This window comes from Eschscholzia californica, unplaced genomic scaffold (genome assembly GCF_041429995.1).
Source record: "Eschscholzia californica isolate CP2 unplaced genomic scaffold, dmEscCali1.0.p SCAF_3, whole genome shotgun sequence".
Classification (NCBI taxonomy): domain Eukaryota; kingdom Viridiplantae; phylum Streptophyta; class Magnoliopsida; order Ranunculales; family Papaveraceae; genus Eschscholzia; species Eschscholzia californica.
Genome location: NW_028238420.1, coordinates 5,787,626 through 5,929,611, shown reverse-complemented (window position 1 = coordinate 5,929,611; position 141,986 = coordinate 5,787,626). Strand labels below are relative to the sequence as shown.

General features: G+C 35.6%; 13 protein-coding genes and 1 long non-coding RNA gene across 22 annotated transcripts; 3 read left to right on the top strand and 11 right to left on the bottom strand.

The window, feature by feature from the left end:
• Positions 1-21,841: 21,841 nt before the first annotated feature.
• Positions 21,842-27,347, top strand: LOC147547979 (tRNA (guanine(26)-N(2))-dimethyltransferase 1-like). 2 transcript variants are annotated; one of them, XM_086669802.1, is made up of 12 exons: positions 21,842-22,347; positions 23,015-23,308; positions 23,492-23,579; positions 23,868-23,989; positions 24,250-24,389; positions 24,464-24,536; positions 24,945-25,033; positions 25,205-25,310; positions 25,532-25,744; positions 26,149-26,343; positions 26,455-26,532; positions 26,938-27,347. In XM_086669802.1, exons 1-12 carry the CDS (start codon positions 22,198-22,200, stop codon positions 27,181-27,183), a joined length of 1,794 nt encoding a protein of 597 aa, XP_086525928.1. In that variant the 5' UTR covers positions 21,842-22,197; the 3' UTR covers positions 27,184-27,347. The 2 variants fall into 2 exon arrangements, with proteins under 2 accessions (XP_086525928.1, XP_086525929.1); XM_086669803.1 differs by having other exon boundaries at positions 22,011-22,865; positions 22,968-23,308.
• A 117-nt stretch (positions 27,348-27,464) lies between these two features.
• LOC147547978 (putative UDP-arabinopyranose mutase 2) lies at positions 27,465-29,506 on the bottom strand. The gene is made up of 4 exons (XM_086669804.1): positions 28,913-29,506; positions 28,538-28,788; positions 28,281-28,449; positions 27,465-28,037 (listed from the first exon to the last, which is right to left on the bottom strand). The coding sequence occupies exons 1-4, from the start codon at positions 29,234-29,236 to the stop codon at positions 27,702-27,704; spliced, it is 1,080 nt and encodes a 359-aa protein (XP_086525930.1). The 5' UTR covers positions 29,237-29,506; the 3' UTR covers positions 27,465-27,701.
• Positions 29,507-30,086: 580 nt separating this feature from the next.
• On the bottom strand, positions 30,087-34,598 carry LOC147547977 (cytochrome P450 85A-like). The gene is made up of 9 exons (XM_086670146.1): positions 34,408-34,598; positions 31,930-32,251; positions 31,488-31,631; positions 31,167-31,412; positions 31,003-31,089; positions 30,843-30,921; positions 30,652-30,758; positions 30,449-30,573; positions 30,087-30,286 (listed from the first exon to the last, which is right to left on the bottom strand). Exons 1-9 carry the CDS (start codon positions 34,596-34,598, stop codon positions 30,199-30,201), a joined length of 1,389 nt encoding a protein of 462 aa, XP_086526272.1. The 3' UTR covers positions 30,087-30,198.
• Positions 34,599-44,986: 10,388 nt separating this feature from the next.
• LOC147547976 (PLC-like phosphodiesterases superfamily protein) lies at positions 44,987-48,141 on the bottom strand. Its single transcript, XM_086669801.1, has 8 exons — positions 47,461-48,141; positions 47,226-47,348; positions 46,953-47,090; positions 46,762-46,860; positions 46,180-46,483; positions 45,525-45,748; positions 45,318-45,404; positions 44,987-45,165 (listed from the first exon to the last, which is right to left on the bottom strand). The coding sequence occupies exons 1-8, from the start codon at positions 47,557-47,559 to the stop codon at positions 45,130-45,132; spliced, it is 1,110 nt and encodes a 369-aa protein (XP_086525927.1). The 5' UTR covers positions 47,560-48,141; the 3' UTR covers positions 44,987-45,129.
• Positions 48,142-55,699: 7,558 nt separating this feature from the next.
• LOC147547975 (COBRA-like protein 4) lies at positions 55,700-58,949 on the top strand. The gene is made up of 6 exons (XM_086670811.1): positions 55,700-56,040; positions 56,688-56,767; positions 56,919-57,375; positions 57,680-57,827; positions 57,946-58,223; positions 58,420-58,949. Exons 1-6 carry the CDS (start codon positions 55,932-55,934, stop codon positions 58,704-58,706), a joined length of 1,359 nt encoding a protein of 452 aa, XP_086526937.1. The 5' UTR covers positions 55,700-55,931; the 3' UTR covers positions 58,707-58,949.
• Positions 58,950-59,001: 52 nt separating this feature from the next.
• Positions 59,002-59,910, bottom strand: LOC147547974 (ESCRT-related protein CHMP1B-like). The gene has a single exon (XM_086670812.1). It carries the CDS (start codon positions 59,818-59,820, stop codon positions 59,206-59,208), a length of 615 nt encoding a protein of 204 aa, XP_086526938.1. The 5' UTR covers positions 59,821-59,910; the 3' UTR covers positions 59,002-59,205.
• A 410-nt stretch (positions 59,911-60,320) lies between these two features.
• Positions 60,321-65,873, bottom strand: LOC147547973 (Dihydropterin pyrophosphokinase / Dihydropteroate synthase). 3 transcript variants are annotated; one of them, XR_015238034.1, is made up of 5 exons: positions 64,611-64,759; positions 63,157-63,268; positions 62,431-62,521; positions 60,519-62,209; positions 60,321-60,476 (listed from the first exon to the last, which is right to left on the bottom strand). XR_015238034.1 is itself a non-coding variant. In XM_086670341.1 (4 exons), the coding sequence occupies exons 3-4, from the start codon at positions 62,492-62,494 to the stop codon at positions 60,738-60,740; spliced, it is 1,536 nt and encodes a 511-aa protein (XP_086526467.1). In that variant the 5' UTR covers positions 62,495-62,521; positions 63,157-63,268; positions 64,611-64,799; the 3' UTR covers positions 60,321-60,737. The 3 variants fall into 3 exon arrangements, 2 of the variants coding, with proteins under 2 accessions (XP_086526467.1, XP_086526468.1); XM_086670341.1 differs by having other exon boundaries at positions 60,321-62,209; positions 64,611-64,799; XM_086670342.1 differs by lacking the exons at positions 63,157-63,268; positions 64,611-64,759 and adding an exon at positions 65,786-65,873 and having other exon boundaries at positions 60,321-62,209; positions 62,431-62,561.
• A 1,202-nt stretch (positions 65,874-67,075) lies between these two features.
• On the bottom strand, positions 67,076-69,016 carry LOC147547972 (small acidic-like protein). The gene is made up of 7 exons (XM_086670218.1): positions 68,617-69,016; positions 68,384-68,505; positions 68,245-68,297; positions 68,080-68,143; positions 67,923-67,965; positions 67,685-67,732; positions 67,076-67,442 (listed from the first exon to the last, which is right to left on the bottom strand). Exons 1-7 carry the CDS (start codon positions 68,671-68,673, stop codon positions 67,365-67,367), a joined length of 465 nt encoding a protein of 154 aa, XP_086526344.1. The 5' UTR covers positions 68,674-69,016; the 3' UTR covers positions 67,076-67,364.
• Positions 69,017-69,622: 606 nt separating this feature from the next.
• On the bottom strand, positions 69,623-81,085 carry SIK1 (Protein kinase superfamily protein). Its single transcript, XM_086669800.1, has 18 exons — positions 80,111-81,085; positions 79,874-79,962; positions 79,680-79,787; positions 79,031-79,138; positions 78,859-78,949; positions 78,361-78,413; positions 77,761-77,823; positions 77,123-77,167; positions 74,518-74,553; positions 74,124-74,179; positions 73,111-73,192; positions 72,525-72,659; positions 72,339-72,438; positions 71,990-72,143; positions 71,399-71,597; positions 70,594-70,794; positions 70,408-70,493; positions 69,623-70,046 (listed from the first exon to the last, which is right to left on the bottom strand). The coding sequence occupies exons 1-18, from the start codon at positions 80,928-80,930 to the stop codon at positions 69,947-69,949; spliced, it is 2,526 nt and encodes an 841-aa protein (XP_086525926.1). The 5' UTR covers positions 80,931-81,085; the 3' UTR covers positions 69,623-69,946.
• A 2,828-nt stretch (positions 81,086-83,913) lies between these two features.
• Positions 83,914-86,760, bottom strand: LOC147547970 (cytochrome P450 78A5-like). Its single transcript, XM_086671723.1, has 2 exons — positions 85,384-86,760; positions 83,914-84,749 (listed from the first exon to the last, which is right to left on the bottom strand). Exons 1-2 carry the CDS (start codon positions 86,365-86,367, stop codon positions 84,144-84,146), a joined length of 1,590 nt encoding a protein of 529 aa, XP_086527849.1. The 5' UTR covers positions 86,368-86,760; the 3' UTR covers positions 83,914-84,143.
• A 12,233-nt stretch (positions 86,761-98,993) lies between these two features.
• On the bottom strand, positions 98,994-103,337 carry LOC147547969 (uncharacterized). Its single transcript, XM_086667483.1, has 10 exons — positions 102,842-103,337; positions 102,353-102,482; positions 101,641-101,779; positions 101,354-101,566; positions 101,075-101,213; positions 100,536-100,686; positions 100,346-100,452; positions 99,927-100,024; positions 99,698-99,767; positions 98,994-99,238 (listed from the first exon to the last, which is right to left on the bottom strand). The coding sequence occupies exons 1-10, from the start codon at positions 102,932-102,934 to the stop codon at positions 99,152-99,154; spliced, it is 1,227 nt and encodes a 408-aa protein (XP_086523609.1). The 5' UTR covers positions 102,935-103,337; the 3' UTR covers positions 98,994-99,151.
• A 10,499-nt stretch (positions 103,338-113,836) lies between these two features.
• LOC147547968 (uncharacterized) lies at positions 113,837-119,836 on the top strand. 4 transcript variants are annotated; one of them, XM_086671517.1, is made up of 11 exons: positions 113,837-114,270; positions 115,406-115,555; positions 116,531-116,698; positions 116,956-117,108; positions 117,246-117,398; positions 117,559-117,720; positions 117,848-118,006; positions 118,221-118,404; positions 118,488-118,683; positions 118,883-119,015; positions 119,492-119,836. In XM_086671517.1, exons 1-11 carry the CDS (start codon positions 114,105-114,107, stop codon positions 119,545-119,547), a joined length of 1,680 nt encoding a protein of 559 aa, XP_086527643.1. In that variant the 5' UTR covers positions 113,837-114,104; the 3' UTR covers positions 119,548-119,836. The 4 variants fall into 4 exon arrangements, with proteins under 4 accessions (XP_086527643.1, XP_086527642.1, XP_086527645.1 ...); XM_086671516.1 differs by having other exon boundaries at positions 113,879-114,270; positions 118,880-119,015; XM_086671519.1 differs by having other exon boundaries at positions 113,923-114,270; positions 116,561-116,698.
• A 2,408-nt stretch (positions 119,837-122,244) lies between these two features.
• LOC147547967 (protein SPIRAL1-like 2) lies at positions 122,245-124,341 on the bottom strand. The gene is made up of 3 exons (XM_086670255.1): positions 124,184-124,341; positions 122,770-123,046; positions 122,245-122,563 (listed from the first exon to the last, which is right to left on the bottom strand). The coding sequence occupies exons 2-3, from the start codon at positions 123,007-123,009 to the stop codon at positions 122,483-122,485; spliced, it is 321 nt and encodes a 106-aa protein (XP_086526381.1). The 5' UTR covers positions 123,010-123,046; positions 124,184-124,341; the 3' UTR covers positions 122,245-122,482.
• A 3,507-nt stretch (positions 124,342-127,848) lies between these two features.
• On the bottom strand, positions 127,849-131,635 carry LOC147547966 (uncharacterized). 3 transcript variants are annotated; one of them, XR_015238913.1, is made up of 6 exons: positions 131,288-131,635; positions 130,272-130,335; positions 129,754-129,854; positions 129,310-129,364; positions 128,944-129,019; positions 127,849-128,480 (listed from the first exon to the last, which is right to left on the bottom strand). It is a non-coding gene; the product is annotated as an uncharacterized LOC147547966 (long non-coding RNA). The 3 variants fall into 3 exon arrangements; XR_015238911.1 differs by lacking the exon at positions 131,288-131,635 and adding an exon at positions 131,094-131,277 and having other exon boundaries at positions 130,272-130,939; XR_015238912.1 differs by lacking the exons at positions 129,754-129,854; positions 131,288-131,635 and adding an exon at positions 131,094-131,277 and having other exon boundaries at positions 130,272-130,939.
• Positions 131,636-141,986: the final 10,351 nt, after the last annotated feature.

Genomic DNA, 141,986 nt, shown 5'->3' with positions numbered 1-141,986 from the left:
AGAAAAGTCTCTATTCCCCGGAGAATTTTCTTTATTCCCCAAAGCCGCGGCCTATAAATTATCTGTGGAAAAAGTGGACCACGCCCCTCTCCTGTCCATTCCTCTCTCCAGTTTCTCACTTTGGTTAATTGGTTTCATGAATTTTGATTTTGACCACAAGATTCAAAACTCTGTTGCAATCAAATTGAATGGGTTGTTAGGAGACATATATATATGTATATAAAAGTTAGCTAGTGATAAATTACGTAAGGGACGATCTTTTAATCCTGCAATCTCTTGTAAGTGAGGTCTTGGCAATCCCAAAAGACAAGATGTTGATCACCAAATAATTGGACATAGTATAGTATCACCCTTAAAGTGATTCAAATTATGATATTACTTACAAACCTTATGCATACAACTTTAAATTTCTTGGAGTTTCTTTTTCTTGTTCTTATTCTCTCTAGACTTCCTTGTCAAACTCACTAACTTTTTTTTTAAAGTTTTCTTTCTGTGAAAACTATTACATTTATTCATATGATAGTATATATTATTTTATTTTGCAATAGAGACACTCTTATTTTCCTAGTGGTTTCTATGATGATAATGTTTTTACTTAAACTTTCAAAACGTTGTAAACTTAAATTGCAAAATAATATAATTATCTCAATCTATATCTATATTACAAAACAGAACTTAGTTTGCTGACTAAGCCAAAATAGATGTGTGCTGCAAAATAAATGCCATTTTCGCTTATTAGGATAAAATTCATCTCATCTACTTCTCTCTCACTAAATGTCTCTCCACATGAAACCTTCACTTCCCCATAGCATCTAATTAACCTTTCACCTTTACCTGGTGGAATTGAAAAGGTGTAGATGGCATGGTTTATATTTATAAACTCGACAAAAATCTCCAACATGGTAGTAGCAGTAGAAGTAGCAGTAGAATTTTGGTAAAAGACTCTTGATTTTTTTCCATCAATATCATATTAGAAATTACATCTTTTCGATGTGAAAACTACTATATTTATTCATAGGATATTATATATTATTTTATTTTACAGAAGAGACGCTCTTATTTCATTAGTGGTTTCAATGATGATGATGTTTCTGTGAGAATAGTCCCACATTGGACAATGGAATTCTAGTAACCAAGAATATAAGGTCAAGGTCCTCTCCACTCATTGCCAATTGGTTTTGAGTTGGATGACCACAAACCTAACATGGTATCAGAGCTAGGCCCACACGTGATAGGTAAAAAGCCACACGTGCTCCACGTCGCCCGAAGAAATACACGTGTTAGGGTCAAAGAACCCTACACGTGAGGGGGCGTGTGAGAATAGTCCCACATTGGACAATGGAATTCTAGTAACCAAGAATATAAGGTCAAGGTCCTCTCCACTCATTGCCAATTGGTTTTGAGTTGGATGACCACAAACTTAACAGTTTCTACTTCAATCTTCAAAACGTTGTAATTTAAATTGCAAAACAATAAAATTGTCTCACTATCAAAACGAAAATTTATATTAGTAAGTAATGTTTATTTCATGAATAATTATATTTTACTAGGTATAACCCGTGCCTCCGGCACGGATAATTTCGTTGAAAACTTTTACCAGTTTGAAAAAAAAATAACAGGAAAATACTATCTCCTCTAAGAGGAAGAGACACACCCTCTGCAATTAACACAATACCAAGCCAAAATGTCGTTGAGATGCATATTTATTATTAAACAAATTGACTACTAAACATAAGAAGACATGATAAAGATGATAGTCATGGTAAAAAAGAGTCGGGTTTTTTTAATACAAATCAGACTATTTACATTTGGTCGAACAACAAAGATGCACAGGAAGAAATTTAGTACTATACCTGAATACAAAACCAATGAGGAGAAATTTCAATTCCCAAACACTCCAAAATAACATGATAAAGAAAAACTATTTACATTTGCAAAGAAGAGAGAAATTTTAGTTACTACGTGAGATGCAATGAGAAAGGAAGAGAGGACTTTCATTCTGTTTTTGAAAATATATGAGAAGATTGGAGAAATTGATTGGAGAGAGTAAGTAATGAGACAGGCAATGAGAATTTATATCTTTTTAGCGAAACAAATGAAAAGATTGCTTTGTAAGAGAAAATAATGAGGAAGGGAAAAGTTTCATCTACGAATTGAAAGTATAGAGAAGGTAATGTGGAAGAAAGTAAAGATGAATACAATTCATTTTGATTTTTAATGTCATACTTAATGAGAGAGAGAAAAATGAAAGGAATAGTTCAAAAGACCACGATTAGAGCTGAGCCAAAACAAGTCGCCCAGATAATTCACGGTAGCAGAAAAACAAGTTTTCGTTTATATATTGAAGCTTCGTTTTGGATCTGAACCAAAAGGTAGAAGTTGGGACTTCAAAACATAGGAGTTAGTCTATATGAGAAGAAGGAATATGTATTGTTCAATCCATGCTTTATTTTGATTATTAAAATACGGTGTTGTTGAAGTAGTACCACCCCAAGCTAGAATTGGATGGAAGTGGAAGAATTTTCGCAATCCATCCATCATCTATCCGTCGAACTTCACCGACATACTCACTGACAAAGAGATGATGCAAAAAATGGTTTCCACCTCCTGCACATAGCGCATAACTACAAAAAATAATATCCGAGCATAAGATGAATATCAAAGATCTTGATGATAAAAATATATATTTTGAAGGTTTATAATCCTTATGTTGAAATCAAATGCAAAGTTTATGGAAAAACTGTATTCTACTGTTTTGAAATCTCTGCGGTGTTCAAGATGTACGTAAATAACCAAAGTGCCCAGTGCCATGAATGAGGGAGAAATTTCAAGTGTTCAACCACATGAAGCATGATATATTACGCCATAGCTGATGGCCTACGAACTTTGGAAATCTGTACCACACATGAGAATAAATGTTATCCGATACAAAAAGTTGGCGTTGGTAGGGAATCTTGCGATTTGTTATTTCAATTTATCGGATAAAAAAGAAAGCTCTAAAAACAAAGATAATCAAGATACAGGTATATCTCACCACGACATGAAAACAATCTAATATTTCTCTCTTGATGGATCATATTTATCCCGAGTAAGATCGGGAAAACTCCCAATGAAGTTGCCGCAACAACACAGATAAGTAAATAAGTTATATAGAACCAGTAAATGTCGTAAATAAATGTAAAAAATATCTCTAATTTCTCATTACTAACTCACTGATAATATAATACATGAGGTGATGAACATAATAATATGAATGCCTATTATATGAAAGTTATGCCCGACGACATGTAAATTGTAAGTTGAAGAGGTACCACAACCTGTGGTTAATTTCGTTGCCTTTTCCGTTATTGTTTCCCTTTCCGTTATTGTTTCCCTTTCCGTTGTCTTTAACCTTATCGTCGTTCGCCCTACCAGTACCATTATCGTCGTCGTTTCCTTTTCCGTTTTTAAAGTATATTTCGAAGGAAAACATGTAGAAAATGATGAAATAAAGCACAAGAAAGGGGGAGAAACCAAAGGTATCAATTAGACATACTTTTTTTGTTTTTTGACCAACTAAACGAACATAAATTGCATCTTTTATTTAGCTATATAGAATAAAAATTGATAGCTCTAACACTACAATTTTGCAGGATTCGAACTTCGTTAACAAAAAGGCACATCTTTTATGACTGAAAAGGAAAAACCCGATTTTATTGAAAAATGTAAGATATTGATTTCAGTCTATAATCGAGGATTGAAAAAACTTTTAAGTCCATAACTTTTTATAAATTAAAACCAAACTCACCGAGAGAGATGACTTGTTTAGTTTTTTTTCGTTGCAGCTACATCTTCAAACTCTAACATAAAACAGGAATATAGATCACGCATAAGACAACAGTAAAAAGTCACCTACTAAGAATTGAAAACAAACATACACTTGAAAACCTTGATGTGAAGATTATGTTGTTACTTAATTGTTGTTTTTCCACTGTACTATGCTTTTTCTTGTGCCACTCCAAGCACAAATTACAACCGACTTTAAATCGACTAAAGTTCTGTAAATTGACTAAACTTAACAAACTACAACCGAATTTAAAATTGACTAAAGTTTTGTAAAATTGTCCTATTTACATTTTTAAGCACCAAAAAGCAAACCTAGGAACATTTGTAAGGAACTATAATCACTTGGAAATAAGAAACATTACCTTCCATTGATTTAGGACCTTCCACAAACTTTCAATACTGGATTAACATCTCTTCATTCTGCTACTGCAAAATAAGAGATCAAAAATTCAATTCGGATCCGGTAAAATCGAATTTAAATTGACTAAACCGATCAAAAGGTTAATAATCAAATCGGACTCAAATTGTTAATGATTAGACCACTAACCTGTGTAGAATGAGTGGAAGGTGGAGTCCGCCAGGAAACGATTGGGGAGACTATATATAAACTCTTGAACAATTGTAAAATGTGAGAAAAAAATTTGTTGTGAAAATTTAGAAGAATAGGTTGTGTGGTTAATAGTGTGATTGATGCTCCTCCATTGATGAGATGTAATGGGCGAGGAAGAATAACAGTAGCCGTTTTTTGAACATAAAGGAGAACAAGGTCTTTGATATGAGGTTATGAGTCAACTCTCCATATTACAAACCACCATTTATTCACATCATTAAAACGTGCATATGAATTTTGGGGGAGAGATGGGGGTTATAATCTAGGAATTCATTATCAATAAACCACCATTTATTGACATCAATAACATTTTCATGAGCAATAATCACCATTTAATATTCATCAACTCTAAATTTGATCAAGAAGCTAGGAGATGGATCTAATGGTTGAGCATTAGTGTTGATCTGGGACGGACGGCTGGATTTATCTCCAATGTTTGTCCCAGTCAGCACTTTTCAACCTGTTTTATTATATAGATTTATATCTTCATTAATGTTAGTGTGAAATTCATAATGTATTATTTCATCTCTATGTTTTCTATTGTCATATTTTTACCTCAGTTTCCTGTGGAAGTACCATTGAAAGTAGCCTACAGTTAAATACATATTGTTTTTAAACGCGTAAAGTGTTTAACGAACAAGCACGGGTTATGCCAAGTAAAATCACAAAATGATTGAAGTTAGGTGATAGATTGTGGTGAAAAAATTATTGGAACTGCATAACCAACACTTTTGACTATAAATTGAACGAGAATATAGGAATTAACCCTTTAACCCTTTTAGTATACCCCAACATCTCAATTTTTCCCTTTAGAAACTCATAGTTGATTGAATTCAGCAACAAATATATCAAATGTCTACAAAGCATCTCATCAAAAAAAAAATGTCTACAAAGCTAATAACAAAATTGTAAAGAACATTACAAAAGATAGTTGTGATTTATGGTCATATAAACTTATTTGTCTTAACTAAATAAAACTTTCTTCATGAAGTTTTAGCCTTGATAAAGGTATTGTTTGTCATGCAAAAGGTGTGATGTAGATTGTTGCGGAAGCGTTAAAGCATTAGAATCCATTACTAAAATTAAAGAAGAAACAGGAAATAACTAACGATAAATTAAAATAACTGTAAAGAAAGAAGATGCAATCAAGGGGTTTTGTTTATAATTCAATTCAATGTCTTATAAGATAAACTGGCCTTTTCTTATATAGAGATTTATGCTTTCCTAGTTAGACTCAAAGTGGGAAATAAGATAACTACTAATATTCCTTTTCTTGATTGCTAATATTCTTAAACATAGAAACCCTAAATAATAAATAGGAAGCTTATAATAATATAACTTCTAGGCCGTTGGGCCTATAGTCGGATTAGCCGTGAGGCCCAAAGGTGGATGGCCGCCATCATACTCCCCCTCCGTGGAACAACTTGTCCCCAAGTTGATGTCGTCATAAATTGGCTCGTCCGGAAAAAATGGGTAAATATCGGAAACATTAAAAGTGTTGGAAATATTGAAATCCGAAGGAAGATCAATCACGAACGCATTATCATTGATTGTGTGAAGAATCTTGAATGGACCAAATTTCTTTTGGCCGAGCTTCTTAAAAGTACCTACGGGAGTTCGTTGCTTGGAAATATAAATCATGACCAAATCTCCTTCTTTGAAATCTTTATGAACACGATGACGGTCGGCGGAAGCCTTATATAAGAGTTAGCCAAGGAAATATTGCTACAAACTTTATCATGTAAAGAGAGGATACGAGAGGCGAAGGTGTCGGTCGTGGGATCAAACTCGTCAATTGATGGAAGAGGGACGAGATAGACTACATGGTTCGGCCGAGATGTATACACTATATCGAATGGCGTCTTCTTTGTAGGGTTAACGGTGCTATTATAAACGAACTCTGCATGAGGAATAGCGGTTTCCCAATTGATACCCTTGTCTTTGATAATACAACGAAGTAGGTTACCAAGAGAACGGTTGACAACTTCCGTTTGTCCGTCACTTTGAGGGTGACATGTACTACTAAAATTAAGCTTAATATTGAGTCTCTTCCACAAAAACGCCAAAAGTGGCTTTGAAACTTCACATCTCGATCAGAGACTATACTTTTAGGTAACCCATGAAGACGAACAATCTCCCAAAAGAATAAATTAGCAATATTAGAAGCATTGTCAGTTTTCTTGCATGGAATAAAGTGAGCCATATTACTAAAACGGTCGACGACGACCATAATCGAGTCTCGTCCTTTTTGGGAACGGGGAAGACCAAGAACAAAATCCATAGACAAATCCTCCCAAATAGTACCCGGAGTCGGTAAGGGCATGTAGAGACCGGAATTTTGAGTTTTGCCTTTACTCGATTGACAAACGTAGCAACGTTCCACAATACGGGAGACATCCCTTTTGAGTTTAGGCCAATAAAAACGTTCGGAAACTAAAGTGAACGTCTTGTCGCGTCCTACATGGCCCTCATTGTGTAATTCTCGAATAATATGTTCCCGAAGAGAGGAAATAGGAATACACAACTGATTACCGTGAAATAAATAACCGGAAGAGAGAAGGAACTCACCTGAAGACCGGTTTCGACTGCATAATTCCCAAATTTCACCAAAATCGGGGTCATCTTTATATTGGTCGATGAGGACCTCAAATCCTGGAACGTGGACGGTCATAGTTGTTAATAGACTAGCTCTCCGACTGAGGGCGTCGGCCACGGTATTAGAAGACCCGGACTTATGCTTGATAACGAAGTTAAATCGTTGAATAAACGAAATCCATCTCATATGCATTGGATCCGCGGTTCGTTGATCGTTGAGTGTTTGTAAAGCTTTATGGTCCGTATAAAGGACAAATTTGACCCCGAAGAGAAAACGTTGCCAACCAATGACGGAGTGCTCGGTAGAGAGCATAAAATTCAGACTCATATACCGTCCACTTGCATCTTGCTTCTCCTAGTTTCTCACTCATAAATTCAATAGGTCTCTTATGTTGAGACAGAACTGCTCCAATACCTAAGCCTGAAGCGTCACATTCCACTTCAAAGAGTTTGGAGAAATCTGAGAATGCCAATACTGGTGCCGAACATAATCGTTTTTTTATTGTAGAAAAACTCTCATCTTGTTGGGATCCCCATAAAAACTTACCCTTCTTTAAGCAATCAGTAAGTGGTGCCATAACTGTACTGAAATCCCGTATGAAACGCTTGTAAAAAGAGGCCAAACCATTGAAACTGCGAACTTCGGAAGGTGAGGATGGAGTAGGCCACTCAGAAATAGCACGGACTTTGGCGGGGTCAACTTTCATGCCGCTTTTACTGATGATGAACCCCAAAAAATATACTTTCTCTAAGAAGAAAAAACTTTTGGGAATGTTCATGAATAGGGAGTTTTGCCGCATAACCTCAAAAACTGCTCTAATGTGATCTAAGTGATCGTTTCTTGATTTACTAAAGATGAGGATGTCATCGAAGTAAACGACTACAAACTTGTTTAAAAAAGGTTTGAGAATTTGATTCATGAAACGCATAAACGTACTAGGGGCGTTAGAGAAGCCGAAAGGCATGACTAACCATTCATAAAGACCTTCCTTTGTTTTGAACGTTGTTTTCCATTCATCTCCTTCTCGAATCCTAATTTGGTGATAACCTGCTTTGAGATCTATTTCGGAAAAAATTGTTGCTCCTGTTAGGTGATCAAGCATGTCCTCTAAACGAGGGATTGGGAACCCATACTTAATGGTAATTTTGTTGATAGCTCTACTGTCAACACACATACGCCATGTACCGTCTTTCTTCGGAACCAAAAGTGTTGGTACTGCACATGCACTAAGGCTTTCCCGAATAAATCCTTTAGACAATAAATCTTCCACTTGTTCCTGGAGAATCTAATGTTCTTGGGGACTCATCTTATGGTGAGGTAAATTCGGTAAATTATCCCCCGGTATAAGATCAATTTGGTGTTGAATATCTCTTAAAGGTGGAAGAGAAGGTAGAGTGATAGAGGGTATAAGATCTTGGAATTCGTCAAGAAGTGGTTGAACGGATGGGTGTGGTGGTCGGTCGGTGGTTGGTGTATCTTTGGTGGCTAGTAAGAAGCCGCGAAGTGGGGTTGTTGGTGGGTCGGTTTCGGTGATGGTGGGTTTCGGTGGTTGCTGTTTCTGGTGTTGGTGTGTTTCGGTGAAGGGGTTTTTGCTGTTGGTGGTGGTGTTTGAGAGGGATTGTTGTTGTCGGTGTGGATCGGTCAAGGAGGACCTGTCGGGGTGGTGGTGCTGGCTCGGTGTGGTGGTGCTGGCTCGGTGTGGTGATGTGGGTTGAGCGTCGGTGGATGTGTTGGCTTGATGTGGTGGTTCCGATGTGGTTGTGCCAACCGAAGAGTCGAGTTTTTCCGTTAACGGTAATAACTTAAGGGTACGTTGAAACCAAGAAAACTCGAATGTGTTTGCCCGACAATGATACGTAGCGTCGACGTCAAAAATCCATGGTCTACCGAATATAAGGTGACAATTATCCATGTCGACTACGTCACAACAAATTGAATCACGATAATAAGAGCCAATGGAGAACGTGAATATGCATTGGGTTTTTACCGATAATTCCTTTTGATTAGAAATCCAACCAACATTGTACGGATTTGGGTGTTCAGTTGTAGGTAGTTAAAGAGCATTGACGAGTCGTTGAGAAATCATGTTCTCTTCACTACCATTATCGATGATGAAATCGCAGACTTTGTTGTTTATTGTAAGTCTTGATTTGAACACTTTATTCCTTTCCGGATGATTTGTTGGAAAAAAATTTCAGGATTTTGAAGGCTCATGATACCAGCTGATGTACATTATTGCGGAAGCGTTAAAGCATTAGAATCCATTACTAAAATTAAAGAAGAAACAGGAAATAACTAACGATAAATTAAAATAACTGTAAAGAAAGAAGATGCAATCAAGGGGTTTTGTTTATAATTCAATTCAATGTCTTACAAGATAAACTGGACTTCTCTTATATAGAGATTTATGCTTTCCTAGTTAGACTCAAAGTGGGAAATAAGATAACTACTAATATTACTTTCCTTGATTGCTAATATTCTTAAACATAGAAACCCTAAATAATAAATAGGAAGCTTATAATAATATAACTTCTAGGCCGTTGGGCCTATAGTCGGATTAGCCGTGAGGCCCAAAGGTGGATGGCCGCCATCAAGGTGTGTATGATTTAATATAACATGTCGAGTATATAGATTAGAATCACAAATCCACCCCTCTTTGGGTTTGCTATTACCCCATTTGGGGAAATCCGATTTTTGAAGGAATCGGTTCCCATATATTCCCGCAAGCCAAACAATATTTAGGATTGTGATTCTCAAGAAACACATTACATTCGCACGCAGTGGCGGATCCATGTGGAGCCTAGGGGGGTCTATAGACCCCCCTCAACTTCTTTGACGAAGCTTATAAAATTTAATTTTAAGAAAAAAAAATATTATAACTCTAACGATATAATTATCTTCATGTTACAATAATAAACACTACAAATTTTTGGATCAATGGATGGAGAGTTGCGTATTGGCCCTTATGGTCACGGGTTCGAAACCATTTGCATGTAATTTTACTTATATTTTTTCTTCTCAAGCTGAGTATAGTCCAGTCCGTCTTTTATATACATAACATTACAATAGTAAACACTGCTAGTTCTTGGCTCAATGGATGGAGGGTTGCATATCTGCCCTTGTGGTCACGGGTTCGAAACCATCTCCATGTAATTTTACTGATATTTTTTGTGAAGCAGAGCGTAAGGGGACCTATTTTGACACTACTTCCCTTCTTTTTTTAAGCCTATTCACATAAAAAATGATTTTACATCATCCGTCGGATGTGACCTTTATTAAACTTTCAAAATGGAGTACAAAATAACTTGGTCATTCACATAATAATTATAGCTTAGGTCAAGTCCTAGTTAGACTATGTGGTTCCCAAGTTCAAATCCCACAATCCGGTTTTGTAATGAATAACTTGCAACGAAAATTCGAGTCCAATTTTTAATGTATAGATAACAAAAGTATCAAATTTATCTAAAATATTAAGTTTTCAATCTCACAGTGTCAATTCCCAAATATACTATGGGGCCGCAAGTTCAATCCCCGTAATTTATTTTTGTAGTGTTTTTTTATCTGAGATTGATAATGAGATAATTATGAAGAATTTGCATTGAAAGTTTGAGGTTAATTATGAATCTGTGGATTATAAAAGTATCAAATTAATCTAAAATATTAAGTTTTTGAATCTCTAAGTGTTAATTATTTCTAGCTATTAATTTTGTGATGGTAATTTTCGGAAGGGACGTAGTCATTTTTTAGACCCCCCTGAAAATAAATTCTAGATACGCCACTGTTCGCACGTGATTCCTGCGCGCCAAATATGGCCTTAAGGTCTCTATGTGTTCACTGTAACATCTGCCAAAGATGATTGTTGTTCAGAGAATGGATATGGGCTACCCAATAAGAAGTTTTAGAACTTTAGTGGGGTCGTCAAACTAATTAAAATGAGGTGTTTATACATACTCGATGGACTAAAATGCAAAACTATGTTTGTTTACTAAAAGGGCATACTGTATGTCCCTATCTATTATAATATAACAACAATTCGGTTACGATTACACATTGAATTTTCCTTTAATATTAACAATTAGCTTAGAGCATCTCCAATACAACACTCAAACTTAGAAACTATAAGTGCCACATAAGATTTTTAGAATTTTTTCTTACAAACTTCCTCCAATAGAAAACTCAATTTGGATCGCTAAGATGATCTTGAGGTAGTTAAATAGAGATATCTCAAGAGGACAATGTATTTCTTAAGTGTCCTCTTGAGATATCTCTAATTGTCCAAATCATGAATAACTCGAATTCATGCAAAAGGTAGTTTGTTATCTGTATGAAAAATGTTGAGGTGGACAATTAAAGTCCACAACAAGATGAACCTCAAATATTGAGTTTCTTTTTGAGACATACTATAGTTAAATTGTGCCACATTATCTTAAGACCTAAAATTGAGATTTACATTTGAGAGAAAATTTTTAAGAACTTTAAAATCCGACAATTAGCTTTTCAAAATGAGTTTTACATATGATATGCTCTTAGAGAGAAAAGAAAAATGAACTATCTAAGATGTACATGCTAAAACTTGGATGTAGACAGCTGAGGAGCTTCACGATCACCTTTCAAAACAAGCCCAGTGATATTTAGAGAGAGAGAGAACGGGTGGAGGAGAGAAAAATGATGGTGGTGGGGTGTATTGGTAGCAGCGGGAGGTGGTGGTCAGGATCGTGACTGCTAATTTGGAGGCCCTGTGCGATTTTGAAGCCTTTCGTACCATAAAAAAAATTACAAAAAAGTTGAACAAAATGACAGATAATTTATCAGCAGATTGATAAAAACCATACACAAATCCAAATTGTATTTTGAAAAAATTAGTCGCACAAAAAAGTTTCATTTTAAATTTTCATTTTTATAGAAATACTAGGCATATCCCCGCCCTACTTGCGGGGGCAATGCCCCTTGCGAAATGGAGATAACAGGTCTGATTTTTTCTTTAAAGTGAGGGAAATGAAATTGAAATTGATACAATTATGTCGTCTAACCTATCATAAATATATATGGATTACAACACATCATATCACACGTAGTCCACTATCGGGTAAGTGATAAAAAATTTATATGAGATTTTTCTGAAAACTTGGTACTAATCATAATAATGTAATCGCCAACTTGATTAAGAACAACCTAGGTAGAGTAGAGTATAATTAATTTGGTTTCTCCTAAGATCAGCGAATGAGAAAATATCAGATCAGCGAATGAGAAAATTAAGTTTTTCCTAAGATTACACATCTTCAACTTATCAAACAACAAATTACGTACTATATGACGCAGATTGTATGGATTTGGTGAATTTAATACATTAATTCCAAACATATTCAATTATGTAATAGAATAACTAAGTTGATCTGAACTTCATAAGTTGAAACAAAATGGTTTGTAAATGTACTAAAATGGTTCATTAGTAGAAGGTAAGATGACTTTTTTTTATGCAAATATTTGCCCAAGAATTTTTCTAGAATTTTTCAAGATCATTTCAAACTTTGACTGAAAATCTACAAACAGTCTTGGGTTAAACTATAATTTAGATCTTTATTTTAAAAGTAAATTTATATTAGTGTGCATGAGTTCAAAGTTTCAGTAAAGCATTTGAAGCCATTTTTAAATACATAAACATTTATAAATTAATTAGTCAACATTTTGCTAATTAGGTGCCTCATAGCTGACGAAAGCACTTAGTCTCTAAACTGCCTAATATATCATCATCAAGACTAAACTGCCTAATATATCATCATCGGCTCATGAATTTGCATAGTGTACATGCACATAGAAAATGACCTTTGACTTCCAAAGGTCAGAAGTCAAAGAAATCCGACCAGGGCAATCACTTATGATCTTTTTCAGATCATCCTTTTCTTCTTTGAAGAAAACTTGCAACCGATTTCTAAGTGTACCACGAGAAAACCTCTTATATGCAGGATGAAAACTTTCAGTAATAGTGTACTCAACAAATTTATCTTCAATGAAAGTAAATGGAAGCTCATTCATGATAATCATCCTAATCCTGTTGTCTCGAGCTTTAGGTTGACTATATTTAAAAGTAGTCATATTGCCCGTTTGGCTAGAATATAATGTAGACTATTTCAAGTCCACTTTATGAATAAGTGCACACTTCTTATTGTGCCTGCTAAAGTGAGTAGTGTCATGATCAGATTTGGGATCCTTTATAACTCCGCATGATTTGCATCGAGCCATCTCTTTTGTTTTGTCTGGATGATTTGGATCAGATATGTCAATCATATCCCACATACCCCAAACATCAGAAGTTCTTTGTTTTTTCTTTTTTGACTCCTCACTTTCAGGAATTGCAGCTACTGCGACAGCAGCATCGGCAGTAGAAGGCACACTAACTGGATTAGCAGTAGCTGTTGCGGTACTAGTACCATCAACCATATTTGTAGTACTTGGACCAGAAGCTGATGTAGCTTCGAGGTCCATGACCTACAACAATACTACTATTTCAGTTTTTAAAAAAAATATCACAAGTCCTTATAACTTATAAGAACAAGTAACACACATCAACAGATCAACTAATCATCACAAGTATGAATTATTTCTCATCATTTGGTAAGAAATCCTATAGACCATGTTGCGGACTCCGAATCAACCATCACAAAAAGGAAGCGTCTTAACTTACCAAATAATGCCAAGGAATCATATTACCTTATGAGGCTACTTTTAGAGCCCACCTTCACAAGTTTAAACTAGATTTCATTTCACCATCAAAATTTAACAAACTAATCATCACAAACATGAATTATTTATCATCATTTGGTAAGAAATCCTATAGACCATGTTGCGGACTCCGAATCAAGCATCACAAACAGGAAGCGACTCAACTTACCAAATAATGGCAAGGAATCGTATCGCGTTATGAGGCTAATTCTAGAGCCCACCTTCACAAGTCTAAACTAGATTTCATTTCACCATCAGAAATCAGCGAACATCACACAACAACAAATTAAATGAAATTGTAACTAATTGCCATCATAATGAGTTTACCTTATCAACCCATACATATCATATGCTTAGAAAATTAGAAAACATAGATCATCATTCATATATATCATATGCTCACAAAATCAGATTACATAGGATTATGAATAAAAGTTAAACTACATTATGTTGCAGAATCAAGAGCCACATATTTCATCCATTTTAAGTCATCACATTGTATAACCCATGCATCCGATTCATCCGAAAAGAAGAATAAAAATAATGAGATACTTACAGAGATGCTTGTGATGTAAAAGATGAAACCAAAAGAATTAAAAGTGCTTAAGTAACACTGTAATGTTGTGTGATAGTGTGACTGTGTGAGCAGTGACTCAGTGACTTAAGAAGTCAAGATGTTTATGTAGTTCTGCACAAAAAGTAGGCAACAGAAAGTCAGTAAAAGATAGAAAAAACAAATATAAAAAACAGATAAAGAAAACAGTCAAATACTTACCAAATAAATGTTTCAAGATCTGGTCAAAACATGTCCCAATTGATACTTGATGATAAAGTGATAAACCAAGGTTGGTAATCGACATACAAACACCAATTTAAGCAAGAACACATGATTAGATGAAAAACTAAAATAAATTGAATAATAAGAAAAACAGGAGAATAAAAGTTACTTACAAAGTGAGAGATTTGAAGTGTTCAAGGTGCGTCCTTGCAGATGAAGAAAATTCCAGATTCGGAGTAGACAAAAAAAAAGAGATTTCTAAATTAGAAAATAATCAAAGATGGAGATGAAAAAGATACACAGTTATGATTCTCGTGAACTAAGAAGAAATCTAAAAATATAAAAAAGTTGTTGATTAACTCTATGTTTCGTCATCAACGTGTATCCATGGCAGTATATGTGTTTATTATATCCTCAGAATGCATCTATGTTCCATATCATGTGATTGAATCGTGTTAGACTGTTAAATCGTAAAACTAAGAAGATTTCTATAAAGATTTCTAAATCAATTCCTTATACAAGTAGAATAAGAACTAAGAAGATACTTACAAAGATTTGAAGGGGTCAAAATCTCGAAGAGAAGAAGTTAATCAATCGGCGAACAGTCGTTACTCTCGTGATCGTGAACAATAACTAGGGTTTAGAGAATATGGATTATTGAATAGGGTTTACTGGTTTAGGAACTGAACAAGAAGAACCCTAGATATTTACTCAAGATTCGAGACTAAGAGGCAAGAACTAGGGTTTAATGGTTGACTGGTTGAGGAAGGAAAGAAGCATCAGAAGAGGTGCGGTCGATTAGAGGGGAAGAACCAAAGAAGAAATGAAACTAGTTTAGGGTTATAAATTTTAGGACCTCATTTATATATGCCGACCTATTTATCAATCTTAACGGTCTATATCAAAACCCTACTTAATCTAATGGACGAAATACATTCGGGCAGGCGGACGGTCTTTCGGTCGGGCGGACGCGGCCGGACTGCCGGGTAAGGATTGCTGCCCGCGTCCGTCAACTTAACCCTTCCCGGTCGGTCAGGTTTTGTTCGAGCCGGTTACCGGGCGTCTACGGACCCTAGCGGACCCGGGCGTCCGTGGGCGGATCTGGGCCTCGGACCAAAATCCCTTCCCTACCCCAATCACGGGTTGCCTAATTTGCTGGCAATAAGGCTTGATATTGTGCTTCTCAAAGTAGCCAAATAATGTGGCAACGTATTTCAGAGACGCGGGATTAAGAATAGAAAGCTTCAGCCGTTAAATTGATCCACGTGACTAAGGGAGTACGGTTGAGTCTTGCATTCGGGTGTAAAGAAGCATGCACCCCGTCGTATCCTTAAACACTCCCTCGTCACCCGAATATGTACCGAAAATCCAATGTGCATGGTCAGATGCACACCACGTGTTATTTATTTGATTTGGTCCACTGTCTTTGACTCAAACTATGACTTGCTCTAGTTTTGTCGTCCGGACTCCGATTTGACTTCCGTTTTCGCCATTGGGTTCATCTTGGACTCTACTTTTATTCGAGTATCAAAATTGGTCAGAGTTACCAGAATCTCCAGATGACCAAAATGCCCTTTTGTGTGTCATTCTCCCGTTTTTATCCATTTTCCGCACCAAATTCCTTAGGCGACACCTGAGTAAGAGAAACAAACATTTCATCAAAGTAACTGCTCGAAATAGACTGATGGGCCTAGAAAGTTTCCTTAAAAGGCCACCACCCGCAAGTATACGGGTGTCAAGTAGTATCTCGGTAAGACCGAGGTCAATCCACAGAGACTAAGTTAACCTATTATAAATCTTATAACTAAAATGGTTTTCTTCGAAATTGATTTTTTTATGAGACAATAAAATAACACACTTAATGAAAACAACTAAAAGACAATCAAGGAACTTATGAAGGGGAGAACCTAGGGTTTCGGAATCCACCTTAACGTGTATAAATCATGACCTAATCAACAACTACTCAAAATCTTCTTCTTTTTATAACTCAAGAGAAGGTAACCAAGTATATCAACCTCGGAAAATCTAAACTTTTCATAGAACAGACACACCTAATATTTTAATTTCAATCACACATTCATAAGACAATCAAACTATTAGCTATCAAATCCTAAGCATGAGACATTAAAGACACTTAGTCTAAATATGAAACATCAAAACACAAGCATAACTAATGAAAGAAATATCGTGAAATAAGTAAGAAAAATCAATTTTTCAATATAAACGCATTTCGAAGATATTCGTTGTGAGAAAATGGCCATTTAATCATACATAGCTAAAGTTTCATCCTAACCCTAGATTAGGTGTTTAGCTACTCATGATAAACAGATAAGAATTAGTAAGCATGAAAGAGAACGAGAAAAACATGACAGAATAACTACAATTTTCTTGTTGATTTTCCCCTGTTGCAGCCAAACAGACCCTAAGGGAAGTATTTTCCTTCTGATTTTACTATTTTCCAGGAAAACAAACCAAACAGACCCTAAGGGAAGTCGATTTTCTCGTCTTCTCGGAATTGAATTCTCTGTAGGAAAATAGTTTTCTCGTCTTCTCCAAATCTCTTTCTCTCTCTAACTTTCTGTTTCTCTCTCTCTTTCTCTATTATAACTCTTCCTTTCTATCTTTCTATCTAATATAACTGGAAGGAATGAGATTACAATAATGAAATCAAAGTAAAACAAAGTTTATCACATGAATAAATTTCTCACTGTTTCTCTCTCAAAACAAAAATATCTCTCTCTACAATCTCTCTCTCTCTTTCTCTGTAATCTATTTCTCTCTCACAAAGATGAAGAAAAATCAAGAAAAACCCCAGTGATGATGATAATCTTTTGTTTAAAACCGAAAATTCAATGATAATGGTTCTCCCTGTTTTCTATCCTCTAAACCGTGATGTCCAAATCAGTTCATGCTCTCTGTTTCTTATAGCCGAGAGAATTAGTTCTTTAGCCGAGAGAATATATATATCTCTCTCTCTAGAAAATATATCGGGCTCCTTCCAGCCGAGCTCCTTCCATCTCTCTCTAAAATTACTCAACCAAATCTCCATTAGCCCTGCCTGCTCTTTCCATTTTCGAAAATATCCATCTCTCCTTTCATCTCTGTTAATTTGTTTGCAACTTTCTCTCTCTCTACGGTTTCTCTTACTTAAAAAGATATAGACGAGAGAGAGGAATAGAGAAAGAATTCTCCACTAATTTGGGCGCATAATCTTTGGGCTGTTAAATGAGAATGATCAAGTACATCGCAGGAGGATGAGGAGTTTTGCGACGCAGTTTCAGATGGGTCCATGTGCTCGGGAATGATCACAACCGTTCGTTTTGTCTAGCGCGACCGAGAAGAGCCCGGTATACACCCTTGTTTCCCGAAATTGTCCCGTACCTTATCCGGACCATCAGATCTGCTCCACCGGTGCGCCACATGTCATCTGGCCGATTTGGTCAACAGACTTGGGCCAAAACTTTGACCCAATCTATTTTCCTCATCCGGACTCCGATTTGACTTCTGTTTTCACCCACGGGCTCGTCTTGGACTCTACTTTTCACCCGGTCATCAATATTTTCCCAAATACCAGAATCCACAAATGACAATAGTACCCCTAACAGCTATTTCTCCTAATTTCATCTGTTTTTCACACTAAGCCCTGTAAAGACACCTGAGAAAGAAAAATAAACAAATCATCAGAGTAACCGCTCGAATTAGGCTAACTAACCCGAGTTAAGAGATTCAGATGAGACATTTTCATGTCTCATCATAGACTAGCTAGCTCAAGTTAACAGATTCAGATGGGACATTTTCATGTCTCATCAATCATATTCAAATTATAGAAGTTTTTTATTCGCGTTTTAACATTAAAGCTTTTCATAAAGATAACCACCTCTCGTATGTGAGCATAGTAGTCCCACATGGGAGAAGGACTATCTAGCAACCAAGAATATAATGCCCAGGTCATCTCCACTCATTGTCAATTAGTTTTGAGTTAGATGACCACAGACTTAACATAGGAGGTATCAGTCCGACATATGTATTATAAACATGAAGGTACCGATATGTAGCGGAACATGTCGTTTTATCTTATTGATAGAAAATTTATCATGACTCTTTGCAAGTGTTGTTCTCTATTATTTCTCGGTAGGACTGCACTGATACCTTATGTTACACATCAATTTCATCTTTCTGATAGTTTGTGTATATCAACGGTTATATCTTACCGACGAAAACTTACAAAATTTTCTTTGAATATTCCTCCTTGCTATTTGTAGGTATGAATGTATCGATGTCTTACGTTACAAATCAATTTCATCTTTTCAATAATTTGAGTACGGAATTTGTTTCATCTTACACACAGGAACTAGTCAACGCATTTGACCAACATACACGTGTAGAAGAAAAATGAGTGTGTTTAGGGAAAAATAGGTTTAAGTGTAAATAATCGTGACTGTATCAGGTAAAAATGGTAAGTGTTTATAACATTTTTCAGTGTCATATTAGACTGTCGCTTAAATGTATAAGCAAGAATATACCTTAGTAAGTGGTCACAAAAGTAGGGTCCATGGGTATAAGGCCCAAAATAATGTTCAAAAAGGGTTTAAGGTCCAATCTTCCCAAAAAAAATAAGTTTTTAATCCTTTTGCAATTTGGACATAGAGACCCTTACTATATAAAATCAAATCCCGTCCATATTCCCGTACAGATTTCACGTTTTTTTTTAATTGGGGTCGGATCAAAATTGAAACGGCATTTTTGTTGCGTGATTGGGGGGGATTAAATAGGAAATAACGGATAATTCCAGCTTAATTTTCTCTCCCTTCTTTACATATTTGGAAACCAAATTAATTTTCTCTCTCTTACTATGTAATTTTTTTTCGATTCAAATCAATTTTCTCTCACTTAACTTTTAGATTTGGAAAGAGTATATTTTCTGGGATCAATTTAGCGTGATTTGGGGGTTAATATACAAAACGTATATATCACTTTCTCTCACTTAACTTTCTGATATAGAAAGAATATATTTTTCTAGGAAAAATTAGTGTGATTTGGGAGTTAATATACATAAGGTATATATCACTATCACTCATTTAATTTTTGTTTTTTACTTGTACATAACCAAACATCCCTTACAAATTATGAAACATATTCATAAATTATGTACAATTTACGAACATTACAGCATCATTTATTTTCGTTTTTACTCGTACATAACCATACATCAAATACAAATTATGAAACAAGTTTGTAAATTATGTGTTATTTATTACGAGGAAACCATCATTTGTCATGTATACAACGTAATTTATCCAATATTTCACATTATTTATACCAGAACTTAATGTTTGTTTACATAGGTACATTGCAGTATCTTCTCAACTATCTGAGTCATTCACAAACAACAGTTGCACGCTTTAAATCATTCTTGACAAATGAACTGAATCTTCTCCGATGGAAATCGAAACAACTGACCAACTTCAGTAAATATTTTATCCTAACCATCAGATTTTAGTTTCGTAGTCTTACTTAGGTTGGATGATTCTGTAGGAAATTCCACCAGTAACAGCAAAACTACAAAAAGAAAAACATATACATTAGTTAACGAAACATATAATTTACTAGAAAGGACATGTATAATACAGTAAATTATGTATAATGTTTTGTAAAATTCATCATGTCTTGGAGACAACAGAACTTTAGTTAGAATAACAAGGCTACTGTTATGTAAAAAAATATATGTAAAGTGCAATAAATTACATATAATTTTTGGAACATTACACACTGTTTACCTTATGTTACAAAAAAATTGTACGGAATCTTCACTGGTTCAAATGTGTAATGCGCAATAAAGTACATATAATTGTTTGAACAATACACATTGTTTACATTCTGTTACAATAACATTGTACGGAATGTTCTCTGGTTAAAATATGTTATGTTCAATAAAGTACACATAATTTCGTATAGATTACACATCGTTTATATTCTGTTACAAAAAAACGCACGAAATCTTCTCTGAATCAAAAATGATATCGTTACCGGATGTGATATCAAGAAATGTTCTAAACATCAAGATTTGTAACCTAAATCTAATGAAAAATAAAATAATACATGGATACAAACATAACATAATCGAAGATAATGAATTAGTAAACAAGGATTTAACATTAACATCATAAATCGGTTATGAAGATCTTAGTGAGAGAAAATCATGAATAATTATGAATATTTGAAAAGATGATACAAAGATTAAATCGATTATAATGAAAATCATAAGTATCTTAGAAGATGATGATGAAAAACGTTAGAAAGAAAGATTAAACTTGTTACTTTAACCTCATAAGCAACTTTAGATCTTAACAAAGGTACGAACCTGAATCTTTGATGATGGAAATCAAAATAAACAATGGAGTTTTCAGCTAGTCTAATGAAGATGAAGCATATTTCGGAACTCAATGATGAAGGTTGAAAAGAGGATTCGATTTTAGAGAGAAAACATTAATGGTTTCCGTTTTGGAGAAGAATGAAGATAAGGATTTGTTAATATGACAGTGATTGTAGTAGAGAGAAAGTGAGAGATAAAAATGGAAAACGAGTATTTGGGGATTTTGAAAGAAAACCATTGTTTATATAGAAGGTTAGATTAAGTATTATGATTTAATATAAATTCTAGGGATTTGTGTTTTCTCTAGAGATGGATACAAATGGACTAAATATCCATTTATGTTAATATTTTGATTTATAAACTTATTTTAAGATTAGAGAGGATTAAATCTGTGTTTGAGTGTAGATATTTGGACCATAAGAGCATCTCCAATTGGACACTTAATCTCTAACACTTAGAGTGCCACATATGACTTTTTGAAGTTTTTGTTAAAAAATCATCTCCAATGGAACACTTTGTTAGACACTCTATTATGAGTTGGACACATTTATTATAGAAATGTCTAGAGAGAGAAACTCTAAAATGAGAGTGTCTACTTGAGACTCTCTAAGTGTTACTTTATAATTCCAACCAATAGAAAACTTTGTTTTTCAACTACTTTTTATCTATTAAATTGAAGAGATACATGTGTATTAAGTAAGAGATTTTAGAGATCTCCATTGGAGACCAAACAAATGTAGAGTGTCTCTATATTGACACTAGGAAAGAGAATCTTTATTTGACACTTGACAACTAGATTTTTTTAGTGTTTATTAGAGTGTCCCATTGGAGATGCTCTAAGCCCGAAAATTGACAAAAGTATTATGGTATGGAATTTGAACGTAATTCTATATTTCTGTCACATAAGTATCTCGATGAAAATTTACAACAAGATAAGATCGTGGACGAGATCCTAAAATATCAAAAGAAAATCATGAATATGAGAATTGATCTCTCAATATCTTTCCTAACCAAATAAAACCCCAATCATGGACCAGATTTTAAACTCTTCAGAAAAATCCTAGAACCGATTCAGGATAACTGGTCTCCATTCACACCCCCACGACTCGAGGCCACGAACTTTTTTGTAATGAGGGCCGCCAATTGAAGAGAACTAGGGTTTAAAAGAAACAGTTTTTAGGCGCGTTTTGGGGGGTTGAGTAGAGGCTTTCTGTGTTTTTGCTAAAAAGGAAAAGTTGCAGAGAATAAACTCACTCCCTCCATTGATTTCTGTATATTAGAAGAGAAAATAAGAGATGGGTGATGAAGTTGGAGGAGAAGATATGAAGAAGAAAGTGAACAACAAAACCATCTCAACTGATCCCAATGATTATACCATTATCAAAGAAGGAGAAGCTGAAATTCTTATGCACGCCAATAATGAAGTCTTTTACAACAAAACCCAGGTCTTGATTTCATCTTTTATCTTCTGGGTAGATTGTATTTTCTTTGAGAATATTTAGAAAAATCCTTTTTTGATTGCAGTTACTTTGATTATTGATGTGCTTACCCATATCCCAAATCTGTCTCAAATTATATAAATTGTTAGCCAATTTGATTTTATGGAGAAATTTTGAAGTTTTCTAACATTTGAGCAGCTTCAACTGAATTGTTCTACTTCATAAGTTATGGGTTTTCTTCTTAATGTGGATTAAATGATTAAGTTGTTTGTTGGTTAAGCTTCATGGTCTTGTCTTAATAGAGTAAATTAAGAAAAGTTTTGTATTCGAGAATTCGGTAACTGTTTAATTGTTTGGGCTTGCTAGGACAAGTATTTTTCCCTAAAAAAGATAGTCAAGAAGAGAAGTAATCTATGGTTCTCAATTTGTCATTAGGTTACTTAATATCATTATATAGAAACCTTGAGAAACTCGTTACGGGGTGAATGTTCGTCTATGGGTTATGGATAAGCGTTATTTCAAATGTCCTTGTTAAAAATGGCAAGTATAAATCCATCCAATGTTATCAATTTTTTGCGAAGTGTGATTAACGGTAGAAACTGTTAATGTTGTGTTTCTTTCTCAAGATATTGTATAGGTAACGATGTTTGGTGTTTTACTCTTTAATGACCAGGTTAATAACAGAGATCTATCCATTGCCGTTCTAAGGACCTATGTAGCTAAACGCAAGGAAGAGCATGAAACGATGCTGAGCAAAAAGACAAGAAAAGGGAAGAAGGTACCTTCGGATGAGGTCTTCAATGGATCCGTACCTGAGGAAATAACTATACAAAATGGTGAAAAAATAAATGGTGATTGTGGGGCACATGTGAATGCACCTCAAGGCGAACCAGATAGCATATCGGAGAAGCCCATCATGATTACCGAGGGAAAAGGTCGAGAACTGAAGCCAACCAGAGTTCTTGAGGTTCTTTCTTCATTTCGTATAACTATTCTTAGTTTTACACTTTTACTTTACTTTATTTATCCTCATTGTACAGGTCCCGTGGACCGTGGTTATATGAGATTTTCAGACAGAGTGGTGGAAGGTGTTTGTCCTATTGATTTTGTAGCATTCTCCTCTAATTTTTCCTTTCTTGTGAATTTGCAGGCGCTAGCTGCTTCTGGGCTAAGATCACTGCGATATGCACGTGAAGTGGAAGAAATTGGTCAAGTGGTCGCTCTGGACAATGATAAAGGTAATCCATTGTTTCAAATACGTTACCTGTCAAAAGGAAATGTTACCTAAAGACTATGTAAACTGATGAAAGGTTCCACTACCAAAATACTTAGTCATGAAAAGGATGCCCCTTCACTGACACGAGGTTATATATCAAGCGCCCGGAGAATTCGGATGGGAAATCAAATAGTCATAAGGATATTTCTCATTTTCTTCTTTCTGTGTTATAATGTTACAAATCATTTGACCGATTACTTGTGAAAATTATGCACCTGGAAAGTAAAAAGCGAAACTTGCCTGTTTGCAGCATCTGTTGAAGCTTGCAGAAGAAACATAAAATTCAATGGTTCAGTAACAACTGCCAAGGTGGAATCCCATTTAACCGATGCTCGTGTTTTTATGCTCTCTCACCCAAAAGAATTTGATGTGGTAAGCACTATATGAGCCATTGTCTAGTGCACTGTTGTATTATGTGGTCGCTTACATATTCATTTTCTTGCTTTAAGTTCATGTTTTCCATAGAAGTTGTAAGTTCATTTTTGCATCCTCTTTACCTGTTTGTGACATAAGTATCATCTACTGTGCCTTTTTCCCCTCTTTTCTTCTTGTTAATTTTCTCGGTTTAAGTTTATTCTGAAATTGTACTATATAGTTGTATTGTGTAACTCAGATGTACACTTGTGTTTCAGGTTGATCTTGACCCTTATGGTTCACCTTCTGTGTTCTTGGATTCTGCTGTTCAATCCGTTGTAGATGGAGGCATATTGATGTGCACAGCAACTGATATGGCGGTTCTCTGCGGGGGCAATGGGGAGGTCTGCTATGCCAAGTAAAGTTTCATTGCCTTATTACGTTCTAAGAATATTAAGGATTTCATCATCTAATGGTTGGTTTTGGACTTAGATACGGTTCCTACCCATTGAGAGGAAAGTATTGTCACGAGATGGCTTTGAGGATTCTTCTCGCCTGCATTGAGGTACTTTTTGTGTTTTCCGACAACAGTATCTTTTTAATTATAAGTCAGTGTGACCACAGTCGAAGCAGCTTCTCTTATCCAGAGAAGGAGAAACAGTAATTTGGGCTTTTTAGTGTCTTGCAAGATTTTGGTGATATTATTATTTCGTTTTTCACCATTTTGGGCAAACTGTTTGCAACTAATTACCTGTGGCAACTTCATCTCGGTTCTCTTCCTTTTTTTGTGAAAAAGAAAACATATACGGCTTATACCTGACATTTGCTTAATAAAGTATAAAATGTGAGCTTGAGATTAAGTTTTATTTGATTTTCTTCTTTCCAATTCATGTTGCATTACGCATATTTTATACTTTTAAACTAGCCTTATGTTCTATTAGTCAAGCATGAACTGAAGGTTTTGTTCTTGCAGAGCCATGCAAATCGGTACAAGCGCTATATTGTTCCTATTCTCTCTGTGCAAATGGACTTCTATGTGCGAGTTTTCGTACGAATATTCACGTGGGTGGCCTATTTCTTTCGTCTAAATATATAAGCAATTGCTAGTTTGTCAATGCATTCATTTAATGAGTTAAGAATATGTTTGTCTTCCCTTTGGTGGCATGGCTTAGGTATGTATGTGTGTCTGTATATATAGATAGACTAAAAACGAGAAATTTTGGTGATCTGCAGCTCTGCCAGTGAGATGAAGAATAGCCCTCTTAAGCTTTCATATGTCTATCAGTGCATTGGATGTGATTCTTTCCATCTACAATGTCTTGCAAGGACTGTGACCAAGGTATTCATCTGGTTTTATTTACTCATGTTTTTCATTTCTGAAGTGATTCCTTACTAACTTGGTAGTCCTTCTGGCGGTCTATATATATATGTATAACCCTCATACATATATTTACCTCCTTTTTACGAGGGTGATGCTGTTGATTACAATTATACTTGCCGTGTTGTTGTTTGAACAAAATGTGAGCCTAACTTGTTTCTCTTGTTTGTTTCTCTCTCAAGAACAACAGCGTAAGATGTCTACCGGGCTTTGGTCCGGCAGTTCCCCAAGATTGTACCGACTGTGGGAAGAAATTCAACGTGGGTGGGCCCATATGGTCTGCACCCATCCATGATCAAGAATGGGTAACTTCAATTTTGACAAATGTCAGATCACTTAAAGAACGGTATCCTGCTTATGATCGGATCTCTGCTGTATTGACAACAGTATCAGAGGTACTACCATTTCTTTTGTTGCTTGCTATTAAAGCTTTTCTTAGTGCACCAGACCGGAGAATTGCTCCCTCAATGAAGCTTCAGTACCTGAAAAATAAAAAAGATATACATATTATTAACTGTATCAGATATTGCATCGTATTCGCAGTCTCACAAATCTAGAGTATTTACTAAATAGAAATAAGGAAACCGGTATTTCATGAAATACTACTTCTAAAATTGGGAGTGGACGTCTCATCCTATGTGAATGACACGGTCCCATTGATCGTGTCAAATTCGGGCAAGAAGAGAGCACAAAATACAACCTATTTTCCGTACACTTTCTTTTAGAAATATGTTAACTTTGGGACTTGCAATGACAGTTTTATGGTTGATTGATTTCCAAAGCAATTTTATAATTGCAGGAGTTGCCTGATGTTCCTCTTTTCTTGAGTCTGCACAATCTCTGTGCAACTCTGAAATGTACTTCCCCGTCAGCAGTTATGTTCCGTTCGGCTGTGCTCAATGCGGGATATCGCATCTCAGGGACTCATGTTAATCCGTTAGGGTTGAAGTCAGATGCTCCCATGGAAGTCATTTGGGATATCATGCGTTGCTGGGTATCTCTTTGCCCTTCCTTCAACAAGAATATTAGAACATTATGTTATGGGAGAGTCTTAATTATTCCTGATCTGTCCTTGACGTTTTTTAACTCTAATTTTTTTCTGTAGATCAAGAATCATCCAGTGAAAGCTCAATCACCAGATCAGCCTGGAAGTGTGATCCTCTCTAAGGAACCAACTCTGCAAGTACGTCTTTCTTGTTCCTTTGTGTGTTCTTTTCCTATTACGCATATACAGAAAAAGGTACTACTACATCAAATCACTAGGTGACCGTCTACTTCACCGACTGAAATCTCCCACCATTCATTATTATCATTTCATATATATCCTTGTCTTAAAGCTCAAAGATTTTATAAGGGTCGGCTTTAAGAAGGGAGTTGATCTAGCTTTCATTCTGGACAAACATACACAATGGCCCGGTCGAGTCCAACAAAGATATATAGTTGAGTTTAGATATAGTTTGTTTCATTCCTGGCGAATGTTTGATGATGTTTATGTAAAGATTATTAAAAATCCATAATTATCCTTTAGGGCCTAGAAATAGTTCAGATGGAATATTTAGCGAGTTTATTCTATTTTTGTATGGTGCAGGCTAATTTTGCTCGAGCAGTTGCTTCCCTCAGCAAAGCACAAGCTAAGAAAGTAGCACGATTCCTTCCTAATCCAGAAAAGCATTGGGGGCCTAAGCTGAGAGCAGGTCGTACTGTCACAAGCAAACATGTCTCATTATTGGGCCCACGGGCTTTAAACGGATCTACCAATGATCAAGAAGATGGAGAAGAACCCGATTCTAAGCGTCAAAGGACAGATGATCTTACTCCAACATCGGAATCATGACAGAAAAGTTAATTTATGCCTGCACAATTTTTCTGCCAAAATTGGTTGAGTTTGCAGGCAAGTTGGTCTCAAACCCTAACTTTTATTTATATTTGTAGTTTTTTCACTGTGATTTGCTAGTAGAATTATTGAATGAAAAAAAACCATCTTTGATTCTTGTGTTATGATTAGTTTATACGAAAAGTTATGTTAGTCAAAATTTCGAAGTAGACCAGAAAATCAGTTAACCTAGTGATAAACTGCCTACCCATTCAGCGTTTCGTACTGCCAACACAATCAAGTATTTCCGTACGTGAAGTACTTCAAAGTCCGAAAGAAAACGAAACACTCTTATTAAATCTTTTATTGTCAATATTTGATTTGAAATTAATCAAGCAAATACAAATCTGACATCTTTTATTCTAACTAAATATAGCTTAAAGCAAACATTACCTGCAAAACAAAAAGAAAATTGAAATTCTTGGAGGCAGATTGAACTTAAATCGACAAAGACAACTAGGGACTTTATAATCTTCTTATTAAACTTTGCCATTGGCTAGTTTCGGTTGATCTGCAGAAGGGTTAAGTTCGTCCCAAGCTTCGATCCATGTAACCATAGCGTCTGCTAGCTTAGTGAAGTACGGGTCTATGTTACTTAGCTTATCCTTGACTTGCTTAGAGAGTTCAATATAGCATTTTTGAACAGTATCAGCTTCCTTTGAAAGGGTTGCAGATTGGAAGAAAGGGATGATTTCTTCTTGCCAGTAGATACCTTTGTATTCCTTCTTGAGGTTCACAAATGGGTTGCTAGCTTTGCTGTGCCATATATAGGGCAAACCTGTCTTGATACCCCATCCCATATGGTCACATATCACCTACAAAAACAACCAAAAAGATGAGCATGATCAATTCGACAATTATCCGAGGACCTTCAAGACCAGGACGATTGTGTTTCATATTGGCTAGGCCGTTAGGGTGAGATAGGCACCTAGATTAGTCAAGTGGAGGATTTTGGGTGGCTAAGACAGCTCAAAGCAAGGAAAATTTGTACCATACCCGTCGAAATGCTAGAATTTCCCATATAGGTTTACATAAAAGCTAAACAAGAGATAATATACCTTGGTGCACCATCCCGCCCACATATCGTCGTAACGGCCAATTGGCTGGCCATCACCCATGAGTCCAAAGTACATAGCGGGTCCAATGAGTTCACGATCGAATGCTAAATTCATACCACACATGGGAAAAAGGATGCCTTTCGGAATTGTCTGAACTGCATCCACGTACCTAGCAAAATCAATAGTCATATAGTCATAAGATAAGGGCAAACGCAAACTAGTAGATGTCAATAGTATTTAAGGATCGATTTTGAAACCTCTTGTTCCTTTCGAGAGGCTTTACAAGCTGGGTAGGTGCATCATAGTCAGGGATATTGAGCCAGAGACCGTGAGAAACAGCGGTCGGAACACCTTCACGGAGACTAAAAGGGTACCCACGGACGAAATCAGCGCCTTCTCTGTATGGTTCATATAATGTGTTGAAGAAAAATGGTGTCGATGGGCATAGAAGATTCTGAATGTGTTGTGCTAGTGCATCAATTTGTTTGCCTGAGGGATCTTTGGCAACCTGTTCATCCAATAAATTAGAATCGGACAAGTGAGTTCAGGTGAGTCAGATTCAGACAAGTCAGACCCCCATGAGTAAAAATGGGAAAAAAGAACAAATTTGAATAGGTTGAGAATATACTTACAAAGCAATCATCATCAATGGTGAAGATATATTTCTTCTTGGAAACCATATAACCAAAGCATCGACAAGCAGAATCTTTAAAGGAAATGCAAGAAGCTTTTGGACCTAAAATCCTATTAATGTCATTTCTATTATAAAGTTCATAATCAAAACCTTGAGGAACTTTGATTTCTTTTGATGGATCACCATCTTGAACAATAATCAAATGGTAAGGTTGAAAAAATGGTCTCCACATTTCAAGAAAATCAAGGTTTCTTATTGTGGGTATGACGATATCTAGTTCATCTTTCAAAAGAGCCGTCGGTGACACCGAACTTTCTCCCATTAATTCAACCTAAGATAGATAGATTGTTACTACTTTAAGAAACAAGTTGAGAGAGAAAGAGATAGAGGAGGGGGGGATTTAACGACTTATGCTGGTTTGGAGAAATCCCACATAACAAGAGTGGGAAGTTAGTGGGAGAGTGCCGAATACGTGTTGAAACGTGAAAATTAGTCGGGTTAGGCAATTTGGCATCCTTGGGGGGGAATGTATTTTTAGGGCTTTTTTGAGTGGTGGCTGACTAATTCAAAGGCAATTCTTCCTCTCCTCCTCATCCTCCTATGGCTTCCTTCTTTTTTATTTCATTAGTTAATTCTTTTATGGCCACTAATTAGTTGTTGATACTCATTTAGTTTTCTAAACTTTGTATAATAGATACTTTGGCCTCTATAACTATGAGGGTTAGTCAACAATTGGTTGCCCAAGTGGTCCAATGTTTGACATAAACTCTAAAATCCTGGAGGTTACAGGTTCGATTTCCAGTGGAGGTGGTTTCCATGGTTTATTGAAATTGGGTTATTAAAGTATAAATAAAGTTGTTGGGCTGTAGGTCATAGTTTAGTTGGACTATAAGGTTGTTCTTTGTAAGAATTTGAATTCGACAGTTTCGTGCTTATCACATCTTTGATGTATCAATGCCAATGTAATGACTATCATAGATCGTAGTCAATTTCCAAAAAAAAAAAAAACTACGAGGCTTAGTGGTGTCAAACATGTCGGGCTTTGACATGGATTGGTACCGCTTAGCATGCGGCCTTACATCGCTCGACCTCGTTTGACATCACTGTCGTCCGTTAAATTCATTTTTCTTTCCAATTTTACTATTTTGTCTTTATCTACTTAAATCGATAAATTTTTAAAGGAAATTATGTAATTCTCAATGAGATAAGTTGGCAATTAGTTGTAGAAGATGGGGTCAAGTCATATTGAGTTCTTCTAATTGCAAATGAAAGAAGCATAAAACATTAGTACTTTGACACTTTTATATGTAGCCCATTTGGCGCTTCACATCTTGGAAATGTCAATAACTTATCTCCTCCAACTTCTTCCCATCTGCAACAACCAACAACAACTACATTTAAGCATATCTATAAACACAAATTAACCAGTTTTTTCCTCGTTGAATGTGATCGAAAATGTTATATTAAGTGTGGTTTATAGTTCATAAGGAAATGAAATGGAAAAATTTAAGCAAAAGGGTAGTTTAGGCTAAACCTGTATCGCGTGACGAAGTGATGAAGGAAGATGGAGACTTCAACAATACCCAACTCCTTCCCGGGACATAACCGGCTACCTCCTCCAAATAACAGATAGTATTTATGAGATTCCAAGCTTTTATCCTGCATATTAAATCGTTTCGATTAATATTTTGTTACTGATTTTTTTGAATAAGTTTGTAAATTTTCATGGGTAATTACCTCCCATCTCCATGGATTAAATGTTAATGGCTCAGGATACAAAAAGGGATCATAGTTGATATCTCTTGTGTAAAGATATATTCCCCACCCTTTTGGGATAATAAATCCTGCCCATGAAAAAAAAGAAAAGAAAATGATTATCTAACTTCGATTTAGTTTGATGATTTACGAATAGATTATCGAATTCTTACCATTAAATTCCACATCTTCCATTGTTTTCCTCAATACCCCATTAACAATTGTGGCTAGTCTCATAGTTTCTAAAATAACCTGCAAGATAAATGAAGAAAAAAAATTACATTATCTATTTTAGTTTCTAAAACGTTAATTCTCGCGACCAAAAGAACTTACCGAACGAGTGAATTTCATTGATTGGTAGTCATTCCAATCGATTGGATCATTGGGTCCCTTGCGTTTTCTGATTTCTAAATGTTCTTCCTACAAATATATTTGATCAAATTAGCCCGAAGAAATCGATAATATGAAAATTAATAGTGAAAAATTCTTTAACTCACTCTAAGTTCTTGAAGTGCAGTTGGATTATCATGAAGATACTTGACTGTCATCATTGAAGTTGTTGATACAGTTTCATAACCCGAGTAAATGATCATAATTACTTGATCCATTACTTCTTCGACGTTTAGGTCGTATTTTGAATCTGTTCCCATTAGGCCACCAAGCATGTCATGATATTTCACATTTGGAGAAGCTCTTCTTTCTTCTATTATTTCTCTAAGCACCCTCACAATGTTTTCCCTTGCCTGTATTTAAACACCATAAATAAGAATGTCATGACAAATAGATGGAGAGGAAGAAGAAAATGATGGATGATGTACCTGCAAACCGCGCCTGTAACTTGTACCGGGAAGATTAATCGGAAGTGTAAGCACCCCACTTACTAACCCAAAAAACTCTTTCTTCAATTCCTCAAATTTATCGGCTTTAATACCGACTTGACAGAATGCATTTAACATCACCATCTAAACACAAGAAAACAATAATGAGATCAAAACTGCAAACTCGCACGGACTTTATTTTTTTTTCCTCACTGTCTAAGTCAGCCTTGTCTTGGTGACCAGGCGAACAATAGTCATATTAGGGGTTATTTCAGACAACAATCTCAACATTCAGATTTATTTTATGTCTGACTACGTGAATCCAAACTCTGTCTTAATCAGTCATTCAGACAAGCCAAACATTACAAGTAAAACAAAAACAAACAGTCCGAAATTTGACCCAATGATTGAAAGAGAGGAAAAGTACTAGTTGAGAAGTAACCTCTTTACTTCTTTGTTGGATATCTATGGTTTTACCATCCCAATTAATAAGGTGAGATCTCATGAACTGATCAATCTTGGGAAGAAGTTGGTTTTTGATAATGGATGGACTAGTAATAGAAAGGAGAGACCCTCTCATGGTCTTGTGAGCTTGACCATTAACAGAAACAACATTGTATTTGCCTAAAATGTCTAACATGGATTGAGGATAACCAGGAACAAGTCCTTTTCCTTCACTCAGAAGTATGTATCTGATTATTTCAGGGTCATTGGAAACTACTGTGGGGCAACCCAAGATGTGGGTTTTGAAAAGACTTCCATACCTGCAGATGTTAGAAAGAGAGAAAGAGAAGTTGAGTTCTTACTTACAAAAATTGGAAAAAAAAATGTAGTTAGAGAAATAAATTTTGCTTCATTTAGGTTTTAAAGTTCATTATAACTAATGAAAGAACAATATGAAATGTTGGTGGGTAATACTTGTTTTATGACAAACTTAAGACCCGCATTCAGATATATTACAGAAGAAATTAAAAGACCACGAGGAAGGCTGCTAAGAGCGGGAAAATTGGAGCCCATCCCTCAAAGTTAGAGACCCAAAGGCATTAAGAGACTTGGTCCGAGCTTTAATGCGGCGAAGAAAACCAACATAGGAAGGTTCAGCTTCGTGGTCCTTAGAAAAAGACGGATATCTCCTTAGAGTCACACCTAGCCGCCCTTACCTCCTACCAAAAGTTGAAGGCAAGAAAGAGAACAACCAGGTGGAGAGGCAAACCTCTCTTACAAACTGAAAATAATTTTTGTTATATATTTGATTAGGAAGAGACAACAAGTTTTCCGACTAAGGAGTAATGGGATTTCTGTTGATCCAAATAATGGTCAGCTTTGAACAAGTCACGAAGTCAACAAAAGACTAAAAAAATGATAGGTCAACCCGTGTCCAAGTCACCAGGGAGGTGAATTTGAAAGGACTCTGCCACTAAACCAGAACTAGGAGGACGACACAAGATTCTTAGGCGCCTTAAGTCCTGGTAGGACTGGGGAAAAAGTCTAAAAAACCTGAAACCCGTCACGGTTAGCCTAGTCCGTTAGAGCTCACGGGTATCCGAACCCTGAAGGCGGGTTCAACCTGATCGACTCGGTGAAATAAACGGGTCGGGCTCGAGTTTGAAGTGTTACACGACGTCCCGCCCGAGCCCGCCCGTTAATATTTACCCGACATAACCTGCTTAACAATATCTCCATTTATGCGGTGATTCCTGTGTACATTGTATATATGTTTATTTGTATGCATTCTTGTATGTATGTATGTATAGCACATATATATATATAACACATAATTATACATCGCTACATATAGGTATGACGGTGTTGTGACAGTTGTATGGTAGTGGTGACCAAAGTGACAAAATATGTTAATGACCCGATAATATATGATATATAAAATAGACTAAATGTACTTTGATAATTTTTAAACGTTGTAAGTATATAATATATTGTTGTCCGAGGTGCCCTTTAACAAGACGTTGATAAGAGAAATTTAATTAAATTTCAGTTTCGACGGAAATTTCCGTACCATGGAAATAAAAAAATTTGGTCATTTGACCAAACTATTTCAAAATTTTGGTGAAAACTCGACACCGACAACTCAATACACGAGAAACCCAAAAGGTTTGACGGACATGGACGGGTTTTTGACATTAGGATTTTTTAAAATAACCCGTCCGATTAAGCCCGAAAATTCGAATGAACAGAGAGTTTCAAAGCCCAACCCAAGGAATGATATGAATCTGACCCGACCCAGACCGATTTTCACCCCTCTACCCTGCTCTGGTTTTAGAATCAACGAGGTCAACCATGGTCAAAACTTTGCTCTAGATCTTGGAGCAGTAGGGGAGATCTGCCAAAATCAGCTCAGTTCTTAAGCCCATCTTGCCTCAAGGCATAGAAAGGGGAATTCGAGCTATGGGTTACCCAACCTAAACCCTAACCTGATCTGGGGTTTAAAAAGATAAAATAACGATTAACTAAACAAGCGAGGTTCGTCCGAGCTTTAAAGAAAGCTTGAACAAAGCTAAGTGACAAAAGCTAAAATATGTCAAAACCCAACTATATACAATCTGTAAATTGTTAGAGAAGATTAATCGAACCCGGAAGATATTCAAAAAAAGAAAAGTTATCTTTTTGACGATCATCAAAGCATAATTTTATCTAAGCAGGTGTTTCACCAGTGCATGATCTCAACCGATAATCCTAATGGGTCAGCCGGACCTATATAAACATATCAGGTTGTCCCTAATCAATCACCCAAGGTCCACCTTCTAAATTTGAGACTTTGAATTCGATTGTTTAAACTCGTAATCTTGACCTTACCACACGTGTTCAAGCTACAAACAAATTATCCAAGATTACACAAATTCATCAAGTTTTTATATCAAAACACACCAAATAATAACAACATGATAAGTTCAAATAAACTCACTTGGCTCTTTTGTTTTTCATGAAGTTGGGTCCCTGCTTAAGAAACTCTGGAGTTTCTCCAACAAATGGCAAACCCATAGTTCCAGGAGGTACACCTTTCTTCCTGTATCTTATTTCATTCCATTTCAGCACAGCTGAAAAACTACAACCCAACACCACCCCCACCACAAAAACAATAAACAGAGCTGCCATTAGAAAACCCAAAACACTAAACAATGCCCATGATTAGAGAGAAAAATAAATACATCAATTTTCTTCAGAGCCAAACCTTCTATATCATTAACTCTCTAAAGATCTTTTTTACTTATAACTTGGATATTTATTACCTTTTGTATTTGAGTCCTAATTATTTTACCTATTAAGAGTAATTTTGTTGATATTTGAACAAAAATTTTCAATCATTGAACAAAAAATGAGCGTATCCGTTTGAATGTTTTGGAAATTGTCAACAAATAGATTTTGATATTGTCCAACGTCTCATTCAATTTTAAGTTCCTCCTACCATTTTTTTCTTTCGAAAATTTGATAAAAAATCCCTATAATTTTTTGATTTGGTGAAAAAGTAACAATCAATCTTTTTTAGTTTTCACCTCCTTATATATTATTTGAATTTGAGAATACTTGTTAGAGTTTTACAACGTCTTGCGACAACTTTACAACTTTTTGCGGCAGCTTTGCAACGCTTTGCAAGAACTTTGCAACAGCTTTGCAACCGCCTTGCAACAGCTTTGCAATGCCGCCTTGCGACAACTTTGCAACTACTTACAACACCTTGCAACCGCCTTGCAACAGTATTGGAACGACTTACAACACCTTGCAGCAACTTTGAAAAAAACATTAGACTTTAACAAAAAAAAATACGAATATTCGGGTTTTTAACAAAAAAACATAAAAATTTTGGTTTTTTAGCCAAAAAGACATAACATGTCTTCTAAACTCAAAAATGTTTAGAATTAGGTCTTCAACCAATTCTCCTGTTTTTCTCTTTCTCTTTTAAACCTTGACAAGTCTTCAAAATTGAAAAATATTATCACGCCCCAAACTAAAAAACACGGTATTATCATGTCCCAAACTCATCACCTGGTACTTATATTTGTCTCAATCACAAAATAACTTTTTTTTTTTTTATATTTTTTTGGGTTTTTTTGTTTCACTACAGTTTTGAAAGAATTTTTGAGTTTATAATCCAAACACCTAAACCCACATTTAATCCACCCTAATATTAATATAAGATTTTAGGCCAAATAATATTCATAAAAGAAATCTGGTCCAAATGGATTCATCTTCACAGAAACTACCAATCTCTAGGATTATATTTTATCATAATACCATATATACTCTTATATAAGATAAAATCCACTTTTGAAATCAATTCCAAAAAATTTATTTCCTTTTTTATTTGATTTTCTCTCTCCAATCTTCTCTTCCCACAACAGAAACTCTCTTATTTTGTCTCTCTAAAATTAGAAACCCTATTCTATAATCTTAACCGAAAATCATCTTTATTTTGCTCTTCCTCATCTTCATCAGAAAGTAAAAACTCAGCATCTTGTATCTTACTTTAACAAACCCGAACCGAGTAGAGAAGACGACCTTGTCACCATATTCATCGTATTTCTTCCTCGTCATCATAAACTACTTTTTTCCATCTTCCTCTCTCTAAAACGGGAAACCATCTATAAAACGAACCCCAACTGATTAGAGATATCGTCTGAGAATCATCTTCATCATACTTTCTTCACAACCTTCATATAATATCTTTATTCCTTCATCCTGTAAGTTGATTTTGTTCGTACTCTCTCTATCACGAATCTTATATATTCCAATACATTTTCATCATCTCCAGTCCGAATCGTTTTCATCATCTTCTAACATTTACTGCAGATTTTATGGTTAAAATTTGTCATTAACCTCCATTTTGTTCGTCATCTTCAAAATCTCTGTTTTCGTTTATTGAATTTTCCTATGTTATTAGTTTCTAACATATTCTGAAGTACAACGTATTTATATAACATAATGTGTTTTGTATGTATAAAACTCATATTATTTTATGAAGATATTTTTCGATTGGTTTTTGAGTTTTATTATTTGATTTGATTCACAATATTAACATACTTATGATACATTATGTATAATTTATACATGAAAAAACAATTAGCAATGTTAAGATGTTTTTGGATGTCATAGTTACTCAACTTTTCTGATAATTATGTTGTATACATATCGTGTTTTTATATTAAAAAACATATTATTTTTCTTCATTTTCATTTTGTGTCACAAATAACCCTTTATTTATCAAAATTCATATTTATTTACATTTTATTGTGTTTTTCATATATAACACATTTTGTAATAACAATGGTACTTTTTTGGTATGTAAAAATTTTATAAGTCATATTACGAACCAAACAGATTTTGAATTATTAACAAACACATTTACTATAAACATTACAATACTTTTTGGTAAATATTATACGTAATTTATTATACATTACTTGTATTCGAAATATCATAATTTATTCTGTTCACTACATTCTTATATTTGCGGTTAAGGAAGTAGTTATGTTTTTTTCAGTAAAATCATCCAACGCAGTAGAGAAGACCACTCTCAAATCCTGTGGTTGGGAGAAAATCTTCAAACACGTTAGTCAGGTGTTTCCCGAGGGGCAAATGACATTTTATGCATCAAAAGTCTAAATTATGATGATGAAGATTGTTAAATTCACGATTATATGATAATCGGAGATATTGACATAAAGTAAAGACACGGTAATTAACGTGGTTCGGTCGAATACTCAAGACCTACATCCACGGAGAAATAATTCTTTATTAATAATCACCACATACAATTGTATGTGGGTTTGATCGGTTACATTGGTCGGACATAACTCGATGAGTTTGAATCCTAGAACCCTCTCCTATTTATAGATGACTTAGGGTTTAGGGTTTCCTAGTTTCTGATTACTAAACTAGGAAATAATACAAAATCTATCTAATATTACCATTAGATAGTTACAAGAGATATTCTGAATATATTATACTATATTACATATCTTCACATATCTTTTAATATCTTCACGTATCTTCAAATATATTCCGAATTCTTCTTGATCGTCGGATCTCGTCTTCTCGATCCGTCACGTACATACACGTGTTACACACGTATATTATTTCTGCAACTTATCTTGACCGCCGGATCTCCTATTTTCGATCCTCCTTATGTAACGTATCCTATTACCCCCCGCAAGTTGGAGCACGTAAATTTTGAAGTGTCCGACTTGGAGAGAGAAAAAAGGAAATACTTCTTGATTCGTCGTATTCGTCTTCTTGCAACTCTTGGATTGTGGATGCGTTGGAAGATGATTGAACGATGATTAAGTCACAACCAAAAGGTTGGTAGTTACGGTCAAAAAATTGAGCGAAAATCAATGACAACGAAACTACATGTGTTTTTCTCATGTATGTAAAGTTGGTCATTGTATGAAGAAAATGTCAACAACTAAAAGGTTGTGATGATCAATATCTTGTCGTATAAAAACGTCAAGTATGAACTCTAGGAGTGACAACAAAATAATGTTGTTTTGTTTAAAATCGACAAGAAATCATTGTCGTAATTGCCAAAAAATATTGGAGAAGAAACAACCAAAAAGATGGTCGACATTAAATTCATTGCCAAAAATATGCAAGATCGATATAATTCCGAAAAAATAGAGATATTCTATTCATTGAAGAGATATTCTATTCGGTGGAGAAATATTCCAAAATGTTATTTGGTAGGAAAGACAAGTCATCATAGATTAAGTATGAGTTGAAAAATGTCACGGGAGAATCCGGAAATAAAGATCAAAATAGATATATTCTATTTGTGGTGGGAAAATCTAAAATATAATTGGAAGAAATAAAATAATCATAAGAAAAATATGATTATGAAAATTTCGCGGGTTGAATTCCGGAATTAAAATCCAAAATAGGAATTATTTATCCGTTGAAGAGAAAGTCCAAAATTTTGGTAGAGAAATAAAGTCGTCATAAAGAAAGTATGACTTTGGAAATATCACGGGTATATCCGGAAAGAAAATTAGATGAAATTAATCTATTTTTAGTGTCACAAATAGAAGAGAAAGTGACAGAAAAATTGTGTCACAACTAGAAAAAGTTGGTTATAGGTGACATTAGAAGTCTGTCACAAAATAAATTTTCGACAGATAAACTGTGGCAAAAAAAGCTGTCACAAAACAGTGGGATGAGAAACTGTCACAAATACTTAATTTGGGGAAATTTAGGAACTTCTATATTGGGGTTTATCAAAATTGAGAAATTTCTCAAAATTTGGATTTCCCGAATTAGAAGTTTACAATAAAATCATCTGTGATTTGTAAGAAACTCCAAATCGATGATTGCTATAGACCATAGCTATCAAATTCGGTGAAAAACAACCTTCAATAGATTGTTTAGTCTTTAGAGAGAGAAAGCTCCAAAAAAATTATGAATTTTCGGGTTATAAAATTCTCGATTCTTCACCATATCAAAAGGGAATCGTCGGTTGTTAGTATATGATGTCCAAATCGATGGTAGAAGTCGATTGGTGATGAAAAACGCCGGAAAATGCCCGGAAATCGAATCAAACCGCGAGGGAAGAACACTTAGGGTTTTACACGGACGAGATGTATCTCGCGTCTGGAAGAAAAAATATGGTCGGGGGAGGTTCTAAAGGCGCCCGTACTTATTGCTATACCCATCATAATCCCCTTCACTAAGTTGCCTGTACAGGGCGTTAAAGGAAGGAACTTGGGGTGTCTGTAGAAATTCTCAAGACAAAGAAATCATGTTGATAATCCGAGTTGGGAATGGGGTCTTTAATGTTTAGTCAAGCTAAGGGGAACCAAACAGATTTGGTAAACTATGATTTAGTGAAAAAAGAAAATCTAAACAAGTGAAAATAATTGAACATGTAAAAAAAATGTACTCTGACCTTTAATGGAGAGGATTTCTTTGATGCATCTTTGGTGTTCTTATTTTACTTGATTTTCTGGTGTTGTAGATGAAAATCGTTGGTGCTTCTTCGACATCAAATATTAGATGAATGTGATGAACCGAGTATTAATCACAACAAATTAAAAAAAAAATATTTGAATTTGATAATCACTTGGGAGTTTAAAAATCATCAAAATAATTGATCGATTATTATGTCACAACGAATGAAAAAACGTTGGAAATTTTGCGGAAGCTTAAATCAAGAACTTTAACTTGCTCATGATACCATGTTAAATTCACGATTATATGATAATCGGAGATATTGACATAAAGTAAAGACACGGTAATTAACGTGGTTCGGTCGAATACTCAAGACCTACATCCACGGAGAAATAATTCTTTATTAATAATCACCACATACAATTGTATGTGGGTTTGATCGGTTACATTGGTCGGACATAACTCGATGAGTTTGAATCCTAGAACCCTCTCCTATTTATAGATGACTTAGGGTTTAGGGTTTCCTAGTTTCTGATTACTAAACTAGGAAATAATACAAAATCTATCTAATATTACCATTAGATAGTTACAAGAGATATTCTGAATATATTATACTATATTACATATCTTCACATATCTTTTAATATCTTCACGTATCTTCAAATATATTCCGAATTCTTCTTGATCGTCGGATCTCGTCTTCTTGATCCGTCACGTACATACACTTGTTACACACGTATATTATTTCTGCAACTTATCTTGACCGCCGGATCTCCTATTTTCGATCCTCCTTATGTAACGTATCCTATTAAGATCGTTTCTACGATCCTCTATGGACAACAGAAGCTTATGTCAACACTTAAAAGGACTATATTCACCCTGTCTCTAACTTCGACGAATCCAACACCTTTGTTGAAGAGTCCAAAACACTTCTACCTTTGATCAGGTGTAGAACCGGAAGGCCAAGGACTGTACGGTTGGAGAGTTCTGATAACATTCCAAGGAATTTGAGGATTTGTGTTATGTGTAAGCAACCTTCCTACCACAAACGTTCAACTTGCAGAGTCAATATTTGAGCTTCAATTTATTTTATGTCGCCAATATTTTGTTACTTGTGTATGAAAACAGTTGTTATTGATGAATAGAAATCATTATGTTCGTCAAATTTTCCATTTTATGTTTAAAATTATCTAATATGTCGTGTGAATTACCTGTTATGTGGTTGAAAAACACTTTTTTCTATACAACAGAACTTTGAAGAAAAAAATTTTATTATGTTTTAAATTATCTAACATTTAGTAGGAAATATATGTTATTTGGTTTAAAAAACACTTTTTTCCATACAACAAAGTAAAACTCTTATACTTACAACGAATACAAGAATTTCACAAACTGTAAAAGATACATTTATTTTGATGAAAAACACATTTTTCTGATAACAAAATGTACATATGTAATCACAAAACTAAAACTGGTGACTTAATTACACATATTGTCTTTCAAATAACTGCAAAACCCATTCAATGAATGTACTCAGTATATTTTATACCATTTCTCTATCATATCGAGCTTTTCATCGATGGTTATATCAATAACCACCTTCTCTGTGAATTTCTATAGATTAAGCTCATCTTCAGTTTCCTCCTCCACAACCTTCTCACTAACCTGTATAAATAATCAACATCAATGAAAATATTCCTTGAAAACAGAATATTACAAACAAAATAACACATTATGTAAAACATTTTAAAAACATAAAGAACCAATATGTATTTTCTGTCAAATAATATACATTATTTATGATGGCATACATATTATGTATAATAAAGACTTACACCATGATATAATCGTACATTTGAAATATACATTTTGTTATACAAAATATACGTAATTGTGATTCAAAAACATGTACTGGTTCGAACATATACATAACACGTTTTTATTTACAAAATACCCAAACTCGATTTAGTAACATAAACCCTAAACCAAATAAACTCAAAAAACCCAAAAAAACTTTGAAAATCTTAAAGAAAACTCACCAAAATCTTGAACAAAACTTCATTACAACATATACTAAACTGTTGAAGCTTGATGATGGTTCGTTTGAGATGAATCCATTCGTTTCACAAAGTTACAACTGTTGAAGAGAGTGAGTTTACACCTAAAGATTTTAGAGTAACGATTGAAGAGAAACCACTAGAGAGAAGGGTAATTGATCTTGATGGAGAGTGTAACGATTGGAGTTAAGAGGGTGAGCTTGATGGACGGGATTTTAGGGTCTTGAGGGTTAGGGACGTTCAGTTTTTTAGAGAGAAAAAGTGAGATAATAGTTTATGTTTTTGGATTAGAGAGAGAAAGTGAAAAAAGATATTTCTAATTTTGAAAGTTAAATGACCGATTTTGTTGGGTTGTAAATTAGGTGAGAGTTGGATGGAAGATGTTTATCACATAAGAGGGTAATAGAGTCAAAAAAAGGAAAAAGACTAACCTATTTCTGGGAAGGTAGGACCGTATCCCTTTTTGAATTTTATTTTGGGCCTAAAACCCATGGACACGTTTTGAAATTGAAAAACAAAAAAAAATGCGTGTATATTTTAGAATATTTAATGTGACTTTGTGTTTTATGTATTAGTATTCAATTATATACGTTATTATCTTTTACAAAAGATTTTCTTAGGTTTGAAAAAAAAATTCAGAGTTTGTTTTGGGGAAGAAAAAGTTTCACATACAAAATTTTAAAAAGAAATAGTGAATTTTGACAAAATTTTTGGACTATAAAATTTTAAAGAGAAACAAAACATCTTCATCTTCTACTACCATTTTAACCCTCTTATTCAATTTGCAAATCCCAAAAAAATCATCCCAACGAATTAATCTCCTCTTTGCATTTTATCCCTAAAAATCAATCAAAAAGGAAAAAATCATCTTTTTAAAAGACACAACAATACCACAACAAAAATTTAAAGACATTATGCGAAAATTGTTAATAAACGCAAAACGAGTGTTATATCTCGTCTAAACAGATAAACAGAGAAGAAGAGGATAGAGAGAGGGAGGAGAAAAGGGGAGAGAGGGGGAGAAGAAAGCGAGGGTGGAGGAAGAGAGATGGAGAGGAAGGAAGAGAGGGAGAGAGAAATATTTGTGATCGAAAGTGGTGGAGGGAAGAGAATAAAGATTCGAAGGTTGCCGACAATGTTGGTTTTGCGGTGACCATTACCAGAGTGGAGAAAAAAATGGTTGTAGGTTTGGGGGAAGCAAAAATAAATTCACTCAACGTTGTCTTCCTATAACAATAAAAAAATAAATTTGACAACTTTAGCTGACCAATTTCTGACAAAGTCTTTACACCCTGTGATGATGCACAAAATGTTCAGTCGTTGACTAACGTCAACAAGTAAGAATAGATCAGAAGTCTAACGGCTCATCCGGCTTAAGGCAACAAGATTGTTGGATCCACAACGCTTCGCGGCCTACGTCCAGAACTGGGAAGTCAGCCAGGATCAGCTAAGGAGCTCCAGCCCTGCTTCGCCTTAAACACAATCAAGTCAGTCCTGAGATTCTCCAAAGGAGTAAGGGGGGTCTACATAAGACAGGCCGATGCCTTACGTCCTAAACTGGGAAGGCATAAGCACGCCACATGCTTACCGACTTAATCCCGAATCTTTCTAAAGATCTCAGTCGGTGAAAAATCTTAAGTGTTCAAGCAAGCTTAGACTTCAAGAGTCTCAAAGGAGGAAACATCTCCTAGAAAATCTATCACCTCGGCAAGATATCCAGGAAGTATCCTTGAATATAGAAACTTCTATTTATCCTAGATACGAGATAAACCTAAAGGGAAACCCTAACTACGAACAATAGGAAACTTCCCTAATAGTGGACCACAACCGTCTAATCACAGTCGGTCCAATACGTCCTATAAAAGGGCAATAGATCGCCTTCTTCAAGACACGTTGAGTAAAATCATTACATACCCAAAAAGGTTCAATCAATATTCAATCTTTTTGCTGCAAAGAGTAATCTGACTGTCTTGAGCGTAAGAGCGGTTTCCGAACTCTTTGCAAGTTTTCTTCCCAGATTTATGAAGAGTTAGGAGCAAGGAGCGGGAGCAGAAAGAAGGAGAATCAGTCAACCTAACGGAATATCCATTCATAACAGACGTTGTCATGCATCAAGTCTCGATTTCTTACTAATTGAGCCATTTTTTGACATCAGAACACTGGAAAACATTCTTGTTTCCCAAAGGTCGTATAATACTATAAGTTAACTATAATTATTTTCGTTAGATATTAACTCTTTTATCAAAATCTTTCTTGGTTTTTTTATCGTTTAGGCCAGTAGAGTCAAACTCTCTTGATGGGGCACTTTGGTGAGGAGGTATAACCAACTTTTACTTGTTCTTTTTTGTTGGATGAAGGAGCACATGTGAGATTATCTTTATTGTCGTTTCTAGTAGTTATAAAATAAAGGGTCCCCGGTTTTAGGCCCAAAATAAAATTCAAAAAGGGATTAAGGTCCAATCTTCCCAGAAAATAGGATTTTAGTCCTTTTCCTTTTTGGAAGAAACATTGTTGATACATAATGTGTTATGTATGACACATATAAAAAAAATGAAATAAAGTAAGAAACTTTAACATAAATAACACGTTGTTTATGAAACAAAACAAGAATCAATAAACGGAAAACACTGTAACTTTAACATCTAGACATACTTTAACTATACTAAATGTGTTTTGTTGTAGAAATATACGTAATTGATACTAAATAACGTGTATATTGCGAAACAATTAGTAAGTTTGAAATCAATCGAAAAACTATCTGAGAAAAAAAAGAAAGAGAATTTTGGGGATTGATTTTCAAAAGTGAGATTTTTCTTATATAAAAGGTTATAATGGGTATTATGGTTAAATAGAAATGATAGAGATCTGTTTTTTCTATAGAGATGGGTCAATTTGGACTAAATATCCATTATAATTATTATTTTGGCTTAAAATCCTATATTAATATTAGGATGGACTAAATGTGTGTTTAGGTGTAGATTTTCGGACTAGGAACTCAAAAGTTATAAAATAAATAGGTTAAAAGTCCTAACTTAATGTAAAATAGGTAAAAATTCTAATTTTTTGAATATTTGGTTTTGTCTCGTATAAATATACAAATATATGACTAATGTGTTGATTGTTTTGTGAATGTGTAGATATGTTTAAAATAGGTTTATTTTGTACGCAACACAAATCAAATTACGTGAACTTCAACAGTAAAATGTTATTTATGTTTGATTTAATGCAATAAGATAAATATGACGTGCAAAAAATTTTTTTGTACATCCCCAAAAATGATACTATATACAAAAATGGTTTGTTTAGTACATTTTAGAATTTATATTTCTTTAGATTTTTTTTGCCTATGCTGTGTTAATAGTGGACTTAGTGAGGTATTAGGGTCCATACTTTGAACCTCTCACCAATACTTTCCTTGTATATATCAAGTTTCAAAGAAATTAAATTTTCTTTATGAATGATGTCATCAATACTTTCAGTCACATTCCCGATCAACCAACAAAAACATACAAGATTTCCAAGAAACTTTTTTCGAAAAAGTGTCACCAATTTGAGCTAAAATTCTTATTTCTCATTTCACATAACCGAATATGAATTTGTTCAAATCAACCCCTAGTATATTCCCCCACATAGATACTTTTTTTTGGTTGCAAAAAGAAAAATATGAGTATAATATCTTTTATGTTCTTCGATCAAGTAGAGGTGCAAGCTCCTTTTGTAGCTCCGGGCTGCATCACAAAAACAAACTTTTTAGAAAACCTCTAGTTTATTTTTGAGTCCCAAAATGACTTAGGGTACATGTTTTTAGTTGTCGTCTCGTGGAGGTTTACAATCTTATATAAAAGTACAAGAATGAAAAATTCCGATTGTAACTACATACCACGCACGAATGTACATCGTCACATCCACACAACAACTTCCCATTAAGCAAATCAGTTGCTTGAAACACTCCTCCGCCACCGCTCCTCTGGATTGCATCAATTAGAGGAAAAAACATATATTAAACAAAATCAACAAAATAATTAATATTATTAGGACTTGTAAGACTAGGAACTTTCCTTAATAAGTTGAATTATTTGAATTATACCTTGTAAAAATCAACAGCCACAAAGTTAGACCATCGATTACCCGATGCTCCATAGCAAGTCTTAAGCATGTCGATGAGTTTGCCAGAGTTCTGTGGGCATGTCAAATCCTTAAAGGGAACTGACCCAAAATAATTCACAAGAACTAACGATTTAGTCTTATCATCCAGCGGTTCTGATTCAGCTCGATTTTTGCATTCTCCATCTATCATTCCTCCATAACCATCTAGGAAAATCAAATTGAAAGTAGTTACAAAAAAGAAAGTAGTAAGAAAATCGGTCAAGTGCAGAATGAATGCGAGAAAAGAAAAATCAAATATTCATATTCACAAGTTGCTCTTACAGATTAGTAGTTGTCATTTGTAAACGCGTCTGATTTTGTTGTGACGTTTTATGCTCTAAAGAATAGTGTGTGGAATTTAGAGAGGTGCGAGCTCAAAATAGTGAGCATGTTAACTTTCGGGTGGGCTTGGTGAACTTTCATTTCAAAGAACAATCCATGTCCACTACATTTTACACCGTGCGGCTAAGTATAGGCAATATCCGTTACTGACAACTGACGAAGCTTAGTTCGTCATTAGCTGTGGATTGCTACTAGGTTTAATAAAAGACTAGGTAACCATAAAAAAGATAAAGAAAAGTAAATTGGTTTCTTACATTGATTCTCAACCATGTAGTTCCATTGATAAGCAATTCCTTCACTTTCTTGCTTGGCTCTCTTAGAAGTAAAGACAATAAGTCTATGATTTTTGGCAACCATATCACTTACTAGGGGCCAGTCCTTGCCATCTTGAGGCATCTCTGATACTGGAAACCAGTATTTCTTCAAACCTGCATCTGTGAAGACTTTTGTCAATCCATTTGGGGCTTGAACATAATCTTCTAATATCAGAGTAACTATTTCCGACGGATTTGCCGATAGAAATGCTTCAATCTCCTTCAATGTATCTAGAGCTGATTTCTAAACAAAACGAAAAATAAAAGTTAGCTCAAGCCAAATAGTCAAACAATCTACAAGTCAAAGTCATATCAAAGTTACAAACCGCGACTTGGCCCTCATATCAGGTCAAATGAGAACTAACCCTTGTTTTATTGATATGTCAAATACAAGGCTGATAGGTGACCGGCCTAAGTTTTTTTTTTGAATTGTTCAGCGTGTCTCGAACCTTTGATTATGAGCCAATTTAAAACAAAAAAAGAAAAAAAAAAAAAAAAAAAGGAGATGAAATTGGTACTTACAAAAGCAGTAAAGTCATAGCATTTTCCACCATTGGAGTGACACAACCACACCTCCCCTCTAAAATCATAAGTATCCAACATCAATGCTCGAACCCCATTCTAACAAAGAAAACTCCTCTCATTAGCTAAATCATAATTAAAATTATTCAAAGAAATATTCAATCTTAACTTAAAAAATATATATAACTCACATTTAATTGTTGTGTGATATTATCTTCCTGATTTGAGAATGCAATCCGCTCAGTTCCCGCATGTGGTGGCTCCCCATCGTTCGCGAATGCATTATGCGTAGTAAGATAGGCATATTTATTGAACGGCAACGAATTATTCTGTACAAAAATTAATAATTATAAATCTATATTAGCCACTTAAACAAAATTAATTAATTTCATATTATAACCTCATCAGTATAATATTTTAAAATAAATATAATGAAAATATATATATATATATAATATACTTACTAAGAGCTTGAATTGATTTGTGGCCGTTGATCTTACACATCTAGAACCAGAATATTCAAAAGAGCAGGAGAAACAAAATAATCCAGTCTCACAATCTCCATCTGATGAGCATTCTTCTCCAAGCTAAATTTTTTATATCAAATTTTAAAATCTTTACCCAAAATAAAGCATAAAATGGAGACAGAAAAAAATATACTATAAAATATATAAGAGAGAGAGAGAGAGAGAGAGAGACCTTGCATTGGCCATTAGAACAAGCAGCAATAGCAACAGGGACAGTGAAGAGAACTGAAATTATGAATGAAACCAAGATTTTGTTCCTCAGAATCCCCATTTTAGAGAGAGAGAGAGAGAGAGAGAGAGAGAGAGAGAGAGAGAGAAAAGGAAAATGAAAGAAACCCCAAGATGAAAAAGGATATATACTCCAATAAGTTGAATAGATTTTGTGATAGTGATTTATAAAAGGAAGTAAATTATGAAATTTAGTGGTGGCTAAGAAAACAAAGGAAAAAACATAAAATGGTGTATTTAGAAATTTTATATTTAATATTGAGGACAATTAGATATAGTCAAAAGAGATTTTTACCGTTAAAATTTAGAGAGGTAATACAATCATTTTGAATTTTACTCCCAAAGATGATGATGGGGCATATTCGGTTGATTCTATACACTTTCAAGATTTGAAAAAGTTATTTAGAACAAAAGTTGGAGTAACAATTTCTAAGTAAGATTGTTCTAGATTTGAGCAAGAAGTAAATGTAGAGATTCATTTCCATAAATAAATACCCTTTCTAGCAAAATTGGTGTTTTCTCTTAAAAGAATATTATTTGTAGGTACTCAATATGGACAAGAGATTGGCCATGATAATTGTTCTATTTGTGATATTATATAGAATTTTGGCTTGCCATTTAAGATAAGAAAAAAAAAACTTAAAGAGTATAAATTCCTTTTAAAGAGGATATGGATTATATGGTTTCTCCTATTTGAGAAATTTGGTATTTTTGTTCTAGGATATAATTCTATTAAAAAAAATTATATTCTAATTTCATATTCAAATCTTTAAAGAATATGTCACTTATGTTATGGTAGTACCATTAAAACTATCTAGCAAGTATGAATTCTGATTGTTACGTCAAAATCTTGTCATATACTACATAGTATGACACGAAACATATATGATTTGTTCTCACGATTCCCTTTTCTTCATGTGAATTGTATGATCTTCACATGCGTCCACACCAACTACCTTATATCACTTCTCATGAAGAAAATATGGACAAAAATTCCTTGTATTCCTTTGCACATGACTATCTAATACATATTATGGAGTGAGTAGTTTAAATCAAATTTAAGATAAAGTTACAGAATGAAACTAAAAGCCTTAACCTTGGTCCATGAGAGACCACTCAAATGATCACGTTGAGTTATTCTTCCCATAACTACTAAGGTTGTGTTTGATAACAATCTAGAGAAAGAAAAAAAAATAGAGAAAATTTTTCTCGGAGAAACATTTACTTCGAGAAAAATTTACTCTATAATTATTTTCATATTTTCTACTGTTTGTTTGATAAGAGAGAAAAAAATAGTTTTTCAATGGCTAGTTTTAAGATAAAAAATATTTTTGCAATCTCAAAACTTATATATATGTACTCGTACCCTGAAGTTTTATTGCTCCTAATATCTTATGTACTATCGGTTTATTGGATTGTAAGACTGACATAGTAGATATGGTATTATAGCAGCAACCAAAGAGGAATTGTGTGGTGAATAAAGTAATTACTGTGAACTTAATATTACTTTTAACTAACTTAAATCATCCATTTTATGTAGGTTTACGGTAGCTTGGAAATCTAAAATGTTTATAATCAAATTTGAAAATGAAGAAGGAAAATTCCACTAGAATAGAGATATGCTAGAATCAATTACTGTAGAACACAAGTACAAAAATACCCACTTCACTACAAAGCACGAACGCTGTGAATCACCACCACAGAAAATGATATATATATATATATAGAGAGAGAGAGATGTGTGGGTTGTTTATGCATAAAGAAGGAACCATCTCTTGTAGACTGTAGAGGATCATAATTAGGGTCTAGTGGTCTACTAATGAGTGAAGTAGTTGTTGAGGAAGAGTGCTGCTTGTGGTAGTAGTTAGTTTTTAGAGAGAGGATTAGGGAGATGAGAGGATGAAGGAGGGTACCACGTCAAAGAAGTAAAGAGAGAATAGAGATAAAGAAAGTATTACCCAGGTGGGAGGAGGGTAAAAAATTCCCCCTATTTTAGGGAAAGTTGGGAAAAACAACTCACGTGCCACCATATTTTTCTTACCCTAAATTAACTCCCAAACAAAAGAAAAATGAAAATTTTAGAGAATTTTTTTCTATTTTCTCTTGAAAAAAGCCTATCAAACACAACCTAAAGGTTCTTTTAATGATGTTAGTTGGAAGTCCTGTGGGAGTCAAATCCACAATATTTCAATTACTGATTTCAAAAAGATGAACTTTAAAAGTTAAATCGGATGGCTTTTACTTTCTTGTCTAGTTGATTCTCTATTTCGTTCTGAAATTATTTAAACATTTCAAACGATTCTGACTTATGTCTCATCAAGTATATGTAACCATATCGAGTGAAGTAATCCTTGAACGTGATGAAGTAGCTAAAGTTATCTCTTGCATGCGTACTCAAGTCCACACACATCTGTATGTATGATTTCTAATGGTTCTTTGGCCCATTTTCCTTTTCCCTTAAAGGAGGACCTTGTCATGTTACCCATTAAACATGATTCGCATGTGTCGCACGACTCTAAGTCATACGATCCTATGTCCATTTGCATGAAGCTTCTCCATGCGTTTTAGATCAATGTGACCCAAACGACAATGCCAGAGATAACTTGGATTTGAATTATCTGATCGTAGTCTATTGATTTCTATGTTAAAGACCTCGTTCTCTATACTTGTCATATAGAGACCATTGTATAACTTAACACTGGTATAAAATATTTCACCTTTATATAAAGACAAGCTGGTTTTTAATTATAAGGTGATATTCCTCTTTGTCTAACACTGAGACAGAGATAATGTTTCTAGAAATAGAAGATACATAATAACAATTATGAAGTTCAAAAACTAGACCAGTTTCTAAAGGCAGACTATAGGTTCCTACAGCTTTCACAGCAACCGTTGCTCTATTCGTTACCCGTAGGACCAGCTCCCTTTTAGTCAAATATCTGATTCCCTTAAGCTCCTGCACATCAGAGACGATATGAACTCCACATCCGGTATCAAATACCCATGAAGGGGAATCAACTATATTTGCTAAGTTAACTTCAATAACATAGATACCTAAGTTGGAATCGTGAATTCTTTCCTCCTTCCCTTTGTTCCTCCGAATCAATGCAAGTTCTTTCCTTGATTCAGACATTCCAATGCCTTTCTGGATTGTTTTGGAAGTCCCGTACTTCCTCAACCATGATCTGTTTCAGGACATGTTCCTCAGTCGTCGGATGATTGTGTATGCATCTATTTTTCTGAATCTCTTTTGAAGATTAAGTTCCATGGTGGCAAACATAAGGCATGTTACTGAAACCGATTTCATCCGGATACTTTTGGCCTACTTTTGTTCTTCAACCTTTGAGGTCGCAGTTACCTTTGAATTTGGGGTATCTAGTACGCTTTCTTTGTTTATAGATCTGAGAACACTTCTCAATCTCTTATCCCAATCGTAGAAGTTATTCATATTCAATTTTTCCTCATCGAGGATTGAACATATGCTGAAAAGACTATCTTTTGTCATTGTAAAACTACATGAAACACAAAAAAGATTTTGCTAAGTATTACATTCGATATTTGGCAAAAAGACTTTATTTTTGCCACATTATTCAAGAAAAATCGTCTCAGTTGAATAATGTGATTCTAATATCTCATTTCTCAAGGATTAAGAGAATTAGGCCCCTGCCCTTAATCCCATCGATTTGGGTGAGTGAACTAGTTCACTGATCATACACTATGACTCCCGGTTGACGATTTACATGTTATATGTGAAATCCAACCTTTTGCCTCGAGTATCCAAAATTCTTTTGTTGATCTCGTTGAGTGGAACCATTTAGACGTGTAGGCCTCTGTCATAGGCCTACCCGCATTGCTCCAAGGTAAAGATGGCACCCTGCTAAGGCAGACCCACCATCACGAACAAGGGATCAACGAGTGTCTTAATTTGGATAGGCACTACATTTAAAATTACTTTTAGGGACTTTTACGTTTTGTCTAGCATGCGTTATAGTGAACTATTTAGCCAAACCATCCACGACATAAAACGTAAATAAATAAGTAAATCCACGCGAGAAAGTAAACCAAACACATATGGATCCTAGTATAGCCCCTAACCTAGAAGACCTAATCTCCTTTGGTTGTTCTTGTTTCGCCTAGATTACCATCTTTGAACCTCCATTGATTTCTCTCACTCGAATTAGGATTCCTTCCTTGAGCATCTTCAATGGACTCATAGACCCTAAACTCTAATTACAAGACTCAAACGATCCGAAGATCATATAAAATTGAAATTAAAATTATTACAAATTGCACCCATCCGTGCTTAAAACAAGAATATAATAAAACAAATTATGTGGCCATACTAGTTTCCGCATTCACATCACATGCATTCATATAATATTCAAGGCTAACAATTATATATGCATGATAATCCGAGAGATACTTTTGTTGACATCTCTATATCACATCCGGACCTTAAGTCTTTATTCGAAGAAACTAATGGTGCATCTTGGTTTTGACTTTTATGATTTCTAAAATCATTTTTAAGAGAAATTTCATTTGGGCCCACGAATGGCCCGGGTCAATTTCGAAAATATTTGGTTGGAATCGGGAGAAAATCAGATAAAACTTCCACTTAATTCTTGGTCCTCATAATAACTCGAAAAGGCCCAGGGCAAGTAAATCCCAAGACTTAGTCCCGGCCTAAGCCCAACAAGGCCCCTAGCATGGACTGGGCACGGCATGGCCATAGCTCCGGCATGTCCTGGCCCGTGTTAGTCGCGGCTAGGACGTGTCCTGGACCTAGGCTAAGACGGGGGCATAATGGCCCAGACGCGGCTGGCCAAGACCGGACCTACTCTGGACGTCTCGGGTAAGACCAAGACATTCCAGAGTTACCCAAACGCGTCTGGTCGCGTCTGGTGGAGTTCGAGTCTTTTAGAGTCTCGGTCTCTAAGACCGAGACATACTCGGACTCCCTAGACGCGTCCAAGAGCTTCCTGGAGGCAACCGAGATGCTCTAGGTCTCACAGACCGATCGAGAAGCGTCCTCTGGGGTCGGTCTGGCCAGGAAGCTTCCAACAGCATCCTGACCGGTTTTTAGGAGTTTTTAAAAACTCCAACGAGTTGCTCCTTCCCCTTTTTTTTTTCTTTTGCAACTAGTAAATGTTTTTCCCATCTTTTAGAACTCTTTCTAAAATCAAATTTTGCTTCTCAAAATTTCTAAAACAACAAAAACAACTCTCAATCAAAATCAAATTGGATCAAAATTGATGTTTCTGAAAACTTTTCAATGATCAATTTTGAAAATCAACTTGATTAATCTTTAAATCACATTCAAAATTATCAAATTGGCATTGCCCAAAATACTTTTAGACATAACTATCTATCTAAACTAGTATAGATTGGTCTGAAACTTAGCCAGAATTAGCTATGTGCAAGAGGCTCTAATACCACTGTTTGGTTATGGTGTCTCCTAGTGTTCTAAGCAGAATCTCAGACATCTAATGTCTAACACTAGTATTCCCAGAATCTCATGCATAAGCTAATAATGATGAACTAAGTAACTAGTTGCATAAATACCTTTATTGGTAGTTTTCCCTCGAACCTTTCCAATTGCTTTTGAGAAGACCAAGAGCTCCAATTGTAGCTCCTCTACTTGGGACACCGAGCAATCACCTTGATCTCCCACCTTGTTGTTAGCTAGAACAACAATGGTGGTTAGATGAAGAACACGTTCTTCTTTGACAAGATAGATAGTTGGGAGTTTTCTCTCTTTCTTTCTCTACTTGATGTTGTAGAGAATGAAAGCTTTTTGAGAATTTTCCACACCTTATTCAAGTCCTAAGGAGATATTATATAGAAACTTAAGCTAGAGTCCCACCGTAATTAGGTTTCCCAAAAAGTCTTTTTGAATAAGATTAAGGAAATAGTCAAAAATAGAAACTACTTTCTATTTCTCTCTTTCCTCTCTTGTGGCGGCCCCATGCTCCCTTTATGGACTGATCTGGACGGCCGCTTATGGGCAGCCTATCATGCATGGTCAGCCCCTCTCTTGGGTCCGTAACATCCCTTTAGTCCCCGGTCCCTCCATTCGAGCCTTTTGTACTATCTTTGCCTAAACTTCTTTTAGGCCTTTTGGATATATCTTATGGTTCTCTCTCATGTATATATGTCTCATCCCTCTAGTTATATCTTCCGATCAAGTTGACATTCTTTGTGTAATCCGTTGTGTGATCCAAACGAAGCTAGCCGCGAATCGTTTCGTGATTCGACGATGGTAGTTGGTTTCTATCTAAACACTATGATCCCTAAATCATCTCGACTTGATGAACTTCCACATCAATTTTCTTATCCGACAAATTGCTCGCATTGCATCCTTGGTCGAAGGACATCTCCTTCAAGAAGGATATATTAAAGGTGACAGAATGAAACATATTTCACCTAAGTTATTTTTCTCGCACCATCTACAGAAGAATGGAGAAATTAATATTCAGAAGATACAATCATGTGAGAATTACGCCGACTTGTTTACCAAGTCTTTGCCTACTACAACATTTAGAAAATTCGTACAAGGCATTGGAATGCAAAGCTTGAATGAACTAATGATGTAAAACTACATTGGTCCACGATATGATATTCATCAGGGGTGAATACTATCATGTGAAGATTCTCGCATACTGGATATCTACGCTCTGTACTCTTTTTGCTTCGTCCAGTTTTTATCCCAATGGATTTTTCTAGCAAGGTTTTAATGAGACAGTATACTAGCATCCAGCAACACTCAAGGTCTTTACTATTGTACTCTTTTTCCTTCATCAGATTTTGTCCCGCGAGATTTTGCTGACAAGGTTTTAATGAGACAACTAAAGCGTAGTCCACAAAATCTTAAACACAATCATTACTGATGGCGTTGGTAATCCAAGGGGGAGTATTATATATTGTGGTTGCCCATAAAGATGATTGTGCATCTTCTATAATCATTTTTAGATATGGATCATGAAGCATGAGGTGGAAAATGACACAAACAAACAAGTAAACCTTAGTTATTACCTAATCCATATCATTTACAAACAATTAAATATAACCAAAGAAAGATGTTATATAACCTTATTATTCTACAAAAATCATTTTCAAAACAATAATTTCGTAGAAAAAAATGTGTTTTTTTAATAAATATTTCCTTTGTTGTTTGAAGTTTGAAGTTTGAAGTTTGAAATTTGAGTTTAATAATCTAAAATTTAACAAATCTTAGGCAGTAGGGTGAAATTTTGGCCCAAAAGAAATTTATAACTTGAGAATCCTTAGGATGATTCAACGTAGGAATTTTGGTAGCCGAGCAGACCAATGAATCTTGATTCCTACGCAATCCCATTTTTAGTAGGAACCTTACTTAGAAATCTTGTATCCGAACACATCATTAATCTATATTATGGCTTTCAAAATTTATAGCAATTTGGACGCATACAAAAATATTAGTTACAATCTCTGTTCCTGACAACTAAAATGTCGTCCCTAGTAGGTAGCGGGGGCTAATCAGGCTATGACTCATTCAACAATTTTTTTCTCCAAAATGACAAAAAAAAGTGATCAGATATCAAATGATTTGTTGCTTATCTAAAATGTGAAATATAGAGTGAAACATGGTGTATTTTAACTTCACAATTTAAGGTGTAGCGGTTAGGATTTTAACCTAACTATAGTACATCTATTATGAACACTCGTAGATTAAATGACAAATATTGTATGAGTTTCTTCAGGACAATTCATCGCAACTATTGATAGTCCGACATCGCTTTCAAGAATATTAATGTCCAGAGCCTGCGCTATAGGTATACGCCTAAGCTTGGTAAGTGACGAGGTCTTTCAGAAAGACTCGTGGAGCCTTAGTCGATAACAAAACTTCATACCTGTAGATTTGGACTTGGAGCGTCAAATGTGGAGACAATATCTTTAACTGAAGGCTTGGGTCTCACGACTATGACTATATCCCATATTATGATGTATCCAAGGCAATTAACGTGTCGCCTATGATTGTCTATTGTACTAAACTACTAATGTGATCCTCTATTTTCAAAAAATATAATAAAAGGTGAAGGTGTTAAATAGTAATGTCAAAGTACTCATAGGTAAAAGTAACCGTTGGGATGTTATATTCGAAATCTCCCTCCTACCTTAAATTCTCTATTGCCACCAAAGACATTGCTTCAACCTTACAAAACCAGAGAAAAAGATGAGTGAGTAAGAAGGGGTATACCTACCAAATCAGTAGGTAAACCATTACCCCATCAATAATTAGTATACTAACATTTTCATTATATACCCACAATTCCTTCCATCTGAAAAACAACCAAGTCCACTTGCATTTTTTTGGTGCAAATTTCACTAAACAACTTAAATTAAACAAATTCAACTACCCAGTTCACAAAAAATTCCATGAGATTTGAAGATAACGACCGTGGGGTACATCAGCGATGGCATTCACTTGCAGAGTTTAGATTTACGATCACAATTTACTTCTTTCTCACAGCCATTTCGTATGCTGGTAAGTTCCGTTTTGGATTTTTGTTTTCCTTTTTTCTTGTTAGAATCCTTTGGGCCTAATTCTCCTTAAAAATTTGGTTTGGAAGGAAAGGATTGCGTAAGACTTATCAGTTTTGGAAATTCTAATGACCATGCAATGTGAGATAATGCTAATACCCCTCGAAGCAAGGGCTAGAATCACTTGGCAATCCTCCTCCGCGCAGGGCTAAGTTCCCGAAGTACCCATCCTGAAATACTAGCTCTAACGCCACAGTATATTGGTCCTAACTCTCCTTGAAAACCGGCTTGCAGTGAAATAATTGCCCAAGACTCTGTACTTAATCTGTAGTGCCCATGTGGTGTGGGATAATGCTAATACCTCCTCTCAACACCACCGCTTGAGTCACTTGGCACTATCCTTCCACATACGGCGTAGGTTACAAAGTCCTAACCCGTCCCTAACACACTAGTTATGATACCATGTTAGAGTTCATTGAGTTTAACTCTCCTTCAAAACCGGCTTGCAAGGAAAAGGTTGCCCAAGAGGCCAAGAGTAATCTCATTTACACACTCTAATGCGTAGGTGGTGCGAGACAATGCTAAGCGTTTTTCCTTCTTTATTCTCTTGATAGCAGTATTTTTTTTCTTCTCCTAAATTTCTTCTTGTAGATGCTTATGATCCATTGGATCCAAATGGTAACATTACAATCAAATGGGATATACAATCTTGGACCCCTGATGGATATGTAGTAAGTACATTTTCCTCTCTACTTCCATTTTCCTCAATCTTTTCTATTGTTATTCAATACTAGAAGAACACAAACACTCTGACTAAAAGGCGAAGAACGTCAAAACTCGATCTGAAGAAACTAACAACTGTTATATATAATCGTATTTCAGGCAACGGTAACGATGAACAATTTTCAAATGTACAGACATATAATGAGTCCAGGATGGACATTAGGATGGACATGGGCTAAAAAAGAAGTAATTTGGTCAATGGTTGGAAGTCAAACAACAGAACAAGGAGATTGTTCTAAATTCAAAGGAAATGTACCTCATTGTTGTAAGAAGAATCCAACAGTTGTTGATATGATGCCTGGAGTTCCTTATAATCAACAATTCACAAATTGTTGTAAAGGTGGAGTTGTTGGATCATGGGGTCAAGATCCATCAGCTTCTGTCTCGGCTTTTCAAGTTAGTGTTGGTCTTGCTGGAACTTCTAACAAAACTGTTAAATTGCCTAAGAATTTCACTCTGCTTGGGCCTGGACCTGGTTATACTTGTGGCCCTGCAAAAATTGTTCCACCTACCACTTTCCTCACACCCGACCGTCGCCGTAAAACTCAAGCTTTGAGTAAGTTAATTCTCTAGTGCTTTATTTTTTTTCTTCAGTGTCTGAATCTGACTCACCAGTGCGACTAGTTTAAGGGCAAAATGGTAATTTTAGTAAAGTTCGGTATCTATAATCGGGACATACTTGAACATAGATTTGATTGAAATGGGTTGAAAAAACAGCCCATAGTTAGACTTTGAGCAACTCCGATCAGAAACCGGACAAAATGAACAAAAGTGTGAGATCTTGGTCGACTCGAGTCAGATGTCAAGTTAGACTTTAGATCTGATTAAGTGCTGAATTTATACATTGTTTGTGTCTGCAGTGACATGGAATGTAACATGTACTTACTCACAGTTTCTGGCAAGGAAGAATCCAAGTTGTTGTGTTTCCTTCTCATCTTTCTACAATGAAACAATTACTCCTTGTCCCTCTTGTGCTTGTGGTTGTCACACCAAACATAACTGTATCAAGTAAGCATTTTCGACTAAATTTCCGTACATAAATCTAATATTCGTTGATACGAAATCGTATAATGAAAAATGAATTCAGATTCGTACTTATATCATATAAACGGTATATGTATTACAGAAGCGATTCGAAGTTGTTAAGTGCCGTGGGAGTGAACACACCAAGGAAGGATAATGCACCACTACTACAGTGCACACGTCATATGTGCCCGATTAGGGTTCATTGGCATGTCAAGCTCAACTACAAGGACTATTGGCGAGTAAAGATCGCTGTTACTAACTTCAACTACCGACTGAACTACACACAATGGACTCTTGTTGCTCAGCACCCGAATCTCAACAATGTTACCCAAGTTTTCAGTTTCGACTACAAACCCCTCGTGCCCTACCAGTCCATAAGTAAGTACACAAAAACATCGAATACATGGAACCCTAGTCTGCATATTAGGGTAGTTTTTCCGTTTCTCTTATTGTCTGAATCGGACTCGGTTGAGTCTGAATTGTTCTGGTCAGAGGCACAATAGTCATTTCGGCTTAATTGAGTCAACAAGTTGTTCATTTGTGTCTAATATTATCTAATTTCTATATGTGGCAGACGATACCGGTATGTTTTATGGCATGAAATTCTACAATGACCTACTAATGGAGGCCGGACCAACCGGAAATGTTCAGTCAGAGGTTCTTCTTCAAAAGAATGCAGATACTTTCACACTAAAGCAAGGATGGGCTTTCCCAAGGAAGGTCTATTTTAATGGTGATGAATGCATGTTACCTCCGCCTGATACTTACCCATTCTTGCCAAATTCTGCCTATAATTATGGTCTGAGATTCACAACATTGGCTGCTTCAGTCGTTTTCCTTTTTCTAGTTTTAGCTGGATGATCGAACCTTAAGATGTTTTTGTTCGGGCAAGTTACATGAGCCTATAAGGTAGGAATTAAGTCTATAAGATTTCAAACACAAAGATCTTAAAATGCAAAAACAATATAAACGTACAGATATAGAGTTTGGTTTGTATAACTGTTGCAAGTTTGTTGTAGTGATAGAGTGATGATAGCCTATATTTTGAGTAACACACCACTTTTCAGTCACTTGTAATTTTTATCGATAATTGTTGGATATTAATAATGTAGCATTGTCATAAAGATAACGTAAGTACAAAAATCGCCTCTTCGAATTTCGTTAGGAAGAAAGCTTATAACATATTTATATATAAATTTTGATTAAAATATTATAATAGCCGGACGATTTCTTCGTCACTTACAAACATAGAAACTGAGAAGAATAAATGTTTAACAAAATTCTGCAAGCACAAAACAAATTTCACAGACATAGGAAAACAACTTAAACACAAGAAATAACTAGTAACAAAGATCATCAACTACCCTTTCGATTTCAATTCAGCTAATCTCCTACTCAGTTCTTCCTCAGAAGCTATAACCCCTCCTTTCTCCTTCACTCCCACTGTTTCTTTCCCTGCTGATGGCAACTTCATTGACACTTCTAACCCATAATCATCTGCAACTTGTTGCATCAAAGAACCCACTTCCCCTTCTGGCGTTGACAACGATGTCGTTCCTTCCATTGATTTCTCTGTAAAACTTGCTTGTACTTCCATATTCACAAATACTTTCTCAAACCCATCCATGGTTTTAGATATTTTCTCCATATTTCCAACTGATAAAGCTCCTTCTAGTGACTTCACTATTCCACTCATTGATTTACCAATGCTCTGGAAATTGCTCTGGCTTCCTAGTCGAGCGACTACAGCATCAAGTCGGGAAGCAAAACGAAGGTAATTGAGCTGTTCGTTGCGTTTTCTTATGGCGTTCTGAGCGTAAATTCGTGCTCCGTCCATGTTTCCTTTCTCAATTGCTTTCTTTACTTTGATTTTCTCTGATTTCTCTTCTTGTTCACATTTTTTTGCTTGCCTTACTAGAGATTTTGATGTGATTTTCAGTTGGAAGATTTGATCAAATAGTTTATCCTTCCCCATCTAGCAGATTTTTGATCTTCCTTTTCTGGGTTTTAGAAGATGATAATGGTAGTATGAGGAAGAAATGAGATGGGTTTTAAGCTTTGATTTACCTTTTGAAAATTTGGACGCATGAAGGATATAAAGTGAAAACTGAAAAGAATATAGCCGTTGGAGAACTCAACGGTCAAAAGATATTGGAATTATACTCCTGAGTTTCATTCCCTCTCAACAAAAAAGAAAAGATAGTCTCAAATAGGGTGGTGTTTGTTTTTCTTCCCCCCCCCCCCCCCCCCCCCCCCCCCCCCCCCCAATTATATCTAAAATTAACATTTATATCCTAAATGACTCGAGTTAGACTAAGTACTGATTGTTTTTTGTATTGAAGTTGAGTTGATATTGAGTCCATTTAGTCTAGACAATTGAATTTGAGTTGATTTTGGATCCATTTAGTTTAGAAAATTAATTTTCAGCCGTCTCATATTAGGACATCGAAAAAGAAACAAACACCACCTAAATCATTTCTGATAATTCAAGAGAGAAATAGATTAACACTAGCGATAATATCAACCTCAAGATAAATCAAAGTGCCAAGATTTCTTTCACCAGACCTGCTTCTCTTGGTCCCAAAGTAGGCCTAATGATGAAAGTAACAAGAGACTGAGATAAACATGATGCTAAATACAAAAAAAATAAAAAAAGTTAAAAACCAATTAAACATAATATTTCTTTCGTTTAGCAAAATTCGACTGGTTTTCATTTCACACAAATAATGGAGTTTCTACTGTCATTCCGATTGTTGGTGCAGCATGAACGAAGACAACTACTTCAGAGCACGCAGCTGGCCAAGGATGGAGGAAGAAACTCGGATTCTGCGAATTGAATCATAAGGAGGTGATAGTTAAAGGTTTTTGGCAGCCTACCCAGGTCAAGAAAACTCATTCTTGAGCTTTCTTTCGATGTTTCAACATTGAATCACAAAGCCTCACAGCATCCAAATTATCGCTAACATTGTGAACTCTTACTATGTTTGCACCACCCAATACCCCAGCAGTGACTGCAGCAACAGTTGCAGGATCTCTCTTACTTGCATCTGGATGGTTACAAATATCTCCCAAAAATCTCTTTCTAGATGGTCCAATCAAGATTGGTGCATGGGAAGCTGCCAAGCTCTTAAGACCAATCTCTTCTCTGATTGTCGATAAACCCATAAGAATTTCCAAGTTGTCCTCACGGTTCTTCGAAAATCCAATTCCTGGGTCAAGAATAATCCTCCAAGCTGGAATCCCTGATGATTCTGCCTCTTGAACCCGTCCATATAACTCAGAACTAACCTGCTTACACACATTTTCGTATTCTAGGTTTTCATTGTTTTGCATTGTCGATGGGTCTCCCCTCATATGCATAACAATATAGGGAACCTCCAAACCTGATACAACTTCAAGCATATCAGAATCTAACTGTCCTCCGGAAACGTCATTGATCAGATGAGCACCTTTGCTTATTGCTTCTGAAGCAACTTTAGAGTAAAAAGTATCGACAGATAAGAATTTGCCTTCAATCTCGGGTATCTTCCGAATGGCTTCTAGTACAGGTATTAATCTATCCAATTCTTCTTCTGCTGAAATCCTAGTAGCAAACGGGCGAGTCGATTGTGCGCCAATATCGATTATATCTACTCCTTCCGAGATCATTAAACGAACTCGAGAAACTGCAGAACCTACAGACTGAAATTTTCCTCCATCGCTGAAACTATCTGGGGTCAAATTGAGAATGCCCATAACATGGGTTTTCCTGGACCAGTCCCATAAGCCACTCCCGACGGGTAAAACTCGTCTCATCCCGTCTTTTCCAACCAAGGATTCACCACCAAGTTTCTCCCATGATTCGAAAAGCCCAAGTTTCTCTTTTGAAAACGAATGCCAAGTTGCAACTGTATCAGAATCTATTGATGATCCAAGTAAATCTATTAATGGGGCCATCACAAATGGTCTTTCGAAAATTCTTTCATGAGGAACAGTAAGAACCTCAGACTGGATCTTGAAATTCCCATAGAACAATATATCTAGGTCAATTGGTCTTGGTCCATACCTTATTCCATCTGTTCGACCCATATTCTTCTCGATTTGCTTAAGTACACCTAATAATTCATGAGGTCCAAGTTTCGTAACAGCCCGAACTGCTGAGTTGAGAAATTGGGGTTGATCAGTCACATAAGCTGGTTCCGTCTCATATAAACACCCGTGTTTGGAGATATGGATGCCTGACTTCTTCATCAATTGTAGGGCGTCATTAAAATTATTCAGTCTGTCGCCTACATTGCTACCTAAAGCAATTACCACTTCTTGCTCTTGAGTATAAACTTCTACTGAGGTATCTGAGGATGAATGAAGGAACGAAAGACCACTTGCTGCAAAATGAAAGTCAAAGAAGATCATGAAAAATGACGTAGATAAAACGATTGGAGTACATATAAAGATTAAACCGAGCATTACTTTGATGCTATTTTGCATCTTATGCCTTTATGAAGAGATATATTATTTCTATTTAACAGTTTCAGCTAGTTAAACATCAAATGAGTAGACTGGAAATGAAGATTTCTGTAGCCAGTTAAGAATTACGGGGTATTACCTCTGGAATACTTGGTTCCTTCTTTAAGCCCGTGTTTGATGGGTAAGCGCCTAACGATATTCATGCCAAAAATGATTCCTCGATCTCAGTCCTGAAACACGGAACAAAGAGTTGAAGTTCAAAATGTTGCACTTTTAGTGCGTTAGCTCTTATTGTTCGATTCCAATCTCAGGTAGCTCGGCTAGTTAGGCTTTTCTCAACCCTAAAACGGGAGAGGGTCTTTAGTTTGAACAGCTAGGGCTTCTCATGTAATGCTTAAATAATAATCAAACACTCATTCGGCTACATGGTTGCCCTAAATGAACCACATTCTACTTAATCAGCTAAGTAACAGTGGAATTCATTGTTACCAAGACAAAAAGCTGATTTTTCTCAAATGAATGCAGCTCAATTAGCAAAACCCTCTTCTGCTAAAAGACCCAACTAAAAAAAACAAAGAATCAAAAAGATTCATGGGGGGAAAGAGCAAAAGATACAAATTCCATCATAATTAAGTTCAAAATTATTCTTCTTTCAAGCAGAACCTTTTGCTCAAGATCGAAACAGCAAAATTCCAGTGAAATTGAACTTGAAAACCCCCCAAATGTTTGAAGTTGAAAAAATTATTTATGCTTAAATAATTGACCAAATTATTGTATGAATTTGAATACCTAAACTCAAGTCTTTTTACAAAAAAGAAGTACAAAACATAGACAAGATTCAGATTTATATGTCAATCCTGAATACCTAAACTGACTCAATCATGGGACTGGATCTCCTCCTTCACACTTGAGTCAGATTGATGCAGGCAAAACTGCTGAAACACATCGCCTTCAGCTTCCCAAGATAACATATATGGCTGCTCAGTTGAAAAAAGAGAGTTAGGTCATTAACAAACGAATATGTGTTTGTGAAGAAAACATATGCATTTGAGATATTGAACATAGAAAGTAAATGCACAAATGACATTAAAAAATGCAAGAAGTATTGACATATTTCCATGTGGTATATCATCGTAACTTGTAGCAGACAGGGGAAAACATTGAGTTTTTACCAACTTTCAAAAGGATAGTAACTCCACTTCAAAAAAAAAACCCAACATCATATAAGGAAATATTTAATTAGTTCTGAAGCATTTCATGACTTGTTCCTGTCTTTGAGAAGGCAAACTTAACCGATGTACTCAAAAGCATAGCACACTTGAGACGCTAAAAATTTTGGTCTCTTACAAGCCAGGCACTACATGATAATTGGGTTGCTATTTATTTGACACAGGACTTGTTAGTAGCCATGAAGCATTTTCTAAGATCAGAGTTTAAGAGGTACTACATGATATTCTTTTTCATTTGCACAGTATATTCTTGCAACTACTAGTGAAACAAGAGATTATGACCATGATTCGAGAATTGAACAGTATTAAACACATTGGCTATGGTAAGAACAAAATGTGCACAGTATATTTCGATTCCTTCATCAACTCAAGTCGTTAACTATGGTATGAACAAAATGTGCACAGTATAAAACACATTACCAAACTGAGCTAATTTATGTATTAGTTCACAATTTGATTGGAAATTACACAATATTTCAATTCATCAAATATTCCAAACCTATCTTTTCTCTCCCTATTTATTACTACTGAAACTCAAAATTGAGCAAATCACCAAAAGATAATCATCCCAACCTAAGGCTAACATCTACTAAAACTCATTCTCAACCAAACATCACCAAAATGGATGATTATATTTTGGTGATGTTAGCCTTAGGTTGGGACTTATCCTGGCAGGACACTCACACCTTCTCAAATCTTCCAAACCTATCTTTTATCTCCCTATTTATTACTACTCCTAAATCAAATCAAGAAACAAAAATTGAATCATTTTAAAGATTTTGTTATTAGAAAACTGTGAGCAAAGAAAGAAGAAGAAATAATAACTCAAAAGTTACAAGTAAATTGCATTTGAAGACAAATTGGTGCATAAACAACTATAATACAAAAGTTACAGCAAAAAAAGACTATTAATGGAGCTTCTCACATAGTAGCAATCTGACCTAATCACTAGTGATTATTTCGAACCAGCAAAACCCTAACCCTAATTCGAGTTACCAACTTTACTATGGAGTACAAGAGAGAAAGAGAGAAAACCTAAAAACAGAAACCCTAGTTCGTTCGAAAGGAGAGAGAGTGAATGAAGTCATACCTTTTAGTCGAAAACGCGAGCTGCTCGGCTTCGTGCTTGATTCCTGGTGGTTGATTTCAACAAAGGAGCATTATCATCGAGTTGGTTTCATTGAGGGTTTCAGTGAACTCGTCTGGTTTCATGAAGGAAGAGACTTTCCTTCCATTTGGGCTGGAATGGAGAAGATAATTAAGGTGATATAAACGCCCTTCCTTTTAGTCGAAGGCGCCCCATTTTGTGGTCACTAGGGGTGGGAATCGGTTCGGACGGACGGAAAACGGACACTAAGTCAACCGGTCCGGGCGGAACGGGCATAAGTCTTAAGTGTCCATTCGGACATCCGGACAAAACGGGCGGGCATCTCGGATTTTTCTCTAACAAAGTGCCCGTCCGTGACCGTTTTGATAGTCGGGCAAATCGGGTATCGGTCGGTCGGGCACCGGTTACTAATGAACAAATAAAAACAAAATTATCCGAAATTAAAACTGTTTAGTAACTAATACAACGTTCAAAACTCCCACTTTACAATTCCAAAAAGTACATGAATACAAAATTAAAAGATAATCATTGAGATTTCTCATGGATTACGATCAGTTCTATTCTTCTTTACATGGATTATGATCGGGGCATTGTGGGTTCTACGGTGTATTGTGAGTTCAAGGGTTACCGATGAGATAATGAGATTTTGGAGGAGAGAGAGACTAGAGAAGTAGAGAGGTGAAGATAAGATTAAGAAAAGTGATTTCTAGGGTTATATATTTTTACTCTTGAAATCTAACGGTTGTAGCAAACCCTACAAATCTAAAGGCTTAAAATCAATCATATAGGCGGGCGGGTATAACGAGTAGGATAAACGAACGTATATGGACGGATTCGGTCGGGCGGACAATATAAGCGGGCGGATTCGGTCGGACCACCGAGTAAGGACCTATGCCCGCGTCCGTCCGCTTAAGCTTTTTCGATCGGGCGGGTACGGACCGATTCGGGCAACGGACGGTCGCGGACTCTTCGAACTGGGGTGGTCATGGGCGGATTCCGAGTTTCCGGACCAAAATCCCACCCCTATGTGGTCTGGTCCGAATTTAGTAAAGGGAGCTTTAAGTCATTTCACTCTCACTAACAGTTCAATTCCGTTAAATCAAACGGAGTTGGGGGGTTTCAGTAATTACTAATTATAGTGGGGGGTTTCAGTAAACGCATTATCAGAATTGGGGGTTTCAGTAATTCTCCCGAAAACTAATCACACATCTTTACAAAATAAGGGGGTTTGGACTTTGGACCCAAAACCCTTAATTTATGACGAATTTCACGTCCAATTTTGGGTTATAGGTCAACAAAGTGAACCCAGATATAGGGACTAAAGGTCCATTCTTAATCCAAAAAGAACCTAAGTCCAAATTCTTTTTAAATCGAGATCAGGTTCAAAAAATAATTTTCTAGATATAAAAATGTGAAGTTGATAGTTATTGAAGATTTCCGTACCAAGGTTAAATCTAACCGAGTCCCTAGAGTCAGAATTTTAACATCTCCCGCCTTTTGTTTTGAGACTACGATCTCGTTGGAATATTATCCCTTTCTTTCTTTCGTTTAAGTTGAAACGATTGATTTCATTAGATACAGATTCTATATGAAAATAATGTTTTTCTACTCCTATGTTATTGGTTTGTCATCAACCTTCTCTCGTATCTTTTGGAGCAGCAGCTATAAAGCAAGAAAAGAAAGTAATTAAAAAAAAAAACTGAATCGGACCTAAAGACCAATTCAACAAAAAAAAACCGACCATTCTAAACCAAGGTATTTTGGTTTGGGTTTTCTTTATCCAGTCTGGTTCGGTTTTTGTCGGTCTTTTGGTGTTCATGGTTTTTAATTTCTTCACTAATTTTAGTTTCGATCTTTAAATACCTCCACCCTCTTTCACATTTAAGATATTATAAACTGGTTAGCTATTGTTTGAATCGAAATCATCTATTTGAAATACACACGGATTAGACTTAACCCACTATTTGGACAAATCAGACATCAAGTGTATGATAGAAATTGCTGATAATTTAGAAAGAAAAAAAAAGTGTGATAAAAACGAAGTATTTTGAAATCTAACTCGAAAAAATTTAGAGCTCAAATCCTAATTTCCGAGCCAGCGGATTTACTAGTTTCTGTCATTTCAGAATACCCGTGCAAAACTCGATGAAACACAATCTTTAAGTTCCCATGATTCTGAGTCAGTATATTCAACAGTCAGATTCTATCAAATATTTCAGATGATCCAGCTCTGGAGACGTAGCTACCATTCTTTTACAATATAACAGAATGATAGCTATGGAAAAGCATGTATATTGTTATTCCTCATAAACTGCTATCCGAAAAATTAAAAAAAAAAAAGATAATAATCCCATTCAAAATGCAGTTGAACTAAACAAATCATCAAAATCTGTGATTGAAGTTGTATAAAGCCTATGTTAACGAGAAAAGGGTAACGGAGAAATCAATTCACAGTGAATGAAGAGATCATCTTCATTTCTAAGATCTTTATCCAAACACGTACGAACCGAACGAAGGTTGCCATCAAGAAGACACCAACTTAACGATATACATACGTAATGTTTCTCAATGTACTTGGCCAGGTAAGTATTCAAAAATTCTGCGCAAGGAAGCGCTATACTAAATGCAAAAAAGAAAATAATGTAATTCGAAATAAATGAGAAGAGTAATAAACAACAAAAACTATTAGTACGATTCAGCCACATAGCATTAGTGGCTTTAGAGACTTAAAACACTCTATATTTGGACTTCATCTGCACTATCATCTTCATCTTCTTCATTTGTTGTGCTCATCACTGTTTTACCTTTGCTCATCTGTTACATCCCCAACGGGTGTGAATGGAAAATCATCAAAATGTTTATGACAGCACAAAGAAACGTATCAGACGTTCAATTTCGAAAACTGTAACCCTGTTTTCATATTGGTTTAATTTCTTAAAAGGACTTGTATCAATTTAACATAAATCGATACATGTTCTTTCAAGTTGTCCTACACTAAAATTAAAATTTGAACTAGTAAAAATGCCCAACACAAAACATGAACCCTAAAAACTTACAGCACGTAAGAGCGCCCTACGATCCCTCTCTCGGGCATTCTTCAGAGCCTGCAACGAAACATCGATCACATTATTTCACAAACCCATTTTTCATTGAACCATTTTAGATAAGTAAAGAAACAAAAAGAATAAGAGAAGTAAACCCCAAACATCGATCCCGTTATTCCACAAACCCATTTTTCATTTTAGATAAACAAGACCCTACAAAAAAACCCCTCTCTCTTTCTGTCTCACTTACATCCTCAAGTGTTTTCTTCTCAGCTTCAACTTCGGCAAGGTCTCTACATAAACGAAAAAGAAGCAGAAACCAATAGTTATTCGAATTCGAATAGAAGAATCATCATATACTCATAACTATGGTTATTTTTCTATAGTATTATTATTATTATCCTAACCTTCCAACAATTCTTTCTACATGACATGAACACTTAGCACAGACATTTAAATCCTTAGCACATCCTGAAATTATCCCCAAACAGAGAAAAAGACAATTAGAAGCTTAAACACAAAACAAAAAACAAGTTGAAATTTTTAAAATGGAAGAGAATAGGAGGACTAACCAGTACAGAGACTATGGTAAGCTTGTCGAACGTTTCGCTTTGTACATTTCTGACTGTAAATAAGAAGAAGATTATGATGAAACAAGATTATGGGGTTCATTTGTTCATCATGTAAGAGATAGAGAGAGAGTATAGATACCACTTAGCAGGTTCTTGGAGGGGTTTGTATTTGCCATACTTGCGCTTCCATTGAATCTGGTCTCTACAACGAGGGCAGACGCCAGTGACTTCAGAGAAAGGTCTTTGCTTTGATCCAACTTCCTGTTTATTTTCATTCAAAGAGAAGAAGGGTAAGAGATTATTATAATGAATTAGCAGAGAATTTGACAAGGAGGTGAGTGGGGGAGTAAAGAATGAAGGTGGGGGAGATACCGATTCGTTCTTCTTGCGGTTTGCATCAGGATTCCAAGCGAACTTGTTTTTATGCATCTCTCTCTCTGCCCTTTCTCTCTCTACCTTTAAGCTGCTGCTGTATCTTCGTCAACGGCTTCTCCCAAAACCCTTCAACTTACAATCTAAAGAGAGAGAATGAAGAAGAAGAAGGCGGAAGAGATATTTCAGAGTGACCTACTTTAAGTTTAGAGGAGGACCCGTTGCTACTAGCATTATGGATCCTTCTCCAATAGGGCGTGTATGAGAGCCCTTGGATCCTCTCCCCTCACAAATGGGGTTGAACGGCTTAGATAACCCACATCCATGGAGTAAAGCTCAACATCCCTTCCCATCAATAAGGCCCTGTGGCGGTAAGTCTCACATTCGATAGTGCAAATCCACGAAATATTGAACTTAGGTATAAATAAAGTTGTTTATGTAGCCTCTAGGTCATTTAATTCTCGTCAGACTTTAGATCATTTAATTTCCTCGGACTTTAGGCCAAAGACAATTATCGTGTTTATAACATCGTATCTTCGATGTATCAATGCCTTTATAAGGACCATTGTAGTGAATATAGGGTGTCCGTGACCACGAGTGCTTCTTGTCTGGGCTTGGTCATTAAGGGTGGCTTATATTAAAGGCTAGTGGACTCGGAGCGCGCAAAATCGAAAATTTCTTAAATGAAGTCCGCCATCTGCACTACCCCACAGCGGACATAACAAGGTGCAGATTTGGGAAAAAAACCCCAAAAACAGCCCGATACAAGAATCGCTAGATTTAGTACGCTGGACTTAAGTACTGGACCTACTCGAAGGCCCGCCCAAACCCTATCCTGGAATGCAGCGATATGCTTGAGGAGCTTTATCGGTTAGAAGCACATGTTAGAGTCATGTTTGGAGGAGTATATCATAAATAACCTACCTTAAAATGATGCTACATGCATTCGACAAACCTAATGGGATACGACGGTATCCAACTATGAAAACTAAAAGATTGCAAATTTCAAATAAATCACATATTATTAATAACTTCTAACATCCCCCTTTCCTTGTCATCATCCTCACTAACCCCCCATGCAATTTTCACCCAATTTACAAGGTTTTGTTATTACAAGCTCCATTCACATATATGGCTTCTTAAAAGAAAAGAAAAAAACTAAGTTAACACAGGTTAATTTTCGACAAAAATAAAAAGTTAAACACAGATTAACAACAAACAAACCAAAATCAAAATTAAATAACAAGGGATTTTCTTTTTCGAAATAGTAAGAATCCAATATTGGTCCCTCCAGAGGAATAATGAAGGAACTCTTGCTCCAATATACATCTCACAACCTTAGAATCGTTCTAAGTGTGTCACATAGGTTTTGAATCGTTTGTTGCTCTTGTGACGCTTGCAACTCTTGTAGTGGCATCTCTTCATAGCATCTACACCATCATAGATACGAATGTCAAAAATAAGTACCGAACAGATATTGAATTAGGCTCAAACATCGACTTTTCAAAAGGTCGACGACCAATTGCAAATAAATTGTTGTCATGTTCTGGTTGTCCCCTCCTAGTTGGTTGCTCGGGAGGATACCCTTGATTTTCTGGTTTTCTGGGATTCATCCGAATGGATGTGCCGGTTTCGCAGGAGGTTAAAGAAAAAAAGAACAGAGGGGGCTATACCAAAGGATAACAGAAATGAAGCTGGTCTTATACTCCAACCAAGCCTTGGGACTCAAAACAAGACTTAGACACGAGTAAATTTATGCAAGAACGAGACAATATATTTAAGAAGTCTTACGTTTTGTGATATGCTAAAGCCTGAGCTAGATTCAGTAATGTCGAACTTGAACCAAGTCTTGAGTACACGTATGGAGGAAGGGGCATCTGCAGAATAATAATTTGTGAGGAAACATGAAATAAATAAATGGCTTTGAAGCATTAGAAGGAGAAGGTGAATTAAATGGTGATGAAAGTGAAACCCCACCTCATTTTGTCCTCTTCGTCCCTTTTTAGTTTGTCCATCTCCACCAAAAAGATCTTGAACTGCTTCCATTGTTATACTTCCGTTGCTATCTTGCTCACTGCTCCCAAGCATGTTGTCAGAGAGTAAGGCAAGGGGAGATATGTCTGTTGCCCTCAAAAATGGTATGGGTACTGTATTACCAGCAGCATATATCGACCAAAGCTACAAATGAAAGACCCAAATAAGAAGAAAACCAGATAGACCTGTGTAATGTCGTCGAAAAAAAAGACAGCACACTGTATTAAGTTTGTGGACACCCAACTCAAACCCAATTGTCAATGACGGAGAGATACTATTTAGTTGGTCACAAGACTTCCCTTTGTCCATGTAAGACTATTCCAACACGTTCCCTCCCGTATACAAATGTTTTTTCTTAGGTAACTCGGACCAAGCATGACCATTGGGCCCATCACATTTGGGCCTAGCTCTAGTATCATATTAAGTTTGTGAGCATCCATCTCAAAACCAATTCGCAATGAGAGGCTAGACCTACATACTAATTACTACAAAGTCATTAGTTTGCCATGGAACTTTCCTTTGTCCACGTCGGACTATTCTCGCAAGAGTGATTTGAGGGAGCAACATAACTAATTATACTCCTTAAATAGGTTTTACCAGTAACTCACACTAACAACAAAGATACGCAGGTAAAAAATCATTATGGTTTAAACAGCAAACTATAGTAACAGAAGTTTAAATTATGTGCACGCATCTAAGAAAGAAAATTTGGTACAGAAAACTACAATCTTAAGTAGCATAAAGATACCTTATCTTGCACAACAAATGCTTTCTGATTAATAGTTGAACTCTTCACTGTACCAGTACTACTTGGACCGCTGCTTGTCTTCTCATTCTGAAGAGGAGGTTTTAGTACAGAAAATGGCAATCCTTCTGTCTTTTGTGCACTAGGACTTGGCTCTGCATCTTGAAGACTACTGGAATCGCCATCAGTTGTATTTCTCGCCCTAAAAGAACATATTAGCAACAGGTGTACTGAACTGACATTGCAGAGGAAGAAATAAATCTGAACGATTATGGGATTTAGAGGTGCAGAAAGTTAAGAGAAATCCCTTCATACTGGACCTTTAAAACATTTAAGAAGCTAATCAGATAAAGAACTGACCTAGAATTTTTGGAAAGAAAAAACCGAGTCATGTGGAGGGGGGAAAAAAGCAATACTAGAGATATGCTTTCACACTGAAAGAAATCTTATTAAGGAATTATAAGGAGCGCAGTTCGGATACCAATTAGTAAAGGGCAGAAAGCAGATTCTGTTTTTATAATGATTAGCTTGAATGCATCAGCCATATAATAAGAAAAAATAAGATAAGTTGAAAGCAACAAGTAACCAACCCACCATAGGTTAGCAGATGTGTCTGACCGAGACCGAAACGAATGGCTTTGAAGATTCGTATAAGCTGCGGACGATTCCCCAGCTTTGGGGACCGGGTAATGACTAGCTTCCTGCTCTACCTTGACTTCACCATGAACTACTACAGTCCCAAAGTCACCTGCTTAAATAGGTTTAACGCATTTACAGATATCCCAAGTATTTATTCAAATTTTAAATGGAGATGTGCATCATCAAAGGCTATCAAGATGTTTCATTATTTGAAATTTTGGATTTATAAAAAAGAACGTATAATAGAAATTATTTATCAGTAATAAAGTATGACTTTCACCTGGAAGTAGAATACCATGCGTACCTGGACTGTCATTAACTTCATTTCCAAAATTTCGAGCATTTGATGGAACAGTATCTCCATAGTCCTCATTCACCTTCAGTGTATTCATTCCATCTAATGGCTGTAGAGAAAATAAAACTGAATAAGATAACTCAGAAGGAGAAAGATATTGTGTGAATCAATGTAAGCATGGTCATTCAGCCATACAGCATCTCCAGATGTATCTGCAGCTGGAACTTGACTTTGTGCTTGGGCAGCCATAGAAACTCGGGCTACCCTCGCCTTTTCAATCTTTGGCAACATTGAAGAAGCTCCCCACTTGCATTTCTCGATGAATTTATGCTGTTTTACAAAATTCAATGATCAATACGATATGGACTATCATACATATACCACAACGTGGTTAAGGTTCTAATTAGAGAGTAAAAAGTAAACAAAAAATTTATCATATAAGTGCGATGAGATCACATCACAAAAATCTATCCCGTGTGATTGGTGTGTAGAAAGAAGGATGTCTGAAAAAGGATTATTGTTTCTACAAAAAGCTAGACAGTCATATGAGGGCCAATTAAAAGCTTAAGAACAAATCAATCAAGTATAATTCAAATCAAGAATAATTCAATGATGTCAATCTCAATCTTAATGACTACCACAACCTTTGAAAATATTTAGACTTCCAAATGTCGTGTATAACAGAAATACGAAGAAATTCATTGCAGCAAATAATCCTTCAAGCATTAAATTTGCCTAGACAGTAATCTTGTGTTGGTTAAGTTCTGACACCTTAACATACCTTCAGCATCTCAGTTGCAGCAGGACGCGAACGAGGCTCTTTTGTAAGACATTTTGCAATAAAATCATGGAAAACAAGTGACCTGAAAATGAGAACAGCACAAATACTGATGAGGTTGAATACATTATAAAAGTCCTGATTAAGTTTCCAATCCTTTTGACATTTTAACTATTCCAAATTGGTGGCACAAAGTCAAAACAAACTGCATGTTCGAAGCAATTCCTTATGTGGAAATGAATTGCTAAATCACTTTTTTCTCAGAACGGAAAACATTTTTTTAGAACAATCAATAATGAAAAATTACAAGCTAATTTTTTTTAAGGATGCCAATATCTGTAACTCAATATGTGACTTGTGTGCTCTGATAGTCCTCCCTTTCTAGGATAAGAATAATTTGTAATTACTACAATTTATTCGTAACTAAGCATGAAGAATCGCAAGATTCTGCATTTCTTAATGTGCTAGGTGGGTAGAAGAAAGAAATAAATGAGAACTTTCAATCTTCCCCTTATACACTTCCATTTTCTTCAGCAGATCATTCAGAAAGAGACAATGAACTCAAACACCTCCTTTGTGTAGAAAACCTAACCCAACATTTACTCAACGGTTGAAGAACTTTGCCGTACTCTGTGTAGTGTTCATGTGAAGATAGAATACTTCAGAACGTCAAAACCCTTACCCTATTCTGTCCTCAATATTCACCCTAAGATAGAACATTTTTCTGCGAGCATTAATAACTGCAGACTCCTTCCACCGCTTTATCTAAATGAACGGGTATTAAGCTTCATCAACACATTTATCATTTTCGTGAATCGTGCCTAACTTTACCTGAGAGAGGACACAAGCACCTAACTACACATATCAAAACGGCCAAGGGTATATATGTTTTAGTGATCTACATCAAATAATTAAAGTTCCATTTGAGACCATGCAAAAACACCTCTGGAAACAGCAAATTCCAGGGGGGAAAGAAGAGATTTTCATATTGATAAATGGAAGTACAAGGCACAAACCATTTTTCTTTATCCTCAAGCATCGGAGCCGGCTCATTAATTATCATAAAGAGTACCTGTTGAGAAACAAAAAGAGATCTTAATTCTCAAGCGTAAAAAATAGTTGAGTGGCTAACTTCTACTTGATATTCATTGTTACGGATTATACTACTAAATTTTGGGGACTAAAGAAGTGCTTTTATGTTTTAAGTTATAATAGACAACACCAGTAGATTAGGCTGGATAGATTTTCTCAGTTGGAGTAACAAACATTAGAAAGAAATGAATAGTCTATAATGAAACATGGGTGAAAAATATAAATAAATGGCTTACTTACTTATATAGTGAAATCAAGTTTACAGAGGCAGAATAAGAATATATATTTTTTCAACAGAAATCAAGTGTATGTACTAACCCTCATTGGATGTACATCTGATCTTGGTGGGAGACCCTGTAAAAAGATAAGTGACCCGTATTAACGATTGAGAACCACTGTGGAGCATAATCAAACCCCATAATACAAGGACCAGAAGTTAAAATATGGATATGTATAAACTAATACAGATATTTAACACCACTATGAAAGAGTAATCAGATTCTATAAAGAACAGTTGACTTTCAACAAATAGAATTTTGATCAGATAGGTATCATCACTACCTATCGAAAAGGCAATCTTATTATTACAATACACACTTTCCTGTATTTTTATCACAATGCACACTTTTCTGTAATTTTTTGTGAAGTACGTTATTCTTACTATTTTCAGACAATAAAAGTCATCATTGTTGCTTTTCATTTGTTAGCTAACTTTTTCACTAGAGCCAGAGCAACCCTAGCAAAGCATCATTCTTTAGGGACTTCAATTGCAATGCTTTTTAGCACCAAATTTCAAATCTTGTCATTCAAGTCTTTTCGTTTCTTTCATGCCATCACTTTCCTTCAATATGCAAACATATATAATTATAAATGTTAATATATATCCAACTTTTAAATCATATAGTTTTAAACCTTCAAAGTATCTGATGGTGCCTATACAATTGGTAAAGGAGAAACATCATCAACCAGTTCTTGCCTTAATTTCCCTGCGTTACTTAATTTGGGACTTCTATATGCATCTTGGAATGAAGCAAAACTGAGAAAATATATTAAATGTTCCTGTACCCAGGGAATGCTAGTAGAGAAATCCCATTCGTGATTAGAACCTAAACTTGCAATCACCAACTTTCAGTTTTAGTATCAAACACCTTCTTGAAACAAGATATTCTGAAGGCAAGAAGGCGAAACAGATAGAAAGAGCAAAAGAATCGTGTTTAAGACATTTTTTATTTGTCTTGCTACGTGTTCTAAACTTCCCACTGGATTTATTTGAAGAAGCGCAAAGCGAAAGGAGACTTATTGCTCCACTCGAATGTTGGTGTTTAGTCCCGTAGCGGGAGGAGGCGGTGGTCACTTTATAAATGTGAGCGAAAGCCTGATCTCTTGAATTAGCTTTTGGGTTGAGATAGGCCCAACACTACTTGGGGGCAAGTAAGGCTGATAACTAAGCAGTCTGACTCAGTTGAGTAACTCAGAAATCGGCTCAAGCTCGCCCGAGCTGATCCTGGCCAGGTCTCCCACTATAGGGTTTGGCTGAGTAACTCGGCCGCGTCCCGAGTCATCTTCACTCGTCAAGCCACCGGCTCGGGGTGAAACTTCTTCTTGTTGTTCTTCCCGCAGTCTGACTCGGTTGACTAACTCGGAATTCGGCTCAAGCTCGCTCGAGCTGATCCTGGCTGAGTCTCCCAGTCTAGGGTTCGGCCGAGTAACTCGGTCCTGTCTCGAGTCATCTTCACTCGTCGAGCCACCGGGTCGGGGTGAAACTTCTTGCTGTTCTTCCCTCTGGATTACCTCTTTCTCTTTTTTTTCTTTGTTTCTTTCTTTCTTTATATTCTTTCCTTCTCCAATTCTTTTACTTCTTTCTGTATTTTCTTTCCTTTTGGACTAATATTTCTCTTCTTTTCTTTCTTCTTTCATGTTTAATGTTTTTTTATTTCGTTGTTCTCTTGTTTCTTTCCCAGTTCTATTATTTTCTCTTTCCTTTTATTATTTCCCTCTTCCCTTCTTTCCCCATTTTTCATTATTTGCAATGAAATGCAAAATGTATTTTGAGAATTATGTGACAAATATATAAGAGAATAACATTGATATAATTATCCAAAACTCGGCCTAACTCAGTTTGAAGCATATGCATGAAAATTGCATAAGAACTAATAATATGCCATTATATGCTTAAAGTTTGAACCTTATTTGCATATAACCATGACTCGGCCTTGACCCGGACTCGGCCTTGACCCGGACTCGGCCCATGACCGATTTTGAGTTCAATAGCTTAGGCTGATGGACCACACCACAAATGGTATCAGAGCCTCGTTTACCAAAGTCTTTCACGTCCATTGGTGAGGTGAATATAGTCTTCTAGGTCCAATGTGTGAAGGGAAAGACCTCACCTCTTGATCTAGATTTTGAGGTGAGATAGGGCCACGACCACTTCGGGACAAGTAAGGCCTCGTGAACCACAACCACAAAAGGTATTAGACCTAGGTTTACTGAAGTCTTTGAGAGGTCTATCGTTGAGGGGAAGATAGTCTTCCAGGTTCAATGTGTGAGGGAAAGATTGTTGGTGTTTAGCCCCACATTGGTTGTGGGAGGGGGTGGTGGTCACTCTATAAGTGCCAGGGAAGGTCTCACCTCTTCAGCTAGCTTTTGAGGCGAGATAGGCTCAACATTTGGGGGAAAGTAAGGCCCACGGACCAGACCCACAAACGGAGAGGAAAGAGTGTTATATGTAAATTATGTACAAACTGATAGCAGAAGTAGATTCAAGATTGTGCCTACCTAAACAGTAGTTTAATAAAAGAAAAATGTAGTCTTTTACTTAGTCCTATAACTGAAACTGTCAGGGATACGAGATGATATTAAATCTGAAATTTGGCTTGTAGATCCATAAGGATTAAGTAACTGGTGAAGATTGAAGAAATACCTCTGCCATTTCAATTGCTGATACACCAAGAGCCCACACATCAACCTGAAAAGTAAAATACATAATTATACCATAGAACTGTAAGCTCTTTGCAAATGAGATTTTGTTACAACTCAAAATCGTTGACACGAAACTAAAGAATTAATTATTCCATATTTCCATTTGAAAATGCACAAAAGTAACCTCAATGACTAGTCCTTTTTCTCCACGCAACTAATGATCAAATTCATCTATTATTAATGAAGTGAGTACTGAGTTTACAATGTGTAGCTACATTATTTTAAAGTGGAACATATTGTCCTGACTCTTGAGATGAAAGCTCCCACTTGTACTCCCTACTTCTACTTTTATTTTTCCCACAAACTCAAACCGACTAAATCGACACTTCGTATTCTTAAATAACTACACAATTGAAATGCATCGCAGTAAAATGGACTTCTAGGAAAGTCTCGCTGAGTTCTTTTTTTCTGGAGAAAGTTGTGAGGTTGCTTCTGCTCAACCAGCAATAACTCCAGAAGTACATGATAACTTGGTCTAACAAGAACAAATCTGCCGCCAACTTGAGTAACAACATGATATTAGAGTTGCTGCGAAGACAGCTATGAGTAAGTTACATAAAGAGTACATTTATGATTTACCTTTCCATCGTAACGGTTTTCCTGAATAACTTCTGGAGCCATCCAATGTGGGGTGCCAATGAACTGCAAATAAGAAGAGGACACAATTATGCATTGTAATGCTATTATTTATGATAAACTATATAACATTGATACTCCTACCTACATGTCACATAGTTTATAACTCACAAAAAGTACCATATTTGGAAACTTGTTCCCCAAACTAATATTACAAGTCATATATAAACTAATGAAACTGGAAGTATTTTCACCCCGGTTATAAAGGATAAAAGGAAAAAGACCCAAGAAAAAGGTACATTATCTTTTAAACCTCGCCATCAGTTTGTTAAGTGAGTGGCGACGATGCCTAAATATAAAGCATGAATACACAGAAATAGCGTAATATGTAAGTTTACCACAACCACTAGTCGTTTAACTTGGTCAAAAACTTAAATTCATGACCAAGTTCTTCAGAATTGATTAGAAATTTCTGATTAAATACATTAAAGAATATGCAAAGAAGATACATTATTTATAGACTTTCAAGTTATATAGTAAGTTTTGAACAAAAAAAAAATTATATAGTAAGTTGCATGAAGTCATTTGACCATGAAAATGTACCGTGTTCCGTTTTGACATGGTCCGGGTAAGCTGAGCCGCAACGCCAAAATCACCTGCTCATAGGACACCATATCAAAACCCAGATAACTCTCACACACTGAAAAAAATAACTCGTCAGCTTCATATTTTAAATTTCGCTCTCCCATCATTAGGTAGACGGTAGTTCATAATAAACTCAGACGTGCTTTTCTACCTATCGTATTGAACTTCCATGATTGTGTGCCTATTACCACCTACTGTTTATATGTTGATACAATTTCCCACCATCTTCACATATAAGCATATATACAGTAGACATCTTTTGAAGGAATAGACGATAAATGAGGCACACACCAACATAATAATTCAGTTCGAGTATTGCGGTGAGCAATATTAGCAGGTGAAGTCTACACATATGAAACGATGAGTCTTATTATGGCTACCACATTTAAAAGGAAAAGTACTTCTAAAGGTCATGTGTGCAAAAAGTTAAAGAATACACCTCTAGAACATACTCACCCAATTTGACCTCTCCCTGATCTGTAAGCAAGATATTGCCTCCTTTAATGTCCCTATGGACCTTGAAAATTGAGTGCAAATATGATAGACCCTACATCAAATAAAAATGACTTGCCAGTGAGGACCGTGTGTTATCAAAAAATGTAAATATACAGATGTGTTACGAAACTACCTTCAGTGCTTCCCTACAAATGTATGCAATTTGATGTTCCTCTAAAGCCTCATCAGTAACGTTCATTAAGTCAGCAACACTTCCACCCCCACAATACTCCATTACTATCTGCCAGCATAGAAAATTTAGACAAATAATAAAAGAACATGGAAGATTAAGTGTCAAAACTCACCCCCAATCCTAACCTGGACTTATTTGTGGCAGCTTTTAAATGGGTAAGGTTTTGGACTCATGAGTTTGCCCGCTACCTACCAGTAAAGGCCTGCCTTAGGTGTCCAAGACGAAAGTTGAAATTCATAACCTAGTAAGCATTAATTTTATGTTTATATTGAAAACTAAATGTTGTTGAGGAACTGAATGTTTCGTTGAGAGATGAGAACATTCTGTTTGTATAGGGTTTGTATTAGTACATATAACGAATATGTATGAAAAATATGATGAGTATAGTCTGTGTATGTAGGGTTGTAAAGTAAATATAACGAACATGTGTGAAAAATATGAAAATACAAGAACACGGAAGATACATTCGCTTGGCACGAGCAATATGTTTGCCTAGCTCCCCAGTCAATGTAGTTCACAACATGCAAACTCGGTTTTTTACTTTTAAATATTGAATAAAGCCTATGTATGGGAAGTTCATATTTCATACCCATAGATACTCCTCTCCTTGATAGCTTCCATAGTATCTAACCACATTTGGATGACTACATTGTTGTAGCATCTCAATTTCACCACGAATGTCTTCATATCCCTCCTCCTGAAAGAAATCAATTAGAATTCGCTTGTGGAAGTTCTACTAACTAAATATAACTATACGTATAATAGAGAGCCAAAGAGACCTACCCCTTCAGATAATGATATAACTTTGATGGCAACCATCTCCGAAGTCTTCAAATCTCTAGCTTTATAAACAGCTCCATATGATCCTTTTCCTGCAATCTCCCCCAAAAAGCAATCTCATTTCTCAATCTCATAACTCCAATTTCAACAGCTCACATACAAAGGCAAGTCAAATGGAACAAAATTAAACTCAAGATAGGAATATCCCTAACCCTAATTGACCCAAATATCTAAACTCACCAAGTTCATTTAGTAACTCATACTTTGTAGAGGGATCTTCCCTAGTAACACTATCTGGAATTGAACTAACAGAAATTTTTCTAGACTGATGGGTTTCCTCTTGCTGATTAGAAGAATAACTCCCTCTCCTCTGTTTCCCAAGCCCTCTTTCTCCTACACCTTGCATACTTTCAACAGCCATACTCATCGTTGAATTCCAAGAATAATAACCTCCTCTTTCTTCATCTCCTCCTCCTCCGCTATTACCACGACTTGTCTTTCTAACAAAAGTTCCAGAAACAGATTCTTGATCAGACCTAACTGTTGATCTAACAACGAAAGTAGAGAAATTGTTTTCTTCATTATCACCACCATCCATTTTGCTTCTAGGACTACTAGATTTAAAATTATTATTATTATTATTCCAATCAGAGAAAGGTGAATTGGTCGAACGTCTAACTGATGACATAGAAGATGAAGGAGAAGGAGATGAACGGTTACGATTAGGTCTAACGATTACAGTTCCAGAGAAATCTCCAGTATCATCATCATCATCGTTATAATCGTAATCATCATCGTCGTCGTATTCATCAATATCTACTCCGAAATCTTTAGGTAATCGTTGGAGAAGAGGAGGAAGAGATGAATTGTCTTCTTCTTCGTCGTCGTCGGCGTCGTTGTCTTTACGGAGCATTGTTGCGTAAATATCTACATCTTCAGAAGGGTTTCTTCTCCGATTATTGTGTTGTTGTTCGTCTTCTTTGTCTCCATGAATGACGACTGTGGAGTAAAGTTCGGATCTCCCTGAACCTTTGCGGTAGCTACGGGATGAGAAATCCATAGAGATAGAGAGAGAGAGAGAGAGAGAGAGAGAGAGAAAAAGTTCCTGGTTTTGCTCAAGAAAAGTGGAGACTAGTGATCGGAGAGGAGAACTAGTGAATCGCCAGCACAGAACTGCCACGTCAGACACTGGTTAACTTGAGACCAAGTTAAGAGAAGTTCTAAAGGCTCCTCAGGATAGTGTTACTGGCACCCGGACAACCTGTTTGACTTGGTAAATCTAGTTTGACTGTATTTGGTTAGAGACATCCAAAATCGGTGTACTAAAATTTGGCTCAAGGTCTAATATTTCAAAGTTGGAATGAGAGTTGAATTCGATAGATTTGAGCCGACATCTTTAACAAAATTCCGTCTGACTTCACCTATTTGAATTGTATACAATAATGCTTGATTCTTTCGGAATTAGTGGCTAAGCCCATTTTACAACAAAATTGGCTCGAGTCCACTGACTTTAAGTTGAGGACAATATGGGAGCGTCACTAAAGCAGAATTATCGGTTTTCCTAGAAATTAACCATAAAAAGTTATTTGTGTTTTAAACAATCCTCTGCATCATCCCATATCAACTTGTACTGGACATATGACATTTTTAATATTTGTATGCATTAAGGGAAGTCCTCAAGTTAATTAAAATTGAGATTTATATGAAAACCATGATACATTATTTTTCAAAAATTACTTCAATTAAAGTTTGGAAGTACACATAAGTTGTAAGCATAGGTTATTACTATCAGGGTTTAAGCTAGTTTCCCTAACTCAGGGCCAGATTCGGCCCCTGGATCGAACCATAGGGTAGCAAAGACTTGGTCCTAGTTAGTGAACCAGGCCCAGAGGTTGGGTTTGGAAGTAATGGTTTTACTAAAAAAAAAAAATTGAAATCATTTTTCATTCATAAGTGATTAAATCACAATGTTACATGGACGATCATAATGATTTCTCTCCTCTGAAAACTTCATGAGAATTACACCTTTAAATGCAAAGTGTCTCATAAAGAGAAAGAAATGGGACTAGACATTGACTCAATTAAAATAACCCTAAAGGTCGAAAAATGAAAGGATCCTAAAGATCACGGATGGTTTTACTAATTAAGGCGAGAAAAGTGGGAAACTTTATAGGCACCCCATCTTTTTTTCTCTCCTAACTCAAACTATGGAATGACTCCTTAATCTTGTTTCTGTCATTGTATCCATAGAATGCATCAAATAAACCTTCAAATAGTTGAAAGTTTTGCTTCTCTATCTATCTAATTGACTATAAAAACGATTAGCGTGTGAAATGTATGAAAAAAGTTTATCTTATCCATCTTTAGCCGGTATATGGTTTATAAGATATGAATATCGTAGTCTTTTACATAAATTATCGGAAAATAAGATGAGCATTGATAGAAAGAGAAATCGTCTCCGTTCTCTTCCCATGAAGAAAAAAAATTAAGAAAATTGGCCAGAAGTCAAAAAAAGAACTACTCTGTTAAGTTTGTGGTCATCCAACTCAAAACTAATTGACAGTGAGTGGAGAGGACCTATACATTATATTCTTGGTTGCTAGTTACCTTTTCTCCCATGTGGGACTATTCTCACATTACTCCTGTAGACGATAGAAGCTTGCTACCACTACTCAAGCTTTTGTGTTATATTCTTATCAAACTATCTCCACTGCAATGACCGACAACCCTTATTTTGTAAGCTAGTAATATGTGTAGGAATATTTTGAGATAGTTACATGAGATGAGAATCAATGGAAAGAAAAAAAGTGGTAAGATCGACAAAGCAACTTGAACAAATGGAAGAAAAACAATAATTGGTAGTCAAACGCATTATGCATCTTCATTTATGTGAGTGGAGAAAAGGATCGAAACCTTTACATTCAAAGCTATTCCAAAATATATTCTGCGAAAAAGATTTGGATCCCCATAAAAGATCCAAGTCTATATCATTGTGAGGTTAGAGTTTTATTCTTCAATTATTTTTTAAATTGTACTATGAAATCTAGATTTCAGCAGAGTGAAGAATTATATGTAGTTTACAAAATCCAACTCCTTAGCTTGCGAATAATTCTTAGTTTACGCATAAGGAAATCAAACAAATGTTTTCAGAATCTTGTTCAGAATGAACTAATCGAACTCTGATCTCCCCAGTGGAGAGCCATACATATTTTCGGTATCTTGTTCGAAAGGTGATATTAGTGACAGAGAAGCACAAGAGATGCAAGAATGAAGAGAAGAAGAATGAAGGGTCTTTTTGTGGACTGACTTTCATTGTTGTGGGAGGATCAATGATTTGTGTTTTTTTTGCTGCTTTGTTTCGTTATGTTTATTCCTTTGTGTTTGGACTTTCTCGATAATATCATGCTTCTAAAAAAGACTTTTTTGTATTCGTGAAAAGATACCCAATGATAGAGATGATATATTTCAAACATATAGTTATGTTTATAGGCATATTAAAAAAGATAGCTTTAGTCTGTTTCTCGATAGAGACAGTGATCAAATCCACGCATCAATTTGTGAATACAGTCATCTTAAGGGTACATTGATTCCGTTTGTTGAATTACATTTGAAATGAAACAAACTTGTTTTAAATCTTCATCATGTCAAGCACACCACAATTTCTATTGTGTTTTGTTATTGTTAGGGATGTCAACGGGTCGATTCTAGTTCAAATATCTCGCTACCCAGAACATAAACCATTAAAAGGTATAGTTTTGGTTCCTAGGCGTTCCCTTTTTATAATATATGGATCTACAACCAGAACCTAAAAAAAGACCCATTTAAAGTTAAAAACTTCGGTTAGAAAAAAGAACTTTGAGGAAGAGGGATTGCAATTTGCATGAAGCACATTAAAATTACATGGCCAAACAATCAAAGTGTAGTATAAAGAACACACATTTTAGATGATATTACATGCTAAAGACATTGAAGCTTCGCCGACTTTATCTTATTATATTTTAAGTCATGAAACCCGAGCATTAAGAGACAATTAGACAAGAACATTTTAATCGTAAAACCGATAAGTCCATTTATATATAGTGAAAAAGATGCATGTGGATTGCATAAGAAGACTTGCATGAATACATGTAAAACCAACTCCCAATCTCACTAAGTAGAAAAACAAAACATATCAAGTAAAATCCTATACCCAAGCATTTACGATTTATCCAGTATCAAGTATCGACCGACTATCAAGTTAAATGTTCTAGAATCGAGAAGATGAAATCAAAGGTCAAGTACTAATTCTAGGAATAGCCTTACATATCAAAGGGTTCTTCATCTCAAGAGATAAGTTAAGGCATTCAGACAAGTTTACTCCATTATCAGAAGGAACCCATTTGAAGTTTTGAAGTAATTGAGCAAGCCAGAGTTGAATAGTAATCAAGCCCATTGCCTTACCAGGACAAACCCTTCTTCCAGACCCAAAGGGTGCTAATCTAAGATCAGAACCCATAATATTCACATCTTGTTCCATGAATCTCTCTGGTTTAAACTCAAATGGTTCTGACCATATCTTTTCGTCGTGGGTTATAGCCCACATGTTCACCATTGCAGTTGTTCCTGCTGGAATAAAGTTTTCTCCGATATGGACATCGTGGATCGCCAAACGAGCCCATGAGAGTAGAGGCCCGGGAGGATGCATTCTGAGGGATTCTTTAATTATAGATTGAAGGTAAGGAAGATTAGGAAGGTCAGAATCCAAAACGGTCCGAGAAGGTCCAACTATAGTGTCGATTTCGAATTGGGCTTTGGATTGAATGTCTGGATGTAGAATCATTCTTGCAAGAACCCATTCAAGTAAAATTGCTACTGTATCAGTCCCTCTAAATATCATTTCCTGTTTCAAATATGTAAAATAAAATTTTAATAATCAAATTGGACCCACCAAAAAACAGAACAAACCATGAAAATTATACTCAATCAAAATCTAATTGGAGAAGAAATATCATGAATGAAACAAAGAATAAGACAGAAATAAATTTTGGAATTTGAGTAGTTCAACTTTTTTTGTTAATAACAAAATAAATGAAGACAAATCAGATATTCAAGAACATAATATTGACAAAACAAAAAGAATGTACAAAATCTAACATAGAATAAGACCTGTTTAAAATATCATAAAAATCGTAATAGAAAAGGAGAGAGAGAGAGACTCAGAGAGACAGACAGACAAACGAACAGACACACCGAGACGGAGAGAGAGACTCGGAGAGATAGACAGACGGACAGACACACCGAGACGGAGAGAGAGATCGAGACGGAGAGAGAGAGAGAGAGAGAGAGAGAGAGACTCAGAAAGACAGACAGACGGACGGACGGACAAACAAATAAGGAGAGAGAGAGAGAGACAGACGGCCGAGACGGAGAGAGAGAGACTCAAAGAGAGAGAGAGAGAGAGACAGACAGCCGAGACGGAGAGAGACAGACAGACAGACGGACAGACAAACAAATACGGGGAGAGAGAGACTAACCCAAAGAACAGCAATCATATCAGAGTCAGTAATTTTGTCCTGTTTCTCCAAATCAAGCAATACATCAACAAAATCACCAATACTTTCATGAACTAAAACTCCATTCTCTCTCTTCTTTCTATGTTCTTCAATGATATTCCCAACAAAACAATTCACCTTAGACACCAAAATTTTGCATCTTCTTCTAACTCCCTGAAAATCCAATAAACCAAGAACAGGGAAATGATCACTCAAGTTAAAAATCCCAAGCAATTCATAACCTTCATTCACTAATTCTTCAAGCTCAAATCCATCTCCTCCATTACTATTCTTATAAAAATCATAACTTTTTCCAAATACACTCATCATCACATTATTGAGAGACCCAAAATGCAATACTTTCTTAATTTCAACTTCTCCTTTCAACCCCATTGAATTTTTAATCTCATTCACCATTTTCGATCCGATTTCACTTCGAAAAGTACCAAAACTAGCAATTCTTTTAGGACAGAACAAATGGGTAGCTGAAACTCTTCTCAAATTTCTCCAATAATCACCAAATGGAGCAAAACCCATTGCTCTGTGAAAGAGAAGTTCGTAAGCCGATTCTTTAATTGGTCGATCAGCGAAAGATGAACTGTTCAGTATTTCTTTAGCAGTTTCAGGGTGACTAGAAATGATAAAACGAGTAAACCCAACTGAAAACGCCATTAATTGTACAGCTTTGAAGCTTTTCGAAAGCTTAGCGAGTATTCGGTGAGTTAATGAACCATTAAAGGCCAAGACAAGACCCACAATGGGTAAACCAGATGGACCCGGAATCGCAGTTTTGGAGTGAGGATGAGTATGGGATTTTGATAGAGCCCAAGCTAGACCACCAGGTGTGAGCCAAAATCCAAACACAAAGATGATCAGTAAAGCACAAAAGAAGAGTTCAAGATTAACAGAAGTTGGGTAAGCAGTATTGGGGAAGAAGAAGAGAAATGGGTAGTTTTCGGACGACATTGAGGTGAGTTTTCAGGAAATGGGTAAGCTCAAAAATGAAAGTTTTGATTGTTTTCAGGTGAATACAGGTCTGGGGAAAGGTTTGAATGAAGGAGAGAGAGAGAGAGAGTTAGTTGGAGAGCACAAGAGATGAAGAGTGAGGTTAAATAGGCATAGTTGAAGGAGGGAGAAAGAGTGGTTAAGTTCTTAATCTTTCTATGTTAAAATATATAACCGTTTCTTAGTGATCTGTCAATTTGGGGCTAGTATCAACTTGGATTCTTGAACCAACCCTTATATTTCTTTAACTTGGATCATAGACATTTGGGTACACAAATGAAAACATCATGGACCCTACTAAAACGACTTGAATTGCAAATTGTGATTGATAAAAATGAATATCCAATCAATCATTTTCTGGTTCAATTGTGCGCTTCGCGTACATAATTCGTACAACTCTGAATATCTAAATAATCCAGATACTAAACTAGTAGTTAAATTTAACGAATATCGACTTCTGGCTAGACTCGGAGTTACATAATAAATTTCTTTTGGTATCAACAAAATTGAATGCACCTTTACCTAACTTGATCGGTTTAACCTATTTCAAATCATTGGTACAAAAATATTAATTTCCCTTATTTTTGGTTCATCTAATATTAAACTATATTGTGATTTTCTTGCAGCTTGCTTGAATGATAATATGAATATCATAACATAAAGTTTTCATAATTTTGCTTTAAATTTGTAAACTCACAAAATTAGTCAATTTTGATATTTGCAAATTTTCACCTTTTCTAAACTGCAACGGTCGATTTTTTTTCGGTTTTAGCTTGAGCCGAAGTCGAACCAATAAGTGACGGTTTCACTAAATCGTCGGCCGAAGCCGAGTCGATTATTCGGTCGGCCAACACGATTCGGCTCAGTTTGGTTCGACTCGGTTGAGTTCGGTTAATCGGTTTAACCAAACACAATTTCATTACATAAAAAATAAATTTCTTATACTTAATTAGAGTTCTTTTAATGTCTTTCCCTTTTCAGTTTAACACTTTTTAATTTTATTAAACCAGTATTAACTTAAGATAATGAAGATAATTCAGAACTTCTTAGAAAAGTTTAGTATTTCTTACTCTCTATTTCTATATACTCCCTCCGTCTCAAAATGAAAGTCCATTATCGAAACTCACCCGATTTATTTTCGTTTTGTGCAGGGGCGAGCCCACATAGGGGCCCGTGGGGGCGCAGACCCCCACGACCCTAACGTGGCTCGTTAATGTTATGCGACATTGTCGCTATATTAGATACATATATCTATATATATATATATATATATACATATTTCCATTTTTCAAACATAGTTCTTCCCTAACTTAGTTGGTGAAGTGATTATGTTTCAACCTTGAGGTAAAGGGATCGAGTCCCACTCACAACATTCTTTTTTCTAGAAAATTTCTACTACTTACAATTTTTTTCTAAAATATCTACTACTTAAGTTAGTTGAAATTATTGTTTGGTTTAAGATGACTACTTATTAAAAATACATTATAAAGGTCATGCTTGGCTTAAAATTGGTTCTTATTAATTGAATAACTCAATTTTGACCTCCTCAAAGTGACCAACTAAATAAAATGGCCTCGTAGAGATGATGAGTTTTCTAAACCTCTCCCTTAATTTTGATTTTGACTGATTGAGAAAATTAGAGATTGATTGTTATACATCAAAATTACCACGAAATATCTAAACTATAAATAAAATTTTGTTAAGAATTTGCTTTTCGATCCTAGCTTGATCGTGTACTGTGGAATTCTTTCATTACCTATAACAAAGAGGTGCCCCCACTCACAAAAGTTTCTGGCTTCGCCACTGATTTTGTGTGTTCCCATATTGTCCTTATTAAATATGAATGCTAGCATTTATTGTGATTCAATCTAGTGAATTCTATTGGACAAAAGTAGTGCGTGCATCATCTTTCCTAATAAATGCACTTAAGATATTGATAGAATTAAGGTCAATCTAGTGAATTCTATTGGACAAAGTAGTGTATGCATTATCTTTCCTAATAAATACACTTGATATTGATAGAATATTGGATATTATAGGTTATATATGGTATGGGACTTTCAATTTGAGACAACCCAAAAATGAATAATGGACTTTCATTTTGAGAGGGAGGGAGTATAATATTTTAGTATATTAAAATTTTAAATACCTTAGGGTTTGGTCGGTTCGGCTTGGGCAGTTTCTAGAAACCCAAGCCGAAACCAAACTAAATCGATTTAAGTTGTTCGGTTTTCTGGACGAACCGAGTCAAATAGTGATCGTTTCGATCCAAAAATCGACCGGTTCGGTTGGTTCGGGTTTTGCTCACCCCTAATTATAATTATAAAACTATACAAGCGAGATAATTTGCATAATGAGTTTGGTCAAAACTGTGACACAAGTCATTCGTCTTTGTAAGTAGTGGCCATATTGTTAATGGAATCTTAGCATAAAATATAATTGGAATATTAGCATCAATTACATTGATTCTGTTTAGTCCATCAATAGATCAATTAGTTTATTATAAATTTTATATTATAGTTTTATGTTATGTTATTTTAATTTTGTTTACTAAATAGGGTTGTGAAAAACCCCAAAGGTCTTCAACATACTCGAAAGATCATATACTATAGAATTAAACATAGATTATATCTTTAGAAACAAACGTTGTTTCAATTACATTCTTATTTAATCAAACAAGACTCAAAAGTGTCAAGGAGGATGGATATGGGGTTTCTTTGTCTCTTCATATCATGAAATGGTCTTCTTTTATATTTTTATATATTATTATGATGTGGATAATGTGTATAAATATTAATTTGTCTGTACTCTCTAGACTAAAATAGTTCATCAGGTGGTTAATTTTATTTTTATAAAATTAAAAAAAATAAGACGTTAACTTCGTACTTTTAGTCCAACTTGAAGGGAAAAAATACCACACACTTTCACACCAACTACTAAAACAACTGGCAAGTTTCATCTACCTCATTTCTGACTAGATAGAATAGAGAAGGGAAAGAAAATCAAAATAATCTAAACTTAACACCTAATAGTATCTGATATGTCATCAGACCGACTAAATTTTGTAAGAAAAAATAAACAGAGAGGAGCCCGTTGTGAATAGTGGAACTCTCTTAAGTGTTTTTTTATTTATTTTTTATAGACCAAAGTGTTTGATAGCCCCAATCTCACATTAGTTTTGGAAATTGTTAGTCCCAATCTCACATTTGTTTTAGCTTTTCCAAATCCAAATTGTTTTTTCTTCATAATACTTTAATGTTTTCTAGATATACTATAATTAGCATCTTAGCTGATAACCACTTTTGGGTACTCTACTTGTCTCTTTTTTTTTTTTTCGTTGAACTTACTCTACTTGTCTCTTTTTAATTACTTTTAAATTAGGGCCACATCTAAATAAAATTTGAAAATGTACAACATAAACCCTCTTGCTATCCATAAGATGCAAGTTGATAAGATGGACGTCCCACACAAAGGAACTCCAAGGCAAACTCATCTTGTATATCCGAATGGTCATCCATAAAGACTTTACCTTTGACCGTGCCCAAAAGTTGTTTTGCATACCGTTTGAAGTAGGGTTATGTGACGAAAAGCCATAGATCAATAGAAAATGAGTGTTGTTAAAATTTGATAGTCCAAGTGGTGGAAAATGTTGACATAAACTCGGTTCGTAGAATAGGTTGATTTCATGATTTATTGAACTTAGCGTTGTTAAGGTATAAGTAATATTGTGGGACTTTACCATAGTTTAGTTAGGCTATACTACTATAGGCATGTTCTTGTAAGAGTTTGAATCAGGCGGTTATTGAGGTATCACATCTTTGATGTATCAACGCTATTGTAATGACTATCGTTTAGCGTAGTCAAATTTGCAAAAAAAAAAACAAGTTTTTGGAGCCAAAATATTTTACGTAATAAGCAGGAAAAACATGTTGTTCTTTTTAAATCACTAAGAGTGGCAAGATTGTTTATGTGTAATTATCATTCATGTGTTAAATAATATCACTAATTAGTAATCTGGACAATTTTTTTTTCATTTCCAAAATACCTTGACCCACTGAAACTCATTTTCTCTCGCAAGAAACCCAATTTTTTTAGGTTCTTCTTCTTCTTCTTCTTCTTCGTCTATTCTTCTTCGATTTTTATGCACCGATTGGGAACAACAATGGTGTGGGATGTTCTTAAATAACGAACAAATCCTAATTCGGTTTTGCCTTAGTTTGTTCTGAAATCGTTTATGATTTCTTTGTAATATGTGATGTAATTATGGAGTCAATTCTCTGTAATTTTAATTGATCCAAGTGGTGTACATCTAATTGCATACGGTTGAACAATTAAGAAGAAATTTGTGACATTTGAATAAGAAAAAAAATCAATGTTTTCATATTCGAGATTCGGCAATCGAATCTGCAAGATCTGCAAATTGAATTTGCATTATGTAAATATAATTTGCATGATCTGCAAACCGAGTTTGCAAGATCTGCAACATGAATTTGCATTCTGCAGATAGAGTTTTCACTTTTGCAGAGTTTGCATTCTGCAAATAGAATCTTCCTCCTACACTAAAACATAATTTGCGAGATTTGCAAATCAAATTTACAAAAATGAAATATAAAAATACCGTTTTTTCTGGATTTTTTCTTTTTGAGAAAAATACATTTAAAATGGATATTGTAGGAAAGATAATGTAAAATCCTTTCTGAATATATAAGTTTGGTTAAAATCCAAGACCTAATGAAAAAATTAGGGTCATTTCCCAAATAACCCCCATCTTTGTGACTGGTTTCCTGCCTAGCCCCTACTTTGTCAAAAGTACTCAGATGGCCCCTTTTTCATTTATCGTTATAACACCGTTAACTAGTCAACATTGCTCTCTCCTCCATCTCATCACCTATCTCTACCACCTCATCTTCTCGCCACCTCATCGTCTTCTCCGACAAGGTCACCGGTCGGTCAATTTTTTCGGCTGGCGACCTTCAAATATTAAAAACAAAAAAAAAATCTTATTCCTCTCTCTCTAAAAAAATTAAATTTTTATCATCTCTCCTCTCTCTCTCTTTATACACACTCCGGCGAAGGGAAACCCTTCGCCAGAGTAGGTCTGTTCCTTGAACAGATCAAGGTACTCCGGCGACGGATTTCCTTTCGTCAGAGTGTGTAGAAAGAGAGAGTTGAGAGATGATAAATTTTTTTATTTTTTTTAGAGAGATAGAGGAGAGAGAAAATAAAAAAAATTAATATTTGAAGGTTGCCGGTCGGCGACCTTGTCGCAGAAAACGATGAGAGGTGGCGAGAAGATCATGAGCTGGCAGAGAGAGGTGATGAGATGGAAGAGAGAAAAATGTTGACTGGTTAACGATATTATAACGGTAAGTGAAAAAAGAGACCATCTGAGTATTTTTGACAAAGTAGGGGGCTAGGCAGGAAATCAATCACAAAGTTGGGAGCTATTTGAGAAATAATCTAAAAAATTACATTTATTTAAATATTTTTTTAACATAAACTATAAAAATATGAAGTGCCACTTTAAGCTTTATAGTTTGAATGACAAGAGATATTTTTAAAGTTTTACATTGGAGATGTTTTAAAGAAAAAAGACAAGAACCTATATAATATACCTAATTAAGAACGAAAAAATGGTAGAAGAACCAAGCGAAAAATCAGAATGCAAATATAAAGGGCTACCACCTTGGTCACACTTTAAAAATGGTTCATGCGCCCATTGAGCAACTACTTTCTTACTACCTTAACTATCCTTTAATTAGGGTTAGGTAAGTTGATACAATTTTCAACACATTCTATTTTAGAACTATTTTCTTTGGTTCCAATCGCCTATCATGTCTAATCCAATTATAGGAACCAACGTTGTTTCCAACCTTGGAGATCTCTATCTTACTTTTTTTGATGAAGGATCTCTATCTTACTTGATCAAGAAACATAAGAACTATTATATTTTCTTTACTTTGAACTTGTACTACATAAATCAAAACATTCAATGTAGAATAACAAGCAAGTCAAGTAACACGGTTTCGATGTTTTTATTCTAATCCCACCAAATTCTACCAGCATTTTCTCATTTTTAGGAAGTTGTCATTAAAAAGATGAAATAAATTAGATAGAGTCTATGTGACAAAACAAAGACTAAAAATTGCTCAAGTTTAGTCACATAATAAGGAAAAGTAACACTTCCCTTAAATGAAACTTAATTATGACATAATGAGAGAAAGTAGCACTGCCCTTCAATAAAACCTTAATAGATACTATTAATTTTCTTCAACTACTCATGTAATTAAAGTCCTTAAAACCTTATCTAGAGATTTATTAAACAAATTAGTAATGTGTACATTTTCCAAACAATTGGGGTTGAGTAAGAATATTGTTGATTTTATGTTTCTACTAATAAGACTCATTTAAAATTAAGAATTGACTAGGACTTATTTTGTGATCAAAAAGAATAATTAGGACTAAATTGAGTGACAATAGTCATTAATAAAATCCAAACTAGGCAATGAGTAAGTGAGTAATTCAATAACCATGTTTATCTTGACATAGCTAAAGATCATTTCTTTAGTAACCTTCAAAGAGCTTCAAAGCTAAGTTAACTTTTTTAAGTATGGGGTCAAAGGAGATTGATAAAACCTAACCATTACAAAAAGAGATTTTGTTCCCTAAAAGAAACTATAAGGGGGGGGGGGGGGGGGGGGTAGTGGATCGAGACTTTCACAGACTTTCATAGACAAATTGTCCCGTAGACATGACTTATTATAGACAACATGTGTTCATAGACATTTTCAAGACATTGAGAGTTTGTAGACAAAATGTCTTTATAGACATTTCAAGACATTTGATCCATAAACAAAATGTCCTGGGGACATTTTAAGATCTTGAGTACATTGACAAAATGTGTAATGCATATTATATTTGTGCTAATCAAAAATATATTTTTCGACTTTTGTAGACATCTGTGAATATTTGTGGACATTGATGGATATTTGGTAGACATTTATTATTTTAATATTATTATTGTTTAATCATATGAAATAATATATTTATACTAACATATCAAAAATATATTTTTCGACTTTCGTGGACATCTGTGAATATTTGTGGACATTGATGGACATTTGGTAGATATTTATTATTTTAATATTATTATTATTGTTTAATCACATGAAATAATATGTTTATACTAACATTTCAAAAATATATTTTTCGATTTTCGTAGACATCTGTGAATATTTGTGGACATTGATGGACATTTGGTAGATATTTATTATTTTAATATTATTATATTGTTTAATCACATGAAATAATATGTTTATACTAACATTTCAAAAATATATTTTTCGATTTTCGTAGACATCTGTGAATATTTGTGGACATTGATGGACATTTGGTAGACATTTATTATTTTAATATTATTATTATTGTTTAATCACATGAAATAATATATTTATACTAACATTTCAAAAATATATTTTTCGACTTTCGTGGACATCTGTGAATATTTGTGGACATTGATGGACATTTGGTAGACATTTATTATTTTAATATTATTATTATTGTTTAATCACATGAAATAATATATTTATACTAACATTTCAAAAATATATTTTTCGACTTTCGTGGACATCTGTGAATATTTGTGGACATTGATGGACATTTGGTAGACATTTATTATTTTAATATTATTATTATTGGTTAATCACATGATGGACTTCAAATGTCTCTTGTTTTTTGAAAGACATTTTGGCTTCCAAATTTGTCCCAAATCCTTCACAAATCCATCAAACTATGAAGTCCACCAAAGTATGAGACATTTTGGAAGACAAATCGAATGCCTCGGACTTTCATAGACTCTCAAATGTCTGGATTTGAATGCCTCAGACTTTCGTGGACTCTCAAATGTCTGGATTTGAATGCCTCAGACTTTCGTAGACTCTTAAATGTCTGAATTTGAATGCCTCGGACTTTCGCGGACTCTCAAATGTCCGCGAAAGTCCCAATCCAATACCCCCCCCCCCCCCCCCCCCCCTAAGTACTTCACCGTGTGGACACTTTTTTTTTTTGGTTGAACGTACCGTGTGGACATTGGAATTGGATTCAGAAAATGACTTTTACTTGGCCCAAATTATACAATCCGCCCTATAAGATGAAGTTATTCAATCCCCCTACCACAGTGTTTTTGGTGTTGTTTATACAATAAAAGATTGGTCTTAAAAGCTATACCTGTCATGAGATAGATAATTCGTCATGACTAGAACAAAAATACAATTAATCTTATTTTCTTTAGTAATCTTATTTTTGTACAAGATTATCGGAAAAAAAATCATAACTGATGGGAGGTCATAATATTTTTTTATGATTAAAAAACACATCTGCTTGTGAAATCACGTGAACTCCCATAATGTATCGTGAATATTCATATTGAATTGTGTACAATCATAATTGGAAAATTTGGTCAAAACTCCCTAAAAAATTTGGACTTTTTTTAATTTTCAAAACCTTGCGACAACTGTGTAACGTCTTGCGACAAATTTGTAGTGCCTTGCGACACCTTTGCAACGCCTTGCCACAATTTGTAATGCCTTGGGTCTTTGGCCCATTTTCTTGAACATAATCCATTTCGAAAAAATCTTTAATTTGTTCTTCAACTCAAATACAAAATCGTTTTTTCCTAAACTAATATTTTATTTCTCGTCATAATGCGTTCTGAACAAGCACAACAAATATAGTTGTTCATGATACATTATGACTCTTATGAGTTAACAATAACTCAACTATGTATCACAATAAATCCGTCTTCTTCCACTTCCATTTGAGAAGTTTTCAACTCTTCGATGAGAAGTGAATTTTATCATTAGTTCATCATTAATGTCATTTTTAGAAAGAGATAAATTGAATTGTGTATATCGTAATCAGATTCTTCATTTATGGTTTCTTTCTCTAGAACAATAATTGTTACACGTATCAAATTCAAATCTATTTTTTATTTCACGAATTTATTTGTCTATTTATAATGTTACTTAGAAAATCTTCAGAAGTCCCTTCGATATATAGTTTCACGGAATTTTGTCTCTCATAATCGAGACGATTGTATATTTTATGATTTTCTTTCCCTCTAGAAATCTCTTCTTTTTTAAAACATATTATGAACTACCGTACTACCTTCGTCATAATGCGTTCTGAACAAGCACAACAAATATAGTTGTTCATGATACATTATGACTCTTATGAGTTAACAATAACTCAACTATGTATCACAATAAATCCGTCTTCTTCCACTTCCATTTGAGAAGTTTTCAACTCTTCGATGAGAAGTGAATTTTATCATTAGTTCATCATTAATGTCATTTTTAGAAAGAGATAAATTGAATTGTGTATATCGTAATCAGATTCTTCATTTATGGTTTCTTTCTCTAGAACAATAATTGTTACACGTATCAAATTCAAATCTATTTTTTATTTCACAAATTTATTTGTCTATTTATAATGTTACTTAGAAAATCTTCAGAAGTCCCTTCGATATATAGTTTCACGGAATTTTGTCTCTCATAATCGAGACGATTGTATATTTTATGATTTTCTTTCCCTCTAGAAATCTCTTCTTTTTTAAAACATATTATGAACTACCGTACTACCTTCGTCATAATGCGTTCTGAACAAGCACAACAAATATAGTTGTTCATGATACATTATGACTCTTATGAGTTAACAATAACTCAACCATGTATCACAATAAATCCGTCTTCTTCCACTTCCATTTGAGAAGTTTTCAACTCTTCGATGAGAAGTGAATTTTATCATTAGTTCATCATTAATGTCATTTTTAAAAAGAGATAAATTGAATTGTGTATATCGTAATCAGATTCTTCATTTATGGTTTCTTTCTCTAGAACAATAATTGTTACACGTATCAAATTCAAATCTATTTTTTATTTCACGAATTTATTTGTCTATTTATAATGTTACTTAGAAAATCTTCAGAAGTCCCTTCGATATATAGTTTCACGGAATTTTGTCTCTCATAATCGAGACGATTGTATATTTTATGATTTTCTTTCCCTCTAGAAATCTCTTCTTTTTTAAAACATATTATGAACTACCGTACTACCTTCGCCCACCCCCCCCCCACCCCCCCCCCACCCCCCCCCCCCCCCCCCCACCCCCCCCCCCCCCCCCCCCCCCGATTTCTTGGCCACGGATGGACTTGTAGCCCAAACCATTTTAGTTTATCCAAAATATATATTTTTCATTCTCATCTTAACTACACAACTGCGTGATACCGAGAGATTGCACGAGTCTTCTAAAAGAGCAACGACTAAATTGAAGTTGACTTACGATTTTTTTAATTGCTTAGAATACAGATTGTTTTAACATACATACATGAATTCTACTCATTTTCATCGCTAAGAGCATCTCCAATAAAACTCTAAGGGTCACCTAGGATTTTTAGAGTTTTTTAAACAAAAAGCTCTCTCCAATGGGAACTCAACTTAGATCTTAAGATGAAGAGCAACATTTAATTTTAAGATGTACGAAGAAAATTCATTATTTGAGATTTTTCGTGAGGATTTCAGTTACACTCAATATTAAAAGCAAAACTACCCGTCTAGGAAATGACACCTAAACAATTTTTAAGTTTTTAGTGTGTTAGATTGGAGATATCTTCTGGATTAAGGATCTCAATAATGTCATCTACAAAAGATGACAAGGTGAAGAGCTCATCATGAAAAGTGGAAACCCTTTTAAAACTCCTGTCCTACAGTAAACCCGACGAAACAAATGCTTATTTCCCTTATAAAGTTACTCAAAGTTTGATTCAAAAGTTCATTAATCATTTCCTACGCTTGCATCAATTGCCTTTCGCACTTCTTCGCACACTCTAAATAATAGTAGCACATTCTTAACATGTCATGTTAGGATTTGAAACAAGGCACGAGAGCATTCTCTGAGGGTCTGCTTTTTTTGGGAACTTAACTTCATTTTTTTTCTAGATAAACCATAATTTCATTCAAAGAAGGAATACGATCCAACAAGTTACATGGTTTTGATTGTTTTGACTCCCTTGAGTAATACATGGCTTTACTAAAGTAAATAACAACATGAAACTCACAACAGTAAAGACAACATGAAAAGAAAGGAGTACAAGATTACAAAAATAAAATAAAAAGACCCTAAAGGTCACAAATTAAGATCCTAAAGATCACGAAAGAGATCCTAAAGGTCGCGAACATAATTATATTAATGAAGAAGATTGAACCAAGTAGACACTCAACCATGGCGATTAAGAAGTTGGTGATCAAGAAATTGTTATGACGGATCCATCATCTTTAATCCGAGAAGAACCCTTTTAGTATTCTGGAGATTGATGATGCAGAAACCGTTACCCAAACCACCATCCTTGTCCCTGTCTCTCTGTTCTATTCCAAACAAAGAGGAAAATCCGGGGTAGGATCCCTCCCAAAATGAAGATCACGCTGGTAATTGCTGAAAAGACGTTATTTTATTCTAAATAATAGGTAGCGCCACCCAAATGAAATATCTCCGCTCCACTCTTTCTCTCTACTAACTGCTGAAGGAGGGAATTTAACTTCATTGATAAGGCTGTAAACAACAACGGGTGAACAGTACAAGAAGTTAAAAAAGACTAAAGATTACATTTTCCAAAATAAGGACAGAAATGTAAATAGTCGTCATTGATGGTGTGAAAATATAGAAACTCATCCAATTTAAATGGGAAAGAATCATAATTTTTCGGCCAGAGACATTTAAAGGCACCTGACTAGTCAACAATTGGTTGCCCAAGTGGTCCGATGTGTTGACATAAACTCCAAACTCTTGTCCCAGGTTCGATTCCCAGAGGAGGTGGTTTCCATGGTTTATGAACTTAGGTTATTAAGGTATAAATAATGTTGTTGGACTTTATGCCATAGTTTAGTTGGCCTATAGGCCCGTTCTTTGTAGGAGTTTGAATTCGACAGTCATCGTGCTTATCACATCTTTCATGTATCAATGTCAATGTAGTAACTAACGTAGATCGTAGTTAATTTTAAAAAAAAAATAAAGACACCTCAGTACATTGTTGCAGACCCCCTTTTACACAAGGTGCCTATAGAAATTCCTAAATCTAGGTCTCCATCCCAATTTCACCGCTGAGATCTAAGGTTTATTCTTCCAATTTTTAAATGGAAGTTACGGTTGGGATTTAGGGTTTATTCTTCCGATTTGTAAGTGGAAGCTTCTTATAGAAGAAACGTATCACAAAGATGAGGGTTTCGACATACTGTGGTTTAGGGTTTTTGCTGGTTCAAGTTCATTTACAAATTAAAGGTTCTGCGAGAGAAGAGATGGAGAGGTTCCTAATGTAGGATCTTCCAATTAAAGGGTTTCAACCGACTAGGATTTAAGGTTTTCCAGTTCAAACTCATTTTCCAACTTAACAAATGTACCCTAGACCACAACAAAATTTTAACAGTTGAAATTCTTACCCCTGTCCCTGGGAAGTGGGAAATCCTCGCCTGCAGTCTTAAAGTACAAAATATACTTCAATCATAGGTAAGTCTCAACAATGATTGATAACAGTATTATGCGTAATGAAATCATCAAATTCTTTATAAATGTAAAACCAACTACAATAATATGATACTTATGAAGTACAGCCGATCAATTTAGAACTATAATCTCTAATTAAAAACGAAAACTCAGAAGGTCAGTACAAAATTATCAAGCCAACAGAGATATGTTCTCAACGAGTCGCCGCTCCTTGGACTCCATGTGCATCTTCAGTTATCTTGTTTGCTTGAATTGTTGTTATCACATTCGCAATATTGCTCTGGAAAGAGAGACATAACAAGTAAATGAGGACGGATGTCTGTCTATCCAAACTCAAATAAACACACCTCAACCATTGCCTAAAGAAATCAGCTCAAGTCATCCAGCAGATGCAGAAAGGGAGTCGCATGTGGGTGTCCGGTGTGAAAGTCTATTAGTAGTTTAATAAAAGGTATCACCGAGATAACGAATACAATAAAAAGATACGAATACAAATTACAGAGTTCTTGGGTTTTTGCACTTCGAACTTTGAAGTTTGGTTTCTTCCGAAAAACATGAACAGGTGAGCACAAATACTATAGATCCTATTTATTCCTGAAAAGCAACAATAATTCTCGAAAAGGAACTGCATTTCTACATTTGTTTTTGAGCCCCATAAGTCATAATCATATAGCTCTAATAGTGACTTGCAAGTCCGACAATGAAGCGTCAAGCTTATAAATTGGAAAAACATACTTACCCTCCAGATAGATAATTTCGATTGAAGGTTTTGCCACTGGTGTGGTCCGAAGAGGCGCTCGGTACTTCGACTGCATAACAAAAGAATGAAACAAACCCAGAAAATGCAAAGAACGGTTAATAGAAAGAAACTACTGAAAACCTAATTTTATAATGTCGAGACTTGGGACGAACTTTTCATACTAGTGTCTGAGTACTAGCGCAAACGAACTACTTAAACCCTAACTTACCTAACAATCACGATTTCATTAATCTGGTCCATCTTACAGTCGAGTAGTTTTGCAACAATAGCCTTGACCACCCAAAGTTCCACTTCATCGTCAGTGACCTGTATAGAAATTGTATCATATGAGTAACATGTTTAACATAATGTATGTTATTTGGATGCTGTGGGAAACCAGGCAGGAAGTGAGCTATCCTTTTATGACATTAAGGTGGATTTCAATTTTATTCTCAGCTTACTGCAACCAAGCAGGGTACTTTGCCCCATAGGAGCAATCTGAGCCGAACTATACAAGGAGCAACACTATAATTTTAGGATATTATTCAATCATTGCTCAGAAAAGAAAAAAATATGACATCTACCGGCCTCCCGGTGTTTATGTCTGTGTTTGTGTGTGTAAGAGAGAGACAGAAAGAGAAATATTACATGAAGTGTGTCTCTGATGAGAGCATATGGAATTTCAGCTGATGTATTCCCAAGATCAGCTAGTGACATCAACCTCATCTTTGTTATACAGTCTTCATGAACAAGACCTAGAATGAATTACACAGTAAGTTAATAAAAAATATCTTCACTTGCTCCCCCAATTTGTTTCTTCACATACACAAAATATTACCATAGCTGCTCAAAAAAGTTGGATTTGCAGCTTGAAAATCTAAGTAGGCATGAAGCCTCTGCGTGAGGAAGATCTTCAAAAGCTGATATACCAACTCATATTTGGTATCTTTTTCCAATTGCGCAACAGCTGGCATATCTAGCAAATCACACTGCAAGCAAACAGGTAGAATTCGGGATTCAATTGACACCAGAAAACATAAGAAAAAATAGAAGCTGCGAATGAAAGTAGAACGCATGTCTAAGAACACAAGTTGCAAGAACTGTACTCCTACAACCATGGAAAACGAATAGAAAATACCAACAGATGATACAGCACATGTAGGATAAAAAGTTATAACAACATCCAATATTAAGAAACGGATACAAGAAGCAATCATTTTCGAACCCAAAATATAGACAGGTTAATGCACCCAGAAATATGCTTCGATGTACCAGAAAGCCAATGTAGCATGTGCAAGTGCAACAACCAGAATAAGTAGAAGATTTTTTATTTTTCCACAAGGCCACAGTTTTTGGTCAAATCTGCACATAAGTTACCTGAAACATGTCTGGTGCCTTCACAAACTCTACAATAGCACGGACAGCTTCTTCATTAGCCTCACCAATGTTATGTGCATCCTCACCCGAAAAAGTTGCCAAGTACTTGGTAAGGAAATTGAATGAATCCTTCGATGAGCTGATAGACAAAGATGATCCGTTAGAAAAAAAATGGATAAACCGAGGGGCATATGCAAGTAATATCACGTGTGAACAAAACATGAGGGAGAGATAGAGAGACATACACAATTTATGTCTGTGTTACTGTAATGAAATTACCTTTTGCTTTCCCGTAAAATGGTAGCGATAGCCAGAAAAAGCTCTCTTTGATCCAAAGTTCCAATGTTCCACTCTTTAAGGAAGCTATCCATCTTCTTGAATGAAGGCACGATGTGTTCTGTGACTTTGCCACTAACTGCCAAGTTAAGGGCTCTCATGTAAACGTAGAACTTGCTGTATGGGTTCTCCAGTAGATTGTAAAGATTGAACAAACTGAACCAAGCAGGCAAAATGTAAGACAGTTGTCATATTATCTTTGGCTAAAAGAAAAATAAAATTGATATTACATCTTCAGGCGAAGTACAGCCTTTTCGTTTGGTTGTTGAGTAATTTTTGCAGATATAAGCTTCGCCATTTCAAGTGCTTCATCCAGACTTTCACATTTTGTGACAAGGTTGCAAATAACAGTGAAGATGCACTCAAGATCTGAAATGCAACAAATTATCAGTTCCAATCCAATCCAATCAAACCAGGATATTCAGTCAGACTTGGCAGGAATAATCACTTTCCCAATTTTCAATGACAAGAACCAACAACATTCTCCTGATTCTCCTAATGTGCAAGTATGCAACTGAACTTAAGTAAGAAAACACTCAAGCGAAAAGGATATAATGAAGTGCAACAGTCATAAGATCAGGAAGGTGAAAGAGCAATGTTCAAAATTAGATTTAAGAGTTTAAATGATGAACTATGTCAAGTGTGACAGATATTAGTCAACCACAAAAGCAAGAAAAAATTAATTAATTGCAAGGTTGACAAATCATATTGAATGGCAGATGGAAAAACTGCAAAATTACTCATATATTAGGTCCTGTTTAATCTACTACTTTTCGTCCTTCAGATAACTTAACATTCCACCAGAATGGCAACGGTCTCTTCTTGTTTACCTACTCAATTATGCTCTTATATAACTACGTAACCCTAAGACTCGTAACATCAAGCTTCAAGGCCCTTGCTTAAAAAGGTCTAATCAACCCCACTTGTTAACAAAAATTGTACCTTTCTCGGAAACCTTTGAAAATATCAACTCAGCAGAAGTAAGCATAAGTGAAGCCAAATCCAACCAGCGACCCATGACTATGCATTCTTGGGCTTCGGCGCATAACCTAGCAACTTGAGGTTCGGCAACCTTGGAATGAAAAAAATATACTCAGATATTGATTGAAACATCATCAAGACAAAATACCCAATTATAAATTGGTAAAGGTGAGTTTTTTTTTTTAATTTGCTGATCTCTGACTCATACAGAGTAGTGGGAATCAAAACAATGAGTATTATTTTGAATCCGATGAAAGAAAATTAACGGGCGGTTGTGTTTTAAGGATTCATCAGAAAAGTTGGTTCTTATAGAAGCTAGATGTATCAGATTAGGGCAAAAAGAAACTGAAGTTTTTCTTCCACCACGAAAATAAGGAACGGGAATATGAAAAGCATACAAAATGAAATAAACCCTAAATACTGAAGACAGAAAGAGATGAGAGAGGTTACCTCAGGACCAGCATCAGCCCAGGCAAGTTCTGAAGTGAAGCGAACAACGGAGAGTGAAGGATCCTCCTCAGAAGTTACAACGATAGTCGTCATTGCTGAACAAATTCCTCTCTCTCTAAGAACTCTGAAAACCCTAGAATAGTAGTACTTGGGAAATCGAGAGAGAGAGAGAGAGAGAATAAGCAGACTGGTGGTAGCTTAGGGGTAAACGAATTGGACGAAACTGAAACCCTTGTGTTTATAGACTCTCGTTACCGTCTATGAACTCCTGAGTCACTCCTGGCTGGGAATTGGGAACTTATTAGGCGCCCAATACATTTACATCAGGCGCCGTAATGAGCCGAAGTGTATCGTGGGAAGAGGGCGCCTTCCCCAAAAGTGGGGTTGCTAGTTCCTTTTTGGTCCCCCAAAGCTGACCAACTAACCAAAGTCGCCCTTCAAAGATGACCAACTACCATTTAGCCCCTTTTGTTTTTTTTTGCAACTTTAACGCGTTACTTTTTCTTTCCCTTTTCACCCTTCTATACAAATATATCTGGGTTAATTTTGTTTTTGCCCCCGAGCTTATGACCAACTCACCGTATTGGCTCTCATAAGTGTCTGGCAGTTCAATTTGACTCCCAAGGTAAAAAAAAATTCAACTTTTTCCGGAACTACCCTTGAGTCCAAAATGAAATTAATTCCAAAAAATTAAAAAAAAAATAAACGCCATCTCATCTCTCTATTTCTTATCCACTTCACCTCCTCTCTCCTTCATCTTATCTCTTCCTATTTACCTCACCTCCGGCAAGAAGTCGTCGGCCGGCAAAATTCAGGTCGGGAACCTAACCCAATTTTTTTTCCTTCATCTTCTTCCTTTCTCTCTCTTCTTCTTCCTTTCTCTCCCTTCTTAGGGTGAAGAAGAGATGAGATGGAGGGAAGAGGAAGTGAAGTGGGTGAGAAATAGAGAGATAAGGTGAAGTTTATGTTTTTTTTTAATTTTGGAATTAATTTTATTTTGGCCCCAAGGGTAGTTCCAGAAAAAGTTGAAATTTTTTGGCCCTTGGGGCTCAAATCGAACTATCCGACACTTATGGGGGTCAAAACACTGAGTTGGTCACAAATTGAACGGAATTAACTCAATATATTTTCATACATGTCATCTTTCTTCTTCTTCATTTGAGAAAGGTGTAGATAAACGGTCGGTCGACCACTAGTGATATTTCATAGAAAAAAAATGTCTTCTTCTCCTTCATGTCCTTCTTCAACCACCACCACAACCAACGGTCGACTACCACACCCATCTCCTTCGCCATCACCTCAATTTTCTTCTCTCGCTCCCCCTTATTTTCACTTTAATTTTCTCTTTTCTTATCTCTCCCTCAACACCCATTTTCTCTCTTTATATTGTTCACTCTCTCCACGGGTAGGAGCTGAGAGATGGGACGTTTGATCAAGATTGAAAACCTTGATCGAAGTCATTCTTTCATCCCTCTATTGTGGAGAGAGGGTTTGTAAACAGTAGAGAGGGTGAGAAAAAAAATGTTGAGAGAGAAGAAGAGTGGTGATGGTTGCAATGGTTGACAAGTGCCGGTAGTGGTGGTGGAAGGAGGAAATGAAGGAAAAAAAAATTTATAAAGGGTCGCCGGTTGTCTAGTCGCCTGCTAACAACCCTTCTCCAATGATGAAGGAAGATATCAGACAAAGATGGAAATACAATTATCAAAACGAAAAGATAAAATAAATCAATTATTAAAGTTGACTAACGTAAACAATTAAAAGGACTCCATAATGTAAGCTCGTCATCGTGGGGGTTATTTTGGTAAGTTGATCACCTTTAGGCGACCAAAATAGATTTACCTTCAAATTTCCTACTATGCTGTTATAGGTAAAAGAGAAATTATTTAGGCACACAACATCAGACGTAAATTGGTCAATTGACTTGGACCAAGTCAAAGGTGAAGTCGAACAAGAAAAAAAAACTAAAATTTCATCTTTATTTTTTGGGTTATTTCCCTAATGGCCCCCAACTTTGTGACCAGCTTCCCGTCTGGCCCCCTACTTTACGAGAAATACCCATATGGCCCCCTTCCGTTATAACACCGTTACTCTCTCTCTTCCATTTCTTTTCTCTCTCCAACATGTTTTCTCTCTCTGCCACCTCGTTAAAACCAGCTAACTCATCATCTTCTCTGGGAAGGTCGTCGGCCGACCAATTTTCCGGCCGGCGACCTTCAAACCTAAAAAAAAAAGATTTTTTTTTATTTCATCTCTCCTCTCTCTCTCTCTCTAAACTTCGACGAAGGGGGTTACCCTTCGCAGGAAAACCTTGAAGGTCTGCCGGAGCATACCTGCCCGAGCAGACCTTGATCTGCTCGAGCAGACCTTTGAGATCTGCTCGGGCAGACCTTCAAGGTCCTCCGGCGAAGGGTAACCCCCTTCGCCGGAGTTTAGAGAGAGAGACAGAGAGGGAGGTGAAAAAAGTTTTTTTTTTTTTTGAGAGAGAGAGAGATGAAAAAAAAAAATTGGGTTTGAAGGTCGCCGGCCGGAAAATTGGTCGGCCGGCGACCTTCTCGGAGAAGATGATGAGTTGGCTGGTTTTAACGAGGTGGCAGAGAGAGAAACACATGTTGGAGGAGAGAGAAAAGAAATGGAAGAGAAAGTAACAGTGTTATAACGGAAGGGGGCCATATGGGTATTTCTCGTAAAGTAGGGGGCCAGGCGGGAAGCTGGTCATAAAGTTGGGGGCCATTAGGGAAATAACCCTTATTTTTTATCTCAATCTTCACCACCACCACCACCACTACCATCAACACCTCTTTTTTCTACCCTCTCCAATCCCCCTCTTTCTACTCCTTTTCATCTTTATTTTCTTCAATCTTAATCGCCACCAACCACCATCATTGTCGCCAACTATCTCGGCGATTTCTCTCTTTGACTTGCCTCTAAGGGTGGAGCCAGGCATCGACTACACCTGGTTGCAGCGAAGGGTGCAAAACTCTTATTAATTAAATTAAACAATCCAATTTCATGAAGTTAGCTTTGCCAAGTTGGTCCTTAAATGTCCACCTACTAAGTCTTGGGTTCAAATCCTGCCCAAGGCATCTTAATTTTTGTTTTTATCCTTCTTTTATCTGTAATTTTGCATTTCCCCTAAACTTTACCCCTGTTTCATGTTAGATCCTTTAAATTTGACCCTATTTTCTGATCAAATTCTTTGTAGGCCTGTAAACAGAGCGAACTATTTTCGGATGCAGTACTATCCGAATTCAAAATCCGAAAATATTCGAACTATCCGAAAAGGGTTCGATATCCGACGGATGGTCAAAAATGACATTCGACGGATGGTCAAAAATGACATTCGACGGATGGTCAAAAATGACATCCGAATCCGATATCTGAAATGCTATTCGGATATCGAATATTATCCGATCCGAAATTCTGAACTTTTTAAATTCTTTTCTAAATTTCAGATTTAACATAAACCATGATAAAACCTAACATAAACATACCAGATATCACAATAATATTAAAGTTTAAGCCATAACAGTATAACACCATTGAAAACATAAGTTTAAATCCTCAAAAGCTAAAACATAAAGTGTTTAACATTGAAATCCATAACATATTTGCCGCGTTTAGTTGCTGCTTCGTGAATGTTCCTGGCTGAAAAGCGTTCTTGCACGTCATGCTACTGCTGTAAGGTTCTTGATACTGCATTGATTAAGTTGCCAGAATAAATTTCAACCTCAATAATAAAATGGAAGAAAGAACAAATACAAATTAGTTGGCGAAAGGAAAATGTTACTTTCTATATTCCTATCAACTAAGTGTATTTCATTATTCAATAATTTGTTGATAGAAGTAATCAGTTAGTTCATCCTACAACATCTAAGAAAGCATCATAACTAATATAACAAAGTAGTGATCATTATTCATTAGTCCACCATAAACAGAAATACATGCTCTGTTTGAATAGTTGTTAGTTCATACAAAGCAAAAAAACTAAAACCCCAAAATCATTTAGCAATTTGTAAAGTTTGCATCTTTCACTAAAACAATTCATGAATCACCATAAAGGTTAGAGATAGAGATTATACCAATCCAAAGTTTCGATAACACCAGTTACCAAAAGCGTTCTAGCTACAAGAGACAACATCAGATATTTCTGCTCCTTCCACCACGGACATCTCATCTGAAATAGAAACTTTATTAGAAAATAACCAACTAAGTAAAAAACTAACATATACCATTAATAAAATTACTTACCAGGTAGTTTCGGCAACCAATCTTTAACACATGTTAATGCTTCTACAACATCGGAGGTCAAGCACGCTCTATACTCACTAACGACTCTACCGCTACAACTAAATGTTGATTCTGATGCCACGGTAGATACAGGAACTGCTAGAATATCACGAGCCATAGTTGCAAGTATCGGATAAGTAGGTTTCTTCAATTTCCACCAAGATAAGATGTCAAAACTCCTCGGACCATCACTCTTTGGAAACAAGGGTTCCTCCAAATATTTCTCCAATTCTGTTTTCTCGAAAAACACATGATTGTTATCTTGCAAGTCATCAAACATGGATTCCAAGCGTGATTTCTTTCCGGTACTAACACTCCCACTACTAGCACAACTTGCAAGATGATCAAATGAATGGTTAAAAGTGATAGAAGAAGTATCTTTCGTTGCATAAAAGGAGTAAAGTTCCTTCAATGCCGTGTGAACCCGAGTAGTGTGGACAGTATGCTCACTGCCATAAATCTCACTGAACACAAACTCCACAAATCTGAATTTATATCGAGGATCAATAATAGTTCCAATATTCTCATCATCAAGCTACATATCTTCCAATATTTATCGAACTTTTCTTTCATCTTGGTAGCCATATGACAAACAAAGTCATGGTCAATTTTTAACCATTCCATGATGCTCATGTTCACTTCTAAAATACCCTTGAAATACAAGTTAGCAGTCGGATACTTAACCCCTGAAAACAAAAGTGTAATCTCATTGAAAATTCTCAAACATTGTCATATCACCTTACTCTGTTCCCATTCTAGTGGTGTAGGCAAACATGTGTATTCAGGAGCTAATTCTTGCAAACGTACAAATGCTAAGCGTACTTCTAGAGCAGTTTCAAGCATATGAAAGTCGAATTCCATCTAGTTGGGACATCACTTGACACCCCCTTGCCAAGCAATCTTGTGTGAACCAATGCACTATCAAACTTTTGTTTTCGAGTTTGTGAAGCTTTGATGAAAGTGACACTATCACGAATTTTTTCCTATAAAGGACTCACAACCTTCAAACCATCATGTACAACAAGATTTAGAATGTGTGCACTACACCTCATATGAAACATATCACCATTGAGGACCAAAACTCTTTTGTCATTCAACCATTCTTTAAGATTTCTAATCATAACATCGTTACTAGTAGCATTATCAACCGCAACAGCAAACAACTTGTTATCAATATTCCATGATAAAGTTGTAGCTTTAATATACTCACTAAGAACAATTCCACTATGTGGAGGTGGTATCATGCCAAATGCTATAACTTTCTTGTGTAATACCCAATCATCATCCAAGAAATGACAAGTTACACAACAATAACCTCTATTCTGATGTTCAGCTGTCCATAAATTGGTTGTTTAACTCACCCGAGAAGTAACATTATCAAGAATCACTTGCAAACGAGCTTTCATGTCAACAAAAAATTTCATAACATCACTCTTAATAGTATTTCTAGAATAAAACTTCATTAATGGGCTAATAGATTTCACATACTCTTGAAAATACCGATGCTCAGTCATATTAAATGGATAATCATGAAAAACAACCATCTTAGCAAAAGCAATCCTATACTTTCTCAAATCAAACTTCCAAGTTCCAAATTTTGGTGGTTTTCCACTAATACTACTTGTGGAAGTTAATTATAAGCTTTTGACCACCACGATTCATAGGCTTCATATAACATATTTTTCTATGGCTACTCAACTGAGTTGTCCCTTTTGAACTAGAACCATCAAAATTCCTTTTGCAATACTTACATGTTGCTCGGACTTGCTTATTCCCTAATTCGACACGATCAAAATCTTCCCAAACTTTGGATTTTCTTTTTCTATTTTTCTTCCCACTCGCAACTTGTATCTCATCATTCCCACTTTCAAGTTCATCCTGATTACCTAAACCAACATTATCTAATCTTGGTTCAGGTTGTTCAACACTAGTGCTCATAATAGTCTGTACTGGCGATGATGAGTTTGTATCACTTGTGATCGGACAATGAGACATCCTAAAATGAAGATAAACAGAAGATTAATACATAGAAAAAACAAGATATGTCATATGTAGAATAAGATAAGCATAAATACTGTGAACATGTAGAGAATGGAGAAACATATATCATATATGTAAAACAAGCAATTTCGTATCAAACGGGAACGTTATAGACTTCTCCACCAATGGTTGGTACCGATTACTCCCGAGCAATTGAATAAAGGTCACAAGAGCATCAAATAACGATACAAATGCTACTCGAGTGGCCCAATTCCGAGTACTACAAATTAAGTGTCGAATAATGTGGCAGAACCCGGGATACGTAAATAGTAAAAGTCAAGGACTTAGTCTGCATAATCATATCCTATATTTCCTAAATGGGATCACATATGAACCTCTAAGTAGGAATTACAAAAGAAAAATCAATCAAATAAAGTAAGTTTCCCCCTTTCCCCTATTACAATCAGGCATTTAAAACATTAACCTAGATACCTAATTGAATCATGGCAAATCACAAAATTCACATATAGGACTTAATCATATCCAAAATATAGGGCAACCATGAAGCAACCCACAAAATGATTCAAGAAAACCCCATATTCTTACAAGATCACTCCTTTTGAACAATTAGGTATAAACACAAATAAACCCATAAAACTAAACAATACCCTATGTTCCTCTCTCTCTTTCTCTCTTTAAAATTAGCAAAAAACACCAAAAATCTACCCTAGAATAACAAGTATAATCTCTGCATAAAGTAAACTCTTAAACCAAAATAGAAGATTTAAGTTAAAGAGATCATACCGTGAATCAGGAATCTGATTTATTATGGAAATATTATGAAATCTGGTTTATTATGAAAATATTATGAAATCTGGTTCATTATGGAAATATTATCAAAAAACCTAAAACCAGAACTAAAAACAATCGAGAAAGAGGAAGTATTATGAAATTGTGATGAGAACTAAATACTTACATGAATTGGAGAGAGATAGTAAAGATGGAGTTGAGATTTAGGGAAGAAGCTGCCGAGAGATGGAGTCGAGTGACGGAGTGATGGAGTCGAGTGCCGGAGTGCGTACTGCCGAGTTGTGTTGCTAGGGTTTTTTCTTTTTGTTGCAACTTTAGAGATTAGAAAGTTAGACTTAGACTTAGGACTTGAAGACCTTGAAGTTGACTAGGGCTTTTTTTTTAAATCCCATGGGTGAATCTTAACCCTTGATTTCAAACCAAAACCGGATCGGATTATTTCGATTTCGAATGTAGCTATATCCGACTCCGAAACCGATATCCGACTCCGAAACCGATATCCGAAAAATATTCGACAATATATCCAAAATTCGAATCCGAAATCCGAATTGTCAGATTATTTGAGTGCGGATGCGGATCGGATTCGGACTTTCGGACCACCGTTTACAGGCCTAATTCTTTGTCTGGTCCTTTATTTTTTAAGCTAGACCACCTTGACTTCAAACCATCGCTCCGCTCATGTTTGCCTCTGTAGGGAATTACATGTCTCTAAGACTACCCTAATCATTTAACTAGTGTTGGTAGCGAAATCTCAAACATCTAATGTTTAACACTAAGTTATCCAAGATCAAATACATGAACTAACAATGAACTATAAGTGGGATAAACTAACCTTTATGGCAATTTTCCCACGAACCTTTCCAATTGCGTGTGAAAATCATAGAGCTTCAAGTGTAGATCCTCTACTTGAGACACCGAATGAATAACTTGAACTCCCTTCTTTCAGTCAGCTAGGACCTTCTTGAAGGTAGAGATGAAGAACTCCTTTTTGTAGATGTAATAAATAGAATGTGAACATTTTCTCTAAAATCCGTTCTCTCCAATAGTTGTGTGAAGAGAGTGATTTCCTTCTTAAGAAAATTCCACACCTTTTCTGAACTCTGAACTGGTCCTTATATAGGCATTACCTTGTTAGAGTCCTACTCAAATAAGGAATCATAAAAGTCCCTAAGAAAAGATAAGCATAAGTTAGAATTTAATCTAACTAGGATTCCCTAATTAGGACTAAACCCTAATTAGGACTAAACCCTAGTTAGGGTTTCCCCTTAGTGTGACTGGCCACAACAACCCCTTATGGGCTTGTCTTGGCCGGCCCACACCCCTTTTATGGCCTCCAGGGCTCTCCCTTTAAGGGATACCCTTGTTGGCCTAAAAAGTGGGTTTTGCTCTTTTCCGGACTTCCCTTTCTAGCCCGATTCTTTTCTATCTTTTAAACACTATTAGACTGGATCATATCCATCTATATGCAAGTTTCCATCAGTCTATTCTCACTGTTCAAGTTACCATTCTTATGTGTAACCCGTTGTAGGATCCGATGTATATTAGCCGTGGATAGACAAAGTGATTCGACAATCGTAAGCAATTTCTAGCTAAGCATTACGACTCCTAATTGAACCGGATTTATTGATCTTCCAATAAGGTCGTCATTATCCTATGAGCCAAATCGTACGCATTGCCATCTTGGTCGAAGGACATTCCTTCAGAAGGATACCTTCAGACCTCATGGATATATCTCCTTCGGCCTCGATTACAGATTTCCTTTAAGCCCCTAATGTCTTAGATGATTAGAGGGATAGATGGATTGGAGATGGGAAGGAAAGAAATGTTGGTTACAAGAATGATGGTAGGTGATGATGGTCGTAACGATGTTTTTTTTGAAAGAAAACAACAAGGGGAGAGAGGGATAAACTAGGTAGCAAGAGAGTTGTGAAGATCGAGGAGGGAGTTCCAGGAGCGCTTTCTACCGTTCTATCTTCCCCATTTAGCTAGTTTATCTGCCAGAAGGTTATTCTGTCTCGGGGTGTAGGAGAAGAGGATGCTATCGAAGTTCTGCCGGAGATTAGTGATGTTGTCTATGTGATTGCCTGACTGCTAGTTCATTGCTGCATTGCTCTTGTGAAGATGCCTAATCAAGTTTTGATTGCCGCTTTCAAGTTTCAATATGTATGTGTCGGATTTGGAGATTAATATCCCACTGCAATGCATATATGATTGCACAATATTCGCATTCTTCTGGATTTTGACCTCTGGTTGTATCTACTATGGCTGCGATAAAAGTTGTTTGGGCATCGTGAAGGATACCGCCTATGCCTGCAGGTTCGTTTTGAGGAAAGGAGCATGAGGAGGTTTCCAAGGTTGTGAAGTAAACATCGTAGAAGTGTTACTGTTGGCGATCTCCCCTGTAGAGGTTCCTCTGATTCGCATGATAATCTGCATTGGTGATTGATCATGTGACATGAAAGTGAGAGAGAGACAGGTTCATGACACACTTTAGTGATGCTCTTTCACTTCATTTTTTATTATGGTGTCTACTGGTAATGTGTGTGGGGTTCGAAAGTCTTAATTTGGGCTGAAAGGCTTCTTTGTTGTGGGTCTTATGTCTTCGTGATATATCTTTTTCATTTTATCTTCATAATGTATCAATGTCTTGTAATGACGTTTTTTTTAAACCAAGCGAACCATATTCATTCATACGTGATTAAATCACAATGGTTACATGGATGATCATAATTATTTCTCTCTTCAAACATCATGAGAGTTGCATACCTTTAAATGCAAAGTGCCTCATAATGAGAAAGAAATTGGATTAGACACGACTCAAGAAAATGACTCTAAAGGTCGAAAATGAAAGGATCCTATGGATCACGGATGAAAAGACCCTAAAGGTCACCAAAATAACAGAAAAAACAAATTAAGAAAATACTAAATATACATCCCCGTCGTTTTCGCTGGAAAACCGTCATTATCGCCGAAAAACCGCCATTATCGCCGAAAAACCGTCACCGGAAAACCGTCAGAACTTCGTTATTGTTCATACACGATCCATAACCGAATACCAACCTCTCTCCACGATTCATATCAGTGTATAGATCGATTTTTAATAACTAATCCATATCCCTCCATTATAGGTTGTTTAGTAGAAGTAGTTATGTAATACTATAATGGATACCATACAAAGAGATTACTGTGTCGGTTCCCGTCGTGTGATTTTATGCTTTCAACCCAGAATCTTCATTGTTGATCGTGTGCGAATCATTACCAAAGTCCATCTTCTCCTCTCATTGAATCACAATCTAGATTGATTATGAACCCTAACCCATACCCCTCCATTGTAGTTTGATACTGATATAATTTCAGATCCGGTTTATGATTTCTCGTTGGATTATTTCCCTTATTGGAGCACATATACAAAACCCTAATTGGATCAATCCTTGTAATATATATGAACCCTCGACCAAATCTAATATTTGTTCAACGCCTAATCGGAATGGTATAACTTCAAAACTATTCTGCCAAAAGATCTACAAAATCAAGAAAAGGAAGAAATCCGCATGATACATCAGAGTCTAAAGAGGAAGAGAAAGTGAATAGGAGTGTTGTTGATGGAAAAGAAGAATCAGACTAGGGTGAAGACTCCTAGTCTGGAAGAAACTGTTAGAAACTGCCTAGAAACCGTCATGAACTGCAAACCCTAAGACGATAACCATCACCGGTGGCGGCGCCACCCTTGGAGGAAAATCTCTCCGCCCGACTGCGATGACGAAGATAACTCTGGTAGCCTGTGTAAAAAAAAACCCCTCCTCGTATACTTCCCACAATAAAAATAGAAAAATAGTTGAAAGGCACCCAAGTTCTACATACACATAAGCACACCCTAACAAAATTTGGCTATAGGCCGCCTGGTCACAGCCAATCCTTGGGCAACTGCCCAAACCCGAAACGACGCCCGTTTACTGGTTAGTGCCCCCTCGTTTATTTCATCCCCATTCTGTATGTATGTAAGTACTGTTTCAAAAAAGTACGTAAACGGTTCCAAACTCCATTTTCTATCTTTTCTTTTCTCAAACCCATCTCTCACATTTCTCTATCAATTTCTACTGTAAAACACCGATTACCCAAGTTTGTAAAGATCTGATTTTGGAGTTCTGGGTATCTTTGATTTTAACTCTTTGAGGGGAAACAAAAAATGAAGTGGGAGAAATTGGAGTTGAATAATAATCAGTCTGAATTTAGCCCTCGAAAGAGGTGGGGACATACATGCAATTCTATCTTTGGCGGGAAGTATCTCTACATATTTGGTGGATATGGCAAAGATAATTTCCAAACTAATGATATTCATGTCTTTGAGACAAGTGGGTATTTGAAAATCTTGATTATTTTCTTGTTTCTTGTTTGATTGTTTCATATATTTTATTGATGTGTTCTTGTTATGTAATTTTGAGAATCATTCATCCATTCATTGTTTTTTTTATGTTTTTAGTGATGTTTATGAATTTGAATAGGTTTCTTGGGGCTTTTATACTTGTTGTTATCAAGGTTTATGATTCTGGGGTTTTTCTTTTTTGGGTTTCTCTGTTTCATATTTGTGAATTTTTTTTTTTATGTTCAGAGATCTTGTAGGGTTTTCATTGCTTTCTTCCTGCATGTCAATAATTTTTGGGTGCTTTGTTCATGTTTTTCTTAGTTTTTTTTGAAGGAAGCTCAATATTCAAGAATTTATAATTGACGCGCGAAAACGCTCATAAATACCTAGAATCGTGCGAAAGCACTCATAAATACGTAAAATTATGCGAAAGCACTCATAAATACCTAGAATCTTACGAATATGTTTCTTTATATGAATTCTGCGTTTAATTCTACAAATAAATCGTATCTTGGTGTCAGCCCCGATATATAGAACTTGGGTTATAACTGATTATTATTATAGTAGGCTAATGAGGTACATTCTTTTTATACGTATGATCATAAAACACTCGCGCGGATTTCCGCATTTGCAAGAAAATAGTATAAGAAAGAATACCATTTGATAGAACCCGCTCCAATTAAGAGACGTAAAAATTAGAAATTGATTCATCATTTGTGACATCTACTGATGCCGTGATTTTAGATCAATAGATATATTAAGCAAATGGATAGGTGTTATGTCAAGGCTAGCCAACACTTTTGATCCTCTATAATGGGTTGTTTTGTAATGTCAAACACATTCTTACAGTAACTTCGTACGTCTAAGAGGCCCTTTTTATTCAGTTGTGAGGAAGAAAATTTAATGGCTAACCCGTATGCTTTTGTAGTTGTTGAGCTGATTTTAGTGTATAAGGGCATCAATATTGGTCTGGGTGAACCCTTAAATCATTCAGTATATTTTGTGTTTAATGCAGTTATACTCAATCCCCAAAGTATTTGCCAAGGATGTATCAGTTTCAATTAATCTTGATTTGTTGTGGCTTTAGAATGTTTTGTTGACTTTTTCTCGCCTTCTATTTTCAGCTACGAAGACATGGAGTAGGCCAGTGATTAAAGGTGTGCCACCTCCTCCAAGAGACAGTCACAGCTGCACCACTGTCAGGAACAGTTTGTTTGTGTTTGGGGGTACAGACGGGAACAAGCCGCTCCAAGATTTGCATATCTTTGATACTGGTAAGTCCTTCTTGAATTGTTTGTATTCTTGTTACTTCTGTCTGCCTTAGACATGATTGTGCAGACTTTTTTTTAATCTTACAAGTTGTCCAAAATCACTAACATTTGGAGAATATGTTAAAACATAGTAGCTATCCAAATAGTAGTTTTTTTCTTTTCGAAGTGAAGAACGTGATAATAAAGAGTGACAACAATTTGAAGATGTTGAAGAGTAATTAAAATGTAGATCCAAACAATAGAGGAAGAGCTAAAGCAACCCCTTAGTCTAAGAGAAGCAGATTGTTCACCCTTACTTTGCAGCTAATGTAGCATCCAAGTTTGAGTCTCCAAACGACTGATGTTTAGCCCAAGGTTTCCCTCGGGCCTCGACTCCATTGCAACAGAGCTCCTCGTAGCAAGCTTTGGAGGAACCTTCCTATTAGAGATGGTAGCTGGAGTTCTGTTGACTATAGTTCATATAATGGAAGGTGGATACTCTTTAAAGTGTTCATTCCCTCAAGAGGAACTCTGTTTTGTTCTGCTCTTGAAATGCCTGAATGCCAGAAGCGCGGAAGAACCAACTCAAGACTGACGAGTGATGAATTTTTGCACTTTCCAAGCCAAGATGAATCTTGACATGAATACTCCCCTCATTAACATATCAATGGTGGGTAGCTTATTGGGGAGCATGGAACTATGAGTTGTGTTTATATTTTGGATTCGTGTATGTAAGATATGCGGATAATCAATCTCAACTACATAACTACCCTATTTATGAAGTAAATTTTACAATCACCTGATGAAGTGTGGGCATCGTTTTTCTTGTTCATAGACACCATATGTATAATATACATGTTAAACCATCTTGAAAGTTTAATAAATCACGTTCTGTGGTCTACATTTCTATCTGTATAATTCAGTTTTTATGTTTAAAATTCGTTTTCATCTTATCACTTATATTATTTCAAGACCTAACGTGTTTGAGCACGTTGATAGTATCCAATACATGGACATCTCCAAGTTTAGGTGGCGAAGGACCTGAAGCACGGGAAGGACATGGTGCTGCACTTGTTGGCAAAAGGCTCTTCATTTTTGGTGGCTGTGGAAAATCTTCAGATAATTCATGTGACGTATACTATGACGATCTTTACATTTTAGACACAGGTTAATTTCCCTACTTATGACTAATTTATTGCTAAATGTATAAACAATGTGTTTCGAGGCTTCGTACGTATGTTTAAAAACAGGAACCGCATTTCACGACAATTTTTATTTAATTTTTCTGTGTATTTTATACGTTTCTGAATCTAGCGCATTTGTTATCGCATATTGTATGTATCTTTTATTTATGGTGCGTATATAACTTTATACCGATATTTTGTAGAATCTAACTCATCTACTTTTCATTTTCTAATCTGCAGAAACCTTAACATGGAAACGGGCTGTGACATCTGGAAGCGCACCTTCTGCTCGAGATAGTCATACCTGTTCATCTTGGAAGGGAAAAATAGTTGTGGTAGCTGGTGAAGATTCGTCGGATTATTATTTATCTGATGTCTATATCCTTGATACAGGTCCTGATTCCATTTTAGCACCATCTTATTTATTTCAGTCATAAGTAACTCTTTACTTTTCGTTGGGACCATATTGATACTCTCGAAGCATGTGTTTTATATGTCTTAACTCATGAGTAATTTGGCAAGTGGTACAGATACTCTTGTCTGGAAGGAGCTCAATACGACAGGACAAATACTTCCACCGCGTGCAGGCCATTCGACTGTGACCATTGGCAAAAACTTGTTTGTTTTTGGGGGATTCAGAGATGACAAAACCCTCTATGATGATCTGCATATGCTTGATATTGGTATGTATTTAGAGTTGTATTTTCTGATATCTATTTCCCTTCTCCTAAGATGAAAGGGTTAGATCCTTTTTGAAACGGAGCCAAAGACCATAACCCGCCTGAAAAATTTTGTACGCTCTTTCCGTTTTATGATGCTTACTTCTATCTGATACGCAACCAGATTCTGGTATATGGACCAAGGTGATGACTGTAGGACAAGGCCCTTCAGCTAGATTTTCTGTAGCTGGAGATGCTGTGGATTATCGAAGTGGTGTTTTTGCATTCATTGGCGGTTGCAATAAGGATCTTGAGGCCATGGACGATATGTTCTATTTATACACAGGTTATTTTATTGTGATTGTCTCCCTAATTATCAATTCGACTTGCTTTTCTTGCTCAACTTCTTTCTGGGGTTTTCTTAGTTTACTCAAGGTGTTCTGAAGTTACTGAATTCTTTGGTATCTAAGCAGAAATGTTGACGGAAAATGGGCAAGAGAAAATATCGCTCAGAAAAGAATTGAAGAGAAAGTGCCAAGAACAATCTCTTTCTATAATTAAAGATGTTCCCAAGCATGGAAACTCGCACGATCTTTCTCAACCCTTGCCTCTTCGATGTGCTGGCCAAGAAAGTAAGGGTTCACCTCATTTTGTGAATCTTTAATTATGGTATTATTCATTTCAAATGTGTTTTATCTCATTATCTGGGATCTGAGGAAAAATAAAATGCGGATAAAATCTTATTCCAGAAATCGATTGATAACATTACAAAATCTTTATTATATCCATAATTAACAGCTTTGTGATAAAAGCAGGAATTATAAGACTGTTTATTTTGTACTGCAGACAATCAGATCTCTTCCAGATGTGCATTTAACCCTTCTCTAGAGAAGACATTTGAAGCCAAGGTCATTGAATCTTCAGACAATGGTTATTTTATCGAAACTACTATCAACGGAAAACGTCTTCGAGGAGTTGTATTTTCATACAAACCTGGTTTTTCTAGTTCAGCTAATGCTTATATCAGTAGGTGAGAATTTGGTTAATTTACATCCGGTTATTCCTTCCAAGATCTTCGATTCAGTAACTAATATCTTTCTTATTGAATTTTAGGCCAAATGGACATTCTGACTCTAGGAGGACCGACGAGGTGGTTGGTGGTTCCAATCCGGCCGATGGGCAAACTCCAAAACCTGTGCAGCCAGAGGTAGTAGATGTGCAGGGAAAGAATTCTTCTCCACGGGAGCCACCAAAAGAAATTAACCGTGCTCCAAGTTTAGGGCCTTCTGACTTTTCTCAAACCCCAATGGTTAGTCATGTGACCCGCTTGTTATTCATCTAGAGTTTCTTAGGACGACTTCACATGAAGAGTCGTGTGCCCAATGTTTATGAGCCATATAAAGTACCTTTTTTTTGGTTTTTAGTTACTAATTGACATTAAAAAGTTAATTAGGACGAATTGATGAGGCGTTTTTACAGTGAGAACTGAATCTTTTGGTGTTCAGCAGATCACTGGGGACAAAACTCTTCCAGATTTGAAACATGATGGGGTTCAGAAATCAACCAATTGTGGTACAGATGCTCCGTCAGAAAATCCTTCTACCACCGCCGAAGACATGGTTACGTCGCTTCCCAGTGAAGGTATGGATGATGATCTTCTCATTGAAATGTCATACGTGCACGATCCCATAGCTGTATTTGGATAGTCTTGCTTATAACGTTGTCCTACGTTGGCACCGTCCCGGCAACTGCAGATTTCCATTTACATTTTGCTCTTTTGTTGTTTGAGATATGCTATTTTCATCCATATCTTCCAACTCGAAAAGTTAAATTACTATGAAACCTTCATAGAAATCAACTATTTGAAACCCTTAGTCACTACCATAGTGTTTCTTGGATAATAAGATTTAAACCTTGATATTCAGGGTGGAGAGATACACATGAACTACATATTGTGTAAATGTGTATTACTATTCTCATATTGTCCACGAATTGCATGCGCCCTAGTCGCTCCTTAAATTTGGTCCATTTCTTTCTAGTACCAATCTAGAGTAATACCATTTGGATATTACATTTATGTTATTCAAAATGCTAAAGAAGTGTGAACTATGTTGCAGTACCAGAGATGGCAAGCACTGGCAAGAAAGGAATTGAAGAACAAAATCTTGGGTGAATGGAACTCACTTTAGGGGAAGTTTTTTTTTTTTTTTTTTTTATCAACACACAGATATCACAGGAAACAGGATGGGAGCCTAGTTAATTTAGAGGTTGAAATGATCAACGACGTTTTTCGGTCTGCTTAGACTGGAAAATGTTGAAGCAGAATCAGATAGATTATGAGTCTTAGCCTGTGTATGTTGTAGGAGAACCTATTGATACCAAATTGTTATGTTGGAAGATCTGTCACAGGAAGTACAAGAGACCTGCAATTTCTTATATCTAGATTTCAACTTTTTTTTTTTACTTATGTTGGTTATTAGTTCAGTACTTCATATTAATTTTTTGTTTGAGAAATCGACTACGATCTGCGTTAGTCGTTACAAGGCATTCATACACCATGAAGATGTGATAAGCACGATAACCGCCTAATTTAAACCATAATGAAAGCGGCGTAAAACCCGACAATATAAAAGAAGCCTAAAGCCCGACAAAATTATTACAATATTTACTTTAATATTGCCTAAATTACATGAGACAAATCTTGATGACAAATTGCTTCCACCAAGACTCGACCTCACGACCTCATTAATTTATCAAAAAGAGCATGCCCTAATGTTGATATAAGAAATACCATGTGAAACTAGATCACCCTAAACTTAAACAAAAATCAACTCGTCAATCGAAGTGAAAAATAATGCATCAAGAGAGAGAGACTCATAAATAGAGAACGTTGATTTCGTACAAATCTGAAAAAGCTTTCACTAGCACAAAAAATGAGCTATTACCACAAACTTCCTCAAAGAATGAAAGATTGTACGAAAGAGAGAATAGAGAATTAAAAATGAAAGAAAATGGTAGCTCGCGTCCTTGTGGAATAAAGAAAAATTTCCGGAGAATAAATTTTCTAAGGGGTCCATGTTTCTTTGTGAAATCTCCAAGGCATATTTTCCAAAGTTAATTACTGGCTTTGATATTAAAAAACTGTTTCCTTCTTCTTCTCTCTCCCTAGAATTCTGTAATATTCCTTTAATTTCCGGGATCTTCATATATTCCGGAGGAGGGTTCCTGTTATGTAAATATTTTATTTTAATCTATAATAATCATTATTGGAAGTAGAGAGCAATTCGGTTTTCACTTATTCGGTTTTCATTATCTCTTCTTCTTCTCTCTGTGATGAGATCCCATTTCTCCAAACTACCTCTTTCAATTACCACCCATGCCTATATTAATGATCTAGGAAATTAGACAAACCAGACTTGAGAGAATAATTATAGAATATTACGTTAACGACAGTTTCAAGCAAGAGTGATTATGGGAGATAAATAGGGAAGAAAATGGTAGAATCAGTTAGTAGTTTTGAGAGATTTTCAACAAAAATAAACAAAGAAATGGAAATGGACATACATCAAGGAAGAAATAGAAGAAAATAACACAATGGGAGATGATAAGAAGTTTCTATCAATGGAAGAGGGAAGATTATACATAAACAACAAGAAGATAAAGTTATGGAATCACTCAATCTTCATCTTTGAAATCAAATGTCAATGTCTCAGGTGACATCTATAAATTCTTCTCCGATAAACTTGGTGGTGTTCTTGATGAAACCGTAATTCGTCTCTACTTAGTTCATCCTGATTACATATAATTAAGTATAATACAATTCACGACCTTTAGGGTCTTCTCATTTGTGATATTTAAGATCTTTTTATTATGTGGCCTTTAGGGTCTTTTTATATTATTATTTTTTAATAAAACTAAAACTTTCATTCATACGTAGGAATGAAATCCAATACATTACATGGTTTGGAGATTTTTGACTCCTTTGAGTACAACATGAATTTACTACCGTAAATTACAACACGAAACTTACAAAAGTAAAGACAACATGAAGGTAAAGGAGTGCATTCCCCTCCTCTTTCTTCTTCTTTGGGGAGAAACTCATCCATCTCATCGCTTCCATACTTCTAGCCAAATTTTTTGTTTTTCTTTCTCCATCACTTATCCTACTTATCTTCTCCAAATCTCCAACCCCTAGTACCGTTCTCTAAAATCATAAACAAAGTTAGAGGGATAAAGAGGGAAAAAACATTCTAAATCCTCAAAATCTCTTGAAGCTCTCAATTCATCTACCATGAGACGTCTATAGGAAGTTTCTTCATCCATTAATCCTCCCCAAGAGGTAACACATTCTAAACCCTAGAAATCAGTTAATTTTGAACCCTAAAACATATTTTTCATAACTTCTACACATTAGGTTTGTTCTCTATGTTTTTTAGGTTTAGTGATTAGAAGAAGAAGATAAAGAAAAGAAGAAACAATTAGGAAGGAGGTTAGAGCTTAGATCCCTAAAAAGATTTTGTTTAAGTTTATAAAAGTTCATTCTAAATTCTTTTATGGGATCTTCTAAAAGTTAACTTTTTAACTCCCAAAATTGGAAGCCTTATAGCAAGAAATAGAAATACAAAAATTAATTTCAGTCGACCAATTTCGTAGCAAATTTTTATTTCCTAGAGATTTTTCTTTATTCCCCAAAGCCGCGGCCAAATGATACCTGCAAATTTAAACTAGGTATGCAGAAATGCTGGGGATCTAAAGTATGTGATCATAAAATATGTAAGGACTATCATGAAAAGCTCCTAAACTTGTTCAATTATTCATAAGAAAGAAACCAACAAAATGAGAGTTGTGCATTAGAGTATAGACAATCAGATAATAGAACTTCCTTAGATTGAAGCTTGAGTTTACTGTTTTTTGCATCTAAACCCAAAGTCAATTCGGCCGAGCAAATCAACACAACACATACCAGCAGGAGACTGTTATATACTACATCATTACAATTTAACAAACAATCTGCATCTTGTCTGTAAAATAGCAAAATAAAGACTTGTTTTTTGACATTAAAATGGAAATTCTCAAACAGCTAACTCCATCGTCAAGAAGCAGTTGCATCATTTACTACTGCCGCCAAAAAGGTAATCTAGAGAAGATCCACCACCAGGAGCTGCATGAACCTTAGTCGAAGGGCGATCCTGTTCAAGAGAGAGAGAAAAAAATGAGAGACGCGCTATGTTGCTAACTATACAGTTTTCCCATCATTGGGTTGCTTAATTATGTAGTGGGTTTCAAGTAGAAGGGGTTCTCATATGAACTATTGAGGCGCAAAATACAGTGTTTTCTGGGCTATGAAGCCAAGTTAAGGAACCTGACATTATAAAGGAAAAGGTAGGGTACATACTGTGAGGAAGTTGCCAGTGTTCTGACCATCTGCCCTGTGGTAGTTGTTTGCTGGGTTTCCATGGATACCAGCTGGGATCTGCTTACTGACGTCCACTTGCTGTGAAGTAGCAGCAGACTTCTTGGGAGGTTCACTTTCAGCGGGCTGAGCAGCTGGGGCAGCGGACTTTGGAGCTTCACCGCTCCCAAACAAGTAGCCCAATGAACTCTGTCCCCCTCCAGCGCTGACTCCACGACCCATCCTCTTTGATTTGCTTTTTTAGATAATTTGACCAAACCTGAACGCATTTCAGTGTTTAGGCGAGTAGAGCAATGTCAGATCAAACAGTACAAACACAGAACACTTCAAATAGGAGAAAAATATAGCTTCGGTCGAATCAACAACGAAAATCAAGTGCAATGTGCATGCATAAGGAAATGTAGCTAGTTCACCTTTACCAGAATCTACCCATACTTCTATTTTGCAGAGTGATTTCTTTCTTAAAACATAGAAAAAGACCTGTTAACTAAGCAAAATCAGTACTCCAAGATAGTCTACATTATTCTAGTAGATGTGTCTAGCGTTACTCCAATTCCTAACCCAATCTCGCGTCGTACCTCAGTAACCATTGTGGCGAGGAGTATTAAAAACTCGATAGGTGGGTCACTTATTGCAGTAACCTTCCCATCACATGAATAAACTAATAAAGTTTTTATTAACACAGTTCCTTACCTAATAAACCATTTCATTACCTCAAGGCCCAAGCTAGGTCCTAACTAAACTATCTATAATGTACGAACAATATGATATCAATCACATAAACCAGACACAAATTGAAACATGAAAAGGGTAACCACCACTAGATAACATAAATTAGTTTAGTTAAATAACTTAAAAACACATACATCTGATTTGATCTACATATAATTCCTAAACCTTCTTCCCCACAACCCTATATACAAACCTAAAGCTTCATAATTATAGATAGAACAAGTTTTCATCTATGTGAAATAGACTCAGACCTAAAGATAAGTTGTTATAAACATCAAGAAAGATATCATGATTTGTGGAATTTGATTACCAACCCACAAATCAAATGAACAAAATATAATCAAATCTCACTAAGGTAAAATACCTATATACCAAATAGATCATGAAATAAAAACTCATAATTGGGATCAGATCTTAAAGATTCACATTTCTACATTTATCTCAACATCGTAACAAAAGAAGAAAAAAACAGTGATCTTGATTATTCTACAGAAATAGACCTAAAACTCATCCAAGATACATAAGATCGACAAAATTCAACCCTAAAAATGAAAATCAAAAGGTTCTAGTTTGATTGACGGCAAGATTTGAAGCAGAAAAACAATCAAGTAAGGGGAAAATAGAAAGGATGTTTAAGATGGAGATAGAGATGAGAGTCGATTACCTTCTTCCCTGGATCTGAGCTATAGAGAGAGAAGATCTAGAGAGAGATAGAGCAAAAGAACAAGAGGGGAGTCTAGAGAGAGAAAGAGGAGAGATTTTATAAGAGAAAGTGACGGTGGAGGATGAGCTATCTGAGTTAATACCAATTTTGACTTGGTCAATGATGGATATTGACGTTTTCTTTTAACTTATCACAACAAAAACTATGAGAATTTTATTCATCCCTCCATTTTAGTCCCTTCCTCAACCCTCCTCTGATGTGGTGACATATCACTTGAACGTGAAACAATTAGAGAGAGAATGGTGAAAAAAATATACTTCAGTGACATGTCGTCACATCAGCAGAGAGCTAGGGGAGGGAGTGAGGGACCAAACTGAAAGGGACGAATAGAATTTCTCAAAAATTATTCCTTAGTCATTTGTAGTCGATATTTATTGGTCTAGGGTGCTTTTGTTATGAGGACTGACAAAGTGCTATATGCTGACAAACTTTTTTTTTTGAAACGGTACAATGAGAGAGGGCTCATACCTAAAAAACAAAGAAAAAAATAGACAAACGAAAATTAACCTCTTGAGTATGATCTACCCGATCTATCATCTTCGATGATGTTCATTAGCTCGGATGGAAACTCCGATAAGAAACTCTCTAACAAAAGTAGATCTGTATGCCAAGTAGGTAGATAATCGACCGTCCTATTTGCCTGATCTCTATAAGTATACTCGACATTAAAGTATTTAAATGACTCTTTGAGTTGAGAAGTGTTTCTCCATATTCTTCAATTTTGCCACAGAGGGTGAGCTTTAGTAGAGTTGAAGTATGAAACTATCGTATTTGAGTCCGATCTCAATTCGTCGTTCATTCGTCGAGCATGCTAGTCCCATCCCTGCTTCAATGTTTTGCAGCTCATGCAGCGTGATCGTTGCCAGAGTTACCACCCTTGCAATTGCACTTCTAACATTACCACAATGGTCTATGATCAAAGCTCCAAAACATGCCATATCAATTCGTAAGGAGCCATCTGTGTTAATCATCGTAAATCCCGGTGTCGGCGACTCCCATTTTCATATAAATGCTACTAGACTGAGTATATGAGGCCGAGATGCCAACGTTGTAAAAGTACTCTATTTTCTATAGTGTTTTCCACAACCAAATTCATGCAAGCTACTTTCATTCTTGTTAGGAAAAATAACATAATTAACTTATTCAAGAATATGAAGATAAACGATGCGAAAGTAAAAGTAGACACACCAAGATTATTTAACGTGGTAAAAAACCCCTCCAAGATAGAAGGTAAAAAAACCACAGGACCTAGTCCAGAATTCTTCCACTATAACAATAATAATGGGTTACACAATTCTTCACCAAACCTATGGTGGATAAACCAATTGTTCAAGATGTGTAGAAACACTCTTAGATAACAATTCTTTCCTAAACAAATAGAGGATTAACCGATTCTTTAAGATGTATGGAAACACTCTTGGATAACAACTCTTCACCAAAACTATGGTGGATAAACTGAACAAAGAAACAGAGAAATAGAAATCTCTTACTCCTTAGGATTAGAACAAATCCTAGATTACTAAAGGTTGAAGAAGATAACCACAAACTAAATTGCTTCACAAGATTAATAATCTTCTTTTCTTCAAATCAATATTCTTTTCTTTCAATCTCTCTTGAAAGAACCACTTCAGAGATCTCTCTTTCTCAGACTTCTCTTTGTTCTGGAAGTTGTATATAATCTTCTCCCTTTCATTCCCTTTTATAATGATAAATAGGGAGGTTTACCAATAGAAATAGGAATTCCTTTTTAGGCTTGAAAAAATAGAAGTTTCTATTTTTTCCCTAAACAAAGAATAAGGGAAATCCTATTCCAACTAGGAGTCCTTTTATTATAAGGAGGGACCCTAACGATTCTTACTTCATTTTTTTATGGTCCATGTAAGTACTTCAACAAATTTAGGTTTACCTCTGAATATTTTAGCATTTCGTTCGCCCCATATGAGATAAAAATATGCTCCAAGTATGATCTTCTTGATAGGATTCATCTTCGATGACCCTCCCCAATTTTTGTATACCAGTCGATATCCTCCTCCCACGTGTTGAGAGTTGGTTTCTGAATTCCCATATATTCGAAAAGTCCTCTCCATATTGCGAAAGAGTAAGGGCACTTGAAGAAGCGATGAAAGTCGTACTCAGTCGCACTATTACAAGGACACAACTAGTGTGTGTTCGCCCCCCATCCTGGAAGTTTAGCCTTTGTTTTCAGCCTTCTCAAAAGTGTAAGCCATCCATTATTAGCCATATAGATGTATCAGAGTTGGAAAAAACTTTTGGTTGGGGTCAATCAATTTTGTTTAGCAGGTTCAATTAAGGCCTCAGTAGGATTTTGCCATCAGATTGTCCTGTTGGAGAACATAAACAAGTTCTCAGGCTGGTCAGTCTGAGAGCATGTTTACACTCTTAGACTCGTCATTTGGAGATCTTGTTTTGTTATTGAATTGTGTGGTCCGAGATTATATTTACTATCTCGTACTGGATCAGTCCAAAATGGATCCCAAAATTTATCAACCTCGTTCTAGTTGCTAAGTGTTTTCAAAGGGTTTAACCACTTCAAATACCTAACAAACACTATATCTAAGGATAAATATAGTAAATATATATATACTAGGGTATATCCCGTGCCCTAGGGCACGGACACTTGTATCAATCCAATGTTACGAAATTTAATTGAGACAGAGAGATTTTTATTAGTTATTATTTTTTTGTATTACTTTTTGGTTTTTTTTCTCTTAAATTAACTATTATTCTATTGTGAGAGAGAGAGAGAGAGAGAGAGAGATTTCAATTTCTTTTTCTAACCCTTGAAATTTATTTTGTTTCTTTATTTCTTAAATTAGTTATTTTATTTCTAAGAAGGAAACGATTAATGTTTTTTAAATAGGTAACTATTTCTACGAAGGACTATATTTAAAATTTTGAGAAGGATTTCTAGACAGTATCCTTTATTAAAAAAAGATGTTTGTCCCAGTCATCGTTTTCCTCTGTTTTATTATATAGACGAGGGTGTAACCCGTGCCCGTAGGGCACAGACAGTATTTCTGAACGAATGGCGTGGTTGTGCATTTTTCTTTTTCTGATTGACATCGAGCATTTATTTTTGGAAATCATCCAGACACAACAACAAAATCGTGACCTTCAGAATGTTCATTATGTTCGACAAAGACTTGTGTCAATGTTTGTTAGCCTGCAAACTGAAATCATGTTCGTTTATTTGTTGTTCTTCATTATTTTGTTCTAGACAAACAATGATTCATCACTTATACGGCCATATACTAACTGTCTTTTTGTGAACGCTAATATGCATAAAGTATGACTTCAAAATATCATTAATGTTTTAAAAAATGATTTCTAAAACTTCTATCTTCATTTAATTAAGAAGATTCATTTTAATACATGAAACCCAAACATAGTCTTTCACCAATTAAGAAGATCCAAGTCCCCTATTTTTTTTGTCTATTATGCTGAAAAGAAGAAGCTCAACTCAAGCTTCTGGTGCGGAGAGCACTAACCGCTGCCTTGACCTGGTAAAAAACAACGCAAAGAGATAAAATAAAAGAAAGTGAACATACTATCAACCCAAAACTTATCTGCTAGCAAAACTGTAATAACCAATCACATTAATAATTTAACTACATTAAAATCATGAATCGTTTACTGAGCACAGTAAAATTACAGTATAATGTGACATAAATAATCGCATTCGTCCCATACAAATCAAAGTGATGGCACTAAAGTTGAACTCAGGACCTCACTACCATCAAAGTGCTAGCAAAGTTGAACTCATGACCTTACAAATCAAATGCATTGAAGAGCTAATGATATAATCTGAAGCATTTATGGAGATAAGCATGAGCTAAAAAAGAAGTAAACAAACGTCAAAGAGTAGTTAAAATCAATTCATTAACCCCCTTCTTACTGTTGGGTACATTGGACCCTCTTGGAACAACCATGCATATCTTCATCCTCTTCGTATGCCTATTGAACTTGGTATAGAAGAATCATATATTCCTTTATATTCACATCATGTATTATTGTTTCTTTCCATTTGTCCAACTCCATGTCTATCATTTGAGTTACTACCCTAGCAGAAACAGTCTCTAGTGATTTGCACAGTTTCAGAGTCAAATAGTCAGGGCTCCACAATAAAATGTATGTATAGCATTTTCCAAATGAATGGCCTCTGGTACATCGACATTCTACATCATTTATTGCCCTCAACACCTTTTAACTTCAAAACCTTGAACAAAAAGTAAAAAAAATAAACCAAATAAGATAACGGATAACTTACATGCATAAATAACATTTATGGATGAAAAAAATAATCACAATATAAACGTTTGAACTGAATATATCTCTTCACTATTTTATCGAAAACTAATTCAAAATATTATGAACGAAAACAAATATTAAGATTGAATTAAGAAGAACTTCTAGAATGAAAACAGGTTACAGTTTCTTCTAACACGTAGTCAGTTCAAACATTCGTTCAAACACATAATGCACACATTTCTTCAAAAACCATATTTGGTTGACCAAAATTGAGCGACAGTGCGTCTCATCCGTCTCTGCCTAATTGTCAGTTTAAAATTGAGCTAATAGTCATGCAGACTATACCGATTGTTCTTTTAAGTTAACTTATCAAACAAAACTAAAGAGAAAGAAAGAAAAAGTAGTAAAGGAAGAGAGAAGGATAAACGAACCTTGCAGCCGAATTTGAGGAAGACACCGGTTAGGGTTTCCATCAAAGAAGTCTTCATTGAGCATATACGGTGGTACCTAAACAAAGTTGAAGAGCTTAGTCATAAATCTCAAATTCTTCTTCACCAATTGAAAAAATATCTACCAACTCCATTATCAAATTGCTTAACTCGAAATGAACCTAAATTATGAAATCTATATGAAATCATATACAGGCATAAACAAAATTCTCTACAAATAAGTTCACACAATTGCTTAGGAAATTCAAGAATGAGGGTTTTGAATCATTTATACCATCAAAAGGTATGAAAAGACTGCTCCAACATTATTCTTATTACCCAACAAATAAAGAAGGAAATGAACCAAACCTGTGACATATTCGGTTGTTCTTGTCTTTTAAAATCAATAACATAGGAGTTTTACCTGTAAATAAGGGAAACAAAATCCAGTCGATTGGTCAATTTAGTTAATTCTTCGAATATGAGGATGAAAAAAAGTAATTTAAAGTTGTAACATCAAACTTCTTTATAAATGTCTGATCTGAAATCCTAGCTTTAGCTACAACAAACATATGATATTCATAAAAAACAAAAGACAAACACCACCTCTGTAACATTCTTAACCAACCAACCATACAACCTGTCCGATGTTGCCTAAAAGAATTCTGAGACTTAGAACAAAAAAGAACGAACCTAGTGTCGACATTTGAGTAATTAAAACAAACATATATGTATTACGTACTTTCCTCTATTGCAGTGAATTAGAAGTGGGTGATTTCTAATATCTGGAAGGCAAGAAAATAAAGAAGTTACCAAAAAACAAATACATAGACTGTCAACCCATTTGAAACTGATAAAGTCTATACGAAGGATTGATTCTCGAATGGTATCCTCTGGAATGTCCATGAAAGTTCCTACATGTAGCAACACCGTAAATGCATAAAACCATAAGTCTTATGGACAACCTACTCTATCATTCCGTCAGTATTGGCAGAAAAGTGACTTTGTATAACTGACGTGAGCAAATCTAAATAAGAAGTAAACCATTATCATATCCTGAAAAAGGATCAGAAATCCTAACATTAATTCCTACAATCTTACTGAATACCTAATTTTTGTTTCAACTCAAAGATGCAACAAAATCACCCCCCATAACTGTGTGATGTTTAATAATAACTCTCAGACACCAAAATTGATGGCTTTCTCTTCTAATCAACTCCAAGACCGACTCCTACTGAGAAAATTCTAAAGAGAGCACATAAAAAGAAAAACAATTTCAGTGCTCAATACCTTGGTTCTTCAATGCCCAAAAAAACGATTTCAATGCTCACCTAATGAAACACGTATCACCTGCCCACAGTTGATGAAAAGGACAGCAAGTTGTGTCTTCAATACCTTGGTTCCAAATTCCAAACAATAAAAAAGTTAGCTAGCTAGCAAGTGGAACAACAAATCGCGTATCGTTCGAAAATACTGTTAGTGCCCTAGGGGCACGGGTTACACCCTCGTCTCAGAGTAATAGAAAAAAAAAAGTTAGATTAGTGAACATTCCATCTCAATTACTCTCGTTACATGTTGTCTACAATATATCCAAGTAATTTAGCAAGTTCCAATTTTAGTTGTGTTTACTATGTGATTGATAAGCAAGTAATTTCGGCTGTCATTTAGGAAATTAATGATGTAATGTAGCTAAAGATTTTTCAAGACACTAATACTTGAATAAAATTGCAGGAGGAATTCAGGAGCACCTGTCATTTAGGAAATTAATGATCTCTACACTCTACCTACAAATTATTGATAGCCAATTGGCCATGTGCACCGTAACTCATCTTGATTAGTAACATAGAACGCATAAACATGTCCAATTTGGAACTTTGAAAAGTATTGAATTGCTCTAAAATTTGTAGGTAGAGATCAAGTATACCATCAAAAGAAATGTATTCCTTTGTTATGATCACGTTCATATTTGTGAGAAGTTGAACTACTTCCAAGAGAATTCCTATAAAATTAAACTCTTTTGCTCTTTTAGTATATCTTAAACTTTCAACCATTTTATCATCAATTTTATTAATCATGTAAAGAAAGGTTGAAATAATTACCCTATAAAAGCCTATTGAGAATTTAAAAAATGATTCAGGCATTTCATCATTCACCTGAACTACAGTAGCATGCTCAGAAGTAATAGCAATTCGTAGAAGTTGCAAAACAACAAAAACTGGTAGAAGTTATAAAACAGATTGAAACATCAACCTAAACAATGGAAGATTCTTATAAGCCATGAACCATATAACCCCTAAAATTCCCCTAAATTGATTCGTTACAAAATGAGTTAGGAAGAACAACATACCTGCCCGCAGTGCTTCGCTTTTGAAGCCCTAAGTAGCTTAGTGCATAACCCTAAATTGAAAAAGAGAGGAAGCCTCTGAGCTAGGGTTTTCTTTGGGGGATTCTATTAGGTTAATGTTAAACCCAGGTAATTTCTAGTGAACTAACTAATTGAAAGAAGAAAACAAACCAAATTGGAAATCTATATAGTAAGGGAACAATAACATCAATGGTGTTGGCGATGAGAGATGAGTTGGAACAGTGGAGCGGAGGAAGCAGACCTTGAGAGAGGGGATTTGAAATTTTTGAGAAAGAGGGGGAAAGTGCGTGAAAGAGAGAAAGAAATGGAAGAGCGGGAAGACAGATTTGGGGGATGGACAGAAAGTTCAAAAAATGGTATCTTTCAAAGATGCCTTTTTCTTCCCTCTTCATGTCACAACCATTAGATGTTGGGAGATTAAATCCCAGCCTTGAGAGATAAACATGTCTAGATAAATCTGGGCCGTTGGGAGGAGGGAAAAAGATACCCTCCTCTTTTATTATATAGAATATTAGGGATTTAGAACGATATTTACAATAACTGGAGGTCTTTGGGTGCATTTCTTGTATCTCTTTCTTCAAAAAACAAACCATATATGGTAGCCTTATACGAAAATCAAGGTGGATGCTTCTTTTACCAATGTTCATGATCCAGCAAGTTATGGATGTATCATGTTGGATGATCAATCAAACTTCATTATGGCATTAGCGGATACAATACGTGGTCAGAATTCAGAAGAATGTGAATGCTTAGCCATTCTATATGCGCTTCAATGGGCCGCAGATCTTCAAGTGAAGCAGCTAGTCATAGAAAGTGATAATCTGAATCTCATCAACAACCACAATAACAGAGTCTCGACGATCCACTGGGCAATCAGAGAAGCATCTGGAATTTATAATCAAGATTAAAAACAAGTTTGACACCATCTTATTCACTCACGTCTCGAGAAACAACAACAAGGAAGCTGACATGTTAGCGAAATGGGGAAGAAAAAACCAGCAAAGATGCATCTGGTCCTCGCTACAAGATCTTGCTCCGGCTCTTCATTCTTAGTTCTGTGTTCTTTCAACAAAAAAATATATGGTAGCCTTATTAATACACTGAGAGCCTTATTAGTACACTGAGAAATCTGGGAGCTTGATGAAGATTTTTGGAAAAGATATGGAACTAAAAATGAAGGGAAAAGAAGAAGAATTGAAGGGAGTTGGGTGCTTGCCCGCCCGCTTATCGCGCTGTAGTGAGGTGTCGATAGCAACGCCCATTGGTCTAAGGCAAAATAGTGTGTCCATTTGGCTGGTGCATGCACACGACATGACCAAAAATGACGTAGTTTTTCTGCCGTGCTTCGTATTTTAGGATCCAATAATGTTTCACCCGTTTAATTACGGAAGGGTGTACGACAAGATAAGGGTCGTGACCCCGACACTAACGGTGGAGCAGCAAGGCCCATTGAAATCAATATTTATATTTAGATGAGCGTGTAGCTTACATTTGCATTTAAGAAAAAATAAGCGATAAAACTAAAGAAATGTACAATCACGATACTTATGATTCTAAAGTTTATGTTTACTACCTTTCTATTTAACAAAAGAGAAGATGTTGGAGAAGACGTGCCTTGGCCGGCATTATGGTGTGACAGCCTGCGGAGGAATGGGCCTGCTTTTATTAATAAGGTCAATAGAGTGAAAGAGAATAGAAGAGTGGGATCAAACTTCATCTTCATCTTGACCTGGTACCTCAGAAAATATAATGTCAAAGCCCTAGACTCAGTCAACTCAAGCTAGACTAAATTACATCACATTCAGAGAAACCAAAACTAATTTATGGTTAAATAATTCCACCCAAGTTATGTTTGTCCATAAAGAAAGGAATGTGATTATATAAAAAAAGTCTCCTAATGTAATTTTTAATAATGATAATAATAAGTTCACTATTTCTTAGTGTAGTCACAATTGTGGTCGACATTTATTCTGAAAAATCTCGAAGTTACAAGTTTGATTTTTATTGAAAGTGATAATCTATAATTTATTGGAAATGTGTTGTTAAAAGTATAAATAATGATATGGTTCGTATGACCTTTAAGGTGTATGAGGGTCTTTAGGACAGTTCAATAGCAGTTATGAGCAGGGGGCCGGTCCAAGTAGTTTGGGGGTCTAAAGCAAAGAAAAATTTGAGACCTTTTTAAAACTAGCTAAATTTTTTTCTTTTTGCCACAAGTAAATTAGTATAATAAACATGAGAAAAAAAAATATAAACTTAGATTATATACTACAGAAAATATTCTTTTTTTCTTTTGAGAAGCAAAATATTAATTGTGCTTTTGTAGTGCAATCCTTCTTTCCTATCTTATTTAGTGATATGGTTCAAGTTGATTCTGTTGAAAGAGAGATGCCATCAAATATAACTAACTCAAATAGTAGCAAAGAATAAGATAAACAATGATAAAGCAAAAAGAAGAGAGCCATTACTTATCAGTAGAGTTGATAGAGATTTTTATTTTTTTTTGAAATAGAGTTGATAGAGATAATGGTTAGATATTTGGATTGATGCCAATCCACCAAAAAAAAATCTATAGAAAGAGAAAAGCAAAAAATAAAATTCAGAAAAAGAGAAAATACAAAGGATCTAATTTCTTTAGGGGTGTAGAAATACAAATTTGGACTGGGTTTTTCTTTTTGAAAGGATACAATAGTTTTCTTCAAAAAAAAGAAAAAAGAGAAAAGGATTAGGAGGTTTTAATTTCTTCTTGTGGGCCCCAGTTATTGTTCCACATAAGTACCAAGTACAGTAAACTACAAAGAGGGCGCACAGTTTTAATGGGTTTAAAAAGGGACTGGGCTTTTTTTTTAGGTGCTGTTTTGATGTAGATTGTTGCGGAAGCGTAAAAGTAATGGAATCCACCATTGTTATTAAACTAAACTAACGAAATAAAACTGATGAAATAACGATAAAAGCAATAAAATGATAAACTTGATTAATAATAAACGATAAACTTGATTCATAATATTCTCTGATCTGGTTAACAAAGACAGACTAGACTTCTCTTATATAGCTTATATAGAGATTGTACTTTCCTAGATAGACTCAAATAAGGAAATAAGATAACTACTAATAATACTTTCCTTGATTGCTAAGACTCATAATTATGGAAACCCTAAATATTTAATTATAGAAACTACGCTAATGTAGCTTCTTGACCGTGAGGCCCACTATCATCATGGCCGTGAGGCCCAATAGGAAGATGGTCTCCATCATACTTCCCGTCCGAGAACGAACTTGCCCTCAAGTGAGACTTAACAATGCGATCCTTAATTCCCACTTTGCACGAAAGTTGGCGAAAATCTGAAGAAGACAATGATGGACCAAATCACTGACATAAATCTCATATTGCAAAGAATCTCGCAAAAACAAATGTAGGAAAGAAACTTCTAACAAATTGCGACATCTCCCGTCGTCTTTTAATTTGATGAAGAAGACCACAAACACCACATAATATTTTATGGAAAAATCAACCTTGAATTTCTTCACTTAAACGATCTTCCCACGTTCATCTTCGTGTTGCTTATTAACCAAACTCGAATATGGCTTAATCAAATCTAAACTAGAATGAACTGACCTTTTCAAGCTAAAAGAAGATAATTCACTTTGTTCTTCTTGTTCCTCCGTCATTGAGAAAATTTTATTTTTTTTTGTCAAGAACTTCTTCAATACCATCGAACACGGTGACCGAAGTAACATTCGAGAACTGTCTACTGGATTCAATCTTTGTCTCCACATATGAAAAATATTCATCTAAAGGAAGAAAAACATACCTAAAGATGATTTTCAATGTAGTCCAATCGTCGACGAATTTTTTTCCTTGATCAATGAGTCTCCATTGCATCTCGTTGAATTTTTCATAGACTCTTTTAGACAAGTGTTGTTCGATGATAAAAACCTTATCTTCGTCGTGAACTTCTTGGTTTATAAACCAATCTTCCATCTGTTGAATCCAAAAATCTATATGATATTGATAATCAAATATAGGAATTTTGGAATCGACATTAATTTTGTTTTGATCTTTTCGATCAACATAGAGTTGTTGTGCATCTCTTAAAGGATCCCAACCTAAACGCGGAAGATTATTCCAACATTCAAGATGAGAAGTATTTAAAAAAAAATTATCTGTTCCCAGATTCTTAAAGCTCTGAATACCAGCTGATGTAGATTGTTGCGGAAGCGTAAAAGTAATGGAATCCACCATTGTTATTAAACTAAACTAACGAAATAAAACTGATGAAATAACGATAAAAGCAATAAAACGATAAACTTGATTAATAATAAACGATAAACTTGATTAACAATAAACTTGATTCATAATATTCTCTGATCTGGTTAACAAAGACAGACTAGACTTCTCTTATATAGAGATTGTACTTTCCTAGATAGACTCAAATAAGGAAATAAGATAACTACTAATAATACTTTCCTTGATTGCTAAGACTCATAATTATGGAAACCCTAAATACTTAATTATAGAAACTACGCTAATGTAGCTTCTTGACCGTGAGGCCCACTATCATCATGGCCGTGAGGCCCAATAGGAAGATGGTCTCCATCATGTTTGTTTTTTAATTATTTCAGATATAAAATCTGAATCAGACTTCAATTCAGATTCAGATGTTCGTTTTCTTTGTTTAGCAAGATCTGAAATGTTGGCTGAAATTAGTAGAAATCTGAATTGGCTGAAAAAAGGTCCAATTTTTTCAGACTTCAAAACAAGTCTGATAAAGGAAACCAAGTTCTGAAATGGTGTGAATGACTAATATGCCCTTACACAAAACGAAAATGACTCTCTATCTTCATCTTCTTCACGCACCACCACCACCACCATCGGTCCACTGCCGCCACCTCCACCACCACCGACCTTGCCAACACCAGTTTTCACTCACCGTAGCTTCTTTACTAGGGTTTTTCTCATCTTATTGGGATTGCAAGTTCCTCTAGAACTTTCAGAAACAAGAAAAAAACAACAGTGGTAGAGAGAGAAATTTAGAAGAGAAATCCCTAGATTTGTATTGTCTTGCTAATGGTTTAGCTTCAGAATGATGTGAATTCGCACTTGATTTTGAGAGATGCAAGATCGAGAATGTTCTTCAACTTTACCCCAATCAAACTAGAGGTAAAACACAATAAAAACCTAAAACCCTAATCTTCGGATCTGTTGCATCTCTCCTATTTTGGTCTCTTGCTTGTTTCTCTCTAACTGATTTCATGTTTAGTTGCCTCTGGTTTTTCAGAGAGATGGCAGGAGAGAATGGAGGCTAGAAGGGGGAAGAGAGGAGATTAGGGTTTGAGGAGTTTTATGCCCCAGGATTTTTATTCTATTGTTTTCTCTTTTGGGGTAATTTTAAGAAACCAAATAAAAATGAGGGTAAAAATGTCAAAAAAATGATTCAGACATCATAATTCAGATTTGAAAACAAACATCCTAACTTGTAAAAATATTGACCTAATTCAGATTCAGTAAATTCAATTTAGCCATTTCAGATTCAACCAATTCAGATTCAGACGCAAAAAAAAAACAAACACAACCTTAGTTTTTTTTGGAAGCGTCTATAAGAACTTTGGATTTTGAGGCCCTTACTCAAAGTGAGGCCCAAAGCAGCCTTGGGTCACCCCTGGTTATGAGCATATCATCCTAAATGATGTCTAATTGCTTGTTGTACTCGTGTATTCCTATTGTTTCAGAAATTTTTTTTTACTAGACCCATTGATTTGATCAAGAATATGATAAGTACATGTTGATTTTGAAGATTAAATGACTGAGGGTTTTAAGATAATGGTGGGTGTACTGGCATTCCGGAAACTTGACAGGGCTGTCCAAGGGCACTCGAAATGGCGTGAACGTACTGTTCAAACTCAACACGGATTAGGCCCAGTCCGAGTACCCTCAGATCGCATTGTTCATAGGGCGTTAAGAGTGGGACGTGCCAATGGAAATTTTTCAGACCGTCTCTATGTGACGCCCCGTGTCCCAAAATAGACACGACCACGCCTCGGTAATTCACAGACGAGACAAAAAATCCGACAAAGTCTCCTTTGTAAATCGAACCGGTCGCACCAAATCATACATTCGCATACGTAAAAATAAACTACAGAGCGGAAGCTAAACAAACTCAAACTTAGTTCCAGGTCGAAACCCGAACCACAAAAAAACTATAAAGGTCTCATAAACACCGATACAACTTATAAACAACTCTATGTGTTATGTATATAAATATTCGAGTTTGGTTACTAAAATAACTACATAACTTTAAAATAACGAAAAGTCAATAAGCAAACAACCGAAGAAAATACGTAGTTAAAGAAGTTTTTTTGAGGAGAGAGAGTGAGTCGCCTGACGTCAGCAAGGCGACTGTCTTCTCCCTCCTTTTTACTTAGAAACCCTAATCTGCACCATATCCTCTGCACACAGTTTTAAATATAGTCATTAATTGGCACATGCAAATTGAAGATCATTTATAAAACAGCCAAATAAAACCTTTTCTAGGATCCATAGATCATAAAGGAGAATAAAACAGAGAATGGGAAGAAGTTAAGACAAAATCCAAACATTCATTCTCATCGAAAAGACAAACAGATCAAGACGAAGGATCTCAGGTAGAGGAAGAAGGAAGAGAAATCGGCAAAATCAGAGAAGGTACCCCTAAACCTTTCCTTCTTATTACATCTGTTTCAATCTTAATAGCCTAATTAACATGTGACATCACTAATCCATTAACCGAGACGGACTACTCATTAAACCTTCACGCATGCGCCGGATTCTATGGGAAACTCGACGCTCGGCCTTCCTCCATCAACGCTTGCATTAGTGCTCTTACATGTGGATTAATCTGGTTAGTTTTCTTCGAGAAGTCTCGAAAACCCTTGGGATTCAGCTCACATGTGGAGCATATTAGCTTAGTATCATTTAATGGCGTCGGTATTAGGTAGGTTTAATGTTCTCCATATGCTTATTCCTTTCATATTCCTAGTATTAAAGAGATTCAATTCTAAGGTTCTGGCAGAGACTTTCTCTTTCCTTCTCCTTCATCTTCATCCCATGTCGACTAACCCTAAAGATAAAATCGAAGAGCTTTCTCAACTAATGTCTATCCAACTTAGCATGTCCAATTATGAGAAGCTCACAATCAATTATCCCAAGCCTTCCGAGAACAAAGAGCTCCCAATCTCATCAGGGTTCCTGGCTCGTCTTTGCTGTCAATATGATTACGGAATAGGGTTTATACGTAAACATCTCTCTGCTCAATCTAGGTTTTTCAGAGAGAGTCGCATCACACCCTCGGCTACAGGTCCTAATCACTTTATGATCAAACCTAGAAACCTTATTGCTATGAATGAGATTAATCAAGGCCGACCTTGGATTATTAGGGGTTATTTAGTACTCATGCAGGAGGTAGACTTTCCTTTCCATGGGGAGGTTCCTGCTCTCATGCAGGAGCCAATGTGGTGTAGCTTCTCTGGTTTACCCTCATCGATACAGAACCGTCATGACCTGGAAATTATTTTTTCTTGTATGGGGTATATATTACAGATCCAACCCAAAAACTTCAGTATGGTTACGAACTCGAACATTAGAATACAATTCATGTATGATGTTCGTACTCCTTTGTTAGCCACTCTAAACTTTATCTTCACAGATGGTGGGAAACCAGTAAATTTCATCTACTTTAAATTTCCTAAGGCTATCTGTCATAAATGTAGAGTAGTAGAACACCCCATCACTCCCTGCATTAAGTCTCAAGTTCATCTAGATAGTGTTCCTATGGAAGTAAACTTTGTGGCTCATGGTCCTGCTGATAATTGGGCTCTTACTGTGGTCCCTCCTTCGAATGCTCAGTCCCACCCTATCCCCCCCCCCCCCCCCCCCCCCCCACATGAATTGTTTCAGTAGAAAGGGAAGAGAAATGACTTAGATAAGTTGATCGAGGTCAAGATAGAAGAAGATGTTCGTCGACAACTCATGAGCAAGAGGTCGAAGGATCATATGATGGGTCATAGCTTTTTTTTTTTTCTGGTAGTCATCAAAGTTGGTATTCTGGTAACTCCTCAGGGTCTTCTTCTATTACTGGTTATGGTCCTTCTAGTTGGTATACCCCACCCCCTGAATCCCTAGATAGCATGGAGGAGCCTCGAAGGAACATTTTTGCTGATTCTCTCTTAGAATCTCCCGACCTACCATCAGATAATAGAGTTGAAGGGGATAATGAGTAGTCTGTTCTTGGTTTGGATAATTTCTTGTTAAGCTTTTCCATTATTTTGGTTCTCTATTTTAGTCTATTTGCTTTGGTTTAGTCTTTTTGCTTGATTACTACTAGCTGGTGCTCTAGTAATCTTAGTTAATATTTGGTAGACCTCCATTAATATAAGACAATAGGGGTCTCCCATGGTGGATAATTTGAATTTTATTTTGTCTTTGTTTAGATGTATGGTGAATGTTTAATCACTTAGTTTCTTTTTGCTTAATTGTTCTCCATTTAGCCGATTACAGTAAGAAGATTTCATGTTAATTTTCATATCAGTTCCTAAGTGATTCTCTTGGTTTTAATTTCCGCAGTATTATCTTAATAGTTCAACATAAAATAGAGTATTATCTTAGTACTCTCTGTAGTCATAGAACAGTCAGATTACTGTGTTTCCTTTATTTAGTTGCATTACTCACACTCATTCCTGCAAGTAGTGAGTAAGTGGGTGAGTAAGTGGGTGCCTTTAGCATTTGACTGCTGTCGTCAGAGGTGGTCCTGGCATCTCAGTCATTAGGGGCCTATAAAAAAGTATAGCAGCTCTGCTAGGTTATTTTCCTCGCTAGCAATTAGGTAGTGGGTGTCTTTAGTATTTTTTTTGGATGTCTTCAAAAGTGAATAATTAATCCTTTTTTAGGGGCCCAAAGAATAGTATAGATACACCTTCATCATATAAGTAGTTAGATATGGGGGCCATAGTTTTATATAGATCCAAGTTTATACCCTTAAAAGTTAGGTGCCCTTAGATTTCTCTTATTTTTCTTTCATGGCTTCTATTTCTCACAATGGCCCCTCCATCCTTAGTTGGAATGTGAGGGGAATTTCGTCTTTTAGCACTAAAAAACACCTCATGTACCTCATAAATAAACATACCCCGGACATTATATTTCTGGTAGAGACTAAAACTAAATCGATAAATATCAACAAATATATTAAGATTATAAAACACTATAATCATCACTTTGTGGATCCAATCAATAAATCGGGTGGTTTAGTTATGTATTGGAAACACAATATAAATCTTAATATTATTTATTCAGATAACAATATGATACACGCGGACATCTATAATACATACAATAATTCGCATAATATTATAACTAGTTTTTATGGTTGTCCACATCATAAAAACAAACTTAAACCTTGAAAAACATTAGAAGCTCTCAAAATAGATAGTGATTCCCCGTGGATAGTCATCGGAGATCTCAATACTGTACTAGACAATCTTGACAAAGGAGGATCTTTAGCGTCTAACTCTTACATTCCCAAAGTTTTGTCCTATATCAACAGGCTGAAATTATTAGATATGGGATTTAAAGGTTACCCGTTTACTTGGAATAATAGGCAATTTGGGAAATTTTTTATCCAAGAGAGGCTGGATAGAGCCCTGGCTAACCTCCCCTGGCTTCAGAATAACCAACGCTACAGTATCAGTCATTTGGAGTCGGTGGGTTCAGATCATCTTCCTATTTTACTGTCTGACTCAGAAGAGTGTCACAATAAACCTAAACCTTTCAAATTCCTCCGCACTTGGATGTCACATCCCGACTGTCATGGTTTTATTTCGGATAAGTGGAGTAATAATAGTAACATTCAAGTGAACCTCAAAAACCTTAGTAGACATCTCACTAAATGGAATAAAAGAGTCTTTGGTAACATAGATAACAATATCAAGAGTATCATTAACAAGTTAAACACCACTACTAATAAAGAAGATTATAATAAATTAAGTTACTAGTTGGAAGAGTGGTACAGATATCAAAAAACTTTATGAAAAGAAAAATCTAGAAACAATTTTCTTTCGGTAGGAGACAAAAACACAAAATTTTCCACTCACAAGCTATTCAACACAATAGAAGGAATAAAATTACGGCGATTAAAAACAACCTTGGAGATTGTCTTGAGGAGCTGGAAAGCATTCAATCAGCTTTCACTCATCACCTGCTCACCATTAGTACTTCAACCAATAACAATCCTAATCCCAACATTCTCAATCTCTTTCAAAACACTATTACCCCGGCTCAAAATCAAGAGCTAGTCAATATTCCAGATTAAGAAGAAATAAATAGGGCCATTAAGAGTCTCAAAAAAGATGCTGCCCCTGGTCCAGATGGTTATCCCCCCTTTTTCTTTCAATCGAACTGGGACACGGTTAGTCCCAACATCCATAGTTTAGTACAAGATTTCTTCATCTCAGCAGAGCTCCCTCAAGAGACCAATCACACTCATATTTGTCTGATACCCAAAACCACATCTCCTCAGACCCCAGCGGATAATAGACCTATCAGCCTCCTCAATACCACGTATAAGATCATCACAAAATTTTTGGCAGATAGACTTAAGTACTCCTTAGAGAATATTATATCCCCATTCCAAACAACCTATATCCCGGGTAG

Bases quoted from the DNA above. Each gene is read 5' to 3' on its own strand.
- LOC147547979 (XM_086669802.1), top strand. From the start codon at position 22,198: ATGGGTGATGAAGTTGGAGGAGAAGATATGAAGAAGAAAGTGAACAAC. The intron at 26,344-26,454 runs GTATCTCTTTGC...TTTTTTCTGTAG, and splicing joins GGGATATCATGCGTTGCTGG to ATCAAGAATCATCCAGTGAA. The intron at 26,533-26,937 runs GTACGTCTTTCT...TGTATGGTGCAG, and splicing joins CTAAGGAACCAACTCTGCAA to GCTAATTTTGCTCGAGCAGT.
- LOC147547978 (XM_086669804.1), bottom strand. From the start codon at position 29,236: ATGGGAGAAAGTTCGGTGTCACCGACGGCTCTTTTGAAAGATGAACTA. The intron at 28,450-28,537 runs GTTTCAAAATCG...TGATTTTGCTAG, and splicing joins CCTCTCGAAAGGAACAAGAG to GTACGTGGATGCAGTTCAGA. The intron at 28,038-28,280 runs GTATATTATCTC...TTGTTTTTGTAG, and splicing joins GGGCGGGATGGTGCACCAAG to GTGATATGTGACCATATGGG.
- LOC147547977 (XM_086670146.1), bottom strand. From the start codon at position 34,598: ATGGCAGCTCTGTTTATTGTTTTTGTGGTGGGGGTGGTGTTGGGTTGT. The intron at 30,922-31,002 runs GTAAGTTCTTTT...TTTATCTTGCAG, and splicing joins CAATGAAATTCACTCGTTCG to GTTATTTTAGAAACTATGAG. The intron at 30,287-30,448 runs GTTTAGCCTAAA...TGGTTGTTGCAG, and splicing joins CACTTCGTCACGCGATACAG to ATGGGAAGAAGTTGGAGGAG.
- LOC147547976 (XM_086669801.1), bottom strand. From the start codon at position 47,559: ATGGGGATTCTGAGGAACAAAATCTTGGTTTCATTCATAATTTCAGTT. The intron at 47,349-47,460 runs GTCTCTCTCTCT...TAAAAAATTTAG, and splicing joins GTTCTAATGGCCAATGCAAG to CTTGGAGAAGAATGCTCATC. The intron at 45,166-45,317 runs GTATGTAGTTAC...TTTGTGATGCAG, and splicing joins ACGATGTACATTCGTGCGTG to CCCGGAGCTACAAAAGGAGC.
- LOC147547975 (XM_086670811.1), top strand. From the start codon at position 55,932: ATGAGATTTGAAGATAACGACCGTGGGGTACATCAGCGATGGCATTCA. The intron at 56,041-56,687 runs GTAAGTTCCGTT...TTCTTCTTGTAG, and splicing joins CACAGCCATTTCGTATGCTG to ATGCTTATGATCCATTGGAT. The intron at 58,224-58,419 runs GTAAGTACACAA...TATATGTGGCAG, and splicing joins CGTGCCCTACCAGTCCATAA to ACGATACCGGTATGTTTTAT.
- LOC147547974 (XM_086670812.1), bottom strand. From the start codon at position 59,820: ATGGGGAAGGATAAACTATTTGATCAAATCTTCCAACTGAAAATCACA.
- LOC147547973 (XM_086670342.1), bottom strand. From the start codon at position 62,494: ATGAATATCGTTAGGCGCTTACCCATCAAACACGGGCTTAAAGAAGGA. The intron at 62,210-62,430 runs GTAATACCCCGT...TTCATTTTGCAG, and splicing joins AGGAACCAAGTATTCCAGAG to CAAGTGGTCTTTCGTTCCTT.
- LOC147547972 (XM_086670218.1), bottom strand. From the start codon at position 68,673: ATGCATAAAAACAAGTTCGCTTGGAATCCTGATGCAAACCGCAAGAAG. The intron at 68,506-68,616 runs GTATCTCCCCCA...GAAAATAAACAG, and splicing joins ACCGCAAGAAGAACGAATCG to GAAGTTGGATCAAAGCAAAG. The intron at 68,144-68,244 runs GTTAGTCCTCCT...GGATAATTTCAG, and splicing joins TTACCATAGTCTCTGTACTG to GATGTGCTAAGGATTTAAAT.
- SIK1 (XM_086669800.1), bottom strand. From the start codon at position 80,930: ATGGATTTCTCATCCCGTAGCTACCGCAAAGGTTCAGGGAGATCCGAA. The intron at 79,788-79,873 runs GTAGGTCTCTTT...GATTTCTTTCAG, and splicing joins TTATATCATTATCTGAAGGG to GAGGAGGGATATGAAGACAT. The intron at 73,193-74,123 runs GTTTGTGCCTTG...TCTCATTTTCAG, and splicing joins CTTGAGGATAAAGAAAAATG to GTCACTTGTTTTCCATGATT.
- LOC147547970 (XM_086671723.1), bottom strand. From the start codon at position 86,367: ATGTCGTCCGAAAACTACCCATTTCTCTTCTTCTTCCCCAATACTGCT. The intron at 84,750-85,383 runs GTTAGTCTCTCT...TATTTGAAACAG, and splicing joins ATATGATTGCTGTTCTTTGG to GAAATGATATTTAGAGGGAC.
- LOC147547969 (XM_086667483.1), bottom strand. From the start codon at position 102,934: ATGACGACTATCGTTGTAACTTCTGAGGAGGATCCTTCACTCTCCGTT. The intron at 101,567-101,640 runs GTAATATCAATT...TGCTTGGTTCAG, and splicing joins GCTGTACTTCGCCTGAAGAT to TTTGTTCAATCTTTACAATC. The intron at 99,239-99,697 runs GTAAGTATGTTT...CTCTCTTTCCAG, and splicing joins CGAAATTATCTATCTGGAGG to AGCAATATTGCGAATGTGAT.
- LOC147547968 (XM_086671516.1), top strand. From the start codon at position 114,105: ATGAAGTGGGAGAAATTGGAGTTGAATAATAATCAGTCTGAATTTAGC. The intron at 118,405-118,487 runs GTGAGAATTTGG...ATTGAATTTTAG, and splicing joins GCTAATGCTTATATCAGTAG to GCCAAATGGACATTCTGACT. The intron at 118,684-118,879 runs GTTAGTCATGTG...TTTGGTGTTCAG, and splicing joins ACTTTTCTCAAACCCCAATG to CAGATCACTGGGGACAAAAC.
- LOC147547967 (XM_086670255.1), bottom strand. From the start codon at position 123,009: ATGGGTCGTGGAGTCAGCGCTGGAGGGGGACAGAGTTCATTGGGCTAC. The intron at 122,564-122,769 runs GTATGTACCCTA...TCTCTTGAACAG, and splicing joins ACACTGGCAACTTCCTCACA to GATCGCCCTTCGACTAAGGT.